General features: G+C 45.7%; 2 protein-coding genes across 5 annotated transcripts; one reads left to right on the forward strand and one right to left on the reverse strand.

The window, feature by feature from the left end:
• Window positions 1-17,825: 17,825 nt before the first annotated feature.
• On the forward strand, window positions 17,826-18,695 carry LOC139265512 (solute carrier family 25 member 53-like). The gene has a single exon (XM_070882528.1). It carries the CDS (start codon window positions 17,826-17,828, stop codon window positions 18,693-18,695), a length of 870 nt encoding a protein of 289 aa, XP_070738629.1.
• A 19,290-nt stretch (window positions 18,696-37,985) lies between these two features.
• On the reverse strand, window positions 37,986-112,728 carry LOC139265087 (endoplasmic reticulum membrane adapter protein XK-like). Of its 4 annotated transcripts, none has more exons than XM_070881978.1 (4): window positions 112,555-112,728; window positions 62,600-62,937; window positions 52,709-52,968; window positions 37,986-40,017 (listed from the first exon to the last, which is right to left on the reverse strand). In XM_070881978.1, exons 2-4 carry the CDS (start codon window positions 62,911-62,913, stop codon window positions 39,260-39,262), a joined length of 1,332 nt encoding a protein of 443 aa, XP_070738079.1. In that variant the 5' UTR covers window positions 62,914-62,937; window positions 112,555-112,728; the 3' UTR covers window positions 37,986-39,259. The 4 variants fall into 4 exon arrangements, with proteins under 4 accessions (XP_070738079.1, XP_070738082.1, XP_070738081.1 ...); XM_070881981.1 differs by lacking the exon at window positions 112,555-112,728 and adding an exon at window positions 112,247-112,281; XM_070881980.1 differs by lacking the exon at window positions 112,555-112,728 and adding an exon at window positions 112,184-112,243.
• Between the last annotated feature and the right edge of the window lie 31,451 nt (window positions 112,729-144,179).

Consider the following 144,179-nt stretch of genomic DNA (forward strand, 5'->3'; position numbering starts at 1 on the left):
ACTGGAGCCAAGGTGCAGACAACACCTGGATTCTGATGCAAGGCCTGTCTATCATAAAGCTCGGTCTGTTCCCTACATGATGAGGGAGAAGGTTGAAATTGAGCTTGACAGACTCCAACACAAAGGAGTCATATCACCGGTTGAGTTTAACGAGTGGGCCAGTCCTATCGTTCCTGTGTGGAAGAGTGATGGCAATGTCAGGATTTGTGGAGACTACAAGGTTACGATTAACCAATTTTCGAAACAGGATCAGTATCCGTTACCGAAGACTGATGGCCTGTTCGCCATGCTAGCTGGTGGAAAGTTGTTCACTAAACTGGATCTGACGTTGGCCTATATGACACAGGAGCTGGTCGACACTTCAAAGAAACTCACCTGCATCAACACCCACAAAGGACTGTCTGTCTACAACAGGTGTCCTTTTGGAATTCGTTCGGCTGCAGCCATATTTCAGAGGAATATGGAGAATCTACTGAAGTCCGTTCCTAGAAGTGTCGTGTTTGAAGATGACATTCTGGTCACAGGTCGTGACACTGCTGAACATCTGAACAATCTTGAAGTCCTATATCGTCTGGACAAAATGGGACTCAGGCTGAAACATTCGAAGTGTGTCTTCATGGCACCTGAAGTTGAATTCCTGGGGAGGAAGATTGCTGCTGATGGTATCAGGCCCACTGATTCGAAAACCGAGGCCATCAAAAATGCACCCAGACCTCAGAATGTGTCGGAACTGCGTTCATTCCTTGGGCTACTCAACTACTTTGGTAATTTCTTACCCAGATTGAGCTCTTTGTTCGAGCCACTGCATGTGCTACTCAGAAAAGGTGATAACTGGGTCTGGGGTGTGTCTCAAGATAGAGCCTTTGAGAAAGCTAAGAATCTGCTCTGTTCAAACAAGTTGCTTGATCATTATGATCCATGTAAGCGTCTTGTATTGGCTTGTGATGCTTCGTCATATGCAGTTGGCTGCGTACTCCAACAAGCAAATGAGTCGGGTAAGCTACAACCTGTTGCGTATGCTTCGAGAAGTTTGTCAAAGGTGGAAAGAGCTTACACCATGGGAGAAAAAGAGGCTTTGGTCTGTGTGTATGTGGTCAAAAAAATGCCTGTTCAGTACCAGTACCTGTTCAGTCTTCGTTTTGAACTCGTTTTGAACTCAAAACAGATCACAAGCCATTCATTTCATTTTTTCGGAAAACAAAGGTATCAATACCAATGCGTCGTCCCATATCCAGAGGTGAGCGTTGACATTATCTGCCTATGATTATGTTATTCGTCATAGGCCTGGCACCGAGAATTGTGTTGATGCACTGAGTCATCTACCATTGCCCACACCTGAGGTGGAGACACCTCAAGCTGCAGATCTACTGTTAGTAATGGATGCGTTTGGGAGTGAAGGAACTCCTGTCACTGCTCAACAAGTTGGGATCTGGACCAGCCATGACTCTATTTTATCGGCTGTGAAACGTTGTGTCCTCAGTGGTGTTTGATCTGCTATACCCATTGAAATATGTGATGAGACCAAACCTTACAACCGTCACAAAGATGAACTGTCCATTCAGTCAGATTGTTTACTCTGGGGTAATCGTGTTGTTATGCCTAAGAAAGGTAGAGAGAAATTCGTACGTGAACTACATAGCACTCATCCTGGTATTGTCATGATGAAAGCCATTGCTAGGGCTCATGTATGGTGGCCTGGAATTGACTGATCTGGAATCATGCGTGTTGTGTATCTGTAAAGCATGCATTCCCATGTTCCGCCACCAGGGAATACATCCCCTGAAGACCCAAGGGATCCCAGCATCCCTTGGGAGCACTGTATATAAGCCGGCCCCTATGGCCTGTTCCTCACTCTGGAGTGTCTTAATAAAGACTGAGGTCACTGTTACTTTAACCTCCCTGTGTGCAGTCTCATATATGTTAGGAACACAATAACTGGTGATGAGTATACGAATCCAACGCAAAGATGCAGCAAACTGTGGGCATCCTGGAGAAGTTCTCGGAGGGTGAGGACTGGGAAGCCTGTATCGAACGGCTAGAACAGTACTTTGTAGCCAACGAGCTGGATGGTGAAGGAAGCGCTGCAAAAAGGAGAGCGGTCCTCCTTACGGTCTGCGGGGCACCGACCCACAGCCTCATGAAGAATCTTCTGGCTCCAGTGAAACCCACAGTAAGTCGTATGAAGAGCTGTGTACACTGGTTCGGGAGCATCTTAACCCGAGGTATGCTGATGGCGAGGTATCGGTTCTACACGTGTCAGCGATCTGAAGATCAGGAAGTGGCGAGCTATGTCGCCAAGCTAAGGCAACTTGCAGACAATGTGAGTTTGATGGCAACCTGGAGCAAATGCTCAGAGACTTTTCTGTACTGGGCATTGGCCACGAGACCATCCTACGAAAACTTTTGACGATAGAGACACCGACCCTCAGTAAGGCCATTGTGATAGCAGAGGCTTTTATGTCCACCAGTGATAACACCAAACAAATCTCTCAGCACACAAGTGCTAGCAATGTTCATAAATTAACTGGAACTGTGTTTGCGAGCAGAAACGTACAGAGCAGAAACCACGAGTCTGCAACTGCCAGAAGGCCTCAGGTGACCCAGATGACTCAGAGTCTGCAACAAAGGATGAATTCAAGGCAATTCACACCTTGTTGGCGTTGTGGAGGCTTCCATTCAGCCTATTCATGCCACTTCAAAGGGTATGTTTGCAAGAGCTGTGGAACAATGGGGCACCTCCAACGAGATGAGCTGCAACCTCTGCAAAACCTGCTAACCACCACGTGGCAGAGGAAGATCGGTCCATGGTGGATCTAAGCAATTTCAAGCCTCAGAGAGAGGAGGCAGATGCTGAAGTACACGGGGTGCACACATTTTCGACGAAATGTCCACCTATAATGCTAAATGTAAAATTGAATGGCTTACCCATAGCCGTGGAACTGGACACTGGCGCTAGCCAATCCATCATGAGTAAAAAGATGTTTGAGAGACTGTGGTGCAACAAGGCATTCAGACCAGCCCTGAGCTCCATCCACACGAAACTGAGAACGTACACCAAAGAGCTCATCACTATCCTGGGCAGCGCCATGGTCAAGGTCACCTACAAGGGCACGGTGCACGAATTGCCACTCTGGATTGTCCCGGGCGATGGCCCCACACTGCTTGGAAGGAGCTGGCTGGGCAAAATCCACTGGAACTGGGATGACATCCGAGCGCTATCACATGTCGATGAGTCCTCATGTACCCAGGTTCTTAACAAATTTCCTTCCCTTTCTGAGCCAGGCATTGGGAACTTTTCCGGGGCGAAGGTGCGGATCCACTTGGTCCCAGAGGCACGACCCATTCACCACAAGGCGTGAGCGGTACCTCACATGATGAGGGAGAGAGTGGAAATCGAGCTGGACAGGCTGCAACTCCCCAGTGGAATTCAGCGAGTGGGCCAGCCCGATTGTTCCAGTTCTCAAAAGTGATGGCACGGTCAGGATTTGCGGTGATTATAAAGTAACTATTAATCGTTTCTCGCTACAGGACTAATACCCGCTACCTAAGGCAGACAACCTATTTGCGACGCTAGCAGGAGGCAAGACGTTCACCAAGCTCGACCTGACTTCAGCCTACATGACACAGGAGCTGGAGGAGTCTTCGAAGGGCCTCACCTGCATCAACACGCACAAGGGACTTTTCATCTACAACAGATGCCCGTTTGGAATTCGGTCGGCTGCAGCAATCTTGCAGAGAAACATGGAGAGCCTACTCAAGTCGGTACCACGCATGGTGGTTTTTCAGGACGACATATTGGTCACAGGTCGGGACACCGTTGAGCACCTACAAAACTTGGAGGAGGTCCTCCAGTGACTGGATCGCGTAGGGCTGCGGCTGAAGAGGTCGAAATGCGTCTTCGTAGCAACAGAAGTGGAGTTTTTGGGGAGAAAGATCGCGGCGGACGGCATTCGGCCCACAGACACCAAGATAGAGGCTATCAGGAACGTGCCCAGGCCACAGAACATCACGGAGCTGCGGTCGTTCCTGGGACTCCTCAACTATTTTGGTAACTTCCTCCCGGGGTTAAGCACCCCCTTAGAGCCCCTCCATGTGTTATTGCGTAAAGGTGAGAACTGGGTATGGGGAAAAAAACAAATAATTGCTTTTGAGAAAGCCAGAAACATTTTATGCTCCAACAAGCTGCTTGTATTGTATAACCCGTGTAAAAGACTTGTGCTAGCATGTGATGGGTGTGTATTACAACAAGCTAACGTTGCGGGGAAATTGCAACCTATCGCTTATGCTTCCAGGAGGTTGTCTAAGGCCGAGAGGGCCTACAGCATGATTGAGAAAGAAGCATTAGCGTGTGTGTTTGGAGTAAAGAAAATGCATCAGTACCTGCTTGGCCTCAAATTTGAGCTGGAAACCGATCACAAGCCCCTCACATCCCTGTTCGCTGAAAATAAGGGGATAAATACTAATGCCTCAGCCCGCATACAAAGGTGGGCACTCGCGCTATCAATGTATAACTATATCATCCGCCACAGGCCAGGCACCGTGAACTGTGCGGATGCTCTCAGTCGGCTACCGTTGCACACCACGGGGATGGAAATGGCGCAGCCTGCAAACTTGTTGATGGTGGCGCAGCCCACAGACTTGTTGATGGTCATGGAAGTGTTTGAAAATGATAAATCACCTGTCACGGCCCTCCAGATTCGGACTTGGACCAGCCAAGATCCTCTGCTGTCCCTAGTAAAAAACTGTGTAATGCATGGGAGCTGGGCCAGTATCCCTGTTGAAATGCAAGAGCTAATCAAGCCGTTCCTGCGGTGAAAGGACGAGCTGTCTATTCAGGCAGACTGCCTGTTGTGGGGTAACCGCATAATACTACCCAAAAAGGACAGGGAGATGTTCATCTTGGATCGCCACAGCACACACCCGTGTATAGTAATGATGAAAGCGATAGCTAGGCCCCACGTGTGGTGGCCCGGTATCAACTCTGACCTAGAGTCCTGTGTACGGCAATGCAGTGTCTGTGCTCAGTTGAGCAACGTGCCCAGAGAGGCACCACTAAGTTTCTGGCCCTGGCCCCCCAGACCATGGTCAAGGATCCATGTCGACTATGCGGGCCCGTTTCTTGGTAAAATGTTCCTGGTGGTGGTGGATGCTTTTTCAAAATGGATTGAATGTGAAATAATGTCGGGAAGCACCGCCACCGCCACCATTGAAAGCCTGAGGGCCATGTTTGCCACCCACGGCCTGCCTGACATACTGCTCAGTGACAACAGGCCATGTTTCACCAGTGCCGAATTGAAAGAATTCATGACTCGCAATGGGATCAAACATGTCACCTCGGCCCCGTTTAAACCAGCCTCCAATGGGCAGGCAGAGCAGGCAGTACAAACAATCAAACAGAGCCTTAAACGAGTCACAGAAGGCTCACTCCAAACCCACATGTCCCGAGTACTGCTCAGCTACCGCACGAGATCCCACTCACTCACAGGGGTGCCCCCAGCTGAGCTACTCATGAAAAGGACACTTAAAACCAGACTCTCGCTGGTTCACCACAACCTGCATGATCAGGTAGAGAGCAGGCGGCAGCAACAAAATGTAAACAATGGTCGCTGCACTGTGTCACGGGAAATTGATCTGAATGAACCTGTGTATGTGCTAAACTATGGACATGGTCCCAAGTGGATCACGGGCACGGTGATAGCTAAAGAAGGGAGTAGGGTGTTTGTAGTCAAACTAGACAATGGACAAATTTGCAGAAAGCACCTGGACAAAACGAGGCTGCGGTTCACAGATTGCCCTGAACAACCCACAGCAAACACCACCTTTTTCGAGCCCACAACACACACCCAAAGGATCAACGACACCACCCCGGACCAGGAAATCGAACCCATCACGCCCAACAGCCCAGCAAGGCCAGGCTCACTCAGCAGCCCTGCAGGGCCAACAACACGCCAGCCCAGCGAGGGCACAGCCAACACACCAGAACAGACATTTGTACCGAGGCGGTTCACCAGGGAAAGAAAGGCTCCCGACCGCCTCACCTTGTATAGTTTCCACTTTGACTTTGGGGTGGGGGGGCGGGGTGTGGGGAGTGATGTTGTGTATTTGTAAAGCATGCACTCCCATGTTCCGCCACCAGGGAGTGCATCCCCTGACGTCCCAAGGGATCCCAGCATCCCTTGGGAGCACTGTATATAAGCCGTCCCCCAAGGCCTGTTCCTCACTCTGGAGTGTCTTAATAAAGACTGAGGTCACTGTTACTTTAACCTCCCTGTGTGCAGCCTCATCTGTGTTAGGAACACAATAAGGTGTGCATCAGTACAACACTTGCATGCAGCTATGTAAAGTACCAGTGGAATCTCCACTGAGTCTTTGGTCGTGGCCATCTAAACCATGGTTGAGGATCCACATTGATTTTGCAGGCCCCTTCCTGGGAAAAATGTTTTTTGTTGTGGTGGATAGTGTATTATCATGTCATCCAGTACGTCTACAGATACTATTGAGAGCCTTCGTGTCATGTTTGCCACTCAAGGTTTGCCTGACATTGTTGTGAGCGACAACGGATCTTGTTTCACAAGTCTGGAGTTTCAAGAGTTCATGAAACTCAATGGTATTAAACATGTGAGGTCAGCCCCATTCAAACCTGCTTCTAATGGTCAAGCAGGGCGTGCTGTTCAAACGATCAAGCAGAGTATGAAACGTGTAACTCAGGGTTCACTGCAGACTCGCTTGTCCTGAAATTGATGGGATTGAAGGCGGATAAATCCCCAGGGCCTGATAGTCTGCATCCTAGAGTACTTAAGGAGGTGGCCTTGGAAATAGCGGATGCATTGACAGTCATTTTCCAACATTCCATAGACTCTGGATCAGTTCCTATGGAGTGGAGGGTAGCCAATGTAACCCCACTTTTTAAAAAAGGAGGGAGAGAGAAAACAGGGAATTATAGACCGGTCAGCCTGACATCGGTAGTGGGTAAAATGATGGAATCAATTATTACGGATGTCATAGCAGCGCATTTGGAAAGAGGTGACATGATAGGTCCAAGTCAGCATGGATTTGTGAAAGGGAAATCATGCTTGACAAATCTTCTGGAATTTTTTGAGGATGTTTCCAGTGGAGTGGGCAAGGGAGAACCAGTTGATGTGGTGTATTTGGACTTTCAGAAGGCTTTCGACAAGGTCCCACTCAAGAGATTAATGTGCAAAGTTAAAGCACATGGGATTGGGGGTAGTGTGCTGACGTGGATTGAGAACTGGTTGGCAGACAGGAAGCAAAGAGTAGGAGTAAACGGGTACTTTTCAGAATGGCAGGCAGTGACTAGTGGGGTACCCCAAGGTTCTGTGCTGGGGTCCCAGCTGTTTACACTGTACATTAATGATTTAGACGAGGGGATTAAATGTAGTATCTCCAAATTTGCGGATGACACTAAGTTGGGTGGCAGTGTGAGCTGCGAGGAGGATGCTATGAGACTGCAGAGTGACTTGGATAGGTTAGGTGAGTGGGCAAATGCATGGCAGATGAAGTACAATGTGGATAAATGTGAGGTTATCCACTTTGGTGGTAAAAACAGAGAGACAGACTATTATCTGAATGGTGACAGATTAGGAAAAGGGGAGGTGCAACGAGACCTGGGTGTCATGGTACATCAGTCATTGAAGGTTGGCATGCAGGTACAGCAGGCGGTTAAGAAGGCAAATGGCATGTTGGCCTTCATAGCGAGGGGATTTGAGTACAGGGGCAGGGAGGTGTTGCTACAGTTGTACAGGGCCTTGATGAGGCCACACCTGGAGTATTGTGTACAGTTTTGGTCTCCTAACTTGAGGAAGGACATTCTTGCTATTGAGGGAGTGCAGCGAAGGTTCACCAGACTGATTCCCGGGATGGCGGGGCTGACATATGAAGAAAGACTGGATCAACTTGGCTTGGATTCACTGGAGTTCAGAAGAATGAGAGGGGATCTCATAGAAACGTTTAAAATTCTGACAGGTTTAGACAGGTTAGATGCAGGAAGAATGTTCCCAACGTTGGGGAAGTCCAGAACCAGGGGTCACAATCTAAGGATAAGGCGTAAGCCATTTAGGACCGAGATGAGGAGAAACTTCTTCACCCAGAGAGTGGTGAACCTGTGGAATTCTCTACCACAGAAAGTTGTTGAGGCCAATTCACTAAATATATTCAAAAAGGAATTAGATGTAGTCCTTACTACTGGGGGGATCAAGGTATATGGCGAGAAAGCAGGAATGGGGTACTGAAGTTGCATGTTCAGCCATAAACTCATTGAATGGCGGTGCAGGCTCGAAGGGCTGAATGGCCTACTCCTGCACCTATTTTCTATGTTTCTATGTTTCTATACTGCTCAGTTACAGGACCAGACCTCATACGCTTACTGGGGTCTCCCCTGCTGAACTACTGATGAAGAGAAACATCAAGACCAAGCTCTCTCTTGTTCATCGCGACTTGAATGATCGTGTTGAAAACAGACGTCAAAGTCAGCAAGGGTATCATGTTCGTGCTGCTGTGTCATGTGACATCTCCGTCAACGATCTGGTTTATGTACTGAACTATGGTCAGAGTCCAAAGTGGATCGCTGGTACTGTTGCAGCCAAGGAGGGTAACAGAGTGTTTATTGTCATGCTCAAGAATGGGCAAACATGCAGGAAACATGTTGATCAGATAAAACTGCGGCACACGGATGAACTGGGAACCGCTTGAGGAAGATGCAGTCAGTGACCAACCAACCAATGTTCATTCATCAGAGGACTTTGCTGCCATTATTGAAACTGGTCATTACCACTCCCATCAGATCGGTTACTCAGCCTTCAGTCACAACTGAATCAGAACGCTCACCTAGAACTGAAGTTGAACTGAGACGATCAACTCGTGAGCGGAAAGTCCTAGACTGTTGTAAAAAGACTGATATTGATATCTTGATATGTTGTTATGTATTCATGCTTGGGGTTACCAGACACCGGTGGGGGGGGAGGGGGGGCGCTACTGTCGGAGGTCATCGGGCTGTCCTGCTTGTCTATCACTCCTGTTCTCACTAACCTACATTGGTTTCCCTAACAAATTACATTTAAAATCCTCATCCCTCTCTTTAAACCCCTCCCTGGTTTTACCCACCCTAACTCTGCAATCTCTTCTAGCTCTATGTCACTCTTGAACAATCAGTTACTCTGACTCTGACCAGGATGTCATCTTGAAACACGACGGTTCTAGGGATGGACTTCAGTAGACTCTCCATGTTCCTCTGAAATATGGCTGCAGCCGAGCGAATTCTGAAAGGACACCTGTTGTAGATAAACAGTCCTTTATGAGTGTTAATTCACGTAAGTTTCTTCAACATCTCGACCAACTCCTGTGTCATGTAGGCCGACGTCAGATCCAGTTTAGTGAACGACTTCCCCCCTCAGCCTTCGATAACGGGTATTGATCCTGTTTCGAAACTTGGTTGATCGTAACTTTGTAGTCACCACAAATTCTGACAGTGCCATTACTCTTCAACACAGGAACAATGGGGCTGGCCCATTCATTAAATTCGACCGGTGATATGACCCCTTCATGATGGAGTCTGTCCAGTTCGATTACGACCTTTTCCCTCATCATGTACAGAACCGCCCGAGCTTTATGATGGACAGGTCTTGCATCTGAGTCCACGTGGATCTGCACCTTCGCTCCCGTGAAATTGCCGATGCCTGGTTCAAACAGTGAGGGGAACTTGCTCAGCACTTGAGCACATGGAGTATCATCCTCCGATGATAAGGCTTTGATATCGTTCCAATTCCATTTGATTTTTTCTAGCCAATTCCTGCCGAACAGCATTGGACCATTGCCTGGAACAATCCATAAAGGTAAATCACGAACCGCGCCACCATACGACACTTTGACTACTGCACTGCCAATCACCGTTACGAGTTCTTTAGTGCACATACACAACTTGGCATTGACTGGACTCAGCTTAGGCCTCACAGCCTTAGTATCCCACAGCTTGTCGAATGTCCCCTGGCTCATTATTGATTGACTCACACCCGTGTCCAATTCCATCGATACCGGCACACCGTTAAGTTTCACATTAATCATTATCGGTTGGCTCTCTGTTAGGAACGATTACAGCCCATACACTTCCTCCACTGGTATCTCAGATTGCATATCCGGATCCGCGCTATACTGGTCATCATCCTCCACGTGGTGTGTCATAGCACGTTTGCTCAGTTGCGGACACATGCGCTGGAGATGCACCAGTCTCGAACAGCCTTTGTAAATGTACTGCTTAAACCGACACTGATGAGGTCGATGATTGCCCCCACAATGCCAACACGGTGAAATCAGATTCATTCCCGTTGGCAGATTTCGGGCAGCCACAGGTTTCGCATACGCAGTCGAGTAGGCCCTGCCATACGCAGCTCTGCCAAAAGACGATATGATCTTGTTTACAATATTTGCCGAGTTCCGATTTTTCGATGATATCTGCTTTAAGCTTTTGTCCGTCATCATGCATGCCTGGGCAATCGTGTTGGCCTTGCTTAAATCCAACGTCTCCGCCGCCAGTAGCTTACGCAGGATCACCTCGTGGTTGATGCTGATTACAAAGAAGTCCCACAGCATGTCTCCCAACGTGTTTTAGAACTTACACGGTCCAGCAAGACATCTTAGGTTGGCAACAAATTCCGACACATCCTGGCCTTCAGAACGAACGTGCGTGTAGAATCGATATCGTGAGATGATGATGCCTTTTTCTGGTTTGAGATGGTCACGTACCAGAGCACACAATTCCTCATAGTCCTTGTCCGTTGGACTTGCAGGCGAGAGAAGATTCTTTATGAGTCCATAGATTTTCGGACTGCAAACTGTGAGGAAGACCGCCCTGCGCTTAACTGCGTAAGTGGGTTCCTCCATTTTGTTGGCCACGAAGTACCGGTCCAGGCGAGCTACAAAATCTGCCCAGTCCTCTCCCTCCACAAATCTCTCCAGAATTCTAATTGTGCTCATTTTTGCATGTGAAGGTTCTTAAGTTACTTCGTCGCCAAATGTTATGTATGTAATAACTCGATAGACTGAATACTGTAAACTAACACAGGTACAAACCGGGCTCTGCTTTATTAGGGCCCAAAGTGACCACATTACATGATCGCTTGCCTTTTATACCTGGGTCACACACATGTGCGTACAGCCCAATGACGTCCGACAGTGGGGCCACCTGGTGGCTAGTAACCCCAAGCATACATATATGACAGTTTCAATGAGATCACTTCTCATTCTTTTAAACTCTAGAGAATATAGGCCTAATCTACTCAATCTCTTCTCATTGACAATCCCCTATCCCAGGAATCAGTCTAGTGAACCTTCGTTGCACTTCTTCAATGGCAAGTATATCCTTCCTTAGGCAAGGAGACCAAAACTGTACACAATACTCCAGGTGCGGTCTCACCTATATAATTGCAGTAAGACATCTTTACTCTTGTACTCAATTCCTCTTGTAATAAAGGCTAACATACCATTTGCTTTCTTAATTGCTTGCTGTACCTGCATGTTAACTTTCAGTGATTCATGTACAATGACACCCAGGTCCCTCTGAACACCAACAGTTCCCAATCCCTCACCATTTAAAAAATACTCTGCTTTTCTATTTTTCCTACCAAAGTGGATAACTTCACTTTTCTCCACATTATATTCCATTTGTCATGTTCTTGCCCACTCACTTAGCCTGTCTCTATCCCCTTGAAGTATCTTTGCATCCTCCTCACAACTTACATTCCCACCTAGCTTTGTATCATCAGCAAACTTGGATAAATTACATTTTGTTCCCTCATCCAAATCATTGATATAGATTGTGAATAGCTTGGACTCAAGCACTGATCCTTGCGGCACCCCACTAGTTACAGCCTGCCAGCCCAAAAATGACCCCTTTATTCCTATTCTCTCTTTTCTGTCCATTAACCAATTCTCAATCCATGCTAGTATATTACCCCCAATCCCATGAACCCTAATTTTGTTCAATAATCTCTTGTGTGACTCATTGTTGAAGGCCGTCTGAAAATCCAAATACACCACATCCACTGGTCCCCCCCGAGCTATTCTGCTAGTTACAACCTCAAAACACTCTGTAACACATTTGTCAAACATGAATTCCCTTTCATAAATCCATGTTGTCTCTTCCCAATTCTATTATTATTTTCTAAGTGCCCTGTTACCACATCCTCAGTAATAGATTCTAGCATTTTCCCTACTACTGTCAGGCTAACTGGTCTGTAGTTCCCCGTTTTCTCTCTCCCTACTTTCTTAAATAGCGACGTTACATTAGTTACCTTCCAATCTGTGGGAACCGTTCTAGAGTCTATTTCATTTTTGAAGATGACAGTCTTCCAAATCCATTATCTCTATAGCCACCTCTTTGACTAGAATGGACTGGCGAGTGATACTTAAAGGGTTGACTGCGGATAGGCAATGGCAAACATTTAAAGATCACATGGATGAACTTCAACAATTGTACATCCCTGTCTGGAGTAAAAATAAAACGGGGAAGGTGGCTCAACCGTGGTTAACAAGGGAAATTAAGGATAGTGTTAGATCCAAGGAAGAGACATATAAATTGGCAGGAAAAAGCAGCAAACCTGAGGACTGGGAGAAATTTAGAATTCAGCAGAGGAGGACAAAGGGTCTAATTAAGAGGGGGAAAATAAAGTATGAGAGGAAGCTTGCTGGGAACATAAAAACTGACTGCTAAAGCTTCTATAGATATGTGAAGAGAAAAAGATTAGTGAAGACAAATATAGGTCCCTTGCAGTCAGATTCGGGTAAATTTATAATGGGGAACAAAGAAATGGCAGACCAGTTGAACAAATACTTTGGTTCTGTCTTCATGAAGGAAGACACAAATAACCTTCCGGAAATACTCAGGGACCGAGGGTCTAGTGAGAAGGACGAACTGAAGGAAATCTTTACTAGGCGTGAAATTGTGTTAGGGAAATTGATTGGATTGAAGGCCAATAAATTCCTGGGGCCTGATAGTCTGCATCCCAGAGTACTTAAGATAATGGCCCTAGAAATAGTGGATGCATTAGTGATCATTTTCCAACAGTCTATCGACTCTGGATCAGTTCCTATGGATTGGAGGGTAGCTAATGTAACCCCACTTTTTTAAAAAAGAGGGAGAGAGAAAATGGGTAATTATAGATTGGTTAGCCTGACATCACTAGTGGGGAAAATGTTGGAATCAATTATTAAAGATGAAATAGCAGCACATTTGGAAAGCAGTGGCAGGATCGGTCCAAGTCAGCATGGATTTATGAAGGGGAAATCATGCTTGACAAATCTTCTAGAATTTTTTGAGGATGTAACTAGTAGAGTGGACAAGGGGGAGCCAGTGGATGTGGTGTATTTGCACTTTCAAAAGGCTTTTGACAAGGTCCCACACAAGAGATTGGTGTGCAAAATTAAAGCACATGATATTGGGGGTAATGTACTGACGTGGATAGAGAACTGGTTGGCAGACAGGAAGCAGAGAGTCGGGTTAAACGGTTCCTTTTCAGAATGGCAGGCAGTGACTAGTGGGGTGCCACAGGGCTCAGTGCTGGGACCCCAGCTATTTACAATATACATTAATGATTTAGATGAAGGAATTGAGTGTAATATCTCCAAGTTTGCGGATGACACTAAGCTGGGCGGCTGTGTGAACTGTGAGGCTGCAGGGTGACTTGGACAGGTTAGGTGAGTGACAAATGCATGGCAGATGCAGTATAATGTGGATAAATGTGAGGTTATCCACTTTGGTGGCAAAAACACGAAGGCAGAATATTAACTGAATGGCGGCAGATTAGGAAACGGGGAGGTGCAATGAGACCTGGGTGTCATGGTACATCAGTCATTGTATGTTGGCATGCAGGTACAGCAGGCATTGAAGAAGGCAAATGGTATGTTGGCCTTTATAGCTGGGGGATTTGAGTATAGGAGCAAGGAGGTCTTACAGCAGTTGTACAGGGCCTTGGTGAGGCCTCACCTGGAATAATGTGTTCAGTTTTGGTCTCCTAATCTGAGGAAGGACATTCTTGCTATTGAGGGAGTGCAGCGAAGGTTCACCAGACTGATTCCCGGGGTGGCAGGACTGACATATGAGGAGAGACTGGATCAACTGGGCCTGTATTCACTGGAGTTTAGAAGGATGAGAGGGGATCTCATAGAAACATATAAAATTCTGACGGGACTGGACAGGTTAGCTGCTGGAAGAATGTTCCCGATGTTGGGAAAGTCCAGAACCTGCGGACACAGTCTAAGGATAAGGGGTAAGCCATTTAGGACTGAGATGAGAAGAAACATCTTCACTCAGAGAGTTGTTAACCTGTGGAATTCTCTACCGCAGAGAGTTGTTGATGCCAGTCCATTGGATATATTCAAGAGGGAGTTAGATATGGCCCTTACGGATAAAGGGATCAAGGGGTATGGAGAGAAAGCAGGAAAGGGGTACTGAGGTGAATGATCAGCCATGATCTTATTGATTGGTGGTGCAGGCTCGAATGGCCTATTCCTGCAGCTATTTTCTATGTTTCTATATTTCTAAAACCCTATGGTGTAGGCTATTAGGCCCAGGGGATTTATTGGCTTTCAGTCCCATTAATTTCTCCAGTCCTATTTTTTTTTACTAATACTAATTTCTTTCAGTTCCTCATTCCCACTAGACACTTGGTACTCCACTAGTTCCGGGAGGTTTTTCGTGTCTTCTTCTGAAGGCAGACACAAGGTATTCGTTTAATTTCTCTGACATTTCCTTATTCCCCATTATAATTTCTCCTGTCTCAGCCTGTAAAGGACCCACATTTACTTTTGCTAATCTTTTCCTTTTTACATACAGATAGCTACAGAAGCTTTTACAGTCTGTTTTTATGTCTCTCGCTAGTTTACTCTCATATTCTATTTTCCCTTTCTTTACCAATTTCTGGGTCCTCCCTTGCTGAATTCGAAAATCCTCCCAATCCTCAGGCTTACTGCTCTTTTTGGCCTCTTGTAAGCCTCTTCCTTTGATCTAATACTGTCTTTAACTTTTTGTCATCCATGATTGGACCACTTTTCCTGTGGGGTTTTTGTGCCTTAAAGAAATCTAAGTTTGTTGTCAATAATGTATTAATTCTTTAAATGCTAGCCATTGCTTGTCAACCATCAAACCTTTTAATGTAGTTTCCCAATCTACCTCAGCCAACTCTCCCCTCATATCTACATAGTTTCCTTTGTTTAGATTTAAGACCCTAGTTTTGGATTTAACTAAATCACTTTCAAACTTAATGTAAAATTCTATCATATTAAGGTCACTCTTCCCTAAGGGCCCCTTTACTACAATCCTTTCTCATTGCACAATACTAGATCTAAAATAGCCTGTTCTCTAGTTGGTTCCTCAAAATACTGATCTAGAAAACCATCTTGTATACATTCCATGAATTCGTCCTCCACACTATTACTGCAAATTTGGTTTGCCCAGACTATATGTAGATTAAAGTCCCCCATGATTACTGTATTACCCTTGTTACAGGCCCCTCTTATTTCTTGATTTATACTGTGCCCTACCTTACCACAACTGTTTGGGGACCTATGAACAACTCCCACCAATGTTTTCTGCCCCTAGCTGTTTCTTCACTCCACCCAAACTGATTCTACTTCTTGATTTTCCGAACCAAGATCCTTTCTCTCTACTGTCTTTATCCCATCCTTTATCAGGGCTACCTCTCCTCCTTTTCCATTTTGCCTATCTCTTCTAAAAGTTAAGTATCCTGGAATATTTAGTTCCAAATCTTGGTCACTTTGCAACCACGTCTCCGTAATGCCTATTAGATCAAACTTATTAATTTCTATCTGCGCTGTTAATTCATCTATCTTGTTGCAAATGCTTTGTGCATTCAGATATAGTGCCTTTAGCTTTGACTTTTTTCTATTTTTCCCTGATGTCACCTTAGTCAGTAATGCTCTATTACCTCTGTTATTCTCTCTGTCCCTTCCTGACCCATTCTGCTTACTTTTAACCAAAACTCTGCTCTGTTCTAGAGCCTTGACATTTCTCTTGCTGCTTTTAAATTTACTCTTTCCTGAATCCCCCTCCTCCCGCCCCTTCATTAGTTTAAAGCCCTGTCTACTAACCCCATCCACCAGAACCCATTTATCCATATTCAGCAACCAGCCACCCATCCACAACTAGAAGGCAGCCAGCATTCCACCAGCAGCTAGCAAACCACTCTGCAGTTACCTAGTTACGACCAGTCATCAGAAGCCAGCCAGCTACCATTATCAACAAGTCACAAACTAGTCACTAGGCAGCAATCTTTAGCAGCCAGCCACTAAAAGCTACCTATCCATGATCAGCAGCCAGCCAAACCTCAGACAGGCCACTATCCTTCCTCAGCAGTCAGTTCACAGGCCAGCCATCACCAACAAGCCCACATCCAGTCACTGGATTAGAACTGGAGGCCTGGGGGTGGGAAGCTATAGACAGGAGAGAAACTTGAGACCCGCGGAGATAAAAAGAACAGTAAGAACCTGGAAGCCTGGGAGGGTGGAGAAAAAGAGAACGGTCAGAAGTTGGATGTTTGGGGTTGGGAGTTAAAAAGTTGGATGAAATTGTAAACACAGAGTATGGAGAAATAAATTTGTAGATGCTCTGACTTTTCAGGTGTGATTTGTCACTGATGACATTTGAGATAATATGGTTCAAGTGTGACAGAAATTTGAATATAACCTGAAGGGGACAGACAAAATCCATGTTAGATGCAATATTCCTCTATATATATTTAGGATCTCCTGTAACATTGCTGTCTGGAGGCAAGAATTATACAATGTAATGGAGTATATTATTGTGATGTTATATTTGTGCTGCTGTTAGGCATAAAATGAACATAAAACAAATAAATGAATGTAAAACAAGCGCAATAGTATATAGAATTATATATAACTATCGATTAAATTAATTTAAGTAATGGATAAATTAAATCAAATTGTATATAAAAAGGTTTGGATATAATTTTACAGTTGTAGGAAAAAAATAAGCGCTGCTTAAAAATTGATGTAAACTCGATTAAATTTGATATTGACAGGTACTTCTAGACTAATGGCGGAACATTCAACTTCAGCCAGGGCTTAAAATGAGCGGCAGTGGATCTACCTACCGCCTGTTACTGAAGTGGGGGACAACAATTCAGCTGGGAGCTTTTTGCTGCCAAGTTAGCGAGAGAGAGTTGAGAAGCTGGGATACTCCAATGCAGGAGGTGTGGTGAACTGGAGAGTTTTGCTGGTAAATGCAAATAGGAGCAGGCAGCATACTGTACTGGAGATAGGGTATTTGGGAGCAGTGGCTGTCTATCCTGGGGTTACTTCGAGAAGCAAGAGAGAAGCAGATGTCAGGTCTGTGTGGGAGCTGGGGAATGTGATAAATTACAATTTTTGTGAAAGAAATAAAAATGAGGGAATGTGGCTCCAGTGGCAACTTGTTTTTGCTATAAATTTACAAATCTTAGTTTCCCAGGCCTATAAATTCATGTTTTGATTCCTGTTAATTTCTATTATCTTTCTGTTTTATGAAAATGATTAAATTTGCATATGAGCCAAGCTGCAAGAAATTCAGTTATGAGAACAAATTTGTCTGAGATTATGCTCATGATCCTGATTAGGCTCATGACACAGAAAATGTGACTTGATGGTCAGGAAATGTGCAACTAACATAGCATTTTTATATTACTAGTCAATCTTTTTTCTTGTGTACTTTGTGTGCAAACAGTGTGTGAAGCAGACTGGTGTGTGGTAAATATTTCCGTTCACTTGAAGTTCTTTTTATATATTATACAGAAGGATTGAAAATGCAGCAGAACTCTGAAGACTCAGCCAACAACTCAGTGGTAACCTCGTTGAAGAACTGCGGAATCGGAGCTGCCTCTAGTTGCCTGGCTACATTTCTGACCTTCCCAGTCCATAAAACAATTTTCCGACAGCAAATCCATGGTTTAATTATCCGGAAAGCTGTCGCTCAACTCTGTCAAGAAGGTCTCATCAAGTTGTACAGAGGAATTCTCCCTCCACTCCTAGCTAAAACCATCCAAGGCACCTTACTGTTTGGTACTTATGATAGCCTTATTGGGAGTATGTCAGCTGAGAGTACACATTTGTACCATCGCTGCATTGCAGGATCCTTATCTGGAATTATTGAAGCCTTGGTGTTGACCCCATTTGAACGTGTCCAAAATATCCTTCAGGACCACAGGAAAGATGTCAAACTTCCCAATATAAAGATTATCCTGAAGGAGTTCAATTCTAACAGCTTTAAGAATAAGTTACAGCTTGGGTACTACCGAGGCTTCCTCCCCATTCTGTTGAGGAATGGAACAGGCAGTGCCCTTTATTTCTCTTTCAAAGACCCGATTAAGAATTCACTCTTGGATAAAGGCCTTCCCAGTGCCATTTCTGCTTTTGTCTCTGGGAGTTTCAATGGAATGATGGTGTGTTTCATCTTATACCCACTCAGTGCAGTGATTGCAAATGTGCAATCTCACATTGGAGAAGAGAAAATTAGCCTTCGGAATTCCATTGCAAACTTCTGGGTGTCTCGTGCCCGAAGCCTCTTGTACATTTACAGGGGTGGTTCCCTGGTTATACTGAGGTCCTGCATAACCTGGGGGATAACCACTACTATTTATGAACTTTTAAAGTCCATGCACTGTCCTGAAAAGTAGTGTTATTTAGAGCCATCTAAAATGAATTTTTTTCTGTAAAGAATTGAGTACCCCATATATAAATATATTTGATGTTTCCGTATATATATGTGAATGACTTGGATGAAGGATTAGAGAGTTGTACATCCAAGTTTGCAGATGACACTAAGTTAGGAGGCATGGTAAGATTTGTACTTGGGAACAGGAAATTACAAAGGGACATAAACAGACAAAGTAAGTGGGCAAACTGTGATAAATGGAGTTCAATGTGGAGAAGTCTGAGGTCATCCATCTTTGATCCGAGAAAGACAAATCGGAATATTTTCTTAATGGCGAGAGACTCTGGTCTCAAGTTTCGGCCTGAGTTGCTCCTATTTTTTTGGAGCAACTAGTTTAGAATGAAGCATCTTCGAAATTGCAATTCTAGACATTTAGTTTGCTGCAGTTCCAGTGAGCTAGAATAGTTTCATTTTAGAACAGATTTTTTTTTCAAAAGGGGGCGTGTCCAGCCACTTACACCTGTTTTGCAAGTTTAGGCAGCGAAAACTTACTCCAAACTAACTTAGAATGGAGTAAGTGTAGATTTTTGTACGCTCAGAAAAACCTTGCCTACACTTATAAATCAGGCGTAGAGAACAAGAGATGGGGGGGGTGGGGGGGAGTTATGGAATTTTACAAGCATTTAACACTTTCACTTCTACAAATAAAGAGCCACCCTGAAAAATAAATGATAAATAAAGCAAATAAAAAATACATTGAATTTTCCTACCTGTCTGAAGCAACTCCAGCAGCAGCAGCCTCTGAGCTGCGAAGACTTAGGCCGTTCGGCCAGGGGACAGGGGACAGGGGCGGCGTCAGGCCACCCACAGCGACGGCAGCAGTAACATAGAAACATAGAAAATAGGTGCAGGAGTAGGCCATTCGGCCCTTCGAGCCTGTACCACCATTCAATAAGCTCATGGCTGATCATCACCTCAGTACCCCTTTCCTGCTTCCTCTCCATACCCCTTGATCCCTTTATCCATAAGGGCCATATCTAACTCCCTCTTGAATATATCCAATGAACTGGCATCAACAACTCTCTGCGGTAGGGAATTCCACAGGTTAACAACTCTCTGCGGTAGGGAATTCCACAGGTTAACAACTCTCTGAGTGAAGAAGTTTCTCCTCATCTCAGTCCTAAATGGCTTACCCCTTATCCTTAGACTGTGTCCGTTGGTTCTGGACTTCCCCAACATCGGGAACATTCTTCCTGCATCTAACCTGTCCAGTCCCATCAGAATGTTATATGTTTCTATGAGATCCCCTCTCATCCTTCTAAACTCCAGTGAATACAGGCCCAGTCGATCCAGTCTTTCCTCATATGTCAGTCCTGCCACCCCGGGAATCAGTCTGGTGAACCTTCGCTGTACTCCCTCAAGAGCAAGAACGTCCTTCCTCAGATTAGGAGACTAAAACTGAACACAATATTCCAGGTGAGGCCTCACCAAGGCCCTGTATATCTGCAGTAAGATCTCCCTGCTCCTATACTCAAATGCCCTAGCTATTAAAGCCAACATACCATTTGCCTTCTTCACCACCTGCTGTACCTGCATGCCAACTTTCAATGACTGATGTACCATGACACCCAGGTCTCGTTGCACCTCCCCTTTTCTTAATCTGCCGCCATTCAGATAATATTCTGCTTTCGTGTTTTTGCCACCAAAGTGGATAATCTCACATTTATCCACATTATACTTCATTTGCTATGCATTTGCTCACTCACCTAACCTGTCCAAGTCACCCTGCAGCCTCTTAGCGTCCCCTTCACAGCTCACACCGCCACCCAGCTTAGTGTCACTTACAAACTTGGAGATATTACACTCAATTCCTTCATCTAAATCATTAATGTATATTGTAAATAGCTGGGGTCCCAGCACTGAGCCCTGCGGCATCCCACTAGTCACTGCCTGCCATTCTGAAAAGAACCCGTTTATCCCGACGCTCTGCTTCCTGTCTGCCAACCAGTTCTCTATCCACGTCAGTACATTACCCCCAATACCATGCGCTTTAATTTTGAACACCAATCTCTTGTGTGGGACCTTGTCAAAAGCCTTTTGAAAGTCCAAATACACCATATCCACTGGTTCACCCTTGTCCACTCTACTAGTTACATCCTCAAAAAATTCCAGAAGATTTGTCGAGCATGATTTCCCTTTCATAAATCCATGCTGACTTGGACCGATCCTGTCACTGCTTTCCAAATGCGCTGCTATTTCATCTTTAATAATTGATTCCAACATTTTCCCCATTACTGATGTCAGGCTAACCGGTCTGTGATTACCCGTTTTCTCTCCCTCCTTTTTAAAAAAGTGATGCTACATTAGCTACCCTCCTGTCCATAGGAACTGATCCAGAGTCAATAGACTGTTGGAAAATGATCACTTATATATCCACTATTTCTCGGGCCACTTTCTTAAGTACTCTGTGATGCAGACTATCAGGCCCCGGGGATTTATCGGCCTTCAATCCCCTCAATTTCCCGAACACAATTTCCCGCCTAATAAGGATTCCCTTCAGTTCCTCCTTCTCACTAGAACCTTGGTCCCCTTTTCCGGAAGGTTATTTGTGTCTTCCTTCGTGAAGACAGAACCAAAGTATATGTTCAACTGGTCTGCCATCTCTTTGTTCCCCATTATAAATTCACCTGAATCTGACTGCAAGGGACCTATGTTTGTCTTCACTAATCTTTTTCTCTTCACGTATCTATAGAAGCATTTGCAGTCAGTTTTTATGTTCACGGCAAGCTTCCTCTCATACTCTATTTTCCCCCTCCTAATTAAACCTTTTATCTTCCTCTGCTGAATTCTAAATTTCTCCCAGTCCTCAGGTTTGCTGCTTCTCTGGCCAATTTATATGCCTCTTCCTTGGATCTAACACTATCCTTAATTTCCCTTGTTAGCCACGGTTGAGCCACCTTCCCCATTTTATTTTTACTCCAGACAGGGATGTACAATTGTTGAAGTTCATCCATGTGATCTTTAAATGTTTGCCATTGCCTATCCACCATCAACCTTTACGTATCATTTTCCAGTCTATTCTAGCCAATTCACATCTCATACCATCGAAGTTACCTTTCCTTCAGTTCAGGACCCTAGTTTCTGAATTAACTGTCACTCTCCATCTTAATAAAGAATTCTACCATATTATGGTCACTCTTCCCCAAGGGGTCTCGCACAACAAGATTGCTATTAGTCTTTCTCATTACACATTACCCAGTCTAGGATGGCCAGCTCACTCGTTGGTTCCTCCACATATTGGTCTAGAAAACCATCCCTAATACACTCCAGGAAATCCTCCTCCACCGTATTGCTACCAGTTTGGTTAGCCCAATCTATATGTAGATTAAAGTCGCCCATGATAACTGCTGTACCTTTATTGCACGCATCCCTAATTTCTTATTTGATGCTGTCCCCAACCTCACTACTACTGTTTGGTGGTCTGTACACCACTCCCACTAGCGTTTTCTGCCCTTTGATATTCCGCAGCTCCACCCATACAGATTCCACATCAGGCTAATGTCCTTCCTTACTATTGCGTTAATTTCCTCTTTAACCAGCAACACTACCGCACCTCCTTTTCCTTTCTGTCTATCCTTCCTGAATGTTGCATACCCCTGGATGTTGAGTTCTCAGCCTTGGTCACCCTGGAGCCATGTCTCCGTGGTGCCAGTTATATCATAGCCTCCGAGCTGCGAAGATTTAGGCCGTTCGGCCACCCACAGCGATGGCAGCAGCAGCCTCCAAGCTGCGAAGACTTCAGCCATTCGGCCAGGGGAGAGGGGAGACGTACAAAGCACCAGGAGGGACAGCCAGCCAGCCAGCCAATCAGCAAGTTTAAAAGTTTAATTTTTAATTCAAGTATGGGTGCTGCATTATCAACACCATGGATTATGCAATGGTTCTCCATCAATTCACTGCATAGGGGAGAATTGATTAGAGCTCACTGCACCAGGAACGTCATAGCCCGTAGGCTGCTGGGTAGGAGGCCTTACCCACGTCGGCAATATCGAGCCAGGCGCTCGTACCTGGACATGAGCGAGGCTGATTGTGTCAAAAGGCTGCGTTTCCACAGAGAAGTTGTCATTGAGACCTGTGATATGCTGAGAGCAGATTTGCAGCCCAGAAGCAGAACGCTGCCTGCCTTGTCTGTTGAAGTGAAGGTTACAGCTGCACTTTCCTTCTATGCCTCAGGATCGTTTCAGGTTACAACTGGAGATGTGTGCGCCATCTCGCAACGTGCAATACAGGCCTGCGTTCACCAGGTCACGGCTGCACTGTATGCGCGGAGGAATGACTTCATCAACTTCCCAATGACCGCCCAAGCAATGCATGACAGGGCTGTGTGCTTCTCCAGGATTGCTGGCTTCCCAAAGGTACAGGGTTGCATGGATTGTACCCACATCGCCTTGCTAGTACCTGTGGAGGATTCCAAGCAGTACAGGAATAGAAAAGGTTTCCACTCCGTCAATGTGCAGCTCGTGTGTGACGACAAGCAGTGCATCAGGTCAGTCGATGCGAGATACCTTGGCAACACCCATGATGTGTTTATCCTACGCGACAGCGTTATATCTGACATGTTTGAGCAGCAGCCAGAAGGGCAGAGCTGGCTACTGGGAGACAATGGGTACGGCCTGGCCACCTGGCTCATGACACCCCTACGCGTGACACGGACGGAAGCTGACCGTCAATACAACATGGCGCACATTGGGATGCGCAGCATCATAGAGAGGACCATTGGCATATTGAAACAGCGATTCCAATGCCTGGACCATTCCGGAGGCCACTTGCAATACTCTCCTCAGATTGTCGGTCACTTCACTGTTGTGTGCTGCATGCTGCATAACTTAGCCATCATGAGACAGCAGGAGCTGGTAGTGGAACCAGAAGACCCACATGAGGGGCCAGTGCCTGATGATAGTATTACGGAACAGCAGGATGAGGATGATAACGACGATCAGGAAAGCATGCAAGTGCCTGATGCCAGAACATGAGGTCGGAGGAGGGCGATCCATCGTGCTCCTTTAACGATTGCTCGAGCCTTGCGCCAGCAGCTCATCCGTGAACGCTTCAACTACTGATGCCCGAGGGCTCTGTGACAACTGTTCCGCATGGGCATGTTTATTCTTTGCAGTTGTTCCTACGTTGTGTTGTGTTAATGGAACATGATTCAGTTTTAATGAAAAAATATTTTATTGAAAAGTTAACGTTAGTGTAATAAAATATTTGTTGTATCAAACTTTACTTTTTAATATGACTCTTTAAGATCACTTATAAACTTGTAAAGTTACAAAAGTTACAAAACAATTTCAATGTGAGAAATCTTACACTCTTAAGTCACTTAAAATTCAAGATCACTTTTTAGGTGCAAATTAAATAAGTTACAAAATGTGAGAACATTTACACTATAAGATCACTTAAAAACCCTAGATCACTTATAAGTTGTAAAGTTACAAATATTACAAAACAATTTCAATTTGAAAACGTTACTACAGTTGCATCAAGGACAAAAACAAAAGCAGCAAAGAACGGCTGCAACCATGTCTCATCCACATCTCAGTGAATGTTCACTTCTTCATGGGGATGTCATTTGATTGGCCGGGCTGTGTGTCCTTATTGCAGCAGCTACCTCCCTGACGACCTGTGCTGTCGCTTGCACTCCCTCGGACATTCCCTCCCTAAGTTCCCGTGTCATTACTGCTATTTCTCCTGTCAGTACCGTTAACTCTTCACCCACTGCACTGACGCTGCCCACGAGTGATCGGGTAAGTTCACTGGTCTCCACACCCAATGCCACAACCTGAGCCACATCTGTTGCACGCTGCATCTCAGGAGAGCATGTCTCCAATCTCCTTCTCCTCTGCCTGGGTCTTCCTCATGGCACCACTCCACTGGGAGCCGCGGGATGGGATGGTGAGGCAGTGGGTGTAAACTGCTGCATTACACCAGCAGCAACCACTAGGACCCGCAACGTCGGAATCTGTGAAACCATAGAAGGTGGAACCAGAACCTATGCAAGGGTTTGAAACACTGATGTCCGCTAATGTGGGCTCATAAATATTAAGTTCGAAGGTCTCCCCTGAAGACATTTCAGTCAATGCCTGCAGCCAACCTTGGTCTGGATCATCGGCATCTGGTTCTTCTGGTTCTTCTTCTGGACCTCAGGATCTTCAGGATTGGCATCATCATCTCCTGCAAAATATATCAGAACAGTCACATGTTTAGCAGCAGAGGAGGGAGCAGGATGGGAGGCATGAGTACTCTCACACATAGCAGGCCAGGCAGCAGGTTGATTTGAAGGGCCATGATGCATTTTCAGGACTTACCCTCTCCCTCGCGTGCGGGCCCAGCTTGTGCTGTACTGATTGCTTTTCTCCATGTAGGACTCATCATAGCAGCTACCCTCTGTGCCAAGGGTGTCAGTGGATACAGATTTGGCGTGCCTCCTTCTGTTAGAATTCTTTCCTTTTTGTTGTGGGCCAATTTCTTCTGCAAATATTAAAATATAACTTTTTACAGAGTGCGTCTTTCTGCAGAGTGGGACATACAGATAGTCACGTTACAATTACGATTCCATTGAAAAATGAAAATATTACTTACACTAACTACTTGACCAAGGTCGTGCCATTTCTTTTTACACTGGTTTCCAGATCTCCTGGTATGCACCACTGCGCAGTAATCTTCTGCAACTTGGTTCCAGCATTTCTTTATTTCTTTGTGTGGCACTTTTATGCGACCTCTGTTGCTGGTATCCAGCTCCTGCCATCTCTGCTCAATGACGTTGACTAATGTCTCCAATTCCTCATGCAAGAAATTCTTTGTTCTTGGTGGACGTTGTTCCATTGCTGTATTGAATTCACACTCTGATTTTTCAAAACACTCAGTCCTTATTTTGCATGCACCTATGCAGCACTTGTTCTGGAAGTTTAGCAGCAAAAAGCAGCACTCACTGATTTCAGCAGGTGATTTCTTCAACAGTGCTGCTAAAAGCACTCCTTCAGGCACAAAAAATCAGCAAAATTCACTCACAAGCCTTTCCACAGCTCCATAAAACAAAACAGCACTTTTCCTCATTTACCTTTAAAAATGGCCGAGTGCCAATGTTTGTATCACACTGCGCATGCGCGCACACTCTAGCGCGCATGCGCAGGGCTGCTGGCACAAAATCTGCTGCTGTGAGGTAGCCCCGCCCCCCTGCCGGCAGATCTTTGGTGCCACGCTTTGGCCTCGCCCCCCGCAGATGCTTGTACGCCGCGCCAAGCTGGAATGGGCCCGATTCTGAGCGCAGAATGCCGAGGTAGGCATTAGGCGCACTTTTTATTCCACGAAACAGGTGTGCCTCTCGGAGGTGCGCCGTTCTGAAGGAGGCCCAAAACTTGCCCCCTAGGCCTAGGAGCTATGGAGTTGCAAAGCGATTTGGGTGTCCATATGCACAAATCACTGAAAGCAAATGTACAAGTACAAAAAGTCTTATGAAACGTCAGCCTTTATCTCAAGGGGATTGGGATTCAAAAGTGAGGAAAGTGATGCTTCAGTTGTACAGAGATTTGGTCAGAACGCATCTTGAGGACGGCCCTCAGTTTTGGGCACCAAACCTCAGGAAGTATATAATAGCCTTGAAGGAGGTGCAGCACAAATTCACCAGAATGATGCCAGGGTTTAAAGGGCTAAATTATGAGGACAAGTTGCAAAAACTTAGTTTGTATTCCCTTGAGTTTAGATGGTCGAGGGTGATCTAATCAAGGTGTTTAAAATGGTAGAGATTTGAAGGATAGATACAGATAAACAATTTCCTCTGGTGGGGGAATCCAGAACAAGGGGACATAATCTTGCCTTTAGGGCTAAGCCAAATAGGAGTGAAATCAGGAAGCATCTATTCACACAAAAGGGTAGTGGAAATCTGGAACTTGCTCCCCACAAAAGGCTGTGCATGCTGGGTCAATTGGAATTTTCAAAATTGAGATCAATAGATTTGTGTTTGATAAGGAGATCAAGGCATATGGAACAAACACGAGTAAATGAAGTTGAGGTACAGATCAGCCATGATCTAATTGAATGGCAGAACAGGCACGATGGGTTGAATTGGTTCTCCTGTTCCTATGCTGCTCATGTTGTACAGCGGGCTTGTTTCATTTCATTGCAGCTTGTCCCTGGGAAGGAGGCATTTCTGGTTGCATCTTTTGGAGCTTGTTCTTCAGCTGTCTTGTCTTGCCTCCCACATCCCACTGGCGTGGTGCTCTGAGAGGAAAGGCCTGAGACCTAGCATGCGCTGCTGTCTGGAGAGACAGCAGTATCAGGCAGGTGACCTCCAGCCAGTGCCATTGCACTGGGCCTTAAATCTGTGGCCTCACTGTTCAGTGGCGTGGCTAGTCCAATGGCACACACCAGATTCTGAAAGCCCTGCGACACAGCAGTCGGTACGGATTCATGTTGCACTCCATTCTGCCCACTATTGCCTCCAGAGTTGCAGTCTGCTCTTCCGTGTAGGTCCCTGGCTGCTTCCTAATGGTGATCTGCTAAAGGTTCCAGTGAATCTGCCACTACTCCATTGATGCCTGCAATAAAGGCAAAGGCTCTGTGATGTTGCCACAAAGGACAGTTGTAGGTTCAAGTGTCACAACTGTCAGTTGCCGCTAGTGATTGATCACTGACCCTGCACATAGGTATGGTGTTCCTCATATATCCTTTCTTTCAAGCGAGTACCCATCAGTTCCGGATCCCATGACTCTGAATCCACTGGCAGCCCTCTCCTCAGCCTCTTCTGAGAAAGTGGCACACCCTCACCCGCTCCCCATTCATCTGTGCTCTGTGAATCACCAAGTGCCACATCTCACTACTCATCATCTTAGTCAATCCCTCGAAATCGAGGAAGACTTGCTTCCACTCTAAAAGTGAGTTCTCAGGTGACTGTACAGACCAATAGGGGAATTACAGTCTCTGTCACAGGTGGGACAGACAGTCGTTGAAGGAAAGGGTGGGTGGGACAGGTTTGCCGCACACTCCTTCTGCTGCCTGGGGCTCGCTTGCCGTGTAGGAGTTCCAAATAAAGTGCTTGCTCTCACTACTGCGACCTTATTCGCCTGAGTGAAAGTATCCGAGCTGCTGTCTGGTAGTGAGGAAGCAAGTGCCACAGATGGCGAGTTGGTGGGGGCCGAAGTAGACTGAACAGGATCACACAGCTTAATGGGGAAGATATCCCGGTTCTCATACTCCTCTTCCTCATCGTCGTCATATGCAATGAGAGAGAAACATCTCCCCTGCTCCTCCTCCTCCTCATCATCATCGTCCCCCTTCAGTGCCCCTCCAGCTGTGGCTGCATCTGCAGGAAAGAAGGGTAGAAGCTAAGAATGGTTGAGCATTACTCTTGGGATTGGGGAGACAGAGAAAATAGGTGGAAGGTTGTATCTGTGTGGTACGTCACAGGGATGCCAGGGTGACAGTGTAAGTGCTCAGTTAGTAACCTGGCCACCAGTTTCACCAACTCCAATGGCGAGCCAAGTGAGGCCCAAAAGCTACATGATCTTCTCAGAAGTGGGTGTGGAGTTTGAAGATGGTGAAAGCTCCTTTGTCCTATAAGATAGAGTAAATGAAGATAAGGCTAGCAGTTGAGTGTGGCACGGGTGAGCTGAAGGAAGAGATGTGGGATATGAGGCTATTAAAATGGAGGATGGGATTTTCGAGTTGTGCATGAAAGTTATTGGTGTTAGCGGAGCTGTGTAGCCATAGTGCCGGGTACCAAATTAGAGTCGGCCTTAACCATAATGCACTGTGACAGGTTAGTTGTGTAAGTGTTGCGTTATGTGTTTGAAGAGTGCGCTGGTGTCCAGAGTGAGCAAGAAAGAAAAGCAGAGAATGCCCAGTGTGTTGCCTTGCCAGCCCTGTTGAACTTATGATATTGGTCTGCAGTTTATGGGAGCAAAGAAATTGTATCTCAATGCCAGTGCCACCTCTCTGAATGCAGCATGAATTGCATTCTTGGCAGTCTAGGTGGCACTCATGCTCAGAAGTCTGTGTCTCCTGCCTTCAGTCTCCTTGAGGAGTGCTTGTATGCCTGCATCAGAACAGTTTTGTGTTCTTCTCTTGAATGGAACCCTGCCCTCTGGACACAGATGGTGCTTGAGTGGTTAATGTACAAATATAATAAAATATATTGCTACGACATGCAGAAGTTATTTGAGAATGAAATGAAAATGTCAAATACTGGTTCGCTCCTACCTGGAATATAAAACAGTAAATACTAAAGTACAATGTTCCCGCTAAGTTGCACGGCCATGCAGCGTTCTGGAGGTCCAGCTATGGCTTTTACATGGAAGAAATCACGCACAAGGAAAAAATTTAAGGGAATATTGCTCAAGTACACAGCACAAACCAGAACAACAAATAAGAGAGAGAGAGAACAGACTTATCGGCTGATAGTAGGATATCTTTTATCCAATAATTTTAATGGACAGAAAGTTGTGGTCAGTGCACCTGTGATTTCCTGATTTCTGCGGGAAGACAGCCCTTTGTGATCTCCTTCACAAAGTCAGCTCCTTTCTCCTGTATTTAGCAGGACTCACACACGAATGACCCTGCAGTCTCCTGCCAACATTCATTCGTAATTCCTGGTGTTTCCTTTACTTTCTCTAACTGAGCAACAAAAGAAAGTGAGAGATCGCTGTAGAGAAAGGACAAACCTGACATTTAGAATAATAGTGAAAGCTTTACATTAAAACTACAGGTGCTATAGTTCTAATAAAGGACATTTAGTTCCACTGTGAAGGCCAAGATCGCCCTGCCTTCATAGTTATCACACTTTCTTTTCAATGAGCAAAAACAAAGAAAAAAACTTGCTAGTTCAGGAAAGACATGGAGAGACAGAAGGAAAGATTACACTTTTACATGGTCTGTTCCCAATCTCATCCATGCCACCATGACCTCATTAGTGCTTTATAAAATGTCAATGGCACTACCTTAGATCTATTTACCATGATCTCATATGCTTCAATATTTTATTTGCCTTTACAACTGACTATTGTTTATTTTGGTTAGCTGGGTATTGGACTGATGCAGAAACCTGTCACCATCTTTCGATTTGCCCAACATGGAGTGCACACCCTCTCTCTGTACAAAGACATCTAATCTCATATGTCCAGAGAGCTTAGGCACAGATTGAAAGAAAGACTTAGCAAAACCACCTGTGTGCAGGCATACGGCTGAACTTAAAATCACACAGACTTTCAATCACAGAGCACTGATACTCTTCCTGCTATTGTCCATGCAGAACCATGCTATCCATTAGACCTTGGCTTTCAGAGCTATCTGTAGCCAAGTGGAAGAAATCCCAGTCCCCGGGACAGGCCTAGCTCTCCAGGTCCCATCTCCAACCTCCCTTTCTTCTCCAAAGTCCTTGAACCCATGTTGTTGTCTCACAAATGTACCACATTATAACAGTGACTACACCTCAAAAAGTACTTCATTGGCTGTAAAGCACTTTGAGACATCCGGCGGTTGTGTAAATCCTACTCTTTCTTTTCTTTCAAATCCATTCCCATTTTTCCCACAACTCCATGTTCAAATCCCTCCAATCAGGTTTCTGCCCTGCCACAGCACTGAAATGGCACTTATCAAAGTCACAAGTAATATCTTATGTGACTGTGACCATGGTAAACTATCCCTTCTTATCCTTCTCGACTTCTCGGCCACCTAACACGGTCAATTTAACCATCCTCCTCAGATGCCTCTCCTCCATTGTCCAACTGGGGGGGGGGCGGAACTGCCCTCGCCTGGTTCCATTCCTATCCATCCAGTCACAGCCAGAGAATCACCTGCAATAGTTTCTCTTCTCAATTCCGCACCATTACCTCTGGAGCAATGTTCCCTCTAATTTTGATTGGCGCCGCATGGCCATAGGCCATTCGAAAATATCTTGCATGCATGGATTTTGTATTGAACAACCGGCAAGCCGGCTGCGCGGGTTCAAGCGACAGCGCTCTGGAGTGCCCCAAGGATCTATCCTTGGCCCCTTTCTATTTCTTATCTACATGCTGTCTCTTGGCGACATCATCCGAAAATTCATCAGGTTCCACATGTACACTGACGACTCCAAGCTCTACCTCACCACTACTTCTCTCAACCCCGCCATGGCTTCTAATTTGTCACGCTGCTTGGCCGACATCCAGCACTGGATGAGCAGAAATTTCCTCCAACAGCCATCGTCTTTGGCCCCTGCCATAAACTCTGTTCCCTAGCCACTGACTCCATCACTCTCCCTGGTCACAGTCTGAGGCTGAACTCGCCCGTTCGCAACCATGGCATACTATTTGATCCTGAGATGAGCTTCTGACTCCATCCCCAAGACCGCCTACTTCTACCTGCGTAACATCTCCCATCTGCACCTCTGTCTCCGCTTATCTGCTGCTGAAATCCTCAGCCATGTCTTTGTTACCTCTAGACTTGACTGTTCCAATATTCTCCTGGCCAGCCTTCCATCTTCCACACTCCGTAAACTCGAGCTCATACAAAACCTGCTGCTTTAAGCTAACTTGCACCAAGTCACGTTCACCCATCATCGCTGTGCTCACTGGCTCCTGGCCCAGAAATGTCTCAATTTTAAAATTCTCATCCTTGGTTTCAAATTCCTCCATGGCCTCACCCTTCCCTATCTTTTGTAAGCTCCTCTTACCAACAAAAACAATCAGACGGATGGAGAACAGGAACTTGCGAAGAGACGCTCGGTCACTCGACCAGGAAACACCAAGACTGGTTTGACGAGAATGACCAAGAGATCCAGGAGCTAATTAGCCACAAGTGCAAGGCATTTCTGAATTTAAAACAGCAACCCAATACGAGAGCAAGGGAGCAGCTCTACAGACGGCTGAAGGCTGAGATCCAACAAAAAATCCACGACCTAAAAAACAGATGGTAGGTGGAGAAAGCACAGGAGATCCAGCAGTTAGCAGACAACCACGACGTGCGTGGATTCTTCGGCCCAGTCAAGACTACCTACGCCCCAAGCACCCAAGGCCCTAAGCCACTGTTGGCCAAGAATGATGAGGTACGCATCAAGGACAGAGAGACAGTCAGTGCCTGTTGAAAGGAGCATTTCGAAGATCTCCTTAACCGAGACTCTGTCTTCGACGCGAGTGTCCTCGACTCCATCCCACAGCATGCTACCCACCACCATCTCAGCACAATCCTAGCCCGACATGAGGTAGAAAAGGCCATCCGGTTGCTGAAGAATAACAAGGCAACAGGAGCAGATGGAATTCCCACCGAAGCACTAAACCATGGCAGAGAAGCACTATTGGCACGAATACATTACCTCATTTCTCTTATCTGGAAGGAGGACAGCATGCCAGGAGATCTCAGGGAAGTCGTACTTGTGGCCATCTTCAAAAAAAGAGGACACGTCCAATTACGGTAACTACAGAGGAACCTCCCTGCTGTCGGCCACAGGGAAAGTCATCTCAAGAATCCTCCTCAATCGCCTCCTCCCTGTGGCTGAAGAGCTCCTCCCAGAGTCACAATGCGGATTCTGTCCACTAAGGGACACAATGGACATGATCTTCACCGCACAACAACTACAAGAGAAATGCAGGGAACAGCGGCAACACTTGTACATGGCCTTTGACCTCACAAAGGCCTTTGACACTATCAACTGTGAGGGATTATGGAGCGTCCTCCTCCGTTTCGGCTGCCCTCAAAAGTTTGTCACCATCCTCCGTCTGCTCCACGAAGACATGCAAGCCATGATCCTGACCAATGGGTCCACCACAGACCCAATTCATGTCCGCACTGGGGTCAAGTAAGGCTGCATCATCGCACCAATGCTCTTTTCAATCTTCCTTGCTGCAATGCTTCATCTCATCCTCATCAAGCTCCCCGATGGAGTGGAGCTAAATTATAGAACAAATGGGAATCTGTTCAACCTCCGCCACCTCTAGGCCAGATCCAAGGTCGTCCCATCCTCGGTCATTGAATTACAGTACGCAGATGACGCTTGTGTCTGCGCACACTTGGGGGCCAAACTCGAAGCCATCGTCAACACCTTCACCGAGGTGTACGAGAGCAGGGGCCTTACATTAAACATCCGTAAGCCAAAGGTCCTCCACCAACATGACCCCACCATACAGCACTGCCCCCCGGACATCAAGATCCACGACGAGGCCTTGGACAACGTGGACCATTTTCCATACCTCAGGAGCCTACTGTCAGCAAGAGCAGACGTTGATGATTAGGTTCAACACCGCCTTCAGTGTATCAGTGCAGCCTTCGGTCGCCTGAGGAAGAGAGTGTTTGAAGACCAGGGCTTCAAATCCGGCACCAAGCTTATGGCCTACAAGGCAGTAGTGATACCCGCCCTCCTATATGGCTCAGAGACTTGGACAATATACAGCAAACACCTCAAATTCTGGAGAAGTACCATGAGTGCTGCCTCTGCAAGATCCTGCAAATCTACTGGGAGGATAGACACACCGTCAGTGCTCTCGTTCAGGCATCCCCAGCATCGAAGCATTGACCACGCTCGAGCAGCTCCATTGAGCGGGCCACATCGTTCGCATGTCCCTCACAAGATTTCAAAAGCTTCGACATGGCAAACGAGCCCCAAATGGGCAGAGGAAACGTTGCAAGGACACCCACAAAGCCTCCTTGATAAAGTGCAACATCCCCACCGACTCCTGGGAACCCCTGGCCCACGACCGTCCAAAATGGAGGAAGAGCACCCGGGAGGACGCTGAGCACCTCGAGTCACATCGCCGAGAACAAGCAGAAACCAACTGTAGACAGAAGGAGCATGCATCAACCCAGGGCTCCCCACCCACCCTTTCCTTCAACCATTGTCTGCCCCACCTGTGACAGAGACTGTTGGTCCCGCATTGGACTCCTCCGTCATCTGAGAACTCACTGAGTGGAAGCAAGTCATCCTCGACTCTGAGGGACTGCCTATGGTGAAGCTCCTCTGTAACCTCCCCCTGCCCTACAATCCCCCCAAGTTCTCTGCGCTTTTCCAATTCTGGCCCCTTGCGAATCCTCGATTTGAATTGCTCCACTACTGGTGGCCGTGACTTCACCTGCCTAGGCCCTAAACTCTGGAATTCTCCCCCTAAACATCTCCGCCTCACTATCTCTCTGTCCTCCTTTAAGATGTTCCTTAAAACCTACCTCTTTGACCAAGCTTTAGTCACCTGTCCTAATATCTCCTTATGTGACTCGGTGTCAAATTGTGTGTGATTAACCTCCTGTGAAGTGACTTGGGACGTTTAATTATGTTAAAGGCACGTGCGAGTTGTTGTTGTAGTGAGACAGGCTGGCTCGTCAGTTATTTTTTTGTATTAATTATTCTTGGGATGTTGGAAATGCTGCACTTCTTGCCCCTCCCCCGATTGCCTTGAGAAGGTAGACTTTCTTGAACTGCTGCAGTGTGGATGAACAAGCAGCGATATATGTTCAAGTCATGATAGCATGCAACTTTGAGGGGAACTTGCAGGTACTGATGTTTGCACAGTGTTGCTGTTATTGTCCTTTTCAATGCTACAGGTTGCAGGGCAGGAAGATTCGGTTGAAGTAAACTTAGGGAGTTGCTGCAATGCATCCTATAGTCCGTACAACAGCCAGTGTGCTGGTGATGGAGGGGCTGGATACTGAATTCAATAGCAGCGAACCTGATCATGTGGACTGTTTTGCCCTGGAAGTCATTGAGTTTCTGAGTGTTGTCATCCTTGCACCATTATGTAGTAGGCCTTGGAGATGGTTCAGAGGCATTGAGAGGTCGGAGCGGAGTCACTTGTCACAGAATACCCAGCCTCTTCCTTATTCTTGTAGCCAGTGTTGACATGGCTGGTCTAGTTAACCTTCTAATCAGTGGTAACCCCTAATAATGGTGCACAGTTCAGTGATGATGGCAATGTTAAAAGTCAAGGGCCAGTGGTGAGGCCTTTGTTGGAGATGCTTATTGCTTGCCCTTGGTGTGGCACAATTGTCAGCACAGTTCCTTGGAGTGCTGCAGACCTGAGTGGCTCATATACCAATTACTGTGACTGCCTCCAAAAGCAGCACAACTCAGTATAAAATGTGTAAGTGCATTATCACCATTCTCCTGACCACAGCATAGACACACCATATCCCCCCCCATTTGGAGGTGTGCAGCAGCAATAGCCGCTTTTGTGTCTCTGCAACCCAGAGTGGGCTTTGATCATTGGATGTTTAGGCGTGTGTTGCATACATTGCCCCCAGAATTAGCCATCCAGAAATTGTCCTCTTACATTTGAGTTTCCTTATTAGCTATATGTCAGAGGTCTGCCTTCAAAAGGGCCCAGGCTATATAAGTTTTATACCTGAGCTGTAAATTGAAAGTCTACTCCATGACCTACGGGCTGTGGCTCTAAGATAATTGATAGACTGGATTGATATTGCAGATCCACATTTAGAAATCATACCACTGGCTTTTTATTTTTATAAATGATTCTCATCTGGCTTGGAGTCTCCCTTTTGACTGCTCTTTGCCAAATGCCAACAGCTGGGGAGTGTGTGCAGTGCCCTTTCCCCAGTCATTGGACTTGAAAATTGCATCAGCTTCATATGTACATCATCGGACCCCAATTTCCATACCACAATGAGCCAACCCCTGAAACAAGTGGGGACTCTTGCTATTGTTCGTGCTTCTGCCCCATTCATGTCTGAAAATCCACCCCACTGTTCATAACCACATTATTAGCTCTTAAATGTCTTATCAAGTCAGTGCAGACTCAGAGAAACCGTGAATATGAAATTGAGGGTTCCAGGAAAAAAAAATGCTTTAAAGTACCGTTTCTATTAATTGTGTAATGTGGATAATTTAAATTCCTAAGTCTGTAGCTTTCTGAATATCTCTAAGTAAATGTACCACGCTTTGCACTATTGAATCAAAACATATCAATGAGGTTCATGGTTCGATTCCCACTTAGTCAGCCTGAACAGGGTCAGAGATAGGGACACAACAATTGCACACTTGAGCTTGGAGGAGGGTCAAGAAAAATCAGCAAAATGTCCTGCTATCCAGTGACCCCAGTGGAAATGTACATAGACCTGAGGTAAGCACAAGATCAGCTCGGCTATGATGTCATGCCTCAAAACATTAGCCAGGGTCATAGTTGAAGAATGTCCACTTGCCGAGGTTCAGTGATGTCTGCAGCAAGTGCATGTGTATGAGCAGGATTGGTTCAGCTGCAATGCCCCAACAATCACCAAAGTTCACACATGATCAATAACCATTTGGGTGAGGAAACTGTCTATGGAACCATTCTCGGCAAGGAATCAACACCTTCAGAAGAGGAGGGAAAGGAGTGAAAATTGCACTTACATCAATCATTGTATGCTGTTCAAAATTGGTGACATATCCAGGCTCAATCCTGTCCTTCCTGCTCACATACACTTTCAACACTGGTCACTGGATGGCAATTAGGAGCAGGAATCCCAGCCACCTTTTCCCTCCCCATCAAAGGGATACTGAGGACAATTGTAACTCTTCTAATATTGCTCCTGGCTGAGATCCGTTAACTCAGTACAGACTATGAATTGAACCTCAGACCTTTCTCATCACAGCGATAGGTTGCACCAGCTGTGTCTGTTTTTCTTAAAAAGCTATTTTTAATCTAGTGGCTTCTATTAATATGACTAGAATTGCATTGGAGTTTTGAATTTAAGGTTTTCAATTTTCATCAGCAGAGACCATCAGAACTCAAGCCACCCAATCTTTGCCCATGTTCAGTGTTTCGATGTTGCAAAACATAGCAACCTTATATATAATTTACATTTATTTTACATGCAATAGTACTAGACGGAGAAGTGGATTGGTCAGATTCTTACGGAGGCCGAGCTCTCAACTAGAATTAGGCCATACTGAGACTATTCATAAGCCCTCTTCATAGACCCTCTTCATAGACTCAATTTTCTCTTTTACTCTTACTCTTACGTTTCAAATTATTTTCTTCTCCTCTCCTTTCTAAGTCTTAACTCAAGGTGCAAGTGATCCCAGGTTTCAGTCAATAACACAAGAAAATACATGAAAGTTCCCTCTGATTTTCTTGGACCATGAGGAAGTTTGTTGATGCTCAGCACCTTTCCACCCCATTACAGCTACAGTAGGAACTCAGTATTTGGGAAATGTTACCCTTTAAGTCACAAAAACGTATCATGGTGTTACATGATGAAACTTATGTAGGATTCGTCCATGCCCAAACAAAACAAAAATCCAAACATGGTTTCATAAACACAGCACTCCTTTTATAAATAAATCCCACACAAAATAAAGAATAAAATACCTGCACTATAATTAAATTAAGCACACTGGGACAGGAAACAAGATACAGAGGGGCACAATGACGGGGTATCCATTAACAAAGGTGGATAAGGGTTTGAGTGAATTATTGTTCAACATCCGCAATAGTATGCACTCCTCCTATCTCACCATGAGGTTCAAAGAGTAGCCAATTCTGTTACTGATCATTCGATGATCGTTTCCAAGAACTATAACTTTTAGGAGGTGAAATCCTTCCCGTCAATTTTAACAGCAAAAGTTGGTGCAAATACAAAGCAAGTTTCCATTTTGTACTCATGATAACTTATAATAAAATTAGACAGGTGATATCCTCATTGTGTACAGTTTTGGGCACCAAATCTTCCAAAGGCTGTTTTGCATAGTGCTCACAGAAAAGTGATTTGCAATGTTCAGGGAAGAGAGACCAAGTTATGTTTTTCAATTTTAGTTGTAGCTCTTATTTCAAATAACCTTAATTCAAATTGGAATCATGTTTTTAAACAAAGCCTCCTGTGCTGTTTTATTTTATTTGTATACTGAATAAGTTGAATACACAGCTCATGAAACAGCTTCTTAAGTGTTAAACCCACTGGGAACACAAATGTTGGATTCATATGTGAATTCAGTATCTTAACACAAAGTGAGATGGGACAGCATTTACATGATCTGGAACAGTTTTGTGAGGATCAGAGCTGAAGGGTGTGAAACCATGGTATGAATCGAATGAAGCGGCTTCTCATCTGGGTATCCTGAGAGATGTAACATTGTTTGCACTGGTAAACTCATTTTGCAAATCTTTGGAAACTAGAACGATGTCAGTAACAAGCAGGTACAAAGTATCTTTGGCTTTCATAACAGAGTGGACCCAGTTGTAAATCCAACGAGCGACTTATCAGTACAACGACTGGAGGGGGCTCGAAGCTGGGATCAATTCAGAGTGCAGAATTTGCTGCAACTAAATGGCCAGCCCGTCAACCGTGAACAGACTAGGTGAAATTTGTTTTCGCCAGTACCGCAAAATGGGAGATAGGGAATCGGCAGGTCTTTTTACATCATGCCTGATTTTCTGTACCACTGAAGTAAATGAAAAAGAAAATCGCATACGATATGAAATGCGCTGCCGATTCGCTGTGTCCGTTTCTTGCGACTGGTAAAGAGCAATTCCACCCCCTCCGCGTACAATCAGACCTCTAACCGTTGGCTAGGTATTGGTGCTGTGACAAGCAACTGGAAGATTGCGGTTCAAAATCCCTCACCCCATCGGTTCATTATTACATCCCTCCACAGATGCTGCCTGACCTGCTGAGTGTTTCCAGCATTTTCTGTTTTTATTTTTGGTTCCTTACCACTTGCCTCCCAGCAGTTTACTGGCAGAGAGAAAACTGAGGGCATGTGTGGAGTCAGCAGATTTCAGCCAAGATAAAGACTCACTTGGCCTCGGCATCCCTGGGCTGGCCGGTTGGGGAAGAGTCATCTATCTTTTGTTCTGGATTAATATCCGCAGACTTTTGCTAGAAAGTGTGCAATTATGGTCCAGTGAGAATGGGATTGTGCCAAGATGCGATGTCCTTTTGAGGTCAACTTCGCGGTCATGGTTCATAGAAAGCTTGGTCATTTGGTCAGGCTAATGGTGCTCATTTAACTTTAATCCTGTAAGAGTGTTTTTTTAAAAAAAGATAGAACATTGGTGGAATGAGGAGGAAGAAATAATTGACAATAAATAATATAAACTGCTTTTACCATCACAAATCATTTATATTCAAACTCATATCAATTTAAAAATAACTTTTTTCAGCCTTTAGGAAAGATAGACAGATTCAATCAATGGCTCTTTAAAGCTGGTTACTAGACTGCTTCACACAAAGCTAATGTGGCCTCAGAGAAAAAAAATGCTTCTATTTCCAAATAATCTTTCATTAAATACAATGTATTTCTGCCTGATGTGGATCCAGCCTTGATGCCCCCAAATATCAGGAACGGTCCAAGGTCCTTTGTTAAAATGAATGTGTGGGTTTGGTTAGGACTTTTAGGCTTGGTTGAGAGAATAGTTATCCCAGAATAGTTGCAGCTCCTTTGATTTGTCTTCTTTTGATGTTGTACATTTAGAAAGCAACATCCAAGCATAGTTCTAGCTTGCAGCAGTAGCATGCATCGATTTCCAGGGTCACACTGATCTGTTCTCCAGAAAATTCACTATTCATGCTCATTGTGAAATTTACCAGCTTCTTAAACCTTTCATTACCAAGGGGCGACCCGTGAGAAAAAAAAAATCACACGTTTTCACTGCACCCACCTATTGTCGCAATGGATGAGCTGAATTGTGAATCCTTAACAGTAGGCTCGAAGGAAGGTCCCTTCCAACAGGAGCATTGGAGACAGTCTTCAATGTTGTGCGTGAAAAGCCACCTGCACGGATGGCCATACTGATAGAAGAGGAGCATAAAGATGATGGCCAAGCTGTAGCAAATAATTAGTTGGACCACCAGCAGAGGGGAGCAGAAGTACTCGTACACATCTGTCTTGAAAAAATACCATAAAACTAGGAGCACTGCATTTTCAACAAATCGCAGTGTGTAATAAATAGACAGCCTGACCCAGTTCTGTTTCTTGTTGATCAAGTCACGGTTGCTGAGCATAAGCTGGACTGCCGACCAACAGAACACATTAATTCCAGCGTAAAGGATGGTAATAAGAATCAGTACCACAGTTGTGCCAAATCGTTTGAAGTTCTTTTCAATGTTTTCAGGGAAGGGAGACTGGCTATACCAGAACTCCGCCCAGGGGAGGAAGAACACGACTAGGAAGTCGATAGAGATCACAGCAAAGATCCACCCCTTCAACGCTGTGCTGAACAGCACCAACACGGTGACTCGTGTGGCAATTTCCAAGATGCGCCACATGATGATGCAAATGTAAGCAACCGGCCTCAGCTGGATCTTGTAGTCATCATACTTGATCTGGATGGCGAGGATGTTACACACCAGGGCTCCATAAGTGACCGACAGCAATGACATCACCATTAGAGCAACTGAACAAAAAAAAAAGACAAAATTTAGAGGAAACAGATATGAACAACTAGGTCTAGAAACATTAGCAGTAAGAGCTCCCTGCTGGCTTACCAGGTTGATACAAAGCCATACAGACCAGGAAGATCCCAAGTTCAAGTACTGGTCTCTGTCAAGTTAACTAATCTCAGCTGGGGACAAAGGTAAGAAAGGGTCTCAGCAATTTGCCTCAACCACCCCCCTCCCCGCACCCCACCTTGTAAAAGCAGGAACAGAAAAAATACAAAAATAAAAATCAGGTAGGGTTTCCACTTTTGAGTAAGAACCAAATCTGATCAGCTCTGATGTGCCCATGTTTTAACAGCCTGACAACACTCACTGTCTGAGCTCACATATAATTACTATGTACTTGGACAAAGCATAAAAGAGAGCAAACTGGCATCTGTGGAACCCTACTTCAGCAAAGAATCAACACCTTGGGATGAGAAAGTGAAAGGGGCAAAAGTTGAATGAAGAACAAAAGAGGCAAAAAGAAACAAACAGGCACAAAGCAAGGATGTTGCAGTGCAGTCTGCCACAGAATAGGAGGAGGTGATTAAGACCATAATTCCAGATATGGCACATTCCTGGTCTAGGATGGCACTGAGTAGAGATGAGCAGGTTCCCAACAGTGAAGACCACAGAAATGTGTAGAAATATTACACTGTGCAATGCAAATGCTTCTTTAAGGTTAGGAATGTCGGCTCAAAGCTTTACGCTTCATCTGACCCTTAATATATCTGGCTTTGGAGTGCTTCAAGCCTATACTTGGTGCATAAACTAGAACAAAAAGAATTTCCTACTTTTGGTAGTGCTTCTTCCTTTTGCAAATGATGTAGACACCACACACCATGAAAAGGAGCCTTGTTGAATTTATCTTGGGAGGATCACACGATGATTTGCTGGAGTTCTTTGAGGATGTAACGAATAGGGTGGATAAAGGGGAACCAGTGGATGTGGTGTATTTGGACTTCCAGAAGGCATTTGACAAGGTGCCACATCAAATGTTACTGCACAAGATAAAAGTTCACAGGGTTGGGGGTAATATATTAGCATGGATAGAGGATTGGCTAACTAACAGAGAACAGAGAGTCGGGATAAATGGTTCATTCTCTGGTTGGCAATCAGTAACTAGTGGGGTGCCGCAGGGATCAGTGCTGGGACCCCAACTATTTACAATCTATGTTAACGACTTGGAAGAAGGGACTGAGTGTAACATAACCAAGTTTGCTGATGATACAAAGATGGGAGAAAAAGCAATGTGTGAGGAGGACACAAAAAATCTGCAAAAAGACATAGGCTAAGTGAGTGGACAAAAATTTGGCAGATGGAGTATAATGTCGGAAAGTGTGAGGTCATGCACTTTGGCAGAAAAAAAAATCAAAGATCAAGTTATTATTTAAATGGAGAAAGATTGTAAAGTGCTGCAGTACAGCGGGACCTGGGGGTACTTGTGCATGAAACACAAAAGGATAGTATGCAGATGCAGCAAATGATCAGGAAGGCCAATGGAATCTTGGCCTTTATTGCAAAGGGGATGGAGTATAAAAGCAGGGAAGTCTTGCTACAGCTATATAAGGTATTGGTGAGGCCACACCTGGAATACTGCGCGCAGTTTTGGTTTCCACATTTACGAAAGGATATACTTGCTTTGGAGGCATTTCAGAGAAGGTTCACTAGGTTGATTTGGGGGATGAGGAGGTTGACTTATGAGGAACGATTGAGTAGGTTGGGCCTCTACTCATTGGAATTCAGAAGAATGAGAGGTGATCTTATCGAAATGTATAAGATTGTGAGGGGGCTTGACAAGGTGGATGCAGAGAGGATGTTTCCTTTGATGGGAGAGACTAGAACTAGAGGGCATGATCTTATAATAAGGGGCCGCCCATTTAAAACTGAGATGAGGAGAAATTTCTTCTCTCAGGGTTGTAAATCTGTGGAATTTGCTGCCTCAGAGAGCTGTGGAAGCTGGGACATTGAATAAATTTAAGACAGAAATGGAGTGTTTCTTAAACGATAAGGGGATAAGGGGTTATGGATGGGGATAAGGGGTTATGGTTAAGGGTGGGGAAGTGGAGCCGAGTCCATGATCAGATCAGCCATGATTTTATTGAATGGCGGAGCAGGCTCGAGGAGCCGTATGGCCTACTCTTGCTCCTATATCTTATGTTCTTATGATTTGAAGACTGTAATGTCACAAGTTGCTGTAAACATGTGATTGGCAGCTTGTAACCTCTGTAAAAGACCAGCTAGTGTACCTCCGAACACCAGTGCATTTTAACCTATTTGTCCGTTTGGTTCCATTGGTAAAAGTTTTGCCTTAGTGTCAGAACGTTGTGGGTTCAAGCCTTCTTCTAGAATTTAAGCACATAATCTAAGCTGACACATCATAAGAATGACTTGGATTTATAGAGCGTCTTTCACAATCACCGGACGTCTCAAAGTGCTTTACAGCCAAGTACTTTTGGAGTGTAGTCACTGTTGTAATGTAGGAAACGCGGCAGCCAATTTGAACGTTAGCACCCACAATCATCATCATCATCATAGGCAGCCCCTCAAACAAGGATGACTTGCTTCCACATGAGTTCACAGATGTTTCAATGAAGGACCCGATGTTCCAGTCCTGAACTCCAATTGAAGGTGCTTTTGCGTGGATTTTAATGTGTGGTGACCGTTGCACATCAGCCACCACACGGGCTTGACAAGAGTTAGGCCTTTATCCAGTGGCAAGGGTTAACCAGGATGACTGGAGACCTGCTCTGCTGCACAGACCTAGTGCACACACATATCGCAGTGTGGGCTGGCCCGTGCTGCCCCGGGCCCTTGGCTCTTCTGGGCCCAGTACCCTCATTCGCCGCACTTCCGCCCCGATTTCCAGGATATACCACGCTTATGGCTATCTAAGAGGGCATAAGAGACGAGTGCCAAAAACAGGTGCAAGTCTGAACGGCTGAGTATTTCCAGCATTTTCTGTTTTTATTTCAGGTTTCCAGGATCCGCATTGTTTACTCTCTCTGTTGTTATCTCACTGCTCATACTCTAATTTGGTCTGTCTCTCTGATTTATCGCTCATTGTCTCTCTTATGGTCTCGCGTACTTTTTCTCAATGTTCTCAAACTTTCTGCACGATTCCTGGATTTTCTCTTTCTTCCTCCAAGTCTCATTATCCTTTGGTCTCTCTCTATTTTTTATATTATTTTATTGCCTCTCACAATTCCTTTCTTTAAAGTTCTCTTTCCCTGTTTCATGGAGCACCAAAGCTAGATTTGAGTTCTGACCCTCTGATAGTTGCAGAAATTGATTCCTGGGCTTGAAACATGAATGGAAGGGGCTGCTAATGTCAAGAGCAGTCCAGGAGAGTGGGAGAATGGAGCACAGGGCTCAAGCAGGGAGCTAATGGGGGTCTTGAGGTGTGGGCTGGGATGTATCACCACTTTGGGTTAGATAGCCGTGGCTCACTATCATTTTGGATCTGATGCTTCTCTCCACTTGGGGCTCGGTCATTACACCCACATCACTTCGGCAACTCCTCCTGAGCCGGGAGGGCGGAGCAGCTCTGTGGACCCGCTGGGCTCAGTGCATGGCCATCGCCTTTCCCCCCGGCAAATCCACACAGCGAGGCAGCAAGCACCGAGCGGAGAGCGAGCAACTAAATCAAACAGCAATGTGATAACGACCAGATAATCTGCTTTTTTTGTTATATTGATTGAGGGATAAATATTGGCCAGGACACCAGGGATAACTCCCCTGCTGTTACATAGAAACATAGAAAATAGGTGCAGGAGTAGGCCATTCAGCCCTTCGAGCCTGCACCGCCATTCAATGAGTTCATGGCTGAACATGCAACTTCAGTACCCCATTCCTGCTTTCTCGCCATATCCCTTGATCCCCCTAGTAGTAAGGACTACATCTAACTCCTTTTTGAATATATTTAGTGAATTGGCCTCAACAACTTTCTGTGGTAGAGAATTCCACAGGTTCACCACTCTCTGGGTGAAGAAGTTTCTCCTCATCTCGGTCCTAAATGGCTTACGCCTTATCTTTAGACTGTGACCCCTGGTTCTGGACTTCCCCAACGTTGGGAACATTCTTCCTGCATCTAACCTGTCTAAACCCGTCAGAATTTTAAACGTTTCTATGAGATCCCCTCTCATTCTTCTGAACTCCAGTGAATCCAAGCCCAGTTGATCCAGTCTTTCTTCATATGTCAGCCCCGCCATCCCGGGAATCAGTCTGGTGAACCTTCGCTGCACTCCCTCAATAGCAAGAATGTCCTTCCTCAAGTTAGGAGACCAAAACTGTACACAATACTCCAGGTGTGGCCTCATCAAGGCCCTGTACAACTGTAGTAACACCTCTCTGCCCCTGTACTCAAATCCCCTCGCTATGAAGGCCAACATGCCATTTGCCTTCTTAACCGCCTGCTGTACCTGCATGCCAACCTTCAATGACTGATGTACCATGACACCCAGGTCTCGTTGCACCTCCCCTTTTCCTAATCTGTCACCATTCAGATAATAGTCTGTCTCTCTGTTTTTACCATCAAAGTGGATAACCTCACATTTATCCACATTGTACTTCATCTGCCATGCATTTGCCCACTCACCTAACCTATCCAAGTCACTCTGCAGTCTCACAGCATCCTCCTCGCAGCTCACACTGCCACCCAACTTAGTGTCATCTGCAAATTTGGAGATACTACATTTAATCCCCTCGTCTAAATCATTAATGTACAGTGTAAACAGCTGGGACCCCAGCACAGAACCTTGCGGTACCCCACTAGTCACTGCCTGCCATTCTGAAAAGTACCCATTTACTCCTACTCTTTGCTTCCTGTCTGCCAACCAGTTCTCAATCCATGTCAGCACATTACCCCCAATCCCATGTGCTTTAACTTTGCACATTAATCTCTTGAGTGGGACCTTGTCGAAAGCCTTCTGAAAGTCCAAATACACCACATCAACTGGTTCTCCCTTGTCCACTCCACTGGAAACATTCTCAAAAAATTCCAGAAGATTTGTCAAGCATGATTTCCCTTTCACAAATCCATGCTGACTTGGACCTATCATGTCACCTCTTTCCAAATGCGCTGCTATGACATCCTTAATAATTGATTCCATCATTTTACCCACTACCGATGTCAGGCTGACCGGTCTATAATTCCCTGTTTTCTCTCTCCCTCCTTTTTTAAAAAGTGGAGTTACATTGGCTACCCTCCACTCCATAGGAACTGATCCAGAGTCTATGGAATGTTGGAAAATCACTGTCAATGCATCCGCTATTTCCAAGACCATCTCCTTAAGTACTCTAGGATGCAGTCCTCAAAATAGTCCCATGGGATCTTTTACATCTACCCGAGAGCGCAGATGGGGCCTCGGTTTAACTTCTCATCTGAAAGACGGCACCTTCTTCAGTGCAGTGCTCGCTCAACCTAGATTGTTTTTGTGTGGGACTTGAATCCACTGCCTTCTGACTCAGAGGCAAGAGTGCTACTCACTGAGCCACAGCTGATACGAGGCAATTACTGACGGTATTACTGAAGGAGAGCTACATCATCATAAGTGCTGCCTTTAAGACATTAAACTAATTCATCGGTTCAGGTGGATGTAAAAGATCCCACGGCACAATTCAAAAAATAGTTCTCCCGGTGCACTGGCCAACGTTTCTCCTTCACTCAATGCCATCAAAAACAGATAAGCTGGTTATTTATCTAATTTGCTGTTTGTGGGACATTACTGTGCACAATTAATTGCTCTGTTTGCCTACCTAACTACAGTCACTACACTTTGGATGTCCCAAGCACTTCACAAAGGATGTAAAAAGCACTATATAAATGCAAATTCTTCCATGGAGACATCTGTTACTATATGCAGTAGAGGCAAATGAGATCAATGAATTCTCTTCATGGGCACTTCTTGTAAGATTTCAACAAAATCTCCATGTGGGCAGCAATAAAGGCTTTTCCATCAAATGGAAATTGCAGCAATTGTTGGAGCAATGGATTTGGTAGGGACTTGTCTGCAGCCTTTGACACGGTTAATCACTCTATCTTTCTCCAATGCCTCTCCATCGTCATCCAGCTGGGTTCCCTAGCCACTGACTCCATCCCTCTCCCCAATTTCTGCCTGAGGCTGAACCAGTCTGTTCACAACCTTGGTCTCATATTTGACCCTGAAATGAGCTTTCAACCACATATCCGCAGCATAACTAAGACCGCCTATTTCCACCTCTGTAACTGCGCCCGTCTCGGCCCTCGCCTCAGCCCATGTGCTGTTTAAACCCTCATCCATGCTTTTGTTACCTCTAGACTTGACTATTCCAACACACTCCTGGCTGGCCTCTCACATTCTACCTTACATAAACTGGAGGTGATCCAAATTTCGGCTGCCTGTGTTCTAACTCGCACCAAGTCCTGTTCATCCCTCACCCCTGTGCTCGCTGACCTACATTGGCTCCCAGTTAAGCAACGCCTTGGTTATAAAATTCTCATCCTGGTTTAAAAATCCCTCCATGGCCTCGCCCCTCCCTATCTCTGTAATCTCCTTCAGCCTCACAACCCCCCACTCTCCAGGGGTCTTGAGCATCCCTGATTATAATTGCTCAACCACTGGTGGCTATGCCTTCTGTTGCCTATTACCTAAGCTCTAGAATTCCTTGCCTAAACCTCTCCACCTCTCTTTCTTCCTTTAAAACGCTCCTTAAAACCTACCTCTTTGACCAAGCTTTTGGTCACCTGCGCTAAGTTTTCCTTATGTGGCTCGGTGTTAAATTTTGTGTCTCATAATACTCCTGTGAAGCGCCTTGGGACATTTCACTACGTTAAATACACCATATAAATACAAGTTATTGTTACTGGATGGCAAACAAAGCCAGAACAATCTTTGGAGTATCGGTTCTATCTCCAGAGTCAATTACAAGCAATGCTGCTGTTGCTGCAATAGATTTGACCTTCAGCACATTAGTGGCTTACAGAATCAATCCTGTTAGGTGATAACAAAAAATACACTTATCTACACTAATTTTGTAATGTCAGGCAATACAAGGGCATAGTACTGAAGCTGGAGAAAAATAAACTCATGATCAGATACACTGACTGCCTTCTTACAGGGGTTGTCAGTAGCCAGCTATGTGTCAATAATTTTATGCCATCACCATCTTCAAGTCAAACGAGTTTCCACAACTATTACAACAAACAGTAACCTTCATTTGCATTTTACACACACCACAGAAGAAGAATATTCCATTCCTCACCATCACCATAACAAACACAAAATTGGAAGATTACCATTAGGTGCACCACCATCAACTTCTCTTATGCATCTCATCGTGACAGTCTTTAGAATAGCATTGGTGGAGTTCTGGAAACAGTTTCACTCTGTCAGAGCATATTACAAAGGCAGGGAAAAAAGAAAAATATAGTTTGGTGATTAAGTGCACTGCTTGGTGTGGTAATGAGCCTTCCAGACCAGGAAGATTAACCAGGTGCCAACCCTGCTCTGTGCTGAATTAACTTATTTCAGTCAGACAGCAGCAAGGAAGCTAGAATTGGCTTCAGTGACCAATGGTTAAAAAAGGGGAACAAGCAAACATTTCCATTCCTATTCGCTACTCAGTGATGCCTGCTACAAAGTCGTGTGTGTGTGGGTGCTGAGTCACAACAGGATTAGACTCCGCTATAATGCCCCCTTTCTGATGACTATGCTAACATTCTCGGTCTAGCCTCATGCACAAGAGTGAAATCGTGTGTGCTGGGCAACTCGAAGACTGCCTTACAACTCTACTCAGCACCTTCAGGAGAGGAAGTGCAACATTTTTTTTTTAAAGTGAGTAAAAAGCATGTAATGAGAAAAGGCCCATTTGGCCCATCAAGGTCATTCCAGTGTTTGTACAATTTACCCTGTTTAGAATCTAACTCAGTTAGTTAATCTCCTGGGGCAACCTCTGCATAAATACTCCCTGATCCTCTTTTCATCCATGTCTATAGATTCGTAGAAACCTGCAGCACAGAAGGTCAGTCAGTCATTTGGCCCAGCGTCCCGTGCTGGTTCTTTGAAAGAGCAGTCGTGCTTAGTCCCACATCCCCGCTTCTTGTCTGTAACCCTGGAAGTTACTCATCCTCAAGTACCTGTCCAACTCGGTTTTAAAATTATTTATGGAATCAGCTTCCATCACCTTTGCGTTCCAAATCTCGACAACTCGGTGAAAAAAAATCTCCTCATCTCCCCTCTAGATCTTTTTCCAGTGATTTTGAATCTATTGACCCCCCTCACCAGGAGGAAATATTTTTTCCTATTTCTGTTTTCAAAACCTATCATCTTGAAAACCTCCCAAAGTGTATCACTTCACACTTCTCGCATTGAACTCCATTTGTCACGCTTCTGTCCATTGCACCGTTCTATCTATATCAGCCTGAAACCTGTAACTATCCTCATCTTGATCTACTATATTGCCAAGTTTCATATTGTCTGCAAACTTTAAAATGCTGCTTTCAAGTCTAGGTCGTTTATAAAAATGCAAAGAGTAATGGACCCAACTGGGAGTAATGGGAGTGCAAACTGCTCCCAGTCTGAAAAACATCCATTCACCAACACTCTTTGCTTCCTGCCACTAAGCCAACTTTGTATCGATACCACACTTTCCCCTTAATTCCAACGGCTTCCATCTTCTTAATAAGCTTCCTGTGTGGCACTTTGTTAAATGCCTTCCGAAAGTCCATAAATACAACAACTACTGCACTATGTTGATCAACCTTCTCTGTTACCTCGTCAAAGGATTCAATCAAGTTCGTCAGACACAATTTACTTTTAACAAATCCATGCTGGCTTTCCTTGATTAGTCCATTACCAAGGCAAAATACTGCGGATGCTGGAATCTGAAACAAAAACAGAAAATGCTGGAAACACTCAGCAGGTCAGACAGCGTCCGTGGAGAGAGAACAGAGTTAATGTTTCAGGTCTGTGACCCTTCGTCAGAACTGGAAAAGTTGGAGACGTAACAGATTTTAACCAGGTGCAGAGGCAAGAAAAAGGGGAGGGGAGGAAAGAACAAAAAGGATGGTCTTGATGGAAGACAGGAGTGGTTAAATGTTGCAAATGGGGATGGCAGAATCATAAACAGCAGCCACCTGAAAAAATAGGGTCAGAGGTTATGGTCTGAAATTGTTGAACTCGATGTTGAGTCCAGAAGGCTGTAAAGTGCCTAAATGAAAGATGGGGTGCTGTTCCTCGAGCTTACATTGAGCTTCATTGGAACAGTGTAGTGGCCGAGGACGGAGAGGTCAGAGTTGGAATGGAGCGGAGAATTAAAGTGACAGGCGACCGGAAGCGTTCGGCGTTGGGTGCCCCCAAATAAAGACAGCATCGTGAATACAGTGTACCAAATTGCAAGAAGTATAAGTAAACGATGTAATTATTTGTACTGCACTTTTTTTTTTTACAGACAGGCGACAAGCCCCGCCCCGTCAAGCTCTGCCCCCCTCCTGGCCCGAATCATTCCATGCGCGTGGTGTCGAAAAACAGAACCTGAGATTCCAACACTCTCCCCCACCCGGCTTGGGGCCCTGAGAGCAAGAGAAGAGAAGAGAAGAGAAGAAAAGAGAAGAGAAGAGAAAAGAGAAAAGAGAAAGAGCGAGGGAGAATAGAGAGAGAGAGAGAGAGAGCGCGAGAGCGCGCGAGAGGCTGGGGGGGGGGGGTTAAGAGTGAGGGGCTGGGGAGAGAGAGAGAGAGAGCGCGCGAGCTGGGAAAGAGAGCGCGTGAGAGAGAGACAGGCTAGGAGAGAGAGAATGCGACCGAGAGAATGGAGAGCGAGAGAGAGAGAGCGACCGAGAGAATGGAGAGCGAGAGAGAGAGAGCGACCGAGAGAATAGAAAGCGAGAGAGAGCGAGAGAGCGAGAGGCTGGGGGGGGGGGCGGTTAAGAGAGAGCACGAGAGAAAAAGGGGAGCGAGAGAGAGCGCGAGAGGAGGCAGGCGCTTGTGGGGTGGGGAGAAAGAGCGAGGCTGGGGCGGTGGTAAAGACAGTGAGTGAGGCTGGGGGGGGGGGGGAGGGGGAAGTGTGAGTGAGTAGAGGGGGAGGAAGAGAGAGAGAGAGGAGAGAGAGAGAGAGAGAGAGAGAGAGACTGGGGGTGGGGTGGGGAGAGTGAGGCTGGGGGAGAAAGTGAGTATGCACTTGGACTGGGGTAAGGCACTTTGGCTGGGGGAGGAATGTAAGTAAGTCGCTGTTTCACCTGGAAGGAATGTTTGGGGCCCTAGACAGTGGGAGGGAGGAGATTAAAGGGCAGATGTAGCATCTCCTGCGCTTGCATGGGAAGATGCCATCATGGGAAGGGGAGGAGGTGCTGGGGGTGACTGCGGAATGGAAAAGGGTGTCGGGGAGGGTGCGGTCTCTTCAGAATGCTGAAAGAGTCGGGATCACCCTGGAGGTGGCGGAAATGGCGGAGGGCGACTTGTTGAATGTGGAGGTTGGTGGGGTGAAAGGCGAGGGCAAGGGGAACCCTATCGTGGTTCTGGAAGGGAGGGGAAGGGATGCCTTTCCAAATGAAAGTTTATTCTGTCCCCGATACGGGTTTCTAATAACTTCCCCCATCACCGATGTTAGGCTGACTGGCCTATAGTTTCCTGGTTTAATCCCTGTCCCCTTTCTTGAATATTGGTATAACATTAGCAACCCTCCAATCCTTCGGCATTACTCCTGTATCCAATGAGGATTGAAACACTGTGACCAATGCCTCTGATATTTCTACCTTTGTATTCTTTCAGGAACCTAGGATGCATTCCACCTGGGGACCAGGTAACTTACTAACTTTCAGTCATGCTTTTAGTAAAAGAAATAAAAGACTGCATTTATTTGGTGCCTTTCACGACCACTGGACTTCCCAAAGCGCTTTACAGCCAGTTAAGTACTTTTGAGTGTAGTCACTGTTGTAATGTAGGAAACATGCCAGCCAATTTGCGCACAGCAAGCTCCCACAAATAGCATTGTGATAATGACCAGATAATCTGTTTTAGTGATGTTGATTAAGGGAAAAATATTGGCCAGGACACTGGGGATAACTCCCCTACTGAAATGCCATGGGATCTTTTATGTCCACCTGAGAGAGCAGATGGGGCCTCGGTTTAACGTCTCATCCAAAAGACAGCACCTCCGACAGTGCAGCGCTCCCTCAGTACTGCACTGGAGTGTCAGCCTTTTTGTGATTTTTATGCTCAATGTCTGGAGTGGGATTTGATACCACAACCTTCTGACTCAGAAGCAAGGGTGCTACCAACTGAGTCCATCTTCTCTATCTATCATCATCCTGTCCATAACTTCCCTTTCCTCTTTTAGTGTAAGCTTCACAACATCTGCTTCCTTTGTGAAGACAGATACAAAGTAATCACTTAATACTTTTGCCATGTCCTCTGCCTCCACATGAAGATTTCCCTTTGGGTCCTTAATAGGCCCAACTTTTCCCCTTGCACTTTATAAAAAGTTTTAGAATTCAATTTAATGTTGCCTGCTAAATCGTTTCTCGTAACCTCTCTTTGCCTCCCATAGCAACTTTTTCAATTCCCTCCTGTACTATCCATAGTCTTCCTGGTTATTAACTGAAACTTGCGCTTGGCATGTGTCATAAACCACCTTTTTCTGTTTTATTTATTTTGTTATGACGCTCCACCAAAAGGAATATGCCCAGTTTGTACCTGAATTCTCTCTTTCCTGAATGCCCTTCATTGCTCACTTACTGCTTTATCCTGCAATCACCTTTTCCAATCTACCCATGCTAGGTCCCTTTTTATATCACTGAAATTAGCTCTTCCCCAATTTAGCATTTTTACCTTCGGATATTTTTCTGGTCGCTTTCCATAATCTCTTACTGTAACACACTCCACTTGCCCTACTTAATTTCCCCAAACCAGATTCAATGCTGCTTCCTCCCTTGTTGGACTAGAGATATATTAATTGAGAAAGCTCTGCTATTCACATATCAGAAATTCTTCTCCTTCCCTACTCTTAGCACTGTTTTTTCCCAGTCTATATTAGGTAATTAAAGTCTCCTACTATTAATACTCTATTTTTGTTACATGCTTTTGAAATTAGCTCATCTAGCTCCCTCTCACTATTTGGATCTCGATTAAAAAAAACGCCCAACAAAGTAAATTCCTCAACCCAAGAACCAGAGTAAATCCTTCCTATTTAGAACTGTAACATCCTTAGTCAATATTGCCACGCCACATCCTCTTCCTTCTCCATCATTCCAGAATACTTTACCAGGAATATTAGAAACATAGAAATTTACAGCGCAAAGGGAGGCCATTTCGGCCCATCGTGTCCATGCCTGCCGACAAAGAGCAGCACGGCCCTTGGTCAGCAACTTTGAAGGTATGAGAATCCATTCATGGCCTTGTTTGAACCATGCCTCCTTTAATGCAACCACGTCATAACCCCATGTAACAATTTGTACCCGCAGCTCACTAATCTTAGTAGGTTATTAAGTTACACTGCAGACATTGACGTACATATATTCTTTAGATGTGAACTGTTCAACCGTTCATAGATCATTTCTCTCCCCCAATAGAACCATTATATAGCCCATGAAATACTTGGTTTTCCTGCAGTATTCTGCAGACAATACCACAGCAACAGTACAATGTTTGTCCCATCATGAAGCACCATACAGCCTCTGGCCAGACATATTACCTCGTTCTGGTGGAATGTACTTCTGCATTGCACTTATATACAGCTGGAGGATGAGCTGGGGGGTGGAGCCCAAGAAGGCTTGAATAACAGATGCCCGCTGAAAGGCATTGCGATGGATAACCAGCTTTCTTGTCGAATGGCCCACTTCTTTTTCGAATTCATTTGATTGGCCACGATGGAGTTTTTTTTTCCGGGTGATGCTGACATATGGCTCTTCATGTTTCCCAGATTTGCAGAACACAACAATGGCTTCTAGACACCTGTCAGAAATGAGGACACGATTACATTAAAAAAACTGCACAAATGCAATTTATTTCCTTGCTTCAATCAAAATTGTTTGGATGGTCTTCTCAACCTCTTCAGTCCTAAAACAGATAGTAATCTCCTCCAGCCCAATAACCCTCCGAGATATCTGTGCTCCTCCAATTATGGCCTCTTGAGCACCCCTAACTTTAATCGCTTCACCATTGGCAACCATACCTTCAGTTACCAAGGCCCTAAGCTCTGGAACTCCCTAAACCTCTCTGCCTCCCTCCTCCTTTAAGATGTTCCCTGAAACCTACCTCTTTGACCCTCATCTGCCCATATATCTCCTTAAGGGGCTCAGTGTCAAATTTTGTTTGATAACACTCCTGTGAAACACCCGGGGACGTTTTACTACATTAAAGGTGCTATATAGATACAACTTCTTGTTGTTGAGGCCTAAGGTGGTCCGAATGCCCATCCTTCATTTTAGTGCTTGGAACCGCTTTTTCAGAAAACAGCCCAGTAAGATAACTCAAACAAAAGCAAAATACTGCGGATTCCGGAAATCTAAAATCTGATGAAAGGTCATTGACCTGGAATGTGAACTCCATTTCTCCACAGATGCTGCCTTACCTGCTGAATGTTTGCGAGCATTTTCTGTTTTTATACCAGTAAGATAACGGTCTGTCATCATCATCATAGGCAGTCCCTCGGAATCGAGGAAGACTTGCTTCCACTCTTAGCACGAGTCCTTAGGTAGCTAAACAGTCCAATACGAGAACCACAGTTTCTGGTCACAGGTGGACAGATAGTCGTTGAGGGAAGGGGTGGGTGGGACTGGTTTGCCACACGCTCCTTCCGCTGCCTGCGCTTGATTTCTGCACGCTCTCGGCAATGAGACTCGAGGAGTTCAGCGCCCTCCCGGATGCACTTCCTCCACTTAGGACGGTCTTTGGCCCAGGGACTCCACTTCATCCCGAGATAAATTTTTGGTCCTTGAGCTGCGTTGCATATTGCAGCTTTGATTTTTCCAACTGAGAATCAAAGTTCGCACACAGCACCCCAAGTTCTTACATACAACTGGCTCTTTGAAAATGACCAAATGCAGATCGGGAGATGTACTGGGCATGCGTGCCCATAGCAGTCATGTAAAAAAAGTTCATTTTTTTCCATGCATGCACAGAAGGTGGGGGCATCATTTTTTTCGGTGCAGACATTAGGCTCCACCCCCCGAAGCTAAAGGACACGCTGCACGGCACCAATTTTAAAAATTAGAACGGGGAAACTTGTAAGGTTTTTTTGGGAGTATTTGGGGCCAAAAAAAAAACAGGCTCTTGAAATACGCCAAATAACGGCATTGTGGAAATTGAGCCGGTAATGTTGCACTGCAAAGCAGTTTGGTTTTACACAGATGATGCAATTAGAATGTTAATGCAGCCACAAAGCTGAGAAAATCCCTGGAGGCAGCATGCTCACTTGGCTTCCTTTGAGAATCGGTTTAAAGCTGTGCAGCCGATTTATATTCTGAGGTTTAGTGTAAGTACAAAGGAACTTTGGCTTTGCATAGACGCTAAATTTGTGAAGGCTGAATGCACTCTCAGATGGACACTGTTGACATTCTCTCATAAATACAGCAACAAAGGTTTATGTTCAACACTTTGCAGTGTAACATTACCAGATAGCATGCATCCAAAGTCAGTCTGGCTCGACCTCCAGCGGCTGGCCCCTCAGGAGGTCCAGGTTGTGCAGCATGCAGCAGACCACCACAAATATGGAGACCCATTAAAGGAGAGTACTGCAAGGTGCCACCAGATTGGTCCAGGCAATGGAACCTCTTGAGGAACCCAATGCAGTGCTCGATGATGCACTTGGTGCCAGAATGAGCATCATTGCAGGCATGCTCGGCCGCTGTCCTGGGGTTCCGCAATGGAGTCAATAGCCAAGTGGCCAGGGAATAGCCTTTGTCCCCAAACAGCCATCCACAACCCTGATTTGGGCCGGTGAAGAGGGCGGGAACACTGGTCTTGCGCAGGATGAGGGAACCGTAGCTGCCGCCTGTATACCTGGCATCAACTGCCAGGATCCTACGCTGGTGGTCACAGACCAGGTGCACATTGAGGGAGTGGAATCCCTTCCGGTTGATTCAGATCTCGGGATGGTGTTGTGGCACCCTCAGGCCAACATGTGTGCAGTCGATGGCACCCTGGGGAACCCTGCAATCCGGACTAATCCGACCTGCTTCTCCCTGGGAAGGAAATATAGTCCACTCTTCTATATAGAGCATGGGTGATCTGCTGATGGAGCAATGGGCAGAGAATTGTGAGAGGTTGGATATGTCTGCAGTCACATACTGGAAAGAACCAGTAGCATAAAAGTTCAGAGCTATGGTGACCTTGGTCCCAATGGTTAGAGCAGTCCTGAGCCTCATGTGAGGCTCCAGATCTTGGCGCTGAAGAGCTCCCTCAGTATATGTCCTTTCTAAATCTGAGCCTTCACAAACATTGCTCATCACTGAGCTTCAGGAAGGAGAACTAATGTCGGTAGACCCTTTGACAGGAGGGCCTTCTTCCCCCAGCTCTGTGCTGGGCCCTTCCCATGGCAGCTGGCTGATTGCCTTCTCCCTGTTCCTCCTCATATTCTGGAGCCTCTGCAGACCATTGCTGGCAAGGCTCCTGGCCCAGTATTTGGTGCGGAGGGTCAGCGTACTTGACCCTCCTCCTCACAACCATCTCTCTCCTGGCCACCACCTCTACGTGGAGGTCTGTGCCCATCTGCAGGCCCTTCTGAATGTTGGGCAACCATGGCTACTGCCACCCTTACCCGCTGCCTCTCTACACATTGCTGATGGCACTGCCTTCTCCTGCGTCTGACAATGTGGACAAGGTGTCCCCCTGCCAACACTGAGCCCATTCTGTGTGACAAGCAGGCCACTGTGGAGCACAGAATGACGCCAACAGGCTTCCACTAACCAATGAGAGCAAAAAGTCCTCAAAACTCTCCCAAAAGTGATGAACAGGACTCAGCCGGTTAACCAAGTGCACAACAGGAACAGAAAAAATTTTCACCAAAAATATCCCCGATCGCAGTAATCCTGTTCTCCTCCTCCAGCGGTGTTGAGTGTTGAGTAGCACGGCAAAGTGTTCCGATCCAAAGAGCTGGTGGGAGCACTGTCCAACAAAAAGGTCTGTTTTTAAAGCTGAATATGGGTAGTGTGGCTGAATATGGGTAGTGTGGCTGCATAGCAGCGGCGCGCACCCTGATGGCGTCACTACGGCCCGAAGTCCTATACAGCGTCGGAAGTCGGCGGCTTGTGGCAGAAGTCCACACGGCTGAAAAAAATCCTGCGCTGAATATGCGTCGCGGGGGCCAATCGACCAGAACGAGACGGCCACTCAATTTTACCGAATGGCTGCCAAAAACCCACGGTAACTGTCATTCCTGGGACCCTGAATTTCGGCCCCCGCTTTAGTGGATTTAATACAAGTAAATAAATGGGAACAAAGAAAATAATGGGGCTTATGATTGGCCAAAGCTCCCGTCCAGATGTGCGAGTCATAATTTTCCAAATTCTCTAGATTCAGGTCTAATGTGGTCAAACTCCATGTACAGTTCAAACTGAATGGTAAAGTGGGTTAGCACACTTTTCGTTTACCTCTTGGACTTGAGTTTGAATCCAGCCTAGACTAGTTCCTATGGAGTGGAGGGTAGCCAATGTAACCCCACTTTTTAAAAAAGGAGGGAGAGAGAAAACAGGGAATTACAGACCGGTCAGCCTGACATCGGTAGTGGGTAAAATGATGGAATCAATTATTAAGGATGTCATCGCAGTGCATTTGGAAAGAGGTAATATGATAGGTCCAAGTCAGCATGGATTTGTGAAAGGGAAATCATGCTTGACAAATCTTCTGGAATTTTTTGAGGATGTTTCCAGTAGAGTGGACAAGGGAGAACCAGTCGATGTGGTATATTTGGACTTTCAGAAGGCTTGCGACAAGGTCCCACACAAGAGATTAATGTGCAAAGTTAAAGCACATGGGATTGGGGGTAGTGTGCTGACATGGATTGAGAACTGGTTGGCAGACAGGAAGCAAAGAGTAGGAGTAAATGGGGACTTTTCAGAATGGCAGGCAGTGACTAGTGGGGTACCGCAAGGTTCTGTGCTGGGGCCCCAGCTGTTTACACTGTACATTAATGATTTAGACGAGGGGATTAAATGTAGTATCTCCAAATTTGCGGATGACACTAAGTTGGGTGGCAGTGTGAGCTGCAAGGAGGATTCTATGAGGCTGCAGAGCGACTTGGATAGGTTAGGTGAGTGGGCAAATGCATGGCAGATGAAGTATAATGTGGATAAATGTGAGGTTATCCACTTTGGTGGTAAAAACAGAGAGACAGACTATTATCTGAATGGTGACAGATTAGGAAAAGGAGAGGTGCAACGAGACCTGGGTGTCATGGTACATCAGTCATTGAAGGTTGGCATGCAGGTACAGCAGGCGGTTAAGAAAGCAAATGGCATGTTGGCCTTCATAGCGAGGGGATTTGAGTACAAGGGCAGGGAGGTGTTGCTACAATTGTACAGGGCCTTGGTGAGGCCACACCTGGAGTATTGTGTACAGTTTTGGTCTCCTAACCTGAGGAAGGACATTCTTGCTATTGAGGGAGTGCAGCGAAGGTTCACCAGACTGATTCCCGGGATGGCGGGACTGACCTATCAAGAAAGACTGGATCAACTGGGCTTGTATTCACTGGAGTTCAGAAGAATGAGAGGGGACCTCATAGAAACGTTTAAAATTCTGACGGGGTTAGACAGGTTAGATGCAGGAAGAATGTTCCCAATGTTGGGGAAGTCCAGAACCAGGGGACACAGTCTAAGGATAAGGGGGAAGCCATTTAGGACTGAGATGAGGAGGAATTTCTTCACCCAGAGAGTGGTGAACCTGTGGAATTCTCTACCACAGAAAGTTGTTGAGGCCAATTCACTAAATATATTCAAAAAGGAGTTAGATGAAGTCCTTACTACTAGGGGAATCAAGGGGTATGGTGAGAAAGCAGGAATGGGGTACTGAAGTTGCATGTTCAGCCATGAACTCATTGAATGGCGGTGCAGGCTAGAAGGGCCGAATGGCCTACTCCTGCACCTATTTTCTATGTTTCTATGTTTCTATGAAAGTCTGAGGACTGCAAGGTGAAATAGGTTTGAAGCACTCTCCATCCAGTTCCAAGTGAGTGCAGATCCACAGCACAAAATTGCCCCTAATATGCCACTGAATTATCATTTCAATTACAGTATGATTGGTGTCAGAAATTAAAATACCTGTATCACACTAATGTAGTGGGCTTCATCTTTACTGAGGTTAAGACTGAGCACATTTTTAGAATAATTAGCTTTCTTGTACCTAACCTGGAAATGTTTGCTGTTGACTATGGTAGCCTGAAATAGAGTGTGTTTCATTCCCCAGCTCAACTATTCTTTCCTTTGATAAAAATATACTTTTGGTGAGATTTTGTGCTTAATAGTGTTACAAGTACTAACAAACTATGTATATTATGTATAATCTATATTAACTGACAAACATAGAAACATAGAAAATAGGTGCAGGAGTCGGCCATTCGGCCCTTCGAGCCTGCACCACCATTCAATAAGATCATGGCTGATCATTCACCTCAGTATCCCTTTCCTGCTTTCTCTCCATACCCCTTGATCCCTTTAGCCGTAAGGGCCATATCTAATTTCCTTTTGAATATATCCAACTGGCATCAACAACTTTCTGTGGTAGAGAATTCCACAGGTTAACAATTCTCTGAGTGAAGAGGTTTCTCCTCATCTCAGTCCTAAATGGCTTACCCCTTATCCTCAGACTGTGTCCCCTGGTTCTGGACTTACCCAACATCGGGAACATTCTTCCTGCATCGAACCTGTCCAGTCCCGTCAGAATTTTATATGTTTTTATGAGATCTCCTCTCCTCCTCCTAAACTCCAGTGAATACAGGCCCAGTCGATCCAGTCTCTCCTCATATGTCAGTCCTGCCAACCCAAGAATCAGTCTGGTGAACCTTCGCTGCACTCCCTCAATAGCAAGAACGTCCTTCCTCAGATTAGGAGACCAAAACTGAACACAATATTCCAGGTGAGGCATCACCAAGGCCCTGTATAACTGCAGTAAGACCTCCCTGCTCCTATACTCAAATCCCCTAGCTATGAAGGCCAACATACCATTTGCCTTCGAAACCACCTACTGTACCTGCATGCCAACTTTCAATGACTGATGTACCATGACACCCAGGTCTCGTTGCACCTTCCCTTTTCCTAATCTGCCGCCATTCAGATAATATTCTGCCTTCGTGTTTTTGCCACCAAAGTGGATAACCTCACATTTATCCACATTATGCTGCATCTGCCATGCATTTGCCCACTCACCTAATCTGTCCAAGTCACCCTGCAGCCTCTTAGCATCCTCCTCACAGCTCACACCGCCACCCAGCTTAGTGTCATCCGCAAACTTGGACATATTACACTCAATTCCTTCATCTAAATCATTAATGTATATTGTAAATAGCTGGGGTCCCAGCACTGAGCCCTGTGGCACCCCACTAGTCACTGCCTGCCATTCTGAAAAAGACCCGTTTATCCCGACTCTCTGCTTCCTGTCTGCCAACCAGTTCTCTATCCACGTCAATACATTACCCCCAATACCATGTGCTTTAATTTTGCACACCAATTTCTTGTGTGGGACCTTGTCAAAAGCCTTTTGAAAGTCCAAATACACCACATCCACTGGTTCTCCCTTGGCCACTCTACTAGTTACAGCCTCAAAAAATTCTAGACGATTTGTCAAGCATGATTTCCCCTTCGTAAATCCATGCTGACTTGGACCGATCCTGTCACTGCTTTCCAAATGCGCTGCTATTTCATCTTTAATAATTGATTCCAACATTTTCCCCACTACTGATGTCAGGCTAACCTGTCTATAATTCTTCATTTTCTTTCTCTCTCCTTTCTTAAAAAGTGGTGTTACATTAGCTACCCTCCAGTCCATAGGAACTGATCCAGATTCGATAGACTGCTAGAAAATGATCACCAATGCATCCACTATTTCTAGGACCACTTCCTTAAGTACTCTGGGATGCAGACTATCAAGCCCTGGGGATTTATCAGCCTTCAATCCCATCAATTTCCCTAACACAACTTCCTGACTAAGAAGGATTTCCTTCAGTTCCTCCTTCTCTAGACCCTCGGACCCCTAGTATTTCCGGAAGGTTATCTGTGTCTTCCTTCGTGAAGACAGAACTAAAGTATTTGTTCAATTGGTCTGCCATTTCTTTGTTCCCTATTATAAATTCACCTGATTCTGACTGCAAGAGACCTAAATTTGTCTTCACTAATCTTTTTCTCTTCACATATCTATAGAAGCTTTTGCAGTCAGTTTTTATGTTCCCAGCAAGCTTCCTCTCATACTCTGTTTTCCTCCTCCTAATTAAACCCTTTGTCCTCCTCTGCTGAATTCTAAATTTCTCCCAGTCCTCAGGTTTGCTGCTTTTTCTGGCCAATTTATATGCCTCTTCCTTGGATTTAACACTATCCTTAATTTCCCTTGTTAGCCACGGTTGAGCCACCTTCCCTGTTTTATTTTTACTCCAGACCAGGATGTACAATTGTTGACGTTCATCCAAGTGATCTTTAAATGTTTGCTATTGCCTATCCACCGTCAACCCTTTAAGTATCTTTCGCCAGTCTATTCTAGCCAATTCACGTCTCATACCATCGAAGTTACCTTTCCTTAAGTTCAGGACCCTGGTCTCTGAATTAACTGTGTCCCTCTCCACCTTAATAAAGAATTCTACCATATTATGGTCACTCTTCCCCCAAGGGGCCTCGCACAACAGGATTACTAATTAGTCCTTTCTCATTACACATCACCCAGTGTAGGATGGCCAGCCCTCTAGTTGGTTCCTCGACATATTTGTCTAGAAAACCATCCCTAATACACTCCAGGAAATCCTCCTCCACCGTATTGCTACCAGTTTGGTTAGCCCAATCTATATGTAGATTAAAGTCGCCCTTGATAACTGCTGTACCCTTATTGCATGCATCCCTAATTTCTTGTTTGATGCTGTCTCCAACCTCACTACTACTGTTTGGTGGTCTGTACACAACTCCCACTAGTGTTTTCTGCCCTTTGGTATTCCGCAGCTCTACCCATACAGATTCCATATCATCCACGTTAGTGTCCTTCCTTACAATTACATTAATTTCTTCTTTAACCAGCAATGCTACCCCACCTCCTTTTCCTTTCTGTCTATCCTTCCTGAATATTGAATACCCCTGGATGTTGAGTTCCCAGCCTTGGTCACCCTGGAGCCATGTCTCTGTAATGCCAATTATATCATGTTTGTTAAAAGCTGCCTGCGCAATTAATTCGTCCACCTTATTACAAATAATCCTCGCATTGAGGCACAGAGCCTTCAGGCTTGTCTTTTTAACACACTTTGCCCCTTTAGAATTTTACTGTAATGTGGCCCTATTTTGATTTTTGCCTTGGGTTTCTCTTTCCTCCACTTTTACCTTTCTTCTTTCTATCTTTTGCTTCTGCCCCCATTCTACTTGCCTCTGTCTCCGTGCATAGGTTCCCATCCCCCTGCCATATTAGTTTAACCCCTCCCCAACAGAACTAGCAAACATTCCCCCAGGACATTGGTTCCGGTCCTGCCCAAGTGCAGACCGTCCGGTTTGTACTGGTCCCACCTCCCCCAGAACCGGTGCCAATATCCCAGGAATTTGAATCCCTCCCTCTTGCATCATTCCTCAAGCCACGTATTCATCTTAGCTATTCTGCAATTCCTACTCTGACTTGCACATGGCACTGGTAGCAATCCTGAGATTACTACCTTGGAGGTCCTACTTTTTAATTTAACTCCGAGCTCCCTAAATTCAGCTTGTAGGATCTCGTCCCGCTTTTTACCTATATCGTTGGTACCTATATGCACCACGACAACTGGCTGTTCACCCGCCCCCTCCAAAATGTCCTGCAGCCGCTCTGAGACATCCTTGACCCTTGCACCAGGGAGGCAACATACCATCCTGGAGTCTCGGTTGCAGCCACAGAAACGTCTATCTATTCCCCTTACAATAGAATCCCCTACCATTATAGCTCTCCCACTCTTTTTCCTGCCCTCCTGTGCAGCAGAGCCACCCATGATGCCATGAACTTGGCTGCTGTTGCCCTCCCCTGGTGAGTCATCCCCTCCAACAGCACCAAAGACGGTGAATCTGCTTTGGAGGGGGATGACTGCAGGGGACCGCTGCACTACTTTCCTTCCACTGCTCGTCCTGATGGTCACCCATTCTCTATCTACCTGAGTAACCTTTAGCTGCGGTGTGACCAACTCACTAAACATGCTATTCATGACATCCTCAGCATCGCGGATGTTCCAGAGTGAATCCATGCGCAGCTCCAGTGCCACAACGTGGTCTGTCAGGAGCTGCAGCTGGATGCACTTCCTGCACATGTAGTCGTCAGAGACACTGGGAGCGTCCCCGAGTTCCCACATAGCACAGGAGGAGTATGACACGGGTCTGGGCTCTCCTGCCATGACTTAACCCTTAATTAATGAAGGTCTATGACAGCAACAATCATTGCTAACCTGATGATGGGTCCCATCTGCAGTAGATGAAGCAGCAGTACGAACGGTCTGTTCTTACCCAGATCCCGATGGATTAAGATTAACGTAAACTGTACCAGCACAGATGGTACCAACATGAAGGTGATTGTCAGTCCCAACCAATATGAATCGTCATAGCGGCTGTATAAGGCACAGAGAAAGCCACCAGCTATGGCTTCTGCTATGAACAGGACTGTAGAGATGATGATGCTGGCTGGCAACTTTGCCCGGTGCAGTACAAGAGTTGCTGAGTTGCGATCAGCTTCTTCTCCGTCAATTGCTCCTATCTTCTCCATTCCAAACTATGGTTGCAAGCTCACCTAGGAACACAAATAAGTCATATTATATACAAATTTATTATGGTCCAAGGTTGTAGAGAATAATGGATACTTGGGACTGTGTTCCTCTGCATTCTAATCAAGGGATTGAAATGGTTTGTACACAGAACTGTTGGATGTCCCATGGCATTGCTCATCAAATGATACAGGAACATTATATAAAAAAGGACGTAAGTTTTTAAATAGCGCCTTTCACAACTTCAGGATGTCTCAAAGTGCTTTACAGCCAATGAAGTACTTTTGAAGTGTAGTCACTGTTCTAATGCAGGAAACTAATGTTTAATCTGACCTGTCCTTTAAAGACCACTTTTTAAAAAAATATATAAAATGTGATTTCAGATCTGCATTAGATATTCTCTCATGTTCAATGTCATCGGTTTCTCCCATAAGCAGACCCCATGATCCTAATGGGGTCTGCTTATGGGAGCCTTTAAGGTCAAGAGTTTGCCATTGCTGCCCAATATCTAGTCATATGTGCAGGAAAAGTACCCCAACAATGCTCAGAGATGTACTCAAATTGCATTTGTAACAATCCTGCTGATTTCTGGGGGAAAAAGGTTGGTGCTATTGGTACTCAATAATATGAAGGCAGAGAGCCTTTCACAGTTAGTAGTTGATTCTAATTAGCAGCTTGAGCTAGCCACATCCAGGTTTGTCAAAGTTGAATGGTGGATTATGTCATAGTAAGTACCCGGGATAACCTAAAGCAAAGTTATCCTTATTTTGCAAAAGTGAAAAGGTTCTCAATTAAACATAGAAATGGTCTAGTCTTTTTCTGGATTGTCTTACCACTAACAGGAGTAAGCAAGCCATCCCTCGAGCTTGTTCCACCATTCAATTAGATCATGGCTGCTCTGTATCTTAACTCCATCGCCTTGGTTCCATAACCCTCAATATTCTTGATTAACAAAAATCAATCAATCTCAGTTTTGATATTTTCAATTGACCTAGCCCCAGCTTGTTGTGGGAAGAGTGTGTTCCAGAATTCCACTACCATTTGAGTGAAGAAGTGCTTTCTGACATCATCCCTGAATGGTCTAGCTCTAATTTTAAGGTTATGCCCCCGAGTTCTGGACTCTCCCACCCAAGGCAGTAAGTTACTCTCTATCTACCCTATCAAATCCTTTAATCATAAGCACTTCAATTAGATCACCTCTTAATCTTCTATATTCAAGGGAATACAAGCCTATGCAACCTGTCCTCATAATTTAACCCTTTCAGTCCTGCTTTCATTCTGGTGAATCTGCGCTGCACTCCTCCAATTATTTAAGACCTAACAAAGTGAAAGCAATTTGCATCAATGAGTAGGCCTGGCATTTTTTAAGTAATCAACAACATGCTCATTGTAAGTGCATGTGATTGTCTAATATATCATCACCAAATGAAGGAATCCTTGTCACAAGATCTACAAATGGGCCAGTAAATGAATAAGTAGGAAAAAATGAGGTTTGCTTCTGGAACCAAAGGTATATAAGAGAGTAACAGCACAAGGGAAACAAACTACACATAACCACATAAACTAAAAGGTACTCTCGAACTGTAGTGTTGTGCAGACCTTGTGCTTCTTCCAGTCTTAGATTTACATCAGGTATTTCCTGAATAGTAAACAAATATTCAGATGAACCTGAGCCTATCAGAGTTTTAAAGTCTTATCTATTTTTTTTAAAAACTTGCATTGAATCATAGAATAATACAGCACAGAAGGAAGCCATTCGGCCCATCTTTAGTACAGCAATTAATCCCACTTCCCTCCGTGTTCCCCATAGACATGTACATTTTTTGTCTTCAAGTATTTATCAAATTCTCTTTTGAATGTTACTTCCCAGTCCTCTGTGCACCTTGTTTCTGCGCTCCAAGGTTTGATCCTGGTGCCCATCACCTGTCAATTAGTTTAAACCCTCCTCCACAGTACTAGTTAACCTTCCCATGAGGACATCGGTCCCAGCTCTGTTGAGATACAACCCATCCATCTTGAATAGGAATCTCCGGCCACAGAATGGGTCCCAATGCCCCAGGAATTTGAAACCCTCCCTCCTGCACCAATCCTCCAGCCCTGCGTTAACCTGTTTTATATCAATAATCCTATACTCATGCGCGTGGCACTGGGAGTAATCTAGAGATTACCACCTTTGCGGTCGTGCTTTTTAACTTCCTCCCCAGGTCCTGAAATTCTGACTGCAGCACCTCCTCTTTCCTAGGTCATTAGTTCCCACGTGGACCACAGCTTCTGGCTGTTCCCCACTCAATGTTCTGCACCCCCTCAGTGATGTCCTTTACCCCGACACCAGGGAGGCAACACACCATGCAAGACTCACATCGGTGGATACAGAAACGCCTGTCTACCCCTCGGAATATCAAATCCACGTTGACCACTGTATTTCTACAATTTGCAGTGCCCCCCTGTGCAGTCATTTGCCTCACAGTGCCGTAGATGTGCTCTAGACTGCACTCCCCCAAGGTGTCGACACCCACACTGTTATTCAGTGCTGAAAACCAGTTTGAGTGCGCACACATGCGAAGGATTCCTGCACTGCCTGCCTCTTCTTGCCCTGCCAGATAGCCACCCATTATAGCTGCCGGGTGACCACCTTCTGGAACACGTGCTGCAGGAAATTCTCAACCTCCCCTATGCCCTGCAGTGAATCCAGTGCCCCTCCTGCTCAGAAACCCCGAGCTGGAGTTCGGGGTCTTCCTGCACATGAAGCATCCTGGAATTCCCACATGCCACAGGAATTCGGTCTCAGCTATCCCATCATTTTGCTTAAAAGTCTATCTACTTGCGGTATCTCGATAGATAATTCAATAGCTAATCAATGTTCCCCCTAATTTTTTGGGGGGTGCGTAGTCCACAGTTTTGCACATGTGCAAAATTTAACATTGGAAAAGCCAGTCCCGGGCTGTGTAAGACTGGCAGAGAGCTTAGTATCCCCTTACTTCTATTTCTTATTTGATTATTTATGTACACCAGATTTTTATTTGATGCAATTTGAATCTCTTTAATGTTGGTAGATTCTACTTTGTTAATTTTAATTTTGGACATAGTTATTTGCAACAGAAAAATGCTCTGATTGGGTCTCCTTGATCACATGACCTGATTGCTGATTTATCCTCTAAGGGGACCAGACACACCCAGCCGTTTCTCTGGAATATGGAATTAGAACCACCCAGCCCAAGTTCTCAGTGACTTTGCAAAGTCTATTTTGAGCCATTCTGACCCGAGTTCCTGACTGCCTCCGCCCATCCCAGCCCAAGTTCCTGCTCCATCCTAGCCCAAGTCCGTTGCTTTTCAAAAACTAACCCAAAAGCCCGAGTAGCTGCCAATAGTCACTGACCCAGAGGATGCAGGATGAATCAAACACATGACACAGAAATAATGTAAAATAATGTAAAAAATGTAATGCACTTTATTGACACAGCACTCATAAGACAAAGTGACACTGTACAACTTTCATGTATTTAATAGATACAGGGTGGACAAAACTCTCAAAACATGATTAACATGAATGAGCATTGCTCACATATTGTTTGAGGCTGGAGTAGAATTCCCCTTTGGTCTCATCTGTAGCTTCCAGTGTTGGGGCGTACGTGCTGAAGACTGTGGCGCACTAGTTCCGGGCTAGGGTGAGCCGAAGAGCCATGAGGCATTCATTTATCCCGCAGGGAGTGTCTCTGAAACGGCCCACTAGTTCATTTTTTGTGGCGAAGCCTACCCCATGAAGGCGGCATTCTTCTTCTGGTTTACCTTTCCAGAAGGAGGTGTAACCACCACCGTGTTCTTTGAGCTGGCCTTGTCCTGCCTGCCGGGTCTCGCTTAGGGCGGCGATGTCTATGTCGAAACGTCTGAGCTCCCGGGCAATGATAGTGGTGCGGAGTTCCAGTCTGTTGCTGTTGGGGTTGTCCATGAGGGTCCTGATGTTCCAGGTCCCAAACTTCATCTTATTAGGATGCAAGATGCCTGTACATGTATTCTTTTAACGTGGGGTGGCCGTTGCACACCAGCTACCACACAGGCTTGACAGAGCAAGATCTTGGTCCAGTGGCAAGGGGATCCAAGATGACTGGAGACCAGGCACTGCTGCATGGGCCTAGTGCATACACACACACACACACATACTCCGACTGTCCTCCTTCCCACTGGTCCTCTCTTCCTGGGGATTCATAGGACACAGTGTAGTCCTCACCACCTCGCTGTTGGCTCGTGCTGTTCCTTCCCTGGGCCACTCCTCGGCTCTGGCCTCGCTTCTGCTCCCGGCCTCCACTCCCGGGTCCCGATCCCTCCGCTGAGCTCGGCCTCGCTCCAAAGACACGCCATCAATCAGCTACCTGGATTCTGGTGATGTCAATTTTTGTCGCCCTCTGGGGCTGGCTCGCGCTGCTCCTTGTGGTTGCTGGCTCCTGTTCCTCCTGCTGTTCCCACCCACGTCGGGTCAACATATGCTCACTTATATATGTGTATGGAGTCACAGCGGGAGGGAAGCAACAATGAAACAGTTGTGCCCACGATACAAAGCAAAGCGAGCAAAATCACACTGATTTCTGGCAATACTAGAAAGCAAGCAAAACTCATGACACAAAGCAAAGCAGCAAGGCAGCAACTCCGGGGTGCTCAGCAAAGCAATGTGGTTGGCGGGCTCGGCCGAACAAAGCACCGCGGTGGGTAGCAGCTCCGGGGTCGGGCTAGAAACCAACGCAGTCTGCAGCAGCATAGCTCCAACTCGATACAGGCCCCAGTTCCGGTTTCAGGGAGTCTGCGTACACACGGGAGGATGGGGGCGGAGTCCGGAGGGCAGCGGTGCGCATGTGTAGGTGTCGGGGGCAGGGTCCAGGACGCGCAGGCGCAGAAAGACGCTCAAAAAACTCTTGCAAATACTAATTAATTGCTCTGATTATGTAAATATTTTCTGCTGCCCCTTGGTTTAAAGCACTTAGTACCTCCTTCCCCCCTCTGCACCCAATTCTCATTCTCACCAAATTCCTGTTGCCACTCCGAATAGCAAGCCATTTCGTTTAGCTGTGTGTGTTTAACAAATATCCCTCAATCAGATACCTTTTAGAAACACAATTGTTACAACTTGTCAGTTAACAGCCAGCCACAGCATTTAGCATTTAGTCAGGTACCCACTGACAGCTGATTAAAACTGTAAGTCAGTGGCAGTGAACAAAGATGAGTTTTTGTTTAAGTATGCAATAAAGGTACAAACTGAGTACTGTTTAACTGAACAAGTTACAAACTTGCTTCTGCTTTATTACAGCCCAAAGTGCCTGACTCTCAGTGGCTGGCCTTTCATACCTGAGCAGCACCACCTGGTGGCTACAAACAGCATGTACATACATGACAATACCCCCCTCAGATCTTATCACAGTCTTTCACAGGTTGAGACAGTCCGGTGCTTTACGCTCCTGGGTTGACCGTCTCAGCTCGATTCCAGCCTTGGGTGAGTGTGCGGGGTCTGTTGTGGCTGATGGCTGGCTGACTGACTTGTTGGGGGTGGCAGTGGCCATGTCAGGAATTGCACGTCCATTTTTATTGAACAGGTCCATGATGGAAATTCCAGGTTTACTAATGACCCTCGAGTCCTCTGAAGGCTGCTGGTAGGTTGGTTGGTCATTGATGGTTTCTTCGTCCGACTGTTCTGCCTCGTCTGTGTGCCTCAGCTTTGTCTGATCCCTGTGTTTCCTGCAAGTTTGCTCATTCTTGAGCTTAATAACGAATACTCTGTTGCCCTCCTTGGCCATGACCGTACCAGCAATCCATTTGGGACCCTGACCATAGTTCAACACATGTACCGGATCATTAACAGAAATCTCAAGTGACAGTTGCATGATCGTGGTAGCCTTGTTGACTTTGTCTTCTGTATTCAACATGATTGTTTAAATCTGGGTGTACCAGAGATAGCTTGGTCTTAAGACCTCTTTTCATCATGAGTTCAGCAGGCGAGACCCCTGTGAGTGTGTGGGGTCTTGACCTGTAACTCAGCAGTATGCAGGACAAGCAGGTCTGTAGTGACCCTTGGGTTACTCTCCTCATGCTTTGCTTGATAATTTGCACTGCACGTTCTGTTTGCCCGTTGGACGCAGGCTTGAACGGTGCTGACCTTACATGTTTTATGCCGTTAAGGTTTAAAAAAATCCTGACTGGTGAAGCACAACCCATTGTTGCAAACCACTGTCAGGCAGACCATGCATCGTGAACATGACATTGAGATTCTCTATGGTTGCCGTGGACGTGCTGGATGACATGATTATGCATTCTATCCACTTCGAATAAGCATCCACCACCACTAAAAACATCTTGCCCAGGAAGGGACCTGCAAAGTCTACATGGATCCTAGACCAAGGTTAGAATGGTGACGACCACAGACTCAGCGACGATTCCGCTGGTGCTTTGCTGAGCTGCATGCAGGTGTTGCACTGATGCACGCATGCTTCCAGCTCAATCAATTCCTGGCCACCATACATGGGACCTGGCGATGGCCTTCATCATCACTATACTTGGATGTGTGCTGTGTAACTCACGCATGAACTTCTCTCTCCCTTTCTTGGGCATTACAACGCGATTGCCCCACAATATGCAATCTGCTTGAATATACAGTTCGTCCTTGCGACTAATGTACGGTTTGGCCTCCTCGCACATTTGCTTAGGTATGGCAGACCAATCTCCTTTTGAGGGTGTAACCCTTTACCACCAATAAAATCGGGTCCTGGCTGGTCCAGGTCTTAACTTGTTGAGCCGTGACAGGGGTTCCTTCACTCTCAAAAGCATCCATGATTAACATTAGATCTGCCAGTTGTGGCATTTCCACCTCCGGTGTGGGCAACGGCAACCGGCTCAAAGCATCGGCACAATTCTCTGTGCCAGGTCTGTGGCGAATGACAATCATAGGAAAATAATGTCAGCGCCCACCTTTGGATACGGGATGAAGCGTTGGTATTGATACCTTTGCTCTCGGAAAACAATGAAATGAGCGGCGTGTGATCAGTCTCTAATTCGAACCTCAGACCGAACAGATATTGATGCATCTTTTTAACACCATACACAAATGCTAAAGCTTCTTTTTCTACAATGCTGTAGGCTCTTTCTGCTTTAGACAAACTTTTGGATGCATACGCGACAGGTTGAGGTTTCCCCGACTCATTGGCTTGTTGGAGTATGCAACCAATTCCATATGATGATGCGTCACAGGCCAAAACTAAACGTTTACATGGGTCATAATGTACCAGCAGCACCCCACACCCAGTTGTCGCTTTTTCTCAATTGCATGTGCAGTGGTTCTAGTAAGGTGCTCAATTTAGGTAGGAAGTTACCAAAGTAGTGGAGTAGATCCAGGAACAAATGCAGCTCCATCACATTCTGCAGCTTGGGTGAATTCTTGATGGCCTTGGTTTTCATGTCATTAGGTCTGGTACCATCAGCGGCGATTTTCCTCCCGAGGAATTCGACCTCCGGTGCCATGAAGACGCACTTCGAGCATTTCAGTCTGAGTTCCACTCTATCCAAATGCAGTAGAACCTCTTCCAGGTTGTTCAGATGTTCCTTGGAGTCATGACCGGTGATCAGGATATCATCTTGGAACACGACAGTTCTGGGAACAGACTTCAGTAGACTTTCCATATTCCTCAGGAATATTACTGCAGCCAAGCGAATTCCGAAAGGGCACCTGTGGTAAATAAACAGTGCTTTGTGCGTGTTAATGCATGCAAGTCTCTTCGATGTCTCGACCAACTCCTGTGTCATATAGGCCGACGTCAAGTCAAGCTTTGTGAACGACTTCCCTCCGGCTAGCGTCACAAACAAGTCATCAGCCTTCGGTAACAAGTATTGATCCTGTATCGAAACCCTGTTGATCGTGGCCTTGTAGTCTCCACAGATTCTGACTGTGCCATCACTTTTCAGCACAGGAACAATGGGGCTGGCCCATTCATTAAATTTGACTGGTGATATGATCCCTTCACGCTGGAGTCTGTCCAGTTCAATTTCGACCTTCTCCCTCATCATGTACAGAACTGCCTGAGCTTTATGATGGACGGGTCTTGCATCCGAGTCCACGTGGATCTGCACCTTGGCTCCCGTGAAGTTGCCGATACTCGGTCAAAGAGCGAGGGGAACTTGCTCAATACTTGGGCATGTGCATCTTCCTCCGATGACAACGCCTTTATGTCGTTCCATAGAAACATAGGCCCCAAGTTTCCACATGATTTGCTCCTGATTTTTTAGGAGCAACTGGTGGAGAACGGACTATCTTAGAAATCGCAATTCTCCACATTTTTTTTTCTGCAGTTCTAGTCAGTTAGAACAATTTCACTTTGGAACAGAATTTTTTCTTCAAAAGGGGGCGTGTCCGGCCACTGACGCCTGATTTCAAAGTTTCCACAGTGAAAACGTACTCCAAACTAACTTAGAATGGAGCAAGTGAAGATTTTTGTAGAACTGAAAAAACCTGTTCTACACATTAAAAAATCAGGCGCAGGTTACAAATTAGGCGTCCAGAACGAGGTGGGGGGGGAGGGAAGTCATTAAATTCTATAATAAATCCTTATTTATACTTACACAAATAAATGCAACCTGAATAAACATTTATAAGCAAAGAAAAGATTAAATAAACCATCTTCCTACCTGCGTGAAAGTGCTTTAGGCAGGTTCAGTCAGCTCAGCGGTGTGGCGTTGTTCCCGCGAACGGGAGGGAGGGAGGGGCAGGCAGGCAGTATGCAGGCATTTGTGCAGCCTTCCACTTGAGGTGGAAGCCTTAAAGTCAGCTCAGCGGTGTGGCGTCATTCCCGCGACCGACGGCGGGGGGGGTGGGGGGGGGGCGGGGGGGAAGGAGGCAGTGAGAAGGCTGCAGGACGCCTCAGAAGTTGAGGCAGCCATTCCCGGCGGCAGGGGTGGGGGGGGAAGGCCATCAGGAAACGGCTGCCTCAACTTCTGAGGCTTCCTGCAGCCTTCTCACTGCTGCAAGAAGCCTCTGTGCTGATGGCAATGTGCTTTTATTAAAAAATGTTCAAAAATTAAACAGCTACAAAGAACTACAAAAATGGCCGAGTGCCAATGTTTCCTTCACACTGTGCGTCCGCGAACGCTCCAACACGCACGCACAGCGTTGCTGGCATGAAAAAAACTAATTTAAATAGTACCCGCCCCCTCCCACTTACAAAATCGGCGCGAGTGGTAGGCGCCGTGCCAAGCTGCCAGGGAGCAGCAGGGCGCTCCAGAATCGCGCGTTTTTTTTCAGGCGCGGTTTTTGGCGTGAAAAACGGGCGCCCAGCTTGGAGGGGCGCCAGTTTTGTAGCGTGTGGAAACTTGGGGCCATAGAAAATAGGTGCAGAAGTAGGCCATTTGACCCTTCGAGCCTGCACCACCATTCAATAAGATCATGGCTGTTCATTCCAGTCGCATCTGATTTTTTCCAATCAGCTCCTGCCGAGCAGCATTGAGCTATTGCCTGGAACAATCCACAGCGGTAACCCATGAACCGCACCGTTATATGACACATTCATTTGTGCACTGCCAATCACCTTTATCAGTTCTTTGGTGTATGTGTGTAGCTTGGCATCAACAGGGCTCAGCCTGGGCCTCACAGTCTTCGTATCCCACAGCTTATAAAATGCCCTCTTGTTCATGATCGATTGACTCGCCCCAGTGTCCAGTTCCATCGATACCGGTATCCCGTTAAACTTCACATCAATCAAAATTGGTTTACTCTTGGTTATGAAAGAGTACAGTCCATACACTGCCTCCTCTGACATCTTGGATTGCGTATCCGGATCCGCGCTAATCTGACTCTCATCCTCCACGTGGTGTGTCACAGCACGCTTGCTCATCTGTGGACACTTGCACTGGAGATGCCCCACTCTCAGACAGCCTTTGCAACTATATTGCTTAAATCGGCACTGCTGGTGCCAGTGATTTCCCCCACAACGCCAACACGGAGACATTGGATACATTCCCGCTGGCGGACTTTGGGCAGCCACAGGTTTTGCGAACGCAGCCGGAGAGGCCCTGCCACGTGCTGCTCTGCCGAACGCCGAATCAATCACATTTACAGTACTTGCCGAGGTTCGGTTCTTCACCGCTATTTGCTTTAGACTCCTGTCCGTCGTCATACATGATTGAACGATCTGGATGGCCCTTTTTAAATCCAACTCCACCACCGCCAGAAGTTTGTGCAGGTTCACCTCGAGGTTGATACCGATAACAAAGAAGTCCCGCAGCATGTCTGACAACCCCGTCCCCAACTTACACGGTCCCGCTAGACGTCTCAGGTCGGTAATGAATTCCGCCGCGCTCTGACCCTCCCGATCGAACGTGTGTATAAAACCTGTATCTCGAGATGATGATGCCGTCGTCTGGCTTGAGGTGCTCCCGTACCAATGTACACAACTCCTCGTACGTTTTCTCTGTTGGATCACCAGGCATGAGTAGATTCTTTATCAGACCGTAGATCTTTGAACCGCACACAGTGAGGAACACGACCCGGCGCCGATCTGCATCGTCGACCTCCTCCATTTTGTTGGCCACGAAGTACTGGTTCAAACGGCTCACAATGTCTGCCCAATCTTCTCCCTCCACGAATCGCTCTAAAAATCCAATCGTGCTCATTTTGCAAACGAAGATTCTTGTATTCTCGTCGCCAAATGTTATGTATGTAATAAAAGGTACAAACGGAGTACTGTCTAACTGAACAAGGTACAACCTTGTTTCTGCTTTCTTACGGCCCAAAGTGCCTGACTCTCAAAGTGGCTGGCCTTTTATACCTGAGCAGCACCATGTGCGTGCTGCTCAGTGGCCTCCAACAATGACGCCATCTGGTGGCTACAAACAACATGTACATACTTGACAGTTTTAAAGTAAGAAAATTCTATTAAGTTTCAGGTTGATAACACACGATGTGTACTATTCACCCACTACTTACCACTCCAGTGAATTCCCACTCCCGCCAAATTCCTGTTGCCATTGTCTGTGGAAGTCACTCCGTGTAGCGGATACTTCCAGGTCTGTGTACACAGCTGTGGTTGCCTTCATGTCTTGGGCCTGGGGTCAGCTTACAAGGCAATAATAGTCATTTCTTCTTGCAAACTGTACATAATGATGTTCTTTTAATAAAAAAGAATAATATTGCCTGTAATAAAAATTGAAAATGCTAGAAATACTCAGCAGATCAGGCAGCATCAATGGAGACAAACAGAGTTCACATTCAGGTCGATGAGATTTCACTTTGCACTCGAAGAAATCCTGACAAACCAGTTCTGAGGAAAGGTCATCGACCTGAAATGTTAACTTGGTTTCTCTCTCCACAGAGGCTGCCTGACCTGCTGAATATTTGCAGCATTTTCTGTTTTTATTTCAGATTTCTTGCATCTGCAGTATTTTGCTTTTGTAATAATATAGGCTGGTCGGTTTTAGTATCTAGTCATTTCCACCAAACTCTCTGCTGGCTATACAGCATGACTGAGTTGATAGAAGATTCAGTGATACAATTCAATCCTTTGGCTATAATGCAGCAAAATAGAGCATGCTGTACTTGCTGGGTGTCGTGAACTTACACCCAAATCATGATAAATCCACCACCTTCCTTGATCAGAATAATGCTATTCAAACCAGAAAAGCTTTATAATGTTTTTCCAAAAATAGTTTTGGTTCTCCTGAAAAATACACCAGTGCTAATTTAATACCTTGAGAGGGGATAGGAATCCTAATACTTCATCTCTCACTCCAGTCCAGCCCAGCGTTTGTGCGCACGTGTCCCAATGTTTCCATTCACTGGACAGGTTGGTTATTATTTTCATAAGATAGAAATGACTCAAGAATTGGGCCGAGTCAGCAGGATCAAGTACAAACTTGAATCTTGCACTGCAAATTCCTTTTCAAATGTGCACGAGATTTCACATTGCATGCTAAGAAATTCTGACAAACTCAGAAACCGCGAGTTGACTTAAAAAACTCCGTATCATATAGGACAGGTTGGCATATCTGGAGTTATAGATGTTTACTGGGAGTTGTAGTTTGATACCTTGTTGAACAGAAGAACATAAGAAATAGGAGCAGGAGTAGGCCATTTGGCCCCTTGAGCTTGCTCCACCATTCAAGATGATCATGGCTGATCTGATCTTGGCCTCAGCTCCACTTCCCTGCCTGCTCCCCCATAACCTTTGACTCACTTATCTCTCCACCTTAAATATAGTCAATGACCCCGCCTCCACAGCTCTCTGGGGAAGAAGTATAAAAACAGACAGTAACCTCTGGTAGAGAAAAAACTACAAGATTGGTAAGTGTGCTTCCTTCAGCCCCCTCATGTTTACACCTGATCCTGATTTATCTCTTCCCCCACTATCCCACTAACTTCCCCCACTTCTAGGCTGCTCAGCATCAATAACCTGTGATACTTGTTCACAATTCAATCCATTACACAACCTCCTTCAAAAGGGACAAACACATTAGGCAAGACATGCAAGACAGCTGAAAGAATCACCCAGCATGAAGTCACAGTAATCAAATTAAAGTGGTTATAATGCTGAAACAACTATAAGATTTAAACAGAGATATTAAACAGTCTCTTAATATTTTAAAACAAGTCACAGCTCTGATCCATTACTGAAAGATTGGAAGCGAAGTGAGTGATCGAGCGATCGAGATCAGGTCCGCAGTCTCGGGCCTCAGGTCCTACTTCTCGGCACTACGTGGAGGGAATGATTCGGGGCTGGGACTGGGGGGTGGGGTGGGGGGGGGGGCCAGACTTGACAGATGCAGCATGGGGAGGCGGGGCTTGACAGACATGTCTGTCAAAAAAAAGTGCAGTACAACTAGTTACATCGTTTAAATAAATGACAGCCAGATTCCAAAGGAAACAATTATTACAACTCAATAAGTCATACAGTATGCGTTTGTTTTGAATGTGACTTGGCTTCTCCATTTAAGCTCTTAAACCAATTCAAAACTTCCTTGCAACATGTGCATCAATCTAGGTTGGAATATGGAAAGTAACTGCAGTTGGCTTTTAACCTACAATGTATTGTGACTGTATTTAAAGGGATAGCCACCAAGCCAAAACAAAATTACTTCCCTTTGTGTCATATTACTCCTGCCCATCTGAATGTGGATGTTGCCAACATGGCATTGATAAGGATCAAAACTACAATATATTTATTCCTGATGTGTTAATGTCTTGGTGTTCCTGGTTTGAAAACCATGACAATGTTGGATGGCCGTGTTATATTCTTGTAGAGAAATGCTCTGTTGCAACAGACACATTTTTCTGGCATAAGTTGACTCTGAATCATACTAAAGGTTTGTGGTCAGAATAGAGAGTAAATGAAGTTCCATATTAGTATGGCTGTAGCTACTGTAGTATCCTGACAAAGCTTAAAAATTATTTTTAATTTGTGAAATAAACCATCTCTCATGGCAGCTGCTTGAAACTTAGATAAACAACTGGGTGTTTCTCCCCAGGCTCAGTTCCTTCTCTCAGTAAATGGCTCTGATGTGTTGGTGTGGAATGTGAATGTATTGTCTCCCCAGCCTTTCAAAACTGCTAACATCACCTCCCTTCTTAAAGAACCCAACCTTAAACCCTCTGTCCATATCCAACCTACTCTACTCTTGCTCTTCAAAGTCTTTGACCAGGTTGCCTCCCAAATCCGTGTCCGCCTTTTCCGCAATTCAACGTTTGAATCTCTCCAGTTCAGTTTCTGTCCCAGCCACAGTACTGAAACCACCCTAATCAAAGTTACAAATGACATCCTGTGACTGTGACCATAGTGCATTATCCTTCCTCATCCCTGTCGTCTTTGTCATGGTCAACCATACCATCGTCCTCCAACACCTCTCCTCCGTTGTCCAGCTCAGTGGGACTGCCCTCACTTGGTTACACTTTTACTTATCCAATCATAGCCAGAGCATCTTCAACAATGGCTTCTCTTCACGCCCAAACTTTGTTCTGTCTGGAGATCCCTGAGGATCTAACCTTAGTCCTTTCCTCTTCCTCGTCTGCATATTGCTCCTTGGTGACATCATGGGGTCAGGTTCCACATGTACACTGCTGACACCCAGATCTACCTTTCCACCACCTCCTGGCCAGCCTCCCATTCTCCGCCTTCCATAAACCTCAGCTCATCCAAAACTCTCTTGCACGTATCCTATCTTGCACCATCCCACTCATTCATAACCCTCATAGTCGCTGAAATTCATTGGCTCCCCAGTCCACCAATCTTCAAATTTAAAATTCTCATTCTCACGTTTAAATCTCTTCATGCCCTCCTCATCTCTGTGACCTCCTTCACCCTACAACCGTTCCTCCAAATCGAGCCTCTTGTGCATTACCCACTTTCTTCCACCACCATTGGTGACCGTGCCTTCAGTCGCCTTGGCCGTACGTTCTGGAATTCCGTCTTTAAACCTCTCCAACACCCCTCCCCCCTCTCCTCTACCTCCCCCTCCCTACCCATGCCCCCTTTTCCCCTCTCCCCCCTCCTCACTTTCCCGCTCCCCCACCTTTAAGATCCAAGCTTTACACTCCTACCATCTTCTTTATCTTGGTCCGCTTCTGTGCAGCACCTAGGGATGTTTTTCTGATAAAAGGTGCTATATTATTGCAAATTTACAGAATAGAATCTTGCAGTACAGAAGGAGGTCATTCAGTTCATCATGCCTGTGCTGGCTCTTTGAAAGAGCTATCCAATTCATCCCACTCCCGTGCTCTTTACCCATAGCACTGCAAGTGTCTCCTTTTCAAGTATATATTCAATTCAATTTTGAAAATTATTATTGAATCTGCTTCCACCACCCTTTCAGGCAGTGCACTTGAGATTATAACAACTCGCTGCATTTTTTTTAAATTCTCAACTCTGCTCTGGTTCTTTTGCCAATCATCTTACATCTGTGTCCTCTGATTATCAAACTTCCTGCCAGTGGAAGCAGTTTCTCCTTCTGTCCACATAAGTGAAGTCCCTCATCCCTGGTACCATTCTAGTAAATCTCCTTTGCACCCTCTCCAAGGCCTTGAGACATCCTTCCTAACCTGTTCGGCCAAGAATTGGACACAATAATTCAGCTTCGGCCTAACCAGTGATGTAGAAGGGTTTAGCATAACTTCCTTGCTATTGCATTCTATGCCTCGATTTATAAAGCCAAAAGGATCCCATAAAAAAATGTTCCCCCCCAAATAGCCATATCATCTTGTCCTGCCACCTTCAAAGATTTGTGTATGTGAATCGCCAGGTCTCTCTGTTCCTGCACCCCTTTAACATTGTACCATTTAGCGTATACTGCCCCTCCTCATTTTTCTTCCAAAATTCATCACTTCACATTTTTCTACAATCAATTTCATCTGCCATGTGTCAGCCCAGTTCACCAGTCTGTCTATGTCCTACCAGAGACAGAGACCATGGTCCAGAACTTAAAGAAGGCTAACTTTGAAGGTATGAGGCGTGAATTGGCTAGAATAGATTGGCGAATGATACTTAAGGGGTTGACTGTGGATGGGCAATGGCAGACATTTAGAGACCGCATGGATGAACTACAACAATTGTACATTCCTGTCTGGCGTAAAAATAAAAAAGGGAAGGTGGCTCAACCGTGGCTATCAAGGGAAATCAGGGATAGTATTAAAGCCAAGGAAGTGGCATACAAATTGGCCAGAAATAGCAGCGAACCCGGGGACTGGGAGAAATTTAGAACTCAGCAGAGGAGGACAAAGGGTTTGATTCGGGCAGGGAAAATGGAGTACGAGAAGAAGCTTGCAGGGAACATTAAGACGGATTGCAAAAGTTTCTATAGATATGTAAAGAGAAAAAGGTTAGTAAAGACAAACGTAGGTCCCCTGCAGTCAGAATCAGGGGAAGTCATAACTGGGAACAAAGAAATGGCGGACCAATTGAACAAGTACTTTGGTTCGGTATTCACTAAGGAGGACACAAACAACCTTCCGAATATAAAAGGGGTCAGAGGGTCTAGTAAGGAGGAGGAACTGAGGGAAATCCTTATTAGTCAGGAAATTGTGTTGGGGAAATTGATGGGATTGAAGGCCGATAAATCCTCAGGGCCTGATGGACTGCATCCCAGAGTACTTAAGGTGGTGGCCTTGGAAATAGCGGATGCATTGACAGTCATTTTCCAACATTCCATTGACTCTGGATCAGTTCCTATGGAGTGGAGGGTAGCCAATGTAACCCCACTTTTAAAAAAGGAGGGAGAGAGATAACAGGGAATTATAGACCGGTCAGCCTGACATCGGTAGTGGGTAAAATGATGGAATCAATTATTAAGGATGTCATAGCAGCGCATTTGGAAAGAGGTGACATGATAAATCCATGCTGACTTGGACCTGTGAAAGGGAAATCATGCTTGACAAATCTTCTGGAATTTTGTGAGGATGTTTCATGTAGAGTGGACAAGGGAGAACCAGTTGATGTGGTATATTTGGACTTTCAGAAGGCTTTCGACAAGGTCCCACACAAGAGATTAATGTGCAAAGTTAAAGCACATGGGATTGGGGGTAGTGTGCTGACATGGATTGAGAACTGGTTGTCAGACAGGAAGCAAAGAGTAGGAGTAAATGGGGACTTTTCAGAATGGCAGGCAATGACTAGTGGGTTACCACAAGGTTCTGTGCTGGGGCCCCAGCTGTTTACATTGTACATTAATGATTTAGACGAGGGGATTAAATGTAGTATCTCCAAATTTGCGGATGACACTAAGTGGGGTGGCAGTGTGAGCTGCGAGGAGAATGCTATGAGGCTGCAGAGCGACTTGGATAGGTTAGGTGAGTGGGCAAATGCATGGCAGATGAAGTATAATGTGGATAAATGTGAGGTTATCTACTTTGGTGGTAAAAACAGAGAGACAGAGCATTATCTGAACGGTGACAGATTAGGAAAAGGGGAGGTGCAACGAGACCTGGGTGTCATGGTACATCAGTCATTGAAGGTTGACATGCAGGTACAGCAGGCGGTTAAGAAAGCAAATGGCATGTTGGCCTTCATAGCGAGGGGATTTGAGTACAGGGGCAGGGAGGTGTTGCTACAGTTGTACAGGGCCTTGGTGAGGCCACACCTGGAGTATTGTGTACAGTTTTGGTCTCCTAACCTGAGGAAGGACATTCTTGCTATTGAGGGAGTGCAGCGAAGGTTCACCAGACCGATTCCTGGGATGGCGGGACTGACCTATCAAGAAAGACTGGATCAACTGGGCTTGTATTCACTGGCGTTCAGAAGAATGAGAGGGGACCTCATAGAAACGTTTAAAATTCTGATGGATTTAGACAGGTTAGATGCAGGAAGAATGTTCCCAATGTTGGGGAAGTCCAGAACCAGGGGTCACAGTCTAAGGATAAGGGGTAAGCCATTTAGGACCGAGATGAGGAGAAACTTCTTCACCCAGAGAGTGGTGAACATGTGGAATTCTCTACCACAGAAAGTTGTTGAGGCCAATTCACTAAATATATTCAAAAAGGAGTTAGATGAAGTCCTTACTACTAGGGGGATCAAGGGTTATGGCGAGAAAGCAGGAAGCGGGTACTGAAGTTGCATGTTCAGCCATGAACTCATTGAATGGCGGTGCAGGCTAGAAGGGCCGAATGACCTACTCCTGCACCTAATTTCTATGTTTCTACCCTTCACTATTGTTACTGTTGCTGTGGAAGATCAAGAATACTTGGGGACTAGCTAGCACAGGATCTGCTGACATGACATTTTAAGCCTTCCGAAAGTATTTTCTGCAGAAGGAATCAAACCACTTAATTGGGCTTCAACTTGTGGGTAAGGCAGTTAATGGTGTAATTAGGAATTAATCTACAAAAACAGTCAACCCAAAGAATGCCCTTGCTTATTTTTTGGTACGTGATGGCCTCAACTGTAATCCTGGTTTGTTCTAACTGGGTTAATATATCGGTAACCTGGATATGTTCCTCTAATATCAAATAAAAGTTGCCTTCTCATCAATACATGATAGTTTGGAAGGTAGTGGAAACAAAGGCTAGAAAATAGACAACAAAGAGAGTTTGGCAGTGCTTAATGGTGCAGGATACACGTCAAGTCTAGCGAATAAGGCAGATGGGCTGAAGGCACAGGTAGACATGTGAAAGAAAGAAAAGACTTGCATTTATATAGCAACCTTTCACGTCCATTGGACTTCACAGGCAATGAAGCACTTTTGGAGTGTAGTCACTGTTGAATTCAATCTGGATAAGTGTGAGGTAATACATCTGGGGAGGTCGAACAAGGCAAGGGAATACACATTAAATGGTACAACACTGAGAAGTGTAGAGAAACAAAGGGACCTTGGAGTGCAGGTCCACAGATCCCTGAAGGTATCAGGCCAGGTAGATAACGTGGTTAAGGCGGCATATGGAATACTTGGCTTTATTAGTCGAGGCATGGAATACAAGAGCAAGGACGTTATTCTTGAACTGAATAAAACACTGGTTAGGCCGTGGCTGGAGTACTGTGTGCAGTTCTGGTCACCACATTACAGGAAAGATGTGATTGCACTGGAGAATTTTGGCTATGAGGTAAGATCGGAGATGCTGGGTCCGTTTTCTTTGGAACAGAGGAGGCTGAGGGGTGACCTGATTGAAGTGTATAAAATTATGAGGAGCCTGGATAGAAAGGACCTATTTCCCTTGGCAGAGGGGTCAACAACCAAGGGGCATATATTTAAAGTAATTGGGGGGAGGTTTAGAGGAGATACGATGTCAAATTTCTTCACCCAGAGGGTGGTGGCGGCCTGGAACTCACTGCCTGAAAGGGGGTCGAGGCAGAAACCCTCATCACATTTAAAAAATACTTGGATATGCACTTAAAGTTGCCCCTACAGGGCTACCAACCAAGAGCTGGAAAGTGGGATTAAGCTGGTCGGCCGACGCGGACACGATGGGCCAGAATGGCCTCCTTCTGTGCTATAAATTTCTATGATTCTATGACAGTCAGCATGGATTTGTTAAGGGAAGGCGGATTGCATTGTTTGAGGCGGTAATGAGGAGAGTTGACAGGGTAGCGCATTTGATGTCGTCTACATGGATATTAGCAAGGCTTTTGACATGGGCCCATGTGACACTGGTCAGAAAAGTAAAAGCCCACGAGATCCAAAGGAAAGTGGCTAGTTGGAACCAAAATTGGCTCAGTGGCAGGGGACACTCAATGTAGGGGGCATGATTAATAAGTTAGCAGATGATACAAAAATTAGCCATATGGTTGATCGTGAGGATAGCTGCAGACTGCAAGAAGATATCAATGGACTGGTTAGGTGGGAAGAAAAGTGGCAAATATAATCAATCTGGAGAAGTGTGAGGTAATGCATTTGGGGAGAGTAAATGAGGCAAGGGAATGCACAATAAATGGTAAGATACTGAAAAATGTAGAGGAACAGAGGGACCTTGGGGTGTGTGTCCACAGATCCCTGAAGGTAGCACAGGTAGATAATGTGATTAAGGCGGCATACAGGATACTTTCCTATATAAGCCAAGGCATAGAATACAAGAGCATAGATGTTGTGCTCAAACCAAATAAGACACTAGTTAGGCCACAGCTAGACTACTGCATTCAGTTCTGGTCACCACATTACAGGAAAGATGTGATTGCACTAGAGAGGGTACACAAGAGATTTATGAAGATGTTGCCAGGACTGGAGATCTTTAGATACGAGGAAAGATTGGATAGGCTGGGATTGTTTTCTTTGAAACAGAGGAGGCTGAGGGGAAGTGTATAAAATTATGAGAGGCCGAAATAGAGTGGATAGGAAGCACCTATTTCCCTTAACAGAGAGATCGATAACCAGGGGGCATAGATTTAAAGTAAGTGGTAGAAGGGAGTTGAGGAGAACATTTTCCCATACAGAGGGCAATGGGGGTTTGGAACTCTCTGCCTGAAAGGGTGGTAGAGGCAGAAACCCTCATCACATTTAAAATGTACTTGGATATGCACAAGTGCTGTAACCTGCAAGGCTACAGACCAAGTGCTGGAAAGTGGGATTAGGCTGGATAGCTCTTTTTCAGCTGCCACAGACACAATAGGCCGAATGGCTTACTTCTGTGATTCTATATGCAATTTCTAGCCCATCAGAACTGAATCTAGCAATGACTGGAATGTGGTGGTTGTAAATTTTTGCTTCGAAGGACATCACAAAACTCCAGAGTCAACTACCCTTTGCACCAAGTGGCACCCGCCAATAACCTTTGAGCAGATCTAGCCCCAGCTTCTCCAGTATCTCCTCAAAGCAAGGCATTAGGTCGGTGCCAGATTCTGCCAAGTCATTTAATTCATGGTAATCTACACAGAATCATGTTGTCTTGTCATTCTTAGCAAAACTGGAAATTAACGGCAGCCTCTGGTATGGCTGGATTACTCCCAAGTCAAAAAGAAAAGAGAAGGCAATAGTGCAGGGTAACGATAACCAGAGTGTGACAGGAAAGGACAAAGCATATAAACATAAGAGCGCATCAGAAAGTGGAGTCAGAATAGGGAAAAATGGTTAAAAGTTCATCCTCAGAATGCATGCAGCGTTTGTAAGAAGATAGATGAGTTCACCGCACAAATCGATATAAATGGGTATGATCCGATAGCCATTACACAGAGGTGGTTGCAAGGTGACCAAGGCTGGGAACTGAATATTCAGGGGTATGCGCCATTTCGGAAGGATAGGCAGAAAGGAAAAGGAGGTGGGGTAGCTCTTAATAAAGGATGAGATCAGTGCAGTAGTGAGAAATGATATCGGCTCAGAAAATCAAGATATAGATTCAGTTTGGGTGGAGATAAGAAATAAGGGAAATAAATCACTGCTGGGAGTATTCTATAGGCCCCCTAACAGTAGCTACACTGCAGCAGAGTATAAATCAAGAAATAATGGAGGCTTGTAAGAAAGGTACGGGAATAATCATGGGTGATTTTAATCTTCATATTTTGGACAAATCGAATTGGCAAAGGTATCCTTGAGAAAGGAGTTCAGAGAGTGTATTCGGGATGGTGTCTTAGAACAATAAGTTGTGGAACTAAACAGGTAGCAGACTATTTTAGAGCTGGTAATGTGTAATGCAACTTAGTTAATTAATTATCTCACAGTAAAAGATCCTCTTGGGAGAAAGTGATCATAGCATGGTAGAATTTCAAATTCAGTTTGAGGGTGAGAAAGCTAGGTCTCAAACTAGTGTCCTGAACTTAAATAAAGGCAATTACAAAGGTATGAAGGCAGAGTTGGCTAAAGTGGACTGGGAAAATAGATTAAATGGTAAGACGGTAGAAGAGCAGTGGCAAACATTTAAGGAGTTATTTCATAATTCTCAGCAAAGATATACTCAGTGAGAAAGAAAGACTCTAAGAGAAGGATGAACCATCCGTAGCTAACTAAGGAAGTAAAGGATGGTATCAAATTGAAAACAAAGGCATACAATTTTGCGAAGAATAATGGAAGGCCAGAGTGTTGGGAAATTTTTAGAAACCAGCAAAGGACGACTAAGAATAAAGAGAGAAGATAGTTTGAGAGTAAACTAGCAATAAATATAAAAACCGACAGTAAGAGCTTCTACAGGTATATAAAAAGGGAGAGAGTAGCTAAAGTAAACACTGGTCCCTTAGAGGATGAGACTGGGGAATTAATAATGGAAAGCAGGGAAATCATAGAGACACTGAACAAATATTTTGTATTGGTCTTCACAGTGGAAGACCCTAAAAGCATTCCAATAATTGATAATCAAGGGGCTATTGGGATCGGGGATCTTAAAACAATCACTGTCATTAGAGAAAAAGTACTAAGCAAACGAATGGGACTAAAGACGGAAAGTCCCTTGGACCTGATGGCCTGTATCCTAGGGTCTTAAAAGAAGTGGCTGCAGAGATAGTGGGTGCATTGGTTGCATTCTACCAAAATTCCCTGGATTTTGGAGAGGTCCCAGCGGATTGGAAAACTGCAAACGTAGTTAGTCTAACATAATGCTGGAGTCCATTATTAAGAAAGTAGAAGCAGGACATTTAGAAAATCATAATGCAGTCAAGCAGCGTCAGCATGGTTTAATGAAAGGGAAATCATTTTTGACAAATTTGCTGGAGTTCTTTGAGGATGTAACGAGTAAGGTGGAGACAGGGGAACCAGTATTTCGATTTCCAGAAGCCATTCGATAATGTGCCACATAAATGGATACTGCACAAAAGAGCACACGGGGTTGGGGATAATATATTAGCATGGATAGAGGATTGGTTAACTAATAGAAAACAAAGTCGGGATAAATGGGTCGTTTTCAGGTTGGCAAACTGTAACTAGTGGGGTAGTAGTGCTGGGGCCTCAACTATTTACAATCTATATTAATGACTTGGATGAAGGGACCGAGTGTAAAGTAGCCAAATTTGCTGAGGATATAAAGGATAGGAGGGAAAGCAAGTTGTGAATAGGACGCAAAAAATCTGCAAAGAGATACAGACAGGCTAAGTGAGGGGGCAAACATTTGGCAGATGGAGTATAATGTAGGAAAATGGTAGGGAAAATAAAAAAAGCAAATAAAATAAAAAAGAAAATGATTATTTAAATGGTGAGAGTTTACAAAATACAGAGGGATCTGGGGCTCCTTGTACATGAAACACAAAAAGTTAGCATGCAGGTATAGCAAGTAATTAGGAAGGCAAATGGAATGTTGGTCTTTATTGCAAGGGGGATGGAATATAAAAGTAGGGAAGTCCTGCTACACATGTACATGGCGTTGGTAAGACCGCACCTGGAGTACTGCATGTAGTTTTGGTCTCCTTATTTAAAGGAGGAATAGAGTTGCATTGGAGGCAGTTCAGAGATGTTCCATTAAAGGCTTCCAATCAACATGAGAAGCAACACAAAAATCATAGTTACTCAAAATGTTTAAAACCTAGCAACAATCATAAAACAAATCAATCAAATTAGTCCAATAATGCAGATTTATGCTTCTGCCACGAGATAAGGGAACCAATTTAGCAATGTAAACAGTGAACTAGTGTACAGATGGCAACCAATATAGATGCATCAGGCAAAAGCACCTTTATTTAATCTCTTTGTATAGAACGATAGAATCATAGAAATTTACAGCACGGAAGGCAGCCATTTCGGCCCATCGTGTCCGTGCTGGCCAAGAGCTATCCAGCTTAATCCCACCTTCCAGCTCCTGGTCCATAGCCTTGTAGGTTACAGCACTTTAAGTTCACATCTAAGTCTTTTTTTTTAATGTGGTGAGGGTTTCTGCCTCTATCACCCTTTCAGGCAGTGAGTTCCAGACCCCCACCACCCTCTGGGTGAAGAAATTTCCCCTCAAATCCCCTTGAAACCTCCTCTCCCCAATACTTTAACTCTATGTCCCCTGGTTGTTGACCCCTCTGCCGAGGGAAACAGGTCCTTCCTGCCCACACTAACCAGGCCCCTCATAATTTTACTCACCTCAATCAGGTCTCTCCTCAGTTCCAAAGAAAACAGATCCAGAATCTCCAATCTTTCCTCATAGCTAAAATTCTCCAGTCCAGGCAACATTCTTGTAAACCTCCTCTGTACCCTTTCCAGTGCAATCACATCTTTCCTGTAATGTGGTGACCAGAACTGCACGCAGTACTCCAGCTGCGGCCTAACCAGTGTTTTATTCAGTTCCAGCATAGCATCCTTGCTCTTGTATTCCATGCCTCGACTAATAAAGCTAAGTATTCCATATACCTTCTTAACCACCTTAACAGCTGGCCTGCTACTCCAAGGTCCTCTTTGTTCCTCTACACTTTTCAGTGTCGTACCATTTAATGTGTATTCCCTTACCATGTTAGACTTCCCCAAATGCATTACCTCACACTTATCAGGATTGAATTCAATTTGCCACTGTTCTGCGCACCTGACCAGTACATTGGTATCTTCCTGCAGTCCGCAGCTTTCTTCTTCATTGTCAACCACACAGCCGATTTTAGTTTCATCTGCAAACTTCTTAATCATACCCCCAACATTCACGTCCAAGTCATTGATATATACCACAAAAAGCAAGGGTCCTAGCACTGAGCCTTGCAGAACCACACTGGATACAGCCTTCCAGTACAGCGGGACCTGGGAGTACTTGTGCATGAAACACAAAAGGATAGTATGCAGGTACAGCAAGTGATCAGGAAGGCCAATGGATTCTTGGCCTTTATTGCAAAGGAGATGAAGTATAAAAGCAGGGAAGTCTTGCTACAGCTATATAAGGTATTGGTGATGCCACACCTGGAATACTGCGTGCAGTTTTGGTTTCCATATTTACGAAAGGATATACTTGCTTTGGAGGCAGTTCAGAGAAGGTTCACTAGGTTGATTCCGGAGAGGAGGGTGTTATGGTCAGAATAACTCCGTACGGGGCCCAAGTTTCAGCTCGAGTTGCTCCTTTTTTTTTGGAGCAACTAGTTTAGTATGGTGTATCTTAGAAATCACAATTCTCGGCATTTAGTTTGCTTCAATTCAAAGTTACTTAGAATAGTTTCATGTTAGTACAATTTTTTTTCAAAAGGGGGCGTTACCAGCCACTTACGTCTGTTTTGCAAGTTTAGGCAGCGAAAGGTTACTCCAAACTAACTTAGAACGGAGTAAGTGTTGACTTTTGTACGCTCAGAAAAACCTTGCCTACACTTTATAAATTAGACAGATAGCAAGAGATGGGCGGGGGGGGGGGGGGGCGGAAGGGAAGTTAGGGGATTTTTACAAAGCATTAAACACCTCACTTGTACCAATAAAGAGCCATCAATAATAAATGATAAATAACTCAATAAATCAAAAAAAAAATTAATAATAAAAAAATCAATAAATAAAAAATGTAAAGTTTCTACTCACCTACTGCAGCACCGGGAGCCCTCCAACAGCCTGCCAACGAGCTGCTCGGGCGGGGCCCACCGTCAAAGAACTGCTGGTCGGGCGGGCCCCACTGCCAAGGAGGCAAGGGCAGGCAGGGCACTCGGCCCGGGATAAGGGTGATGTTACTTCGGCCAGGGATAGGGTCGCCCGGAGACAAGACGCACTGGGAAGGCCAGGAGCTACTGCGCACTCTCTTTGGTGCAGGGCTGTAGCTCCGCCCCCAGCTGCTTGTGTTGCGCTGCATTGACTGTGAAACAGGCCTGCTGGACTCGGAGAATCGAGAGGCAAGTTTTAGGAGCTTTTTTTATTCTAAAAAAATAGGCGGGCCTCTTGGAGTGCGCCGTTCTGGGAGGGCATCCGAAACTTGGGCCCTGTATATTGTAAGCTCAAACTGTTGTGATCTTGGCCTCTTTAAATGTAACTCCAGAGTGAGGAAGCAGCATGGTAGACTGCCTTTTATACCTGCTTGCCCAGGGTGTGCAGGTGACCCTTGGGTCTCCCACAGGTGCACCCCCCGGTGGCAAGTCTTACACTTTGGTAATGTTTACATACATTTCATTTCCCCCACGCCCCCAAAGTATTAGATACAAGTTAGTTACAAGTTGAGGTGATCCGGGGCTCTGCGTTTCCGGGTTGATCGTCTGAGTTGAAGTCCTGGCATGGGTGAGTCGGTCGGATCAGTGCTGCACTGCGGTGTGGCTGGTCTGATCGGACTGTCGGGCATGGTGGGTTCATCCTCATGGTTGACCGCGAGGTCGATTGCTGGTTGGGTGTGTGTGGGTGGATCATTGATGGTAATGTGCTCTTCAAACTCTTCTTGGTTGTCAGTGAACCGCAGTTTGGTCTGATCCAACATGCTTCCTGCATGTTTGTCCATTCAAAAGTTTGACAAACACTCTATACCCCTCCTTGGCTAACACAGTGCCAGCAACCCATTTGAGATCATGACTGTAATTAAGAACAAATACAAGGTCATTATCAATGTCACGTGATACAGCCGCATGATCGTGGTACATGTTATGCCGGTGACGCCGGGTTTCTACATGATCATTGAGACCCGGGTGGACTAAGGAGAGCCTGGTTTTGAATGCTCTCTTCATTAGCAATTCTGCCGGGGGAACCCCGGTAGCGAGTGGGGTTGCGTGCGGTAGCGGAGCAGAATCCGAGATAACTGGGTCTGCAGGGAACCATCAGTCAAGCTCTGCTTGATGGTTTGGACTGCCCGTTCCGCTTGACCATTGGATGTGGGCTTAAATGGCGCTGACCTGACATGCTTGATGCCATTGCGGGTCTTGAACTCGTTGAATTCCGAGCTGGTGAAACATGGTCCATTGTCACTAACAAGGACGTCGGGCAAACCATGGGTGGCGAACATGGCCCAGAGGCTTTCAATGGTGGCAGTGGACGTACATGACGACATTATTATACATTCAATCCATTTAGAGTAAGCGTCCACTGCTACTAGGAACACCTTTCCTCGAAAGGGGTCAGCGAAATCTACATGGACCCTGGACCACGGTTTGGAGGGCCATGACCATATACTCAGTGGGGCCTCCCTTGGTGCATTACTCAACTGTGAGCAAGTGTTACATTGGCTTACGCATGATTCCAATTCCGAGTCAATGCCGGGCCACCAAATGTGCGATCTGGCGATAGCCTTCATCATGACTATGCCTGGGTGGGTACTGTGAAGGTCGCGTATAAATGTTTCCCTACCTTTTTTTGGCAAAACTACACGATTCCCCCATAGGAGATAGTCCGAATGGATGGATATTTCATCCTGGAGTCAGTGGAACGGCTTAATTTCGTCTTGCATTTCCCCGGGACCACCAACCAGCTCCCATTGAGGACGCAGTTTTTTTACTAGTGATAGCACAGGGTCCTGACTAGTCCAGGTCCTGATCTGGCGAGCCGTGATGGGTGACTCCTCGCTCTCAAAAGCATTCATTACAAGGAGCAAGTCTGCGGGTTGCGCCATTTCCATCCCGGTGGTGGGCAATGGTAGCCAACTGAGGGCATCAGCGCAGTTCTCAGTGCCTGGTGCAGATAATGTTAGTGCCCATCTTTGGATGTGAGACGAAGTATTGGTGTTAATACCTTTGCTTTCTGAGAACAGCGAAATGAGTGGCTTGTGGTTGGTTTCGAGCTCGAACCAGAGTCCATATAGGTATTGGTGCATTTTCTTAACTCCGTATAAGCATGCTAATGCTTCTTTCTCAACCATACTGTAGGCTCTTTCAGCCTTAGATAAGCTTCTTGACGCATATGCAACCGGTTGCAGTTTGCCTGACACATTTGTGTGTGTTATAGCAAGCCACCGACCCCGTACAAAGATGCATCACAAGCTAGTACTAAATGTTTACATGGGTCATACAATGCAAGTAGCTTGTTAGAACATAGCAGGTTTCTGGCCTTGTTAAAGGCTGTCTCTTGAGATTTACCCCAAACCCAGTCGTTACCCTTGCGTAGCAATAAATGCAATGGTTCCAGCAAAGTGCTCAACCCAGATAGAAAGTTACCAAAATAGTTGGAGTCCCAGGAATGAACACAGCTCCGTCACATTCTGTGGTCTGGGTGCATTCTTGATGGCCTTCATTTTGGAGTCAGTGGGTCTGATGCCATTTGCCGCAATCTTTCTCCCCAGAAATTCAACCTCTGGCGCCAGGAAAACACACTTGGAGCATTTTAGCCGGAGTCCCACTCTGTCCAGTTGCTTGAGAACCTCTTCCAGGTTGTGCAAGTGTTCGGTGATGTTGCGGCCAGTGATCAAGATGTCGTCTTGAAACATCATGATGCGCGGAACTGATTTCAACAGACTCTCCATGTTCCTCTGGAAGATGACCGCAGCCGAGCGAATCCCAAAGGGGCATCCGTGGCATATGAACAGTCCTATGTGTGCGTTGATGCATGTCAATTTTTTTAAGAAGGTTCAGCCAGCTCCTGTGTCATATAAGCAGAGGTTCGATCCAGCTTGGTGAACGACTTCCCCTCTGCTAGCGTTGCGAACAGGTCATCTGCTTTGGGTAGTGGGTACTGGTCCTGTAACGAGACTCGGTTGATCGTTACCTTGTAGTCCCCGCAGATTCTGACCGTCCCATCGCTTTTCAATAGGACTGGCCCATTCGTTGAACTCGACTGTCGATATGATCCCCTCTTTTTAAAGTCTGTCCAGCTCGATCTCGACTTTCTCTCGCATCATGTATGAAACCGCTTGGGCCTTGTGATAAACGGGATCGTGCATCAGGGGCTAGATGGATCTGCACTTTGGCGCCTGTGATGTTGCTGATGCCTGGCTCGAATAACGACGGGAATTTGTTTCGCACTTGGGTGCACGAGGCGTCATCCACCGAAGACAGTGCTTTGATGTTGTCCCAGTTCCATCGGATCTTTCCTAGGCAGCTTCTGCCGAACAGCATTGGGCCATCGCCTGGTACAATCCCTAATGGTAACTCATGCACAGCTCCATCGTACGATACCTTCACTGCCAATGACTGGTATGAGCTCTTTGGTGTAGGTGCACAGCTTGGTGTGGATCGGGCTTAGTTTTGGCTTTTGTGCCTTGTTGCCCCACAGTTTCTCAAAAGCCTTCTGGCTCATAATTGACTGACTTGCCCCTGTATCCAATTCCATGGAAACTGGAATGCCGTTTAATTTGACTTATTATCGGAGGGTTTTTAGCGGTGAAGCTGCGTATCCCATACACTTCCTTTTCAGCTTCGGGTTGAGTTGCCTCTTACTCGTTCAGCATGATCCGGGCCGGATCAGTCATCTTCTGCTGACTCTGCCACGTGGTGAGTCACAGCACGCCTGCACATTCGCTGGAGCTGCCCCATTGTTCCACAGCCCTTGCACACGTAGTGCTTGAATCGACATGGATGGGCTCGATGATTACCCCCACAGTGCCAACATGGTGTTAATAGATTCGCATTCACACCCCACGGCGGACTCAGTCATCCTAGGTCTGGCCTCTGCAGGTGTGTAGGCCCTGCCATGTACAGTTCTGCCTGCTGAACGTGTTATTTTATGCACAGTACTTGCCCGTGAGCTTCGATGCTTCAAAGATATCGGTTTAGTGTTATCGTTCGTGGACATGAAAGCCTGGGCTATCGTGATGGCCTTGCTCCGATCTAGGGACTCGGCAGACAGCAGTTTGCAAAGAATGACCTCATGGCAGATTCCAAGCACGAAAAAGTCCCGCAACACTTCCCCAAAAATCCAGCATGGTCCCGCAAGACGTCTTAGGTCGGCGACATAGCTCGCCAAGTCCTGGCTCTCAGAGCGATGGTGCGTATAAAAGCGGTACCTGGCCATCAAGATGCTCTCCTTCGGCTTGAGGTGTTCCCGAACCAGTGTGCACAACTCTTCGTACGTCTTCTCTGTTGGTTTCATCGGTGCTAGCAGATTTTTGATGAGGCCATATATCGTGGACCCATAAATGGTGAGGAGAATCGCCCTGCGCTTGATCGCGGTTTCTTCCTTTTCTAGCTCGTTGGCCACGAAGTACTGGTCAAGACGCTCAACGAAGGCAGCCATAACCGCTTGAAAGTTCGTTAACTGTTACTCGTCGCCAATTGTTATGTCCAGAATAACTCCACAAGACCGTATATTGTAAGCTCAAACTGTTGTGACCTTAGTCTCGTTAATGTAACTCCATAGTGAGGAAGCAGCATGGTAGATTGCCTTTTATACCCGCTTGCCCAGGATGTGCAGGTGACCCTTTGGTCTCCCACAGGTGCACCCCTGGCGGCAAGTCTTACACATTGGCAAGGTTTACATACATAACAAGGGGGTTGACTTATGAGGAAAGGTTGAGTCTCTGCTCATCGGAATTCAGAAGAATAAGAGGTGATCTTTATCGAAACATAAGATTATGGAGTCAAGTTTCGGCCTGAGTTGCTCCTATTTTTTTTGGAGCAACTAGTTTAGAATGGAGTATCTTATGAATTACAATTCTCAGCATTTAGTTTGCTCAGTTAGAACAGTTCCATTTTGGAAATGATTTTTTTTTCAAAAAAGAGGGTGTATCCAGCCACTCACGCCTGTTTTGCAAGTTTAGGCAGTAAAAACTTACTCCATTCTAAGTTGGTTTGGAGTAAGTGTAGATTTTTGTACGCTCAGAAAAACCTTGCCTACACTTATAAATCAGGCGTAGGTTACAAATCAGGTGTAGGGAACAGGGGGAGGGGGGGGGGGGAAAGGGAAGTAATTAAATTCTACAAGCATTCAACAGTCTCACATACAAATAAAGAGCCATCCTGAATAAAAAATTATAAATAAAGCAAATAAAAAATATTGAATATTCCTACCTGTGTGAAGCAGCAGCAGCCTTCGAGCTGCGGTGCTTCAGGCAGGCCTTTCATGTAGGAGACAGGGGCGGCGTCAGTGGCTCGACGGCAGGCGAAGAGGCAGGAAGCAGCCTTCGAGCTGCGGAGGAGGCGAAGGCCGTTCGGCCAGGAGACAGAGGAGGTGTGCAAAGCCATCCAGCCAGCCAGCTTAAAAGTTAAATTTGCAATTCAAGTATGGGTGCTGCATTGTCAACACCACGTATTATGCAATGGTTCGCCATCAATTCACTGCATAGGAGAGAATTGATTAGAGCTCACCGCACCAGGAATGTCGTAGCCCGTAGGTTGATGGGCAGGAGACCTTACCCACGTTGGCAATATCGAGCCAGGTGCTCGTACCTGGACATGAGCGAGGCTGATTGTGTCAAAAGGCTGCGTTTCCACAGAGAAGCTGTCGTTGAGATCTGTGATATGCTGAGAGCAGATTTGCAGCCCAGAAGCAGAACGCCAACTGCCTTGTCTGTTGCAGTGAAACTTACAGCTGCACTTGCCTTCTGTGTCTCGGGATCGTGTCAGGCTACAACTGGAGATGTGTGCGCCATCTCTCAATGTGCAATACAGGCCTGCGTTCACCAGGTCACGGCTGCACTGTATGTGCGGAGGAATGACTTCATCAAGTTCCCAATGACCGCACAAGTGATCCATGACAAGGCTGTGGGCTTCTCCAGGATTGTTGGCTTCCCAAAGGTACAGGGTTGCATGGATTGTACCCACATAGCCTTGCTAGTACCTGTGGAGGATTCCGAGCAGTACCGGAATAGAAAAGGTTTCCACTCCATCAATGTGCAGCTTGTGTGTGACGACAAGCAGCGAATCATGTCAGTCGCTGCGAGATACCCTGGCAGCACCCATGATGCATTCATCCTACGCGACAGCGTTATATCTGACATGTTTGAGCAGCAGCCAGAAGGGCAGAGCTGGCTACTGGGAGACAAAGGGTACGGCCTGACCACCTGGCTCATGACGCCCCTACACGTGACACGGACGGAAGCTGACCATCAATACAACATGGCACACATTGCGACGCACAGAATCATTGAGAGGACCATTGGCATATTGAAACAGCGTTTCCGATGCCTGGACCATTCCGGAGGCCACTTGCTCAATACTCTCCTCAAATTGTCGGTCAGTTCACTGTTGTGTGCTGCATGCTGCATAACTTAGCCATCATGAGACAGCAGGAGCTGGTAGTGGAACCAGAAGACCCACATGAGGGGCCAGTGCATGATGATAGTATTACGGAACAGCAGGATAAGGATGATGACAACAATCAGGAAAGCATGCCGAAGCACGAGGTCGGAGGAGGGCCGTCCATCGTGCTCCTTTAACGATTGCTCGAGCCTTGCGCCAGCAGCTCATCCGTGAACGCTTCAACTACTGATGCCTGAGGGCTCTGTGACAACTGTTGCGCATGGGCATGTTTATTTTTTGCAGTTGTTCCTACGTTGTGTTGTGTTAATGGAACATCAAACAGTTTTAATGAAAAAATATTTTATTGAAAAGTTAATGTCACTGTAATAAAAAGTAAAGCTTGATACAACAAATACGTTAATATGACTCTTGAAGATCACTTATAAACTTGTAAAGTTACAAAAGTTACAAAACAATTTCAATGTGAAAAATCTTACACTCTTATCACTTAAACTTCAGGATCACTTTTTAGATGCAAAATTAAATAAATACAAAATGTGACAGCATTTACACTACAAGATCACTTAAAAACCCTAAGTTCACTTATAAGTTGTAAAGTTACAAAACAATTTCAATTTGAAAAACGCTACTACAGCTACATCAAGAACAAGAACAAAAGCAGCAAAGAAAGGCTGCAACCATGTCTCATCCACATCTCAGTGAATGTTCACTTCTTCATGGGGATGTCATTTGATTGGCTGGGCTGTGTGTCCTTATTGCAGCAGCTACCTCCCTGACGGCCTGTGCCGTCGATTGCACTCCCTCAGACATTCCCTCCCTAAGTTCCCGTGTCATTACTGCTATTTCTCCTGTCAGTACCGTTAACTCTTCACCCACTGCACTGACGCCGCCCACGAGTGATCGGGTAAGTTCACTGGTCTCCACACCCAATGCCACAACCTGAGCCGCATCTGTTGCACGCTGCATCTCAGGAGAGCGTGTCTCCAATCTCCTGCTCCTCTGCCTGGGTCTGCCTTGTGGCACCACTGCACTGAGAGGCGCGGGCTGGGACGGTGGGACGCTCAGTGTTCCAAACGGCACCACTACACTGGGAGACACGGGCTGGGACGGTGGGGTGCTTGGTGTTCCAAACGGCAGCACTAGAGTGGGAGGTGCGGGCTGGGATGGTGCGGCCCTGGGTCTTGCATCTGGCACCACTCGAGTGCGAGCCGTGGGCTGGGATGGTGGGTCAATGGGTGTAAACTGCTCCATGATATCACCAGCACCACTGGGACCCGCAACATCAGAATCAAAACCATGGAAGGTGGAACCAGAGCCTATGCGAGTGGGAGGCGCAGGCTGGGATGGTGGGTCAATGGCTGTAAACTGCTGGATTACACCAGCAGCACCACTGGGACTCGCAACATCGGAATCAAAACCATGGAAGGTGGAACCAGAACCTATGCAAGGGGTTGAAACCCTGATGCCCCTTAATGTGGGCTCATAAACATTAATTTGGAAGGTCTCCCCTGAAGACTTTTCAGTCATCGCCGCCAGCATCCAGTCTGGATCGTTCGCACCTGGTTCTAGTTCTGGATCTTCAGGGTTGGCATCATCATCATGTTCGGCAAAATATATCAGAACAGTCAAATGTTTAACAGCAAAGGAGGAGGCAGGATGGGTGGCATGAGTACTCTCACACATAGCAGGCCAGGCAGCAGGTTGATTTAAAGGGCCACGATGCATTTTCAGGACTTACCCTTTTCTCGCGTGCGGGCCCAGCTTGTGCAGTACTGATTGCTTTTCTCCATGTACGACTCATCACAGCAGCTACCCTTTGTTCCAAGGGTGTCAGTAGAATCAGATTGGGCACGCCTCCTCCTATTCAAGTTGCTTCCCTTTTGTTGTGGGCCAATTTCTTCTGCAAAGAGTAAAATATAATTTTTTATAGAGAGTGTGTCTTTCTGCAGAGTGGGACACACAGATCGTAATTGTAATGTGACTATTACATTAAAAAATGAAAATATTACTTACACTAACTACTTGACCAAGATCGTGCCATTTCTTTTTACACTGACTTCCAGATCTCCTGGTATGCACCACTGCGCAGTAATCTTCTGCAACTTGGTTCCAGCGTTTCTTCATTTCTTTGGGTGGCACTTTTATGCGACCTCTGTTGCTGGTATCCAGCTCCTGCCATCTCTGCTCAATGACGTTGACTAATATCTCCACTTCCTCACGCAAGAAATTCTTTGTTCATGGTGGACATTATTCCATTGCTGTATTGAATTGACACTCTGATTTTTCAAAACACCCAGTCCTTATTTTGCATGCACCCATGCAGCACTTGTTCTGGAAGTTTAGCAGCAAAAAGCAGCACTCACTGATTTCCACAGGTGATTTCTTCAACAGTGCTGCTAAAAGCACTCCTTCAGGTACAAAAAAATCAGCAGAATTCACTCACTAGCCTTTCCATAGCTCCACGAAACAAATCAGCACTTTTCTTCACGTTCCTTTAAAAATGGCCGAGTGCCAATGTTTGTGAATTTGGGCTGCTGTCGCGATGTCATCAGATCTAAGTTAGCCCCGCCCCCTGCACTTCCAGAATCGGCGCGACACTGTGGCTCCCTCCCACTCCCCCACTCCCCCACTCCCCCACTCCCTCCCCCACTCCCCCACTCCCCCACTCCCCCGCTCCCTCGCTCCCCCGCTCCCTCGCTCCCTCGCTCCCTCGCTCCCCCGCTCCCCCGCTCCCCCGCTCCCCCGCTCCCCCACTCCCCCACTCCCCCACTCCCTCACTCCCCCACCCCCTCACTCCCCCACTCCCCCACTCCCCCACTCCCACTGGTCGCGCCGAGCTCCGAGGGACCTGCAGGGAGGACAAGAATTCCTATGTAAGTTTTTGTCGCGTTTTTGGGCGCGAAAAATGGGTGTCGATGTCGGGGCTGCGCTGTTCTAGGCGCGGCCCGAAACTTGACCCCTATGAGGGGGCTTGACAAGGTGGATACAGAGAGGATGTTTCCACTGATAATCTTAGAATAAGGGGCCGCCCATTTAAAACCGAGATGGAGGAGGAACTTCTTCACTGAGGGTTGTAAATCTGTGGAATTTGCTGTCTCAGAGAGCTGTGGAAGCTGGGTCATTGAATAAATTTAAGACAGAGACACAATTTCTTAACTGACAAGGGAATAAGGGGTTATGGGGAGCGGGCAGGGAAGTGGACCCGAATCCAAGATCGGATCAGCCATGATCGTATTAAATGGTGGAGTAGGCTCGAGGGGTCGTTTGGCTTACTCCTGCTTATGTCCTTAAGAACAATCAACCATTACCTTTTGCTTCCTGCCTCTGAGTCAATTTTGTATTTGCCATTTCTTTCGTGATAAGATATACTCTGAAGATCACAATAAGGACTGTAATATACATACACCACCTGCTACTCATGTATGCAGCATACAGATTGGACAAGAAGAAACTGCATCTTATATAATGACTTAACCACTTAATTGGCTGCTGTTGCTAGAATTGGCTTTTGCTGTTCATTACAGCTTCACAGATACAAATAAAACTGCCAACATCCAATTTATGTGACGAAAGGTGATCAAAACCAATCTGAAGCATTAACTCGGTTTCTCTCTCCACAGATGCTGACTGACCTGCTGAGTATTTCCAACATTTTCTGTTTTTATTTCAGCTTTCCAGCATCCGCAGTATTTTCCTTTTGTCCAATATATAACAGATGCAGCTCAGAACTTGCAACACAGTTTATGCTTTTAGCACGAGGTAAATAAGTGGCTGCCTTGTGACACCTAACATCTGCCCAATGTAAAAAGAGCTCCACCCCTGTGCAACGAGGTAAAGAAGGTGTGAAGTATTCCACACATGCCGTCCCCTGCACAAAGGTGTTTATGGTTTGTAACAAACCAATTAAAACTTTTGAGTTTTTGGTTCAAAAGCAGCCACACCCCTCCACTCACTCAACCCAAACTTATCTCGCATATCCAAACTGCATGATGAAATGTGTCAATTAGCATAATCATGAGGTCCCCACCATCATAGAAGCCAGTGTTCAGATAATTTGATTCATTCCACGGGACATCAATAAATGGTTGAGTGCACTAGACAAATCAAAGGCTATGGGCCCAGACAACATCGCAGCTGTAGTGAAGACCTGTTCTCCAGAACTAGCCGTGCCTTGAGTCAAGCTGTTCCAGTACAGCCACAACACCAGTAACCACCCAACAATGTGGAAAATTGCCCAGACATGTCCTGTTCACAAAAAGCAGGAAAAGTTCAACCAAACCAATTGTCACCAAAATCAACCTACTTTCAATCATCAGCAAAGTGATGGAAGGGGTAATGGACAGTGCTATAAAGCAGCACTTACTCACCAATAACCTGCTCACAGATGCTCAGTTTGGGCTCTGCCAAGACCACTCAGCTCCAAGCCTCATTACAGCCTTGGTCCAAACATGGAGACAAGCTGAATTCCAGAAGTGAGATTAGTGTGACTGCCCTTGACATCGGCAGTATTTGACCAAATGTAGCACCAAGAAGCCCTAGTAAAACTGAAGTCAATGGAGATCAGGATGAAACCCCTTCAGTGGATGGAGTCACATCTGGCACAAAGGAAGATGGTTGTGGTTGTTGGAGGCCAATCATTTCAGCATTGCTGACAGGAGTTCCTCAGGCCAGTGTCCTAGGCCCAACCATCTTCAGCTGCTTCATCAATAACCATTTATCCATCATAAAGGTCATAAGTGGGGCTGATTGCTAATGGTTGCAGTGTTCAGCTCCATTCACAATCCCTCAGAGAATTAAACATAATTCAGGCTTGGGCTAATAAGTGACAAGTAAGATTCATGCCACACAAGTTCCAGGCAATGACCATCTTCAACAAGAGAGCACCTGACCACCTCTCCATGACTTTCAATGGGATTACCATCGCCAAATCCCTCACCAACAACATTCTGGGGGGTCACCATTGACCAGAAACATAAATGCCATGGCTACTAGTGCAGGCCAAAGGCTCACCTCCTGACTCTCCAAAGCCTCTCCACCACCTATAAGGCACAAGTCAGGAGTGTAATGGAATACTCTCCACTTGCCTCGATGGGTACAGCTGTAACAGCACTGAAGAAGCTCTCCAACCACCAGCTTAAATATCTAATTCCTCCACCACTGGCATACCATGGCTGCAGTGTGTATTATCTACAGGATGCACTGAGCAAGTTGGCAAGCTTTCTTCGGCAGCGTCTCTAAACCCGCAACCTCCACCACCTAAAAAAGGACAAGGGAAGCAGCTGCATGGGAACACAATCACCTTCAAGCTCCCCTATAAATAACACACAATGGAAATATATCGCCTTTCCTTCATCGTTGCTGGATCGAAATCCTGGAACTCCCTACCCAACAGCATTGTGAGAATACCTTCACCATGTGGACTGCGGTAGTTTAAGCAGGCGACTCACCAGCACCTTTCAAGGACAACTAGGGATGGGCAATAAATAGAGGCCTTGCCAGCAACGCCCATACCCTGTCAACAAAAAATAATCTGGTCCCCAAGCGGAAAGCTGGCCTAATTGGATAATTTCTTTTTCATGCTAGAACCTGATCCAGCTGACGTGAATTTTTCTGAAAGCTCCACATTGTGCCATATTGGGAAGAAAGCTAATAGATCGGTGAGAGGCACAGACCTGGCTCCTGTCGGAGATAACAGTGGCCACAAAAGGCTGCGTCTGGATTGCCATTGGTTATTTCTAATGGTGTATGAATGATAAGCTGTACAATAGCTCTGGAAACTTGGAGGGAGGACCAAGATTCCATCTTCAACAATGAGCCAGCAGTCACTTGACTCTGAACTGTTCAGTACTCATGTCTGAAATTTGGCAGACTGAGTCCACCTGATTGCTTTGGTTGCTGGAAGCATTTGAGATGTATTTGCAGCCTTTGCCCATCCAGAGCAACTCGGAGATGCATAGGATAGTTGCGCTTGTGCCATGAGAGGCAGCATCTGAAATAGGTAGAGAACGATGAGAGGAATGTTCATCCTTATTGTCTTCACTTTACTTAAGAGTTATATGGGTAGCTGTTCCATCTAGTTAGGTCACAGTATATGCTGGTAAGGGGGAGTACCTTATGTACAGAGTGCTAGGTTTTAGTCCAATATTTGTGGAACATTATGTATGTGACATGGCATCTGTTTTAATGTAGTGGAGTCTGTAACCAGAGCATTGTGGAAATTTTGAAAAATGGTCTGACTTTTTTTTTACTATAATTACCACTGTGACATTCAACTTGAGCGAACTCAGTTCTCGAAAGTTTTAATTTGAAGTGTTTGCTCTGAACCACATCCAGAAGCTGCATCACTCCTACACAGCAATTGGAAGAATCAGCTGCTGTGTAGTTAACATGCAGGACCACATGCCCTACAAGCTGTGACACAGGGCATGCAAGATATTGTACTTAAGGAGGCAACATGCTGATGAGAAAATGTCTGCAAGCATTGTTAATTGGTTTGCAAACAAATGGACTCGATTATATAAATCACATCTGAATGCACCACTTGAAAAGGACTCTTCCTCTCCTTCAAACAAAACTTTCTCACTTCGTAATATTCTGACCCCCAAGTGTTCATTAACAGAATACAAATCATAATAACCTCAAATCACAATATGTTCAAATTAAAATTCAAACTACATTTTCTTGATTTTTCAGGGCAGGCAAAGCAGAGTTTGAGATTATAAATCAACAATGAAAAGGCAAGCAAAACTGATGTGCTAAACTCAGTAATCTAGTTCTGATAAATTCCCAGATTTTTTTTTTCAGGTTGGTAAATGGATTTTTTTTTAAATCCATTTTGATTCTAAGCCAAAGAAATCCTGAATTCTCTGTGGCACTCAAGATATGATATATCACATTAGTGATGTGACCAATAACAACTTGCATTTATATAGCGCCTTTGACATAGTAAAATGCCCCAAAGAGCTTCATGGGAGCCTAAACAGACAAAAATTAACACTAAGCCAAAGGAAATATTTCACTCAGTTTTTAGTCAACCTGTTCTAAGAGGTAGGTTTAAAGGAGAAGAAAGGTGGCAAGATAGAAGTTTAGGGAGGGAAAGGTAACTTCGATGGTATGAGACATGAATTGACTAGGATAGACTGGCGAATGATACGTAAAGGGTTGACAGTGGATAGGCAATGGCAGGCATTTAAAGATCACATGGATGAACTTCAACAACTGTACATCCCTGTCCGGCGTAAAAATAAAGTGTAAAAGGTGGCTCAACCATGGCTAACAAGGGAAATTAGGGATAGTGTTAAATCCAAGGAAGAGGCATATAAATTGGCTAGAAAAAGCAGCAAAGCTGAGAGCTGGGAGAAATTTAGAATTCAGCAGAGGAGGACAAAGGGTTTAATTAAGAGGGGGAAAATAGAGTATGAGAATAAGCTTGCAGGGAACATAAAAACTGACTGCAAAAGCTTCTATAGATATGTGAAGAGAAAAAGATTAGTGAAGACAAATGTAGGTCCCTTGCAGTCAGAATCAGGTGAATTTATAAATGGGGAAAAAAGAAATGGCAGACCAATTGAACAAATACTTTGTGTCTTCCTTCGTGAAGACAGAACCAAATAACCTTCTGGAAATACCAGGGGACCGAGGGTCTAGCGAGAAGGAGGAACTGAAGGAAATCTTTATTAGTCAGGAAATTGTGTTAGGGAAATTGATGGGACTGAAGGCAGATAAATCCCCAGGGCCTGATAAGTACGCTGGGATGCAGACTAAGGAAGTGGCCCTAGAAATAGTGAATGCATTGGTGGTCATTTTCCAACATTCTATAGATTCCGGATCAGTTCCTATAGATTGGAGGGTAGCTAATGTAACCCCACTTTTTAAAAAAGGAGGGAGAGAAAACAAGGAATTATAGACCGGTTAGCCGGACATCGGTAGTGGGGAAAATGTTGGAATGAATTATTAAAGATGTAATAGCAGTGCATTTGGAAAGCAGTGACAGGATCGGTCCAAGTCAGCATGGATTTATGAAAGGGAAATCATGCTTGACAAATCTTCTAGAATTTTTTGAGGATGTAACTAGTAGAGTGGACAAGGGAGAACCAGTGAATGTGGTGTATTTGGACTTTCAAAAGGCTTTCGACAAGGTCCCACACAAGAGATTAATCTGCAAAGTTAAAAGCACATGGTATTGGGGGTAATGTATTGACATGGATAGAGAACTGGTTGGCAGACAGGAAGCAAAGTGTAGGAAAACGGGTCCTTTTCAGAATGGCAGGCAGTGACTAGTGGGGTACCGCAAGGTTCAGTGCTGGGACCCCAGCTATTTACAATATACATTAATTATTTAGAAGAAGGAATTGAATGTAATATCTCCAAGTTTGCAGATGACACTAAGCTGGGTGGGAGTGTGAGCTGTGAGGAGGATGCTAAGAGGCTGTATGGTGACTTGGACAGGTTAGGTGAGTGGACAAATGCATGGCAGATGAAGTATAATGCAGATAAATGTGAGCTTATCCACTTTGGTGAAAAAACAGGACGGCAAAATATTATCTAAATGGTGACAGATTAGGAAAAGGGGAGGTGCAACGAAACCTGGGTATCATGGTACATCAGTCATTGAAAGTTGGCATGCAGGTACAGCAGGCGGTGCAGGCGGTGAAGGCGGCAAATGGCATGTTGAACTTCATAGCGAGAGGATTTGAGTATAGGAGCAGGGGGGTCTTACTGCAGATGTACAAGACCTTGGTGAGGCCACACCTTGAATATTGTGTACAGTTTTGATCTCCTAATCTGAGGAAGGACATTCTTGCTATTGAGGGAGTGCAGCAAAGGTTCACCAGACTGATTCCCGGGATGGCAGGACAGACATATGAAGAAAGACTGGATTGACTAGGCTTATATTCACTGGAATTTAGAAGAATGAGAGGGGATCTTATAGAAACATATAAAATTCTGACAGGATTGGACAGGTTCGATGCAGGAAGAATGTTCCCGACGTTGGGGAAGTCCAGAACCAGGGGTCACAGTCTAAGGATAAGGGGTAAGCCATTTAGGACCGAGATGAGGAGAAACGTCTTCACTCAGAGAATTATGAACCTTTGGAATTCTCTACCACAGAAAATTGTTGAGGCCAGTTCGTTAGATATATTCAAAAGGGAGTTAGATGTGGCCCTTTTGGCTAAAGGGATCAAGGGGTATGGAGAGAAAGCAGGAATGGGGTACTGAAGTTGCATGATCATATTGAATGGCGGTGCAGCTCGAGGGGCCGAATGGCCTACTCCTGCACCTATTTTCTATGTTTCTATGTTTAATTTCAGAGCTTATGGGGCTGCATGGCTGAAGGCACGGCCATCAATAGTGGGGTGAAGGAGATGGAGAATACACAAGAGGCCAGAATTGAGGAACGCAGCATTCTCGGAGGGTTGTAGGGCTGGAGAAGGCTACAGAGATTGCCATCATATCTTTGTGTGGCGTATGTGGTACACATTGTCATCATGCAACATGTTTACTTCAGGAACAAACTAAAATGACATCAAAAATGATTTTTGGAAAATAAAAACAATGTATTTTTCTAATAATAAAATGCAATCCTGTTTCACGCAGGCTATGATTTTTTTAAAAATAAAATGTATTTCCCTGCCCAATTACTTTTAAACAAACTTCAAACATACCAATCTAGAAAATAGGAAATATAGGCCTTATGACAATATCCCATGACTTTTACTGCAGGAGAAAAAAAACTAAATTGCACAAAGCAGGGAGCTGCGATAGCAGAGAGCATTAGATTTTTATCTAGCGGGAGCTGGGGGCATCCTTAGAAAATTCTGATTTTGAACCTTTATTTTGGAGCTTTTTCTGACATATGGGCCTCTTAACCAAAAAAATTCTCTCCTGGAAGGGTTAGATATTTTAATACAATTTTACAAAATCCAGTAAATGTGTTCAGAAATCTGCTGCAATGATCCCAAGCAGAAGTACATTCCAAATGCACTAAATGTCACTGAAACAAACCAGAGAATCAAAATCTGATGAAGTCACACCATACTTTTACCTCGAGTTTAGACTCTGTCCAGCCTGCTCTGCATTTCAAAAATTTTCGAATACATGAAACTAGAACTTACTGTTAGCGATAAAAGCAGATAAATGCATAATGTGCTCGTATGATGTTCCTCTGTCTGCTATTTTAACAGAGGGATTAAGCTGTAGAAAATAATTTTAAAATGTTAAGCCTTCATCTGTTATTGCCACCAACAGTAATTTCTGGTCTATATTGCTCTTTAGACTGTCAAAAGGTTTATTTTCTTGAACTGTAAATATCATTGCACACAAAACACTAAAAGCACAAAAATATGACAAGAAAACAAGTACAACAGCTCTTAGCTTGCAACTGTGTCTACAGCTTGCAGAAGTATTTTAATGACTGACTGCAAGACTAGCCATTCAAATTGTACCAGGACTTACTATTTAGAAGCCCTAAATAGTATGATTATACAAAACCAGAAACCCATTATTGGGATGTATATACAAGCAATTTTTAATGCAATTTGTTTATCAAACCAGCAAAGTTAACACTTGCTATTTCAGGGACAACCTCTTCACACTCCCCCAATCAATCTTCTCGCCCTCGCTCAGGAATATTACACTGGTTCGGTTTTACTCCAAGCACAGTCTGAGTTGTGTATATCCCTTTTAAACCTGATTGACAATGTTTAATTGTCACTTTGCCTCCATCCTCTCCACTGAATATTGTGTGTGTTGAAGTCCTTTTTATTGTTTTCAGTGACAGAATATTTGCCAATATATTAAAGCCAAGCATGATTGGCAGAGACAGATGTACAGACAACAGAGACAGGTAGAAGGCAGAGATAGATACAGACGGAAATAGGCAACAGAAAGACAGAGACAGGTAAAACTGAATAAAAGTACACTCCAAAGATAATCCAGGGAAACCAAAGTATTTAAGATCATCATCATCATAGACAGTCCCTCGGAATCGAGGAAGACTTGCTTCCACTCTTAACATGAGTTCTTAGGTGGCTGAACAGTCCAATACGAGAACCACAGTCCATCACAGGTGGGACAGGTTTGCCGCACGCTCTTTCCGCTGCCTGCGCTTGATTTCTGCATGCTCTCAACGATGAGACTCGAGGTGCTCAGCGCCCTCCCGGGTGCACTTCCTCCACTTCGGGCGGTCTTTGGCCAGGAACTCCCAGGTGTCAGTGGGGATGGTGCACTCTCTCTCGGAGGCTTTCAGGGTGTCCCTGTATGTTTCATCTGCCTACCTTTGGCTCGTTTGCCGTGAAGGAGTTCAGAGTAGAGCGCTTGCTTTGGGAGTCTCGTGTCTGGCATGCGGACTATGTGGCCTGCCCAGCGGAGCTGATCAAGTGTGGTCAGTGCTTCAATGCTGGGGATGTTGGCCTGGACGAGGACGCTAATGTTGGTGCGTCTGTCCTCCCGGGGGATTTGTAGGACCTTGTGGAGGCATCGTTGGTGGTATTTCTCCAGTGACTTGAAGTGTCTACTGTACATGGTCCATGTCTCTGAGCCATACAGGAGGGCAGGTATTACTACAGCCCTGCAGACCACGAGCTTGGTGGCAGTTTTGAGGGCCTGGTCTTCAAACACTCTTTTTCTCAGGTGGCCGAAGGCTGCACTGGTGCACTGGAGGCGGTGTTGAATCTCGTTGTCAATGTCTGCTCTTGTTGATAAGAGGTCCCGAGGTATGGGGAAATGGTCCACGTTGTCCAGGGCCGCACCGTGGATCTTAATGACTGGGGGGGTGGGGGGGGAAGTGCTATGCAGTGGGGACAGGCTGGTGGAGAACCTTTGTCTTACGGATGTTTAGCGTAAAGCCCATGATTTTGTATGCCTCAGTAAATACGTTGACTATGTCCTGGAGTTCAGCCTCTGTATGTGCGCAGACGCAGGTGTCGTCCGCGTACTGTAGCTCGATGGCAGAGGTTTGGGTGGTCTTGGACCTGGCCTGGAGACGGCGAAGGTTGAACAGCTTCCCACTGGTTCTGTAGTTTAGTTCCACTCCAGCGGGGCACTTGTTGACTGTGAGGTGGAGCATGGCAGCGAGAACGATTGCGAAGAGAATTGGGGTGATGACGGTGCCCTGTTTGACCCCCATCCGGACGTGGATTGGGCCTGTAATGGATCCGTTGGTAAGGATCACAGTCTGCATGTCGCCGTGGAGCAGGCGGAGAATGGTGACAAACTTTTGGGGGCATCTGAAATGGAGGAGGACACTCTACAACCATCCAAACCGACCCTTTCAGACTGTACCCACTTTCCTCGGATTGTGTTCTATGCACCATTATGAGACGAGTATGTCAGAAAGGAGGGAAGAGAGAGACTACAACTGAGCCATTGAAATTCATAATTATAAAATCAATATCATGTGATTTTCTACCCGTTTAGAATTACTAATTCATATGTAACAGAACAACTCATTTAGAAATGACTGGCAGGATGAAACCCTCTATCTATAACAGATGTCCTGCACTGCTATATGTTTCACAGGTGCTTAAAAGCAACTCTGGTCAAAGGACCTTTTGTAAGATCTTGCGGAGGCATCCCTGGGAGACAGACACACCAACATTAGCGTCCTTGACCAGGCTAACATCCCCAGCATTGAAGCATTGACCACACTCGATCAGCTCCGCTGGGCAGGCCACATCGTTCGCATGTCAGACACGAGAGTCCCAAAGCAAGCGCTCTACTCGGAACTCCTTCACGGCAAACGAGCCAAAGGTGGGCAGAGGAAACGTTACAGGGACACTCTCAAAGCCTCACTGATAAAGTGCAACATCCCCACCGGCACCTGGGAGTCCCTGGCCAAAGACCGCCCTAAGTGGAGGAAGTGCATCCGGGAGGGCACTGAGCACGAATCTCATCGTCGAGAGCATGCAGAAATCAAGCACAGGCAGCGGAAAGAACGTGCGGCAAACCAGTCCCACCCTCCCTTTCCCTCAATGACTATCTGTCCCACCTGTGACAGGGATTGTGGTTCTCGTATTGGACTGTACAGCCACCAAAGGACTCATTTTAAGAGTGGAAGCAAGTCTTCCTCGATTCCGAGGGACTGCCTATGATGATGATGATGATGGTCAAAGGACCATTTTAAGCACCACTCTGCCTGCATAGAAACAAGTACTCATAATTAAACCAAATGTATTGTAATTTAACAGTTTGAAATAATATAACCTGAAGCAAAGGATGCAACTTGAAGTAAGAGGCACTTTGAGCAGCGCACTTAAATACATTTTCCTTTAAGCATTGCACAAATGCACAATTACCTCAATGTGCATTATATTAATTGAAGCATGTTTTCCAATGCAAATCAAGATAACATTAATTTCCCAAAGGGATGAGTCAAGTGACAATGATTATTAAAAGTAGCAAAATTTAATGTGAAGGGGGGGATACGTGGTATTCACAGAGGTGCACATGATAGCTTGGATGTTGTGCTAGTGAACAGCCCGAGCATTTATTTTATATTCTGCACAAATCTCAGTTTTAAATTGCGTGCTTATACTTATAGACTAAATATAAGAATGTGTTTTTTTGTAAAAGGTATGTCAGGTGGCATTCTGGGGTCAAATGTAAAAGGATAATTCACTTCTCAAGAGACTGTTGATAAAGTGGAAAAATAATACATTTTAGAAACATAGAAACATAGAAAATAGGTGCAGGAGTAGGCCATTCGGTCCTTCGAGCCTGCACCGCCATTCAATGAGTTCATGGCTGAACATGCAACTTCAGTACCCCATTCCTGCTTTCTCGCCATACCCCTTGATCCCCCTAGTAGTAAGGACTACATCTAACTCCTTTTTGAATATATTTAGTGAATTGGCCTCAACAACTTTCTGTGGTAGAGAATTCCACAGGTTCATCACTCTCTGGGTGAAGAAGTTTCTCCTCATCTTGGTCCTAAATGGCTTACCCCTTATCCTTAGACTGTGACCCCTGGTTCTGGACTTCCCCAACATTGGGAACATTCTTCCTGCATCTAACCTTCTAAACCCATCACAATTTTAAATGTTTCTATGAGATCCCCTCTCATTCTTCTGAACGCCAGTGAATACAAGCCCAGTTGATCCAGTCTCTCCTCATATGTCAGTCCCACCATCCCAGGAATCAGTCTGGTGAACCTTCGCTGCACTCCCTCAATAGCAAGAATGTTCTTCAAGTTAGGAGACCAAAACTGTACACAATACTCCAGGCGTGGCCTCACCAAGGCCCTGTACAACTGTAATAACACCTCCCTGCCCCTGTACTCTCATCCCCTCGCTATGAAGGCCAACATGCCATTTGCTTTCTTAACCGCCTGCTGTACCTGCATACCAACCTTAAATGACTGATGTACCATGACACCCAGGTCTCGTTGTACCTCCCCTTTTCCTAATCTGTCACCATTCAGAAAATAGTCTGTCTCTCTGTTTTTACAACCAAAGTGGATAACCTCACATTTATCCACATTATACTTCATCTGCCATGCATTTGCCCACTCACCTAACCTATCCAAGTCACTCTGCAGCCTCACAGCATCCTCCTCGCAGCTCACACTGCCACCCAACTTAGTGTCATCTGCAAATTTGGAGATATTACATTTAATCCCCTCGTCTAAATCATTAATGTACAATGTAAACAGCTGGGGCCCCAGCACAGAACCTTGCGGTACCCCATTAGTCACTGCCTTGCCATTCTGAAAAGTACCCATTTACTCCTACTCTTTGCTTCCTGTCTCCCAACCAGTTCTCAATCCACGTCAGCACACTACCCCCAATCCCATGTGCTTTAACTTTGCACATTAATCTCTTGAGTGGGACCTTGTTGAAAGCCTTCTGAAAGTCCAAATACACCACATCAACTGGTTCTCCCTTGTCCACTCTACTGGAAACATCCTCAAAAAATTCCAGAAGATTTGTCAAGCATGATTTCCCTTTCACAAATCCATGCTGACTTGGACTTATCATGTCACCTCTTTCCAAATGCGCTATGACATCCGTAATAATTGATTCCATCATTTTACCCACTACCGATGTCAGGCTGACCGGTCTATAATTCCCTGTTTTCTCTCTCCCTCCTTTTTTAAAAAGTGGGGTTACATTGGCTACCCTCCACTCCAAAGGAACTGATCCAGAGTCTATGGAATATTGGAAAATGACTGTCAATGCATCCGCTATTTCCAAGGCCACCTCCTTAAGTACTCTGGGATGCAGACCATCAGGCCCTGGGGATTTATCGGCCTTCAATCCCATCAATTTCCCCAACACAATTTCCTGACTAATAAGGATTTCCCTCAGTTCCTCCTTCTTACTAGACCCTCTGACCCTTTTATATCCGGAAGGTTATTTGTGTCCTCCTTAGGTGAATTCCGAACCAAAGTACTTGTTCAATTGGTCTGCCATTTCTTTGTTCCCAGTTATGACTTCCCCTGATTCTGACTGCAGGGGACCTATGTTTGTCTTTACTAACCTTTTTCTCTTTACATATCTACAGACGCTTTTGCAGTCCATTTTAATGTTCCCTGCAAGCTTCCTCTCGTATTCTATTTTCCCTGCCCTAATCAAACCCTTTGTCCTCCTCTACCGAGTTCTAAATTTCTCCCAGTCCCCGGGTTCGCTGCTATTTCTGGCCAATTTGTATGCCACTTCCTTGGCTTTAATACTATCCCTGATTTTCCTTGATAGCCACGGTTGAGCCACCTTCCCTTTTTTATTTTTACACCAGACAGAGATGTACAATTGTTGTAGTTCATCCATGCGGTCTCTAAATGTCTGCCATTGCCCATCCACTGTCAACCCCTTAAGTATCATTCGCCAATCTATTCTAGCCAATTCACGCCTCATACCTTCAAAGTTATCCTTCTTTAAGTTCTGGACCATGGTCTCTGAATTAACTGTTTCATTCTCCATCCTAATGTAGAATTCCACCATATTATGGTCACTCTTCCCCAAGGGGCCTCGCACAACGAGATTGCTAATTAATCCTCTCTCATTACACAACACCCAGTCTAAGATGGCCTCCCCCCTAGTTGGTTTCTCGACATATTGGTCTAGAAAACCATCCCTTATGCACTCCAGGAAATCCTCCTCCACCGTATTGTTTCCAGTTTGGCTAGCCCAATCTATATGCATATTAAAGTCACCCATGATAACTGCTGCACCTTTATTGCATGCACTCCTAATTTCCTGTTTGATGCCTTCCCCAACATCACTACTACTGTTTGGAGGTCTGTACACAACTCCCACTAACGTTTTCTGCCCTTTGATATTCCGTAGCTTCACCCATACCGATTCCACATCATCCAAGCTAATGTCTTTCCTTACAATTGCATTCATTTCCTCTTTAACCAGCAACGCCACCCCGCCTCCTTTTCCTTTCTGTCTATCCTTCCTAAATGTTGAATACCCTTGGATGTTGAGTTCTCAGCCTTGGTCTCCATGATGCCAACCACATCGTATCCGTTACTGCTATCCGCACAGTTAATTCGTCCACCTTATTCCGAATACTTCTTGTATTGAGGCACAGAGCCTTCAGGCTTGCCTTTTTAAAACACTTTGACCCTTTAGAATTTTGCTGCAAAGTGGCCCTTTTTGTTTTTTGCTTTGGGTTTCTCTGCCCTCCACTTTTACTCATCTCCTTTCTGTCTTTTGCTTCTGTCTCTATTTTGCTTCCCTCTGTCTCCCTGCATTGGTTCCCATTCTCCTGCCATATTAGTTTAACTCCTCCCCAACAGCACTAGCAAACACTCCTCCTAGGACATTGGTTCCAGTCCTGCAGACCGTTCGGTTTGTACTGGTCCCACCTCCCCCAGAACTGGTTCCAATGCCCCAGGAATTTGAATCCCTCTCTGTTGCACCACTGCTCAAGCCACGTATTCATGTGAGCTATCCTGCGATTCCTACTCTGACTAGCACGTGGCACTGGTAGCAATCCCGAGATTACTACTTTTGAGGTCCTACATTTTAAATTTAGCTCCTAGCTCCTTAAATTCGTCTCATAGGACCTCATCCCGTTTTTTACCTATATCAATTGGTACCAATGTGCACTACGACAACTGGCTGTTCACCCTCCCTTTTCAGAATGTCCTGCACCCGCTCAGAGACATCCTTGACCCTTGCACCAGGGAGGCAACATACCATCCTGGAGTCTCGGTTGCGGCCGCAGAAATGCCTATCTATTCCCCTTACAATCGAATCCCCTATCACTATCGCTCTCCCACTCTTTTTCCTGCCCTCCTGTGCAGCAGAGCCAGCCACGGTGCCATGAACTTGGCTGCTGCTGCTCTCCCCTGATGAGTCATCCCCCCCAACAGTACTCAAAGCGGTGTATCTGTTTTACGGGGGATGACTGCAGGGGACCCCTGCACTACCTTCCTTGCACTGCTCTTCCTGTTCGTCTTCCATTCCCTATCTGGCTGTGGACCTTTTACCTGTGGTAAGACCAGCTCACTACACGTGATACTCATGTTATTCTCAGCATCGTGGATGCTCCAGAGTGAATCCACCTTCAGCTCCAATTCTGCAACGCGGTCTGTCAGGAGCTGGAGGCGATACACTTCCCGCACACGTAGTCCTGAGTTCCCACATAGTACAGGAGGAGCATTTTAGTAATAATGTTATCCAAGTACATTTAAGCCTATATTATACGAATTTATTGTCCAATCAAATTAGAAATAAACTCAAGTGAATAATTTCATTAATTCGGTAAACGATTTAAGCCTATTCTGTTATGTCCGATTTTTTTTTAAATGCCCTTAGCCCCGAATGTCTGATTCAAGCTAATTTAGTCATCAACCTCACATAAAATGACCCCAAATTGTGAGACTAAAAATCTACCAATTGTGAAAAGTGTAAAGTTAACTAGAATGTACAATTTTTAAAATCTAAATTTCAGCCGGCCGGTGTAGAGATTGCGGTTCACAATTCAGACAGACCTCGAATACATGACTTCGCACAAAGCATCAGTGGTGAGCGCATTTTCACATTTGCACACTTACACAGCTGGTTGGTTCAATGAGTTTACATATTGACACAGCAAACACATATCCAAGGCGTCAGTATCGGGGTAGCCAGACCCAACACTATCCCGGAAATACCAACTTTTATCATCTGACCGAACCTGTAAAAAGGCTGCACTTGGCAGATAGAGCGTGAGATCAGCAGCTTTATATAGAACTGTGAGTGAGCCCGCCTCCCTGCTTACAAAATAAATATGGATTTTATTTTGCGAAGAGGACGAGATACCACACTCCTCCCAAGACAGACAGAGATAAATAGCAATGATATACAGGAGTGCCACACTTACACTCTGTCCTCAGGCTCAGCCGGTGCCCAGTCTGGTCCGAACACCTCGAGACTCTACTCCCGGCGCTCCGAGCAGCAAAATAATAATCTTCAAGCAAGAGAAGCGGTAAACTCCGATCCATCGAGCTCCGCCCTGTGTGTGTTTTTTGTTTGCTTCTGGTTTTGAAACTTTTTTTTGTCACATTGCAAACTTTGAACAACTCCGCCTCTTGACTGGATTAGGAAAATTCAGGTCCCGGAAAGGAGTTGCAGAGTTTTTTTCTTAAAGCGTGGTTCCTGCTGCCTCAGTTAGTGTTGAACACCTCGCTCTATTACTTCACCTCATTGGAGAGAACCCAAGATTTCAATTACTTCGCGTACACAGACTCAGCATTTAGTTCCAGCCATTTTAGAACATTGTGCTTACAAAGCCTGTAGTTAGTGGGCACGATTAAATGACGTTGGACAAGGTTTGTATCTGCCTGCAAGGACACTTGTTCCTCTTACGAAGGTGTGTAGATTTAAGGTGAAGTGGCCCTGCCCAGTTCAATCCTGGGCTGTCTGTAGGGTCGGAAATGAAACTCTTTTGAGTTAACCTGCAAAACATAAAACATGTATCCGTGCCACCCGACCTGGATGACACACACAAGACATTTACAAGGCCCTTTTTTTTTTTTGGTTCTTTTTTTTTGGGCACTAAAATCAAATTTTTCCTTTTTTCCAGTGCCCCCTATAAAAGGAGAGGGGGACACTAAAAGCACCGGCAATTAAAACAAATTAAACTTTAAAACGTAAAATCAAATTAAAATTTGGTTGCCGGGCGTGATGATGCACTCCAGTCCCTCCAGTGCCCACCTCTCGCGGAAGGCCGCGAGCGTACCGGTGGACACCGCGTGCTCCATCTCCAAGGACACCCTGGACCGGATGTAAGAGCGGAAGAGAGGCAGGCAGTCAGGTTGAACGACCCCCTCGACCGCCCGCTGCCTGGACCGGCTGATGGCACCCTTGGCCGTGCCCAGGAGCAGTCCTACGAGGAGGCCCTCGGACCTACCCGCTCCCCTCCGCACAGGGTGCCCAAAGATCAGGAGAGTGGGACTGAAGTGTAGCCAGAATTTCAGGAGCAGCCCCTTCAAATAATGGAACAGGGGCTGCAACCTCGTGCACTCAATAAAAACATGGAACACGGACTCCTCCAGACCGCAGAAATTGCAGGCGGCCTGGGAGTCCGTGAACCGGCTTAAAAATTTGTTGCACGGCACTGCTCCGTGCACCACCCTCCAGGCCAAGTCCCCGATGAATAGTGGGAGGACCCCTGCGTAGAGTGCCCTCCATCGGGGACCCCCGCCTCCTCAGGGTCGGAAATGATCTGATTTATAGGAGCTCCAGCTGTCCACACACTTCATGCCAGCTAATTGGTAAGGACAAGTCAAAGGAATCAGGAAAGGTCGACCATATTGGGTGTCTCGAAGAGTTGGATAGGACAAATCTTACTGAATTTGTAACATGATTTTGTGACAAAGTTTATACACCAATTTTGCTTCTGTGTCTGACTGATGGGAGATGTGGAGGAGCTGTGTTGCAGAGGGCTGGTTACCATGAGAGGGGAGTACAAAGATGTGTAGCAGCATGCAGTTGAGTATCCATCAGCATAGTGGGCCCAAGTTTCCACATGATTTGCACCTGATTTTTAGGAGCAACTGGTGGAGAACAGACTATTTTAGAAATCGCAATTCTCCACATTTTTTTTCTGCAGTTCTAGTCAGGTAGAACAGTTCCACTTTGGAACAGAATTTTTTCTTCAAAAGGGGGCGTGACCGGCCACTGACGCCTGATTTGAAAGTTTCCACAGTGAAAATGTACTCCAAACTAACTTAGAATGGAGCAAGTGAAGATTTTTGTCGAACTGAAAAAACCTGTCCTACACATTAAAAAATCAGGCGCAGGTTACAAGTTAGGCGTCCAGAACGAGGGGGGGGGGGAAGGGAAGTCATTAAATTCTATAATAAATCCTTATTTATACTTATACAAATAAATCCAACCTGAATAAACATTTATAAGCAAAGAAAAGATTAAATAAACCATCTTCCTACCTGTGTGAAAGTGCTTCAGGCAGGCCTTTCGGGACCGAAGGCTGAACAGGCCGGCCCAAGACTTCGGGCAGGGCCCGTCCCCAGCACCAGATTTACAGGTAGGTGGCGTTGGGTCGGGGGGAGAGAGGGGGGGAGGGAGAGAAAGAGAGAGAGAGAGAGAGAGAGGGAGAGGGGGGAGGGGGGAGGGAGAGAGAGAGGGGGGAGGGAGGGAGAGAGAGAGAGAGGGGGGAGGGAGAGAGAGAGAGGGGGGAGGGAGAGAGAGAGAGGGGGGAGGGAGAGAGAGAGAGAGGGGGAGGGCGAGAGAGAGAGAGAGAGAGAGGGGGGAGAGAGACGGGGGAGGGGAGAGAGAGAGGGGGAGGTCAGGTCGGATCCAGTCCGGGGGGGGGGGGGGAGCAGGAGCTCGGGTTGGGTCCAGTCGGGGGGGGGGCGGAGCGGGAGTCGGGTCGGGTCCAGTCGGGGGGGGGGGAGCGGGAGCAGGAGCGCGGGTCGGGTCGGGTCCAGTTGGGGGGGGGTGGAGCGGGAGCAGGAGCGCGGGTCGGGCCGGGTCCAGTCGGGGGGGGGGAGGAGCGGGAGTCGGGACGGGTCCAGTCGGGAGGGGGGGGAGCAGGAGCGCGGGTCGGGTCCAGTCCGGGGGGGGGGGGTCGGAGCGGGAGTCGGGTCGGGTCCAGTCGGAGGGGGGGGAGCGGGTGTCGGGTCCGGTCCGGAGGCAGGGGGGGAGCGGGTGTCGGGTCTGGTTGGGGGGGGGGGGGGAAACAGGAGCTGGCCGTGGGAGGAGCCTTATTAACGCAGCCCCAGTGAGGCCATTCGGCCAGGGCTAGGGGCTGCGTGCTTCGGGCGCCTGGAGCTACTGCACTTGCGTGCCCACTGTAGCGCACATGTGCAGAGGTCCCGGCACTGCTTTCAGCGCAGGGACCTGTCTCCGCCCCCCTACAGCTCCTGCTGCGCTGCGCCGAGGGCCAGAGGACCTGCAGGGAGGTGGAGAATACGGAGGATTTTTTTAGGCGCACTTTGTGGCGCGAAAAACGGGCGTCCAGGTCGGGACTGCGCCGTTCTAGGCGCGTGTGGAAACTTGGGCCCAGTGTGCGGTGAACGAGCCCAACTGGGAGAGCAACATTTTTGCTATTACTGAATAGCAGAGTTCAAGAGCAGATGACCGCAAAGTGGAGGTGTTTGTTACCCAGGCAAAGCTGGCAAATTTAGCAATTAGATTTGGGGTGTTGACTTTCTCAGCGGTTATCAGGAGATGGTGTTTGTAAATTAGTGACCAGTCGAGGCTGACACCCAAGTAAACAGGGTGAGCACCACGTTTAGGATGATGGTAAGTTCATGATAGAACTGAGCAAGTGAAAAACAGAAAACACCGTCTTTATGGTACTTGTTTGAAGATGAAGTGTGAAATATTAGATTGGATAAACATAGTAAGAGAGGAAATATTAAGGGGTTTAGCATCTTGGAAAGTAGATAAATCACCAGACCCAGATGAAAAGTATTCCAGGCTGTTGAGAAGCAAGGGAGAAAATTGCAGAGGCTCTGACCATTATTTTCTAATCCTCTATGGCTACAGACCTGGTACTGGAGGACTGCTGTTGTTTAAAAAGAGATAGATAATTACAGGCCTGTCAGCCTAACTTTGGTGGTAGGCATATTATTGGAAAAAATTCTGAGGGACAATATTAATCATCATTTAGAAAGGCACAGATTAATTAAGGACAATCAGCATGATTTGTTAAGGGAAGGTTGTGACTGATTAACTTGATTGCATTTTTTGAGGAGGTAACAAGGAGGTTGATGAGGGTAGCACGTCTGATGATGTCTACATGGATTTTAGCAAGGCTTTTGACAGGCTGGAGTAGAAGGCTGTTTCCAGTGGGGTTTCACAGGGCCCAGTACTAGGTCCCTTACTTTCTATGGTATATATATCAATGATTTAGATTTCAATGTAGAGGGAATAATGAAGAAATTTGCAGATGATACAAACATTGGCTGTGTTATGATAGTGAGGAAGAAAGCTGTAGATTGTCAGAAGGTCTGGAATTGACTGGTCAGGTGGGTAAAAAAGTGGCAAATGAAATTAACTTCATTTAGAAAGATACAGATTAATTGGGGACAGTCAGCATGGATTTGTTAAGGGAAGGTCATGTCTGACTGACTTGATTGAATTTTTTGAGGAGGTAACAAAGAGGGTTGATGAAGGCAGTGCATTTGATGTAGTGTATATGGATTTTAGCAAGGCTTTTGATAAGGTCCCACATGGCAGACTGGTCACTAAAGTAAAAGCCCATGGGATCCAGGGCAAAGTGGCAAGTTGGATCCAAAATTGGCTCAGAGGCAGGAAGCAAATGGTAATGGTTGATGAGTGTTTTTGTCACTGGAAGGCTGTTTCCAGTGGGGTTCTGCAGGGCTCAGTACTTGGTCCCTTCCTTTTTGTGGTATATATCAATGAGTTAGACTTGAGTGTAGGGGGTATGATTAAGTTTGCAGATGATTAAAAATTGGCCATGTGGTTGATAATGAAGAAGAAAGTTTAGACTGCAGGAAGATAACAATGAACTGGTCAGGTGGGCAGAACAGTGACAAATGGAATTCAATCCAGAGAAGTGCGAAGTAATGCATTTGGGGAGGGTTAACAAGGCAAGGGAATACACAATAAATGGTGGTATATTGAGAAGTGTAGAGGAACAGAGTGACCTTGGAGTGCATGTGCACAGATCCCTGAAGGTAGCAGGACAGGTAGATATATAAGGTGGTTAAGAAGGCATATAGGATATTTTCCTTTTAGTAGTAGAGGCATAGAATATAAAAGCAGAGAGGCTATGCTAGAACAGTATAAAATACCAGTTAGGTCACAGCTAGAGTACTCTGTACAGTTCTGGTCACCACATTACAGGAAAGATGTCTTTGCACTACAGAGGGTACAGAGGAGATTTACAAGGATGTTGTAAGGACTGAAGAATTTTAGCTATGAAGAAAAATTTGATTTAAAAAGTACTTGGCTATGCACTTGAATTTCTGTAACCTACAAGAACAGGAGCTGGAAAGTCGCACGAGGCTGGATAGCTCTTTTCCGGCCAGCACAGACACGATGGGCCAAATGGCCTCCTTTTGTGCCGTAAATTTCTCTGGTTCTAAGATGCTATTTCAGGGAGCACTCCACCATAAGGTTCATATCATTAGTGAGTGTGGTTTCGAGGGTGGAACAGTCAGTCACTTGACAACGGCACTGTCATCAGCAAAGAGAAATGTTCGTGATCTGGTTGCAGGCAGATTATTTATGTACAGATTATAAAGGAGTGGTGCTAGAACTGATCCGAGTAAAGCCATTGATTTGGTATCATCACCAAGCTGGTGTGGCCAAGATGAAAACATGTCTTTAACTGATGCAAATGAACTCTACCTTTTACTAAAAAATCTGTGGAACGTGGAAGGTCGTGTTAACGTTTCGGGTCATACGACCCTTCGTCATGAATGGTCTTAAGACCTGAAATGTTAACCCTACCTTCCTCTCTCCACAGATGTTGCCTGACCTGCTAAGAGCTTCCAGCATTTCCTGTTTTTATTTAATTTTAAAAATCTTTGCCTTTCTTTGAACATGCAGAGTGCTGGGCTTGGCTCAGTCCAGTCTGGATTTATGACCCACTCAAAACTCTACAGCCGTTGAACTGATTTTGATTTATAAAGGCAGCTGTGCTGTAGGACACGTGTGCATTCCAAATGAATCCTTCCAATCTGCAGCCTGCTATCCAACTGGGTCCCTGGGCCCTGCAGCAACTAATTCTCAGTTATGAAGCTTGTGTGCGACTCCCTCACTTCCATGCACAACACACAATAATAAAAATAAAAATATGCAGCAGGTCAATCATCATTTGAAAGAAGTGACCGGCTAGCTCTGATGGAAGGGTCGTACCTTTAATGTTAATCTATTTATCTCTTTCACATCCTGGCTGAGCTGTGTATTGTCATGTATTCAACTGTCATTGTAACCCATGTATAAGCTGACCTAAGTTCTACACCTTGAGAACACTGACCACAGGGGGCGAACTTGTGGGAGACACTCCTAACCTGGACTTTCCGGTATAAAAGGGGAAGCTCCACCCACTGTCTGACTCTTGAGGTCTTGGTAATAAAAGTAACTGGTCACAGAGTGACCTTCTCTCTAGTATGGGCCTCGTGTGCATTTATATTGTATAGTAAAGACATATCATGTATATATTCAGAATTTAATGGTTTTCAATTCAGTGGTGGACCGATTTAAAATCTGATGTGCAAGAGGCCAGAATTGGAGGAGCGCAGAGATCTCGGAGGGTTGTAGAGCTGGAGGAGATTACAGAAATAGGGAGGGAGAGGCCATGGAGGGATTGGAAAACCAGGATGAGAAAAATCGAGGTGTTGCTGAACCAGGAGCCAATGTAGGTCAGCGAGCACAAGGATGAAGGGTGAGCGGGACTTGGTGCGAGTTAGCACACGGGCAGCAGAGTTTTGAACGAGCTCAAGTTTATTTAGGGTGGAAAATGGGAAGCTGGCCAGGATAGCATTGGACCAGTCAAGTCTAGAGATAATAATGGCATGGATGAGGGCTTCAGTAGCAGATGAGGTGAGGCAGGGGCAGAGACAGGTGATGTTACGGAAGTGGAAGTAGGTGGTCTTGGTGATGGAGCGGATACGTGGTCGGAAGCTCATCTCAGGTCACATATGACACCAAGGTTGCGAACGGTCTGGTTCAGCCTCAGACAGTTGCCAGTGAGAGGGATAGAGTTGGTAGCTCAGGAACAGAGTTTGTGGCGGGGACTAAAGACAAGGGCTTCAGTCTTCCCAATATTTAGTTGGAGGAAATTTCTGTTTATTCAGTACTGGATGTCAGACAAGTCGTGTAACAAATCAGAGACAGTGGAGGAGTCGAGAGAGGTGGCAGTGAGATAGAACTGGGTGTCGTCAGCGTACATGTGGAACTTGACATGTTTTCGGATGATGTCTCCGAGGGGCAACAATTCGATGAGAAATAGGAGGGGGACCAAAGATAGATCCTTGGGGGACTACAGAAATAACGGTGTGGAAATGGGAAGAGAAGCTATTGCAGGTGATTCTCTGGCTACGACTGGATAGATAAGATTGAAACCCGGCAAGGGCAGTCCCACCCAGACTGTTTTTATTTGCATTCTTTAAAAAAAAATTAAAGCTGCCCTGCTTTATAATTCAATTTCTGCTGTGGACAAAAAACCTCACAGAAAAACAAATCATGTTTCCCAGGATGATTGACTAACCTCTACCCTTGTCTTCCAATTTCTAGCTCTATAATACGGCAAGGCCAAGGGAAACGTGCACAGGCTTACACTGTAGTTACATAAAACACATTTACTGACATAATTTGAGAAGTAATCCTGTCCCATGCCCCTTCCCCCAGTTAAGATGTTTTCACTCCGCCTTTTCCAAAAAAACCTCTAAATACAAAATAAAAACAGAAAATGCTAGAAATACACACTACATCTGTCAGCAAATGTAAAGGCAAAAGGCAGGTTATAATATTCTGGGTGTGTAACATTCGCTCCTTAATAAAAAGGCATTTAAAGATTAATTTCCCCATCTCTCCTGGAGGCACTGACTCTTGCTGGAGTGCAGACTTTCAGACGCTGGCTGTCCAATGGGATTTTTCATATGTGAGCTTACATAGTAAGTATCAGCAGGCTATTCATCGGTAGCAGGAATCATAGCCTGTTTTCATCTGACATCCACCAAGGGTTGTTGAATGTAAGAATGCAAAGGTAATTTTTCCCCTCAAACTGAGGATAATCGAGTACACAATTTTCTGCCCTGACACAGTCTGCTATTTCCAGTACAGACTGAAAAAATTGAATCTGGACGATCGGGTCTGTACAAGGCACTGCAACTTTGTGAAAGCATCCGATTCAGCCATAAGAAATCTGCAGCAAACTAAAACACACACTATTTATTTGAGCTTGTTGAAACATGTTCTGAATTCATAATTGTCTCACAGTAACAATGCAATGGCATAAATAGCAGAGACCACAGATCCATTGGTTACTCAATAATACTTTAACGAACATTACTTGCTTAAACTAACATTAGTCAATCAACCGCAAGGAAGATCGCATACTACCTCATGTTGAAACCTATTTTCTGGCACAATGGTTTGTATTTTGTGGTCAGCAGCAGGCACTAGCCATTTATTACACTTGCACTTGCCCACAGATTTTCTATGGGCTTTTGCACTAGAACTTGCTGTGATTAGAAATCTATTTCAGTGTAGCGCCCTCTACAAAGGATCTGGGACCTGTGTGAACAGGCCAAGCAACTGTGTATCTCCTGAACCAATCAGGTTGAAGAATCCTGAGTGAGGCACACAGTCTGAACCAGGAAGTGTAAGTTAGAATGGTTAATTCAATGCCAAATTAAGTACAGAAAGCAAAATAAAGAGAGGGAAAGAAAGATAGGATTAAGAGAGAGAGATAAGAGACAGAAAGGAATATTTTAAAAAAATATTTAATTTTTTAAATCTCCAACAATAATTACAGTCTGAAGCAATGAGACTCCACGTTTGTAAAAGTTAATTTTAAGTGCCAAAGAGAGAGTTTGGCAGTAATTAAGACTTATCACGCCTTTAAAAATTCACATATACTAGAATGGACAAGCCCAAACGTTTTCTGGTGAGTTTAATGGTTATCTATCACTTAAATGCACGCCCTTCCATGTGTTTTAATGCTGAGTCTCTCAGTGAGATAGTGTTACAGCGCAGCTTCTGGAGCTGCAGGGCAGGTTGGAGTGCAACTTCCTCATTTCCGCATTTAACTGCACATGTGCAGTCGTCGGAAGCTGCTGCCCGATTTACTCTTTAATAACACTGCGTACTGGTAGGCTCACTGTTAATTTTACTGCAAAATCTGGGCCAATGTCTCTGGCACTTGCTTGCTCCAGAGGAATGCTGGAGAAAAGAAAACATCATTTCAATGTAATTTATTGGATATTTGGGGGCAAAAATTGCCCCTTCCGATGAGGCTTCTGGCTGCCTGAAATTGGCGGCAATGGGGCGGCGCAGAATGGCCGCCGACTCTCCACAGAGGGGCTGCCATTTTGGAAATTGCCCTCTACTTTTGGAGCAGTATCCAGGACCGCTCCGCCTGTTTTCCCATCTTGGCGTGCATGCACCAACCCCTTACCGACTGATGGGGTCCCCCTCATGAAATTGCCTCTTGGGAAATTGACCCTTTTCCGGTAATGCCCCGCGGGAGCGGGCCTGCCGCCGATCGGTGCCCCCTGCAACTTTTGTTGTCGGTACACTGTATGGCATGGTGGCCCGGCTGCCCTTAAAGGGGAGGGCGCACTGCCATGGCCGCCATGTTATTTTTTTTGTCGGCCGAATGCCGGGTCGGTCCGACAATTATGGCCGCGGGTTTGGCCAGGCCGCCTGGGTGCTAGGCCGCTGGCCCGGCTGAAATGCTCCCTGGTGGCCCTGCGTTTGCCATGAAAGTGGCTGCAGAGTTCGCAACGGCCCTCCCCTTTAACTGAAGGGGAGAGATGTTGTGACGCGCCAGCACGATGACTGACCGCCTCGAATACTCGGCCCCGCCCACACTTCCATCCCGCTAGTGACGGTCACTCCACCCCACTCTCACTGTTGCCCCGTTAGTAACTGCCACTCCACTCCGCCCCCCACTTCCACCCCGCTAGTGCGGCCACTCCACCCCGCCCCCAATTCCGACGCCATGATGAGGCCACTATCGCTCCGCTGGGAGGGGGGGGGGGAAACCCCGAACTGCTAAATTTCGATGGTTAGGCCGCCTCAATGCCTGGTGGTTTCTCAACTCTCTAAGTGTTACTGTAACTGTTTCAGCAATTTTTCATTGCATGTTGCAACTCTTTTCTACCAGTGAGCGTTTGCAGAAGAGAGTTTCCTTTGCTTGTAGAAGTGTTTTCTATACTCCTGAAAGGCCTGGCTCTAATTTTTAGACTATTCCCCCTGGTCCGAGACTCCCCAACCAGTGGAAATAATTTCTCTCTATCTACCCTCAGTTCCCCTTTAATATCTTGAAAACTTCGATCAAATCACCCCCTAACCTTCTAAGTGTTGCTTGTCTTTCACCTTTAGGCCATTTTCAATCCAGTATCAATTGGACTTGAATCAGTATGTACATAATGCAAGACTCATGTTATGGCGAGTTCCCTTCATCTGACCAAATCTCAGAACTCAAACAAATTGCTGAAACAAAAAACCCTGCAGTTTTAATTGGTTACTTTTATTGGTGTCAGGGTTCCTGATGACTTGTTATCTGACTTAACAATGGAGATTGCTTTTGCAGTGGTTCTAGATAAGATTTCAGGCAAACAACTACAAACCTCTTCCTACAACATTTAATTAAACAGTTTTCTTTGGTCCTGGAGAGGACTCTACGATTTGCTTGGTTTGCTACTGTCACCAGAAGGTCAATTTAATGACAAGTTCAGCGTCCTTTGAGACGACATTAGTTGTGATCAAAGATCACGTAACAGGGTGGGCCATGAGAAGGCTGTCACCCTGCAGTACAGTATAACCTGAAGGAGCAAACCTTCCTCACAAATAGTGCACAACCATCAACGCTCTCAGAACTGGTTATGGTAGATGCTGCCACCTTTTCCACAGATGGAAGATTAAAACATTCTCATCATGCAACCGTGGAGCTCTTATCAGACCCTGCAGCACATCATTGAGCACTGCCCTCGGAGGAAATTCACAGGCAGCCTACAAGATATGTTTGTTTGTCATCGCTCCAACCCTCTTCTCTATCTTCCTCGCTGCAATGTTCCACCTCACGCTCAACAAGCTCCCCGCTGGAATGGAACTAAACTACAGAACCAGTGGGAACCTGTTCAACCTTCGTCACCTCCAGGCTAGATCCAAGACCATCCCATCCTCTGTCGTCGAACTACAGTACGCGGACGACGCCTGCGTCTGCACACATTCAGAGGCTGAACTCCAAGCCATCGTCAACATCTTCACCGAGGCATACGAAAGCATAGGCCTTACACTAAACATCCGTAAGACAAAGGTCCTCCGCCAATCTGACCCTGCCACACAGCACTGCCCCCCCAGTCATGGACAACGTGGACCACTTTCCATACCTTGGGAGCCTACTATCAGCAAGGGCAGACATTGACGACGAGGTCCCACACCGCCTCCAGTGCGCCAGTGCAGCCTTCGGTCGCCTAAGGAAGAGAGTGTTCGAAGATCAGGCCCTCAAATATGGCACCAAGCTTATGGTCTACAGGGCTGGAGTGATACCTGCCCTCCTGTATGGCTTAGAGATATGGACCATATAAAGTAGACACTTCAAATCGCTGGAGAAATACCACCAACGATGTCTCCGCAAGATCTGCAAATCCCCTGGGAGGATAGACGCACCAAAATCAGTGCTCTCGATCATACCAACATCCCCAGCATCGAAGCACTGACCACACTTGTCCACATGACCGACACAAGACTCCCAAAGCAAGCGCTCTACTCAGAACTCCTACATGGCAAGCGAGCCCCAGGTGGGCAGAGGAAACGCTTCAAGGACATCCTCAAAGCCTCCTTGATAAAATGCAACATCCTCACCGACACCTGGGAGTCCCTGGCCAAAGACCGCCCTAAGTGGAGGAACAGCTTCCGGGAGGGCGCTGAGCACCTTGAGTCTCGTCGCCGAGAGCATGCAGAAAACAAGCTCAGGCAGCGGAAGGAGCGTGCGGAAAACCAGACTCCCCACCCACCCTTTCCTTCGACGACTGTCTGTCCCACCTGTGACAGAGACTGTAATTCCCATATTGGACTGTTCAATCACCTGAGAACTCACTTCTGGAGTGGAAGCAAGTCTTCCTCGATTTCAAGGGACTGCCGATGATGATGATGAATAGACAAACACAACGGATAAATTATTATCTTGTTCAGGACACAGCAATCAACTATTGATATTGAATGGGTTGCTGGTAACTTAAAATTCAGATAGTAGCTGCTGTTTTATGTTAAACTGTCACATGCAAATCCATATTTGTGAGATGCATGTTTATACCTGAACAACCACTATCTGTATGGCAGTAAGTTGGCATAAAATTACCACCAAGATGAATAGTGTAGGGCTCCCCCTGGGTCGTGCACATTTCTCCAGTGAACAGATGAGTCTACAGAACAATAGAGTTGACCTCAATACCTCTGGGGATGAGAAAATTCCACTTCTGACTACTATCCAGTGATACCTGCTTGAAGTGCATGTGTGTTGTCACTGGGTGAGGACAGGATTAGCTCAAAGTCAACATTTTCCATAGAGGAGAAAAATTGCCAGGAAAAATGGTATGAGAGTGTTAAATTAATGAGCACAATTGAAACGACACCATCACTGAGCACTTTAGAATTACTGAGTATAATTCTACAGGATCGAGGTATGAGGAAAGACTGGATAAACTTGGGCTGTTCAGCCTCAAAAGAAAGCAACTAAGAGTTGATTTTAAAGAGTAACATAAATAAAGAACTTTATTGGGACACATTTAGTGTGAAGGGTATAGAGGATGCAGAATTCTTGAAATGCATTCAAGAGAACTTTTTTAGTCAGTATGTAGCAAGCCCAACACGAGAGGGGGCGGTCTTGGATTTAGTTTTGGGGAATGAAGCTGGGCAGGTTGAAGGGGTATTAGTGGGGGAGCACTTGGGTGCCAGTGACCATAATTCAGTCAGATTTAAGTTGGTTATGGATAAGGACAAGAATAGGCCTGGAATAAAAGTTCCGAATTGGGGAAAAGCTAATTTTGCCAAGTTAAGGAGTGATTTGGCCATAGTGGACTGGAAACAGCTACTTGTGGTTAAATCGGTGTCGGAACAGTGGGAGGCATTCAAGGAGGAGATCCGGAAGGCTCAGGCCAAACATGTGCCCTTAAAGAATAAAGCTGGGAAAAATAATTCTAGAGCCCCCTGGATGTCTAGGGACTTACAGGGGTCGATTAAGAAAAAAAGGGACGCTTATGTCACATATCAATGGCTAAATACTTTAGAATCTTTAGAGGAATATAGAAAGTTAAGAAGTAAAATTGAAAAGGATATTAGAAATGCTAAGAGAGCACGAGAAATTCTTGGCCAGTAAAATTAAGGAAAACCCTAAGATGTTCTATAAATATATTAAGAGTAAGAGGGTAACTAAGGAAAGGGTAGGGCCTATTAGAGACCATGAGGGTAATCTTTGTGAGGAGGTGGAAGATGTTGGTAGTGTTCTTAACGAATACTTTGTATCTGTTTTCACAAAAGAAAGAGGTAATGCAGATACCGCAATAGAGGAGGAGTGTGATATTCTGGATAAAATAAATATAGTGAGAGAGGAAGTATTAAGGGGTTTAGCAGCTTTGAAAGTAGATCATTCCCCAGGCCTGGATGAAATGCATCCCAGGTTGTTGAGTGAAGTAAAAGACCATAATTTTCCCGTCCTCTTTGAATATGGGCATGGTGCCGGAGGATTGGAGGACTGCTAATGTAGTACCCTGGTTTAAGAAGGGAAAAAGGGATAGGCTGAGTAATTATAGGCCTGTCAGTCTAATGTCAGTGGTGAAAAAATTATTGGAAAAAATCCTGGAAGACAGGATAAATCTGCTTTTGGATAGGCAAGGATTAATTAGGGACAGTCAGCATGGATTTTTAAGGGAAGATCGTGTTTGACTAACTTGATTGAATTTTTTGAGGGGATAACCAAGAGGGTCAATGAGGGTAGTGCATACGATGTAGTGTATATATGGACTTTAGCAAGGCTATTGATAAGATCTGCATGGTAGACTGGTCATGAAGGTTAAAGCCCATGGGATCCAGGGCAAAGTGGCAAATTGGATCCAAAACTGGCTTGGAGGTAGGAAGCAAAGAGTAATGATTGATGGATGTTTTTGTGACTGGAAGGATGTTTCCAGTGTGGTTCTGCAGGGCTCAGTACTGGGCCCCTTGCTTTTTGTGGTATATATCAACGATTTAGATTTGAATATAGGAAGTATGATTAAGAAGTTTGCAGATGACACTAAAATTGGCTGTGTGGTTGGTAATGAAGAGCAAAGTCATGGGCAGGAGGATATCAATCTACTGGTCAGTTGGGCAGAGCAGTGGCAAATGGAATTTAATTCAGAAGTGTGAGGTGATGCACTTTGGGAGGGCTAATAAGGAAAGGATATACACATTAAGCGGTAGGCCACTTAATAGTGTAGATGAACAAAGGGACCTTGGAGTGCTTGTCCACAGATCCCTGAAAGTAGCAGGCCAGGTGGATAAGGTGGTTAAGAAGGCATATGGAATGCTTGCCTTTATTGGCCAAGGCATAGAACATAAGAGCAGGGAGGTTATGCTTAAATTGTATAATACTTTGGTTAGGCCACAGCTGGAGTACTGCGTGCAGTTCTGGTTATCGTATTATAGGAAGAACGTGATTGCACTAGAGAGGGTGCAGAGGAGGTTTACTAGGATGCTGCCTGGAATGGAGAATCTTAGTTATGAAGACAGATTGGATAGGCTGGGTTTATTCTCATTGGAACAGAGGAGGTTGAGAGGAGACCTCATCGAGGTGTACAAAATATTGAGGGGCCTGGACATAGTGGATAGTAAGGGTCTATTTCCATTGGTGGAGGGGGCTATTACAAGGGGGCATAGTTTTAACGTGGTTGGGTGGAAGGTTTAGAGGGGATTTGAGGGATGGCTTCTTTACACAGAGGGTTGTGGGGATTTGGAACTCACTGCCTGGAAGAGTGGTGGATGCAGAAACCCTCACCATTTTTAAGAGATGGGCACTTAAAGTGCCGTAACCTGCAGAGTTACGGACCTCGAGCTGGTAATTGGGATTAGACTAGATGACCTTTTGTTGGTCGGCGCAGATATAATGGTAAGTACTGCAGGGAATAGAATACGACCAGGGTGATCTCCTGGACTGATTTCAATCGCCTGGAAGGGTCAGAGAGGAATTTTCCTAGATTTTCTCTCCCTAAATTGGCCTGGGTTTTTATCTGGTTTTTGCCTCTCCCAGGAGATCACATGGCTCCAGTTGGGTTGGAGCGTAGATGTTTTTAGTATAAGGGGTGTCGCAGTGCTGTGGGGCGGACTGGTTGGGCTGGGTGCTCCTTGCCTTTCCGTTATTGTTCATGGGTTTGTATGTAACCTTTGGGGCTGCTGACCGAGGGCCGTGCGGCTCTTTGTCGGCCGGCACGGACACGATGGGCCAGAATGGCCTCCTTCTGCGCTGTAAATTTCTATGTTTGTATGTTATATAGTGCCTTTCGCAATCACAGGACATCCCAAAACACTTTGGCTGTTGGGGAGTGTAGAAGTATGTAGGGTTAAACTAGACATTATAGTGGAACATTATATTTAGTCCTTCCAGCTTAGCAGAAACTGAGTGCATGTAAGCAGGTTACAGGATGCCATAACGCAAGATAAAGAGGGGTCAGCAGCTTTCGTGATTGTAAGGAAATCAGCTGCTTAATCCGTGATAGTGGTCCAACGGGGTCCCCCTGCACCAAGGACACCCTGTGTGTACAGCACCTAGCTTTTGCACACAAAACTTATTTGTGCACACAGCCACCCGGAACATGCCTATATATGGTATGGGAAAATGTACAATGTAATCCCTATAAATATGATGCTCTAATTGTATTTGATCGAATCGCTGGTGGCAGACAGCTGTACTTGTAATAAAGGTCACTCGATTCAACTCGACATCTGACTCCGAGTGGTGATTTCCCAGAACAACGGCCAATGAAGTGCTTTTGAAGTACAGTAATGTCGGGAAACGCAACAGCCAATTTGTACACAGCAAGATCCCACAAACAGCAATGAGATAAATCACCAGATAATCTGTTTTAGTGATGTTTGTTGAGGGATGTATATTGGCCAGGACACCAGGGGGATTTCGCCTGCTCTTCAAATAGTGCCATGGGATCTTTTACATCTGCTTGAGAGAGTAGATGGGACCTCAGTTTAATATCTCATCCAAAAGGCGGCATCTCTGGCAGTGCAGCACTACCTCCCCTCCGTACTGCACTGTAGCTTCAGCCTGTATTCAAGTCTCTAGAGTCCAGTTTAGGATCCAAAACTTTCTGACTCAGAGGTGAGAGTGCCACCACTGAGTCAAGGTACATCCAGAAAATTACTTCAAACTAAATTGTAAGAGTAGAGCAAGGAGACACAGATTCAAACTAATTAAAGAAAAATTTAGGAATGATGTCTGAAGTACTTGGAGTGGACTTCTTGATAGTAAAGTGGAAGCGAAAATCCTTTACTTAGGAAACAGTTGGGTGCCACAGTGGGCTCTTTCTATATGATGAATTAAAATGGCAGAGCGGCCTTCCCCATTTGAATCTATTTGGTGAGCTTGTGACATTGATCTTGTTCCTTGTGCTGCTGTATTGCAAAGTGTGCTTTATCTGATTTTTTGATGTTAAAGTTCTTGTTTTCTGATCAATTGAGGTGTGGTAACTGCTCTCTGCCAGTTAACAACCGTGGCTGAGATTTTCCAATTCTGGGCTTACCAGCCTGCAATTTGCCATCCATTCTAATGATCAGAAAATTGTAGGCCTGTAAGCGCAGAAGTGGAAAATCTACTGACAGTAATCCAGTTTTCTTGCACAATCCGCTTGTGAGGCTTAGTGCATATCAGTTTCTAATGTTAAAGTTCTTGTTTTCTGAGCTGTTGTCGTGTGGTAACTCCTCCCAGACTGCACCCTGTGTTAATAACTGTATCTTTACTGATAATCTAGCTTCCTCCTACTGTTGGGTTGCAAGGCCTTCTGTACATGTGTTCCTGATGCTAAATTTCATGTTTTTTGAGCTGCTGTGGTTTTAGTAACATTGTATTGGCCAATGCCTCTGACCAGAGTAGAAGAGTCGGTGACATAATCTATGAGGAACAGAACTGAAGCTTTTTCAACAACAACTTGCATTTATATAATGCCTTCTACATAGTAAAATGTTCCAAGATGCTTCACAGAGGCAAAATCAAACAAAAAAAAAATTGACCCCAAGCCAAAGGAGGAGATATTAGGAGCTGTAACCAAAAGCCTAGAAAAGAGATGGGTTTTATGGGGGATAGTAAAGGAGAAGAAGAAGGTAGAGGGGCTTAGGGAAGGAATTCTGGAGCATGGGACCTAGCCAGTTGGAGACATGCTCACCAGTGGTGGGGAGCAAAGGGAAGGAGTGATGCACAAGAGGAACAGAGAGCGCAATCATGCGGTCTGACAATTTAGAGATAGTGGAAGGGTCGGGAGTGGTGGTGTGAGGTAGAGCTACATATCATCAGCATACGTGTGGAAACTGAACCTTGTAATTGTATAATACACTCTATACTTCTTTGGGTATGGGGGCAGGCAGATCGAAGGACCCCCTCGTGGATCTGTTGCTGGGCCTGACTAAAACTGCCACCTACCTGCTCAGGATGCGTAGGTTCTGCCAGGAGGGTCATTCTGACTGCTTGCCTTTCTTCCACAGCCCTGTGCGTGCCTAGGTGACCTTGGAGAGGTATTACGTGGTGCCCACCACTGTATATGAGTTTTCTTAAAGATGGGCAAAATAACAATGTAATTTAATATGCTAATTGCATTCGCCTTCTCAGGGAGGGCACTCGTAGAATGTATTTTTTTTGTTGGGGGCGCTGGGCCAATCTCAGTGGTATCCTATCGGCCCTCAAAGTCTCAGCCCAGTAGTCCTCCGGAGAACTGATGAAATGTATCCAATGAATCTGGCTGGTCAGAACTACCAAGTGGCCCTAGGATTATCCTCTCTGGGCTGCTGAAGCTGCACTGAGCTTCATTTAAAATAAATAAACTAATTAGGAAGTTCAGAGGGCTGGCACATTGGAAGACAAACACTGTGTTAAAGAGTGAGATTATCAATTTGCACCCACAGTTTTCTGGTGTAGTAAACTCTCAATTTCAGGCTCTCCATCATGTGAGGTACTAAATAGAGGCCAAACCCTTCCTCACAAAGAGCCCAGCAAAGTCGGAGATAGAAGCATGAAATGCTGGAAATGCAAAAGAGGGTGATACAACATTTGAATGAGAAAATAGAGTGGACATTTCAGCTACAGAACAACGATCAGGAATTGGAGGATGAATCAACCCCAAAGATGCTATCACACACCACCAAATGGCTAAGTTACAGTGTGGCATTGACAGACCCTGGAAGGAACTCATCTGACCTTGGATCAGATAATTCTATTATCTCATGGCAGCTGTGGAGGGGGAGGGCGCGGGGGCGGGGGCGGGGGGGGGGGGGAGATATAAGAAAAAAAAGTCATTGAGAAAAATAGCTTTGAAAAAAAATCAATAATCCAAACTAAAAGTTATTTTCCCCTTTCCAGTATAAATAATTGTCCAGCCGATCGGGAAGTCGCCTGGCAAAAAGAAAAACATGGCGGCCACAGCAGTGCGTCCTCCCCTTAAAGGGCCACCGCGCTGCTGTGACGCTCACACAAAAACCAAGGTGCACCGACAGAAAAAGCTGTCTAGGGCACCGCTTGGTGGCTCGTGGATTTTTTCCGGTAAATTTTGCGCAGAGTGGAATGGAGGTGCGGGAGAGTGGAAGTGCGCTCTTTGATGATGCGCTTGGGGCGGTCGGCAGCAATGGGGCGGAAGTGAGGACCGCCCAAAAAATCCCCGAGGTGAATTTGGACCGTGGCGGCCATTGGACTGCAAAGTGATGGCCACTCGATTCCGGCGCATGGCTGCCGCAAAACGGCGATAACATTTTCTGCACATATCCCGAGGTCCCTCATGCACCCTCTTTAGGATTGTACCCTTTAGTTTATAATTCCTCTCATTCTTTCTACCAAAATATATCACTTCACACATTTCTGCCTTAAATTTCATCTGCCACTTATCTGCCCATTCCACCAACCTGTCCATGTCCCCTTGAAGTCTATCACTATCCTCATTATTCACTATACTTCCAAGTTTTCTGTCATCTGCAAATTTTGAAATTGTGCCCTGTACACCCACACCCAAGTCATTAATATATTTCAAGAAAAGCAGTGGTCCTAGTACCGACCCTGGGGAACAACACTGTATACCCTCCTCCAGTCAGAAAAACTGTTCACCACTACTCTCTGTTTCCTGTCCCATAGCCAATTTCGTATTTCTGCTGCCATTGTCCCTTTTATTCCATGAGCTTCAACTTTGTTGAAAGGCTATTATGTGGCACTTTGTCAAATGCCTTTTGGAAATCCATGTACATTACATCAACTGCATTGCACTCATCAATCTTCTCTGTTACATCATCAAAAAACTCGACGAAGTTGGTAAACACAATTTGCCGTTAACAAATCTGTGCTGGCTTTCCTTAATTAAGCCATACTTGCCCAAGTGACTGTTAATTTTGTCCCAGATTACTGTTTCTAATAGCTTTCCCACTACCGAGGTTAAACTGACCGGCCTGTAGTTGCTGGGTTATCTTTACACCCAGGGTGTAACTTTTTGCAGTTCTCCAGTTCTCTGGCACCATCCCCGTTCCCAAGGAGGATTGGAAGATTATGGTCAGTTCCTCTGCGATTTCTTCCTTCACTTACCTCATCGTCCTAGGATGCATCCCATCCTGTCCTGCTGACTTGTCTACTTTAAGTACAACCTTTCTAGTACCTCATCTTTATCAATTCTTATCCCATCCAGTATCTCCTCTACCTTCTCCTTTACTATGTCAATGGCAGCATCTTCTTCCTTGGTGAAGACAGATACAAAGTATTCATTTAGTACCTCAGCCGTACGCTCTGCCTCCTTGCGTAGATCTCCTTTTTGGTCCCTAATCGGCCCCACCCCTCCTCTTACTACCCTGTTACTATTTATATGCCAATAGAAGACTTTTGGATTCCCTTTTATGTTAGCTGCCATTCTGTTTGCATACCCGCTCTTTGCCCCTCATTTTCTTTTTCACTTCTCTGAACTTTCTATATTTAGCCTGATTCTCAGATGTATTCTTCACCTGACATCTGTCATTCGCGCTCTTTTCCTGTTTCATCTTACTCGCTATCTCTTTTGGTCATCCAGGGAGCTCTGATTTTAGTTGTCTATCTTTCCCCTTAGTGAGAATGTACCTGGACTGTAACCTCTTTAAAGGCAGCCCATTGTTCCGCTACTGTTTTGCCTGCCAATCTTTATTCCAATTTACTCATTCCACTGAAATTTCCTTTCCTCCATTATCCCATTTCTTAAGAACAAATCCACTGCTTAATTCTCATGTATATAATCAATGATCTAGACTTGAATGTAGAGGGTATGATTAAGAAGTTTGCAGATGATACTAAAATCGGCTGTGTGGTTGATAATGAAGAAGAAAGCTGTAGACTGCAGGAAGATACCAATGAACTGGTCAGGTGGGCAGAACTGTGACAAATGGAATTCATTAGAACATAAGAAATAGGAGCAGGAGTAGGCCATACGGCCCCTCGAGCCTGCTCCGCCATTTAATACGATCATGGCTGATCCGATCATGGACTCAGGTTCATCATAGGCGATCCCTCGAATGAGGATGATTTGCTTCCACACCAAAAAGGATGAGTTCACAGATGTTTTAATGAAGGACCCGATCTTGCAGTCCTGAACTCCAATCAAAGGGGTGGAAGATGCCTGTGCGTGGATTTTTTTAACGTGTAGTGACCGTTGCACATCAGCCCACCACATGGGCTTGACAGAGCTCGGCCTTTATCCAGTGGCAAAGATTAACCAGGACGACAGGAGACCTGCTCTGCTGCATGGACCTAGTGCGCTCACATATTGCAGTGTGGGCTGGCCCGGGCACTCGGCTCTTCTGGGCCCCGTACCCTCATTTATGGCGAAGGAGCAGTGAGAGATTGTGGCGGAGGTACGGCGAATGTTTGCGGCGAAGGAACGGTGAGAGATTGTGGCGGAGGTGCGGCGAATGTTTGCGGCGAAGGAGCGGTGAGAGATCGTGGCGGAGGTGCGGCGAATGTTTGCGGCGAAGGAGCGGTGAGAGATCGTGGCGGAGGTGCGGCAGATCTCAAGGGTAATGAGGGATGGGCAACAAATGCTGGCCTTGCCACCGATGCCTGCATCCCATGAATGAATAATAAAAACAAGACATACACTGAAACACCACATGCACCGAAATACTACATACCTTGAAACACCACACATTCTGAAGCATCACTTACACTGAAACATAAGAACATAAGAATTAGGAGCAGGAGGCACGGCCACCAACAGCCAAGCGACCATAACCAGGGATGCTCAAGAGGGCAGAACCAGAGGAGCGCAGACATCCTGGGGGCCGGAGGAGACCACAGAGATAGGGAGGGCGAGGCCAGGGAGAGACTCGAGACAATGCCGAGAACCCTGAAATCGAGGCTTCGCTCAACGAGCGGGACTTGGTGCGAGCCAGGACACGGGCAGCCAAGTCCCGGATCACCTCCAGTTTAGTGCACAGTACTGCAGGGGGGCCGAAATGACCCCTTTCCTTAAGGCCTGTTACCACCGCAAATTGGCAGCCACGCTGCGGAGTGGAATGGCCGCTGACCTTTGGTGGAATGGCTGCTGCTAGTCCAAGTGCCCTCCCGAGTTTTCCCGGTGGTGCCCTGAACCCCCCCCCCTGTGGTAAGTGCGTCATCACCGTGCACACCGCTGATCTACCCCCCACACCCCCCCCCCACCTCCCGCCGGCAGCAACATTCCCCTCTGAACATCTTCGGCCCGCCCGGTGGTGCCAAAACAAACTTTCACCTGGTGGTCCAGTGAGGCTGTGGCCTTCTATAGCGGTGGGTGCAGCTTCGCTTAAAGGGAAGGGCGCACTGCTGCTACCGCCATGTTTTTTTTAATGTTGGCCGACTGCCAGGTTGGCCCGACAAATATACCCCCGGGGTTCGGCCGGGCATCCACTGGCCCGGCCGAAACCCTTCCTGATGGTCCAGTGGCCCGAAGTTTTAAAAGCATAGCGTCTCTCCCCTTTAAGTGAAGGGGAGAGCTGTGATGACGGCACCGCTCCTAACTTCCGCCGGTCAGTTGTGTCACCGCTGTGTCTTTGCCCCTAAGGTGTAGTCACCGCCCCCATTATGACCGGCCTCCAGATCAAAACAAAAAAAACCCAAAGAGCGCAATTTCGCGAAAGCGTCGACCTGAACCGCATCTGCGGTTAAAAACCACCGAAACGGGATGGGAGTGCCCCGTTTCGGGTGGGGGGCAACTTGTACCCCCAGGTGCAGTCTTGCCAAATCCCTGTACAATTGTAGTAAGGCTTCCTTACTCTTGTACTCCAACCCCCTTGCAATAAAGGCAACATGCTATTCGCCTTCCTAATTGCTTGCTGTACCTGGATGCCAACTTCTGTGTTTCTAGTACGAGGACTCCTAAATCTCTCTTAACACCAGCATTTAATCATTTCTCACCATTTTAAAAGATACTCTGTTTTTCTAGTCTTCCTACCAAAAGTGAATAACCTCACATTATAATCCATCTGCCACCTTATCGCCTACTCACTTATCCCGTCTATATCCCTTTGCAGGCTCTTTATATCCTCCTCACAGCTTACTTTCCCACCTATCATCAGCAAACTTGGATTCATTACACTTGGTCCCTTCATCTGAGTCATTAATGAAGATTATAAATAGCTGAGGACCAAGCATTGATCCTTGCAGCACTCCACTAGTTACAGCCGCTGGGACCATTCTAGAATCGGGGGCATTTTGGAATATCACAACCAATGCATTCACTATCACTGTAGCCACCTCTTAGAACCCTAGGATGTAGGCTCAGGCCCAGGGAATTTGTCAGCTGTTAGTCCCATATCATCAGATGCACCGAAACACCACGTGCACTGAAACGCCACATACAGATTTTCCTATTTTCCACTTTTGCCCTCTTTTCTTTTCTCTTTATTCCCCCCCTTCCCGATCTCTCCTATCGTCATACCTCCTTTCTTCTCACCTCTCTTGGATACACTGCCCTCCAAAATTCTTACCCCAATCCTTCATTACACTTCAACCTTACTACTCTCCCGCAGCCGTTCCAGGTTTGACTCCCTCTTAGATAAGCTTACAGCTTTCCTCTGTACTTCTCTGGCATCCTACGAAGGGCCCATCGAGGCACTTGTCCCTGCCTCCTTAGGAGCAGCAACCCCAGCCCATCCTACTCTCTCACCGACCTTCCCACCCACCGCGCCCACTGGGGGCTAATCTTGCCGATCACCTCCATGTCCATCTCATTTCGCCCAGCGCTGACCCAGTGGACGGACGCTGGCAGTGGGGCAGCCATCACCGACACTCTCCACATCTCCCTCCAGAATATCTGTTCACTTGCGAACAAGGCCCTTGCCATCCATGAGCTTATCTTGGATGATTGCATCGATATCATGGCCCTGAGGGAAACTTGGTTGAGGGGCGATGACGCCTCTCCCTTAAATGAAGCCTCCCTGCCTGACTACACCTTCCACCACTTGCCCTGCCCAGACCGCCGTGATAGAGGCTCTCGTAAGCAAATATTACCTTGGTCTGTCCCCCTACTTCTCTGGCACTTTCTGCTCCTTTCAGCATCTCACTTTCTTCTACCCCTCTCACCTCTCATTTAAACTTTGTGTTCTCTACTGCCCACCCAAGTAGCATAAAAATGTTATTACCAATATTTCTTCACTGCTTTCCTCCCTTAGCCTCTGTACCGAACAACATCTCATCCTCTGTGATTTCAACCTCCATCTCAATCCATCATGCTCTCCGAGTTCACTAGCCTCCTATTCTCCCTTAATCTCTCCCTCCATGTACACTCCCCAACCCATATGGTCATCTCTGACCACTTCCTCGTATCGCTCTCCACCCACATCCCCTTTCCACACCCCTCCCCCCAACCCTACCTCCATCTGTGTCGGCCCCTGGAAGAAACTCTTCCCCGACTCTCTTACAACTGCATTTATGAACTCCCAACTGTCCAGCCTTTGGTCCCCCATTCATCAGGACATTTATGCAGCTACCGATCTGCTCAATCACACTTTCACCGCCACCTTTGATGCCTAGTCCCTATTAAAACAGTTACTCTCTCTCACCCTGGCCGTTCGCCCTGGTTCAGCCCTGATCCTCGCTCCCTTAAGTCCAAGAGATGCAGACTTGAACACACATGGTGACAACTGGTTTAGCCATTCACCGCCAGACCAGGCTGGACCACATAAAGCACTATCAGGTCCTGCTCTCGTCTACCAAAATCGCTCACTATTCTAGAATTATTCTATTCTCCACTGCTAACCGTCTTCTTAAACCCGTCTCCCCAGTCTCCACCCTCACCTACGAAAATAAGTGTGAGGATCCTATGTAAACTTGAGGTGATCCAAAACCCGGCCACCCATGTCCGAACTTGCACCAAGTCCCGTTCACCCATCACCCCTGCACTCGCTGACCCATACCAGCTCCCGGCCAAGCAACTTCAAAACTCTCAGCCCCGTCTTCAATTCCCTCTGTGGCACCACCCCTCCCACTTCTGCAATCCTCCCCAGCCCCACAACCCCCCCAAGATATCCGCGCTCCTCCAATCCCGCGCACCCCCGACCACAATCGCTCAACCGTTGGTGGCACCGCCACCCAAACCACTCCGCCCCTCCACCCCCCCCAAACCCCTCCACCCCCCCCCCAAACCCCTCCACCTCCCCCAAACCCCTCCACCCCCCCCAAACCCCTCCACCCCCCCCCAAACCCCTCCACCTCCCCCAAACCCCTCCACCTCCCCCAAACCCCTCCACCCCCTCCAAACCCCTCCACCCCCCCCAAACCCCTCCACCTCCCCCAAACCCCTCCACCCCCCCAAACCCCTCCACCCCCCCCAAACCCCTCCACCTCTCCACCACCTCCCCACCCCACCAAGACACCCCCCCCCAAAATCCACCTCTCTGACCAAGCTCCTGGCCACCCCCGCAACCCCCTCCCCCCCCCCCCCCCACGTGACTCGGTGTCAAACCTTCCGTCTCTCGATAATCCTGTGAAGTGCCCTGGGACATCTCACTCCGTCAAAGGCGTTACACAAACACAAGTTGCCGCTGTTGTTTGTAAACCACTTCGATGTTGGAGTGGTGTTGTACTGCCTCCCCGTGTCCTGCTGCTGCTGCTGCACTTGTTGTAAGGCAAAGCCTCTGTTCAAGAGCGTATTATGCAGCAGGCAGATGTGGTTTATAATTTCTCAATGATTTTGGTGGTATTTTTAATGACCTGCCCGTGTGCTGGGTCTGCGTTCTCCCGAGCCAGTTACTCGAATGTAGGCTGCTCTGTCGAACCCTCTCCCCATGAGCTCTTATCGGGACATCACGAGATCACGGTGCACAGTTGCCATCGATGCTGGTATATCATGGGCAGCAGAGCCATGGTTCCCCGCCATTCAGGAACTGGTCAAATGACCCCAAAAGTTGTCCCCCAATTGCCACCATTATTGCTATTAAAAGCCAAGCAAGGATCTGATCCTCCTGGCTCAACACAATCTCAACTTGGTAATTGCCTCTAATTAATGAATTATATCTACTTATTTATTTATTTCCCTACCTACCTTCAAAATATTGGCTCCTTTGCGAGCAAGGCTCTCCCCCTTGTGGACCCCCTGTAAAACTTAACCTCAAGCTAAAGACCCACATTATCTGATTTGAAATTACATTGATCACAAGCTCTAGTTTAGCTGACAATTGGAGTGTCAGGGGGAGAAATCTGTGTGTTTAGCTCTGCTAAAACACCGTTCAGCGTTCTACTACCAGCTGATGGAGCTTCCAGCACCACATACTATAATCCATCTAACTGCAAGAGTTTTTAGTTATTTCAAGGTTTTTTGATATCAGGGAGTTTTCTGGCAGGTACAAAACTCCTTGTTATTTTTGAGACGCTTCAAACTATAACATTTGCTAAAAGTCATGGGGCTAGAACATCCACTTTTTTTGCCAGCTTAATGCCCACTTAACGGCCATTTTACCGCTGTATAATGCCCATATATCGCCCATTTTGGTACAAAATGGAAACTGGCGGGCATTGTTTGGAAACTTATCGGCGAGCGTTACTTTCCCCATGTGCTTAATACCGAAAAAAAATATTAACGCCCGCCCACCTTTTTTGGGCGGAATCAACAGGATGGGCGAATTCAACACCCATAATATCGCCCAGCGTTACTTTCCTCACAGAATTAACACCGAGATTTAATATTAACGCCCGGCGACTGTTTTTTGTCGTAAAGAGCATATTTACCCAAACTAGCGGCCATGGAGATCGCCCATAGTCAATTTCACCACCTCACACACATTTCGCCCACAATATCGCTCGCTCAAAAAACCGCTCAAAAAAAAGTGGAACTAACCAGGATGAATCACAGCGTTATGGATGCCATGTTGTAGATCACATCCTTTAAAATGCTGCTGCGCTGTAACCTCGGCGGAGTTTGGATGTACTCTGCAGGTCGTCGGAGTTGAACATTTCTAAAAACATCTTGACCACACTGACCGATTGGAATTGAAGAGGTGTGTTCGTTGGGACATCCCTTGTTTGTGTGCAGTCGATGGAAAACAGAACTGCTGCAATGGGGCCTGTCCTTTCTCACCATCTCTTGGTGACCAAATACATGCAGCAGACTCGACATCGCCGAAGGAATGCTGCACTGCATTATGTGCCCAATGTACGAAGTGACAGACAGATGAGGAGGACCAGACGTTACACCCCCCGCAAGTACAAGGAGAAGCATTCTTACCTCGACTTACCCAACACCACCTGCCTTCGGAGACTGCGCTTCCACAAAGAGGTTATCACTGAGGTATGCCAGATGATAAGAGCAGATCTGCAGCCTGCCATCAGTACTGCACTGTCCGTCGAGGTCAAAGTCACCGCAGCACTGTCGTTCTACGCCTCGGGTTCTTTTCAGGCCACAGCTGCCGACATTTGCGGACTTTCTCAGCATGCCACACATTGCTGCATTAGACAGGTCACTGAAGCCCTGTACACACGCAGGAGGGACTTGACTCAGGTTCACTTCCCTGCCCGCTCCCCATAACTCTTTAATCCCTTATCAGTTAAGAAACTGTCTATCTCTGTCTTAAATGTATTCAATGTCCCAGCTTCCACAGCTCTCTGAGGCAGCGAATACCACAGATTTACAACCCACTCAGAGAAGAAATTCCTCCTCATCTCAGTTTTAAATGGGCGGCCCCTTATTCTAAGTTTTGCCTCCTAGTTCTAGTCTCCCCTATCAGTAGAAACATCCTCTCTGCATCCACCTTGTCAAGCCCTCTCATAATCTTATACATTTCGATAAGATCGCCTCTCATTCTTCTGAGTTCCAATGAGTAGAGGCCCAACTTCCTCAACCTTTCCTCATAAATCCACCATCTCATCTCCGGAATCAACCGAGTGAACCTTCTCTGAATTGCCTCCAAAGCAAGTATTTTCTTTTGTAAATATGGAAACCAAAATTGTACTCGGTGTTCCAGGTGTGGCCTCACCAAAACCCTGTATAACTGTAGCAAGACTTCCTTGCTTTTATAGAAACATAGAAACATAAAAAATAGGTGCAGGAGTAGGCCATTCGGCCCTTCGAGCCTGCACCACCATTCAATATGATCATGGCTGATCATGCAACTTCAGTACCCCATTCCTGCTTTCTCTCCATACCCCTCGATCCCTTTAGCCGTAAGGGCCACATTTAACTCCCTTTTGAATATATCTAATGAACTGGCCTCAACAACTTTCTGTGGTAGAGAATTCCACAGGTTCACAATTCTCTGAGTGAAGAATTTTCTCCTCAACTTGTTCCTAAATGGTTTACCCCTTATCCTTAGACTGTGACCCTGGTTCTGGACTTCCCCAACATCGGGAACATCCTTCCTGCATCTAACCTATTCAATCCCATCAGAATTTGATATGATTCTATGAGATCCCCTCTCATTCTTCTAAATTCCAGTGAATATAAGCCTAGTCAATCCAGTCTTTCTTCATATGTCAGTCCTGCCATCCTGGGAATGAGTCTGGTGAACCTTCGCTGCACTCGATAGCAAGAATGTCCTTCCTCAGATTAGGAGACCAAAACTGTACACAATATTCAAGGTGTGGCCTCACCAAGGCCCTGTACAACTGCAGTAAGACCTCCCTGCCCCATACTCTAATCCCCTCGCTATGAAGGCTAACCTGCTTGCCAACTTTCAATGACTGATGTACCATGTCACCCAGGTCTCGTTGCAGCTCCCCTTTTCCTCATCTGTCACCATTCAGATAATATTCTGCCTTCCTGTTTTTGCCACCAAAGTGGATAAGCTCACATTTATCTACATTATACTGCATCTGCCATGCATTTGCCCACTCACCTAACCTGTCCAAGTCCCCTGCAGTCTCTTAGCATCCCCCTCACAGCTCACACTGCCACCCAGCTTAGTGTCATCTGCAAACTTGGAGATATTACATTCAATTTCTTCATCTAAATCATTCATGTATATTGTAAATAGCTGGGATCCCAGCACTGAACCTTGCGGTACCCCACTAGTCACTACCTGCCATTCTGAAAAGAACCCGTTTATTCCTAATCTTTGCTTCCTGTATGCCAACCAGTTCTCTATCCACGCCAATACATTACCCCCAATACCATGTGCTTTAATGTTGCACACTAATCTCTTGTGTGGGACCTTGTCAAAAGCCCTTTGAAAGTCCAAATACACCACATCCACTGGTTGTCTCTTGTCCACTCTACTAGTTACATCCTCAAAAAATTCTAGAAGATTTGCCAAGCATGATTTCCCTTTCATAAATCCATGCTGACTTGGACCAATCCTGTCACTGCTTTCCAAATGCGCTGCTATTACATCTTTAATAATTCATTCCAACATTTTCCCCACTACCGATGTCAGGCTAACCGGTCTATAATTCCCTGCTTTCTCTTCCTCCTTTTTTAAAAAGTGGGGTTACATTAGCTATCCTCCAATTCATAGGAACTGATCCAGAATCTATAGAATGTTGGAAAATGATCACCAATGCATCCACTATTTCTAGGGCCACTTCCTTAAGTACTCTGGGATGCCGACTATCAGGCTCTGGGGATTTATCGGCCTTTGATCCTATCAATTTCCCTAACACAATTTCCTGACTAATAAAGATTTCCTTCAGTTCCTCCTTCTCGCTAGACCCTCATTCCCCTAGTATTTCCGGAAGGTTATTTGTGTCTTCCTTAGTGAAGACAGAACCAAAGTATTTGTTCAGTTGGTCTGCCATTTCTTTGTTCCCCATTATAAATTCACCTGATTCTGACTGCAAGGGACCTACATTTGTCTTCACTAATCTCTTTCTCTTCACATATCTATAGAAGCTTTTGCAGTCAGTTTTTATGTTCCCTGCAAGCTTACTCTCATACTCTATTTTCCCCCTCCTAATTAAACCTTTTGTCCTCTGCTGAATTCTAAATTTCTCCCAGTCCTCAGGTTTGCTGCTTTTTCTGGCCAATTTATATGCCTCTTCCTTGGATTTAACACTATCTCTAATTTCCCTTGTTAGCCACGATTGAGCCATCTTCCCCATTTTATTTTTACGCCAGACAGGGATGTACAATTGTTGAAGTTCATCCATGTGATCTTTAAATAACTGCCATTGCCTATCCACTGTCAACCCTTTAAGTATCATTCGCCAGTCTATCCTAGCCAATTCACATCTCATACCATCGAAGTTACCTTTCCTTAAGTTCAGGACCCTAGTCTCTGAATTAACTGTGTCACTCTCCATCTTAATGAAGAATTCTACCATATTATGGTCATTGTTCCCCAAGGGACCTCGCACAACAAGATTGCTAATTAATCCTCTCTCGTTACACAACACCCAGTCTTGGCTATCAGCTCTCTAGTTGGTTCCTCGTCATATTGGTGTAGAAAACCATCCCTAATACACTCCAGGAAATCCTTCTCCACCGTATTGCTATCAATTTGGTTAGCCCAATCTATATGTATACTCCATCCCCTTTGCAATAAATGCCAAGATTCCATTGGCCTTCCTGATCACTTGCTGTACCTGCATACTATCCTTTTGTGTTTCATGCACAAGTACCCCCAGGTCCCGCTGTACTGCAGCACTTTGCAATTTTTCTCCATTTAGATAATAACTTGTTCTTTGATTTTTTTTCTGCCAAAGTGCATGACCTCACACTTTCCAACATTATGCTCCATCAGTCTGGAGAAGTGGGAGGTAATGTATTTGGGGAGGGCTAACAAGGCAAGGGAATACACATTAAATGGTAGGACACTTAAAAATGTAGAGGAACAAAGGGACCTTGGAGTGTCTGTCTACAGATCCCTGAAGGTAGGTGGCCAGGTAATTAAGGTGGTTAAGAAGGTCTACGGAATGGCATAGAATACAAGAGCAGGGAGGTTATGCTTGAACTGTATAAAACACTAGTTAGTGCACAGCTAGAGTACTGCGTGCTGTTCTGGTCACCACATTACAGGGAAGATTTTGTTGCCTGCACTGGAGAATTTTAGCTACGAGGAAAGATTGGATAGGCTGGGTTTGTTTTCTTTGGAACAGAGGAGGCTGAGGGGAGACCTTTATTGAGATGTATAAAATTATGAGGGACCTAGATAGAGTGGATAGGACAGACCTATTTCCCTTAGCAGAGGGGTCAACAATGAGGAGGCATAGATTTAAAGTAATTGGTAGAAGATTTTGAGGGGAAATTTCTTTACCCAGAGGATAGTGGGGGTCTGGAACTCACTGCCTGATTAGGCTGGATAGCTCTTTGTTGGCCGGCATGAATACAATGGGCCGAAATGGCCTACTTCCATGCTGAAAATTTCTATGATAATTCTATGATTCATACATATAGTCTGGAATTTCCTGGAAATTTTAGTACAACTAAAGCATAAAAGCAAAGTTGCACGTTTTTTTTTCTGAAGGAATTTGCAAGTAAATAATTTATGCTGAAACATCACTAAACATGAAATTTCGATTGTGCCACTTCCAAGATTTGTTAGCTACTCATTTACATAGCTCCGCCCTTATGCAAAAGACCAGCCCCCAACTTTAAGCACAGTACAGTCCAGAATCACCTGATACCAAGTAGCCCTAGGACCATCCTCTCTGGGCCACTGAAGCTGCACTTACAATAAATAAACTAATTCGGAACCTCAGAGGGCTGGCACATTGGAAGACAAACACAGTGTTATAGAATGAGATTTCTGGAGTTTGACAGTGATTTCTTTGCCTTGTAAAACAATTCTTAGTGAAACTTGCCCTTATACTTAACTAAAGTGCTGTCAGTTTGGAGACCAGTGTAAAAAATTTTTTTGGGGGGGGTAATTTCTATATAAATGTGACCTGGGAAACTCCCTCTATAAATCAAGGACTGTGAATTGTGGGAGCACTAGGACCCAGTGGACACCTTTGCGGTGTGGTTTCACAGTTCAGAACAACAACATGGGTTTTAAATACCTCAGCAAGATTACATCCAAAATAGGAAAATGCAAGAAGAGAGGCAGCCTCAACATTACTATTTTAAACCAAACTGGCCATTGAGTATACAAATAGCTTTGAGGAATTTGTATTCTGTCGTCCCGCTCAGTCACTGTAATTAACCCTTTTTGTACAGTACACAGAATATTTAGTCTGATTGATATGTT

Source organism: Pristiophorus japonicus, chromosome 6 (assembly GCF_044704955.1).
Source record: "Pristiophorus japonicus isolate sPriJap1 chromosome 6, sPriJap1.hap1, whole genome shotgun sequence".
Classification (NCBI taxonomy): domain Eukaryota; kingdom Metazoa; phylum Chordata; class Chondrichthyes; family Pristiophoridae; genus Pristiophorus; species Pristiophorus japonicus.

Coding starts and splice junctions, on each gene's coding strand:
- LOC139265512 (XM_070882528.1), top strand. CDS start 17,826: ATGCAGCAGAACTCTGAAGACTCAGCCAACAACTCAGTGGTAACCTCG.
- LOC139265087 (XM_070881978.1), bottom strand. CDS start 62,913: ATGGAGAAGATAGGAGCAATTGACGGAGAAGAAGCTGATCGCAACTCA. Junction 52,969..62,599: donor CAGATGGGACCCATCATCAG/GTTAGCAATGAT, acceptor CATTTCTGACAG/GTGTCTAGAAGCCATTGTTG. Junction 40,018..52,708: donor GTACATTCCACCAGAACGAG/GTAATATGTCTG, acceptor TTTTTTGTTCAG/TTGCTCTAATGGTGATGTCA.